General features: G+C 34.3%; 12 protein-coding genes, 2 non-coding genes and 3 pseudogenes across 38 annotated transcripts; 8 read left to right on the top strand and 9 right to left on the bottom strand.

Moving 5' to 3' along the window:
• The first annotated feature begins 1420 nt into the window (after positions 1-1420).
• Positions 1421-1527, top strand: LOC146918766 (small nucleolar RNA R71). The gene has a single exon (XR_015017197.1). It is a non-coding gene; the product is annotated as a small nucleolar RNA R71 (small nucleolar RNA).
• A 1552-nt stretch (positions 1528-3079) lies between these two features.
• On the top strand, positions 3080-7907 carry LOC146918765 (uncharacterized). Its single transcript, XM_085720377.1, has 2 exons — positions 3080-3424; positions 6116-7907. The coding sequence occupies exon 2, from the start codon at positions 6163-6165 to the stop codon at positions 7651-7653; it is 1491 nt and encodes a 496-aa protein (XP_085576503.1). The 5' UTR covers positions 3080-3424; positions 6116-6162; the 3' UTR covers positions 7654-7907.
• A 9614-nt stretch (positions 7908-17521) lies between these two features.
• LOC146918764 (TMV resistance protein N-like) lies at positions 17522-21000 on the top strand. Its single transcript, XM_085720378.1, has 3 exons — positions 17522-17862; positions 17973-19303; positions 19612-21000. The coding sequence occupies exons 2-3, from the start codon at positions 18804-18806 to the stop codon at positions 20489-20491; spliced, it is 1380 nt and encodes a 459-aa protein (XP_085576504.1). The 5' UTR covers positions 17522-17862; positions 17973-18803; the 3' UTR covers positions 20492-21000.
• Positions 20928-25512, bottom strand: LOC146918763 (histidine kinase CRE1-like; annotated as a pseudogene). The gene is made up of 10 exons (XR_015016369.1): positions 25373-25512; positions 25091-25311; positions 24504-24929; positions 24167-24471; positions 23425-23909; positions 23266-23344; positions 22834-23035; positions 22101-22454; positions 21843-22009; positions 20928-21420 (listed from the first exon to the last, which is right to left on the bottom strand). The product of XR_015016369.1 is annotated as a histidine kinase CRE1-like (transcript).
• Positions 25513-27460: 1948 nt separating this feature from the next.
• LOC146918762 (kinesin-like protein KIN-14R) lies at positions 27461-32810 on the bottom strand. 2 transcript variants are annotated; one of them, XM_085720373.1, is made up of 10 exons: positions 32572-32810; positions 32039-32134; positions 29744-30349; positions 29210-29560; positions 28764-29037; positions 28523-28684; positions 28191-28406; positions 28003-28040; positions 27749-27915; positions 27461-27664 (listed from the first exon to the last, which is right to left on the bottom strand). In XM_085720373.1, the coding sequence occupies exons 3-10, from the start codon at positions 30279-30281 to the stop codon at positions 27533-27535; spliced, it is 1878 nt and encodes a 625-aa protein (XP_085576499.1). In that variant the 5' UTR covers positions 30282-30349; positions 32039-32134; positions 32572-32810; the 3' UTR covers positions 27461-27532. The 2 variants fall into 2 exon arrangements, with proteins under 2 accessions (XP_085576499.1, XP_085576500.1); XM_085720374.1 differs by having other exon boundaries at positions 27755-27915.
• A 9414-nt stretch (positions 32811-42224) lies between these two features.
• Positions 42225-48666, bottom strand: LOC146918761 (histidine kinase CRE1-like; annotated as a pseudogene). Its single transcript, XR_015016707.1, has 10 exons — positions 48527-48666; positions 47443-47830; positions 47094-47318; positions 46932-46996; positions 46364-46540; positions 46046-46258; positions 45160-45884; positions 44415-44902; positions 43790-43991; positions 42225-42731 (listed from the first exon to the last, which is right to left on the bottom strand). The product of XR_015016707.1 is annotated as a histidine kinase CRE1-like (transcript).
• A 5287-nt stretch (positions 48667-53953) lies between these two features.
• On the top strand, positions 53954-57501 carry LOC146918759 (protein FAR-RED IMPAIRED RESPONSE 1-like). The gene is made up of 6 exons (XM_085720376.1): positions 53954-54140; positions 54385-56548; positions 56619-56690; positions 56783-56878; positions 56961-57017; positions 57106-57501. The coding sequence occupies exons 2-6, from the start codon at positions 55241-55243 to the stop codon at positions 57157-57159; spliced, it is 1587 nt and encodes a 528-aa protein (XP_085576502.1). The 5' UTR covers positions 53954-54140; positions 54385-55240; the 3' UTR covers positions 57160-57501.
• Positions 54483-55149, top strand: LOC146918760 (protein FAR1-RELATED SEQUENCE 4-like). The gene is made up of 2 exons (XM_085722086.1): positions 54483-55001; positions 55105-55149. Exons 1-2 carry the CDS (start codon positions 54483-54485, stop codon positions 55147-55149), a joined length of 564 nt encoding a protein of 187 aa, XP_085578212.1.
• An 8412-nt stretch (positions 57502-65913) lies between the features above and the next one.
• LOC146918758 (uncharacterized) lies at positions 65914-68603 on the top strand. The gene is made up of 2 exons (XM_085722084.1): positions 65914-66620; positions 66707-68603. Exons 1-2 carry the CDS (start codon positions 65914-65916, stop codon positions 68601-68603), a joined length of 2604 nt encoding a protein of 867 aa, XP_085578210.1.
• Positions 68604-74798: 6195 nt separating this feature from the next.
• LOC146918757 (small nucleolar RNA R71) lies at positions 74799-74905 on the top strand. Its single transcript, XR_015017045.1, has one exon. It is a non-coding gene; the product is annotated as a small nucleolar RNA R71 (small nucleolar RNA).
• Positions 74906-84580: 9675 nt separating this feature from the next.
• LOC146918756 (uncharacterized) lies at positions 84581-86355 on the bottom strand. The gene is made up of 4 exons (XM_085720372.1): positions 86220-86355; positions 85852-85953; positions 85654-85740; positions 84581-85537 (listed from the first exon to the last, which is right to left on the bottom strand). The coding sequence occupies exons 2-4, from the start codon at positions 85921-85923 to the stop codon at positions 84953-84955; spliced, it is 744 nt and encodes a 247-aa protein (XP_085576498.1). The 5' UTR covers positions 85924-85953; positions 86220-86355; the 3' UTR covers positions 84581-84952.
• Positions 86356-92892: 6537 nt separating this feature from the next.
• Positions 92893-94876, bottom strand: LOC146918755 (uncharacterized). Its single transcript, XM_085720365.1, has 4 exons — positions 94648-94876; positions 94126-94202; positions 93938-94024; positions 92893-93824 (listed from the first exon to the last, which is right to left on the bottom strand). Exons 2-4 carry the CDS (start codon positions 94195-94197, stop codon positions 93210-93212), a joined length of 774 nt encoding a protein of 257 aa, XP_085576491.1. The 5' UTR covers positions 94198-94202; positions 94648-94876; the 3' UTR covers positions 92893-93209.
• A 2478-nt stretch (positions 94877-97354) lies between these two features.
• LOC146918754 (protein OSB3, chloroplastic/mitochondrial-like) lies at positions 97355-104361 on the top strand. The gene is made up of 10 exons (XM_085720370.1): positions 97355-97788; positions 98313-98403; positions 100988-101121; positions 101241-101280; positions 101383-101486; positions 101570-101717; positions 103114-103178; positions 103287-103434; positions 103780-103844; positions 103950-104361. The coding sequence occupies exons 1-10, from the start codon at positions 97381-97383 to the stop codon at positions 104097-104099; spliced, it is 1353 nt and encodes a 450-aa protein (XP_085576496.1). The 5' UTR covers positions 97355-97380; the 3' UTR covers positions 104100-104361.
• Positions 104362-104830: 469 nt separating this feature from the next.
• On the bottom strand, positions 104831-106762 carry LOC146918753 (phospholipase A2-alpha-like). The gene is made up of 4 exons (XM_085720371.1): positions 106453-106762; positions 106317-106359; positions 106118-106243; positions 104831-105200 (listed from the first exon to the last, which is right to left on the bottom strand). The coding sequence occupies exons 1-4, from the start codon at positions 106579-106581 to the stop codon at positions 105025-105027; spliced, it is 474 nt and encodes a 157-aa protein (XP_085576497.1). The 5' UTR covers positions 106582-106762; the 3' UTR covers positions 104831-105024.
• Positions 106763-109020: 2258 nt separating this feature from the next.
• LOC146918752 (cation transporter HKT1;3-like) lies at positions 109021-114720 on the bottom strand. Its single transcript, XM_085720369.1, has 3 exons — positions 113573-114720; positions 111621-111848; positions 109021-109246 (listed from the first exon to the last, which is right to left on the bottom strand). The coding sequence occupies exons 1-3, from the start codon at positions 114718-114720 to the stop codon at positions 109048-109050; spliced, it is 1575 nt and encodes a 524-aa protein (XP_085576495.1). The 3' UTR covers positions 109021-109047.
• Positions 114721-118617: 3897 nt separating this feature from the next.
• On the bottom strand, positions 118618-123536 carry LOC146918751 (subtilisin-like protease SBT2.3; annotated as a pseudogene). The gene is made up of 12 exons (XR_015016348.1): positions 123426-123536; positions 123023-123324; positions 122735-122823; positions 122569-122619; positions 122278-122344; positions 121518-122172; positions 121163-121424; positions 120914-121040; positions 120286-120617; positions 119920-120190; positions 119487-119766; positions 118618-119354 (listed from the first exon to the last, which is right to left on the bottom strand). The product of XR_015016348.1 is annotated as a subtilisin-like protease SBT2.3 (transcript).
• Positions 123537-123937: 401 nt separating this feature from the next.
• LOC146918750 (abscisic-aldehyde oxidase-like) lies at positions 123938-130061 on the bottom strand. Of its 21 annotated transcripts, none has more exons than XR_015016350.1 (16): positions 129819-130061; positions 129034-129081; positions 128878-128941; positions 128490-128706; positions 128091-128249; positions 127864-127993; positions 127229-127276; positions 126952-127132; positions 126811-126876; positions 126236-126604; positions 125662-125757; positions 125380-125495; positions 125122-125233; positions 124952-125021; positions 124433-124846; positions 123938-124309 (listed from the first exon to the last, which is right to left on the bottom strand). XR_015016350.1 is itself a non-coding variant. In XM_085720366.1 (12 exons), exons 10-12 carry the CDS (start codon positions 126482-126484, stop codon positions 125430-125432), a joined length of 411 nt encoding a protein of 136 aa, XP_085576492.1. In that variant the 5' UTR covers positions 126485-126604; positions 126811-126876; positions 126952-127132; positions 127229-127276; positions 127864-127993; positions 128091-128249; positions 128490-128706; positions 128878-128941; positions 129034-129081; positions 129819-130061; the 3' UTR covers positions 125379-125429. The 21 variants fall into 21 exon arrangements, 2 of the variants coding, with proteins under 2 accessions (XP_085576492.1, XP_085576494.1); XR_015016356.1 differs by having other exon boundaries at positions 125380-125434; XR_015016360.1 differs by having other exon boundaries at positions 124952-125018; positions 125380-125434.
• Positions 130062-144179: the final 14118 nt, after the last annotated feature.

The following is a 144179-nucleotide window of genomic DNA, read 5'->3' as shown; positions in this document are numbered from 1 at the left end:
TGCGATTTTGAGACATCAGAGACGGCTAGAAGGGCGATTTCTTCAACCTTTTACCAATTCATGTATGTTTTAATTATTTCATTGATTATGCTATTTGTAAACTCAATTATGAGTAGCTAAATCTCTTAGAGATTAGATCCGAGATGAATCTTTGTAACCCTAATTGACACATGTTGCTGTGAAACTCTATTTTGTTTATGAATTCAATTCTAGTTTATTCAATTCAATTGTTCTTAATGCTTTTTATATCTTGATCACATATAACTTGATTTTGTGAGAACGAATGACCACTGACCATGGCTTTCGACTTAGACCTAATTGAATTGTTCTAATAAACAGGGTTAGTCTAGGAATAGATAATCGTTTGTTAGTGATAATAGGTTAACGTTCGGTAAAACCTTCAAGAATTAATAGACCACCTAAGGAATTAGGGGCTGTAGTTTAAGAAGAGAGTCCTAACTCAAGGGATTGATTAGGGCTATTTTGTTAATCATCGTAAACTAGAAGAGGGTTCATAATAAATAGGTGCAGTAGACCAATTAGGGGAACTTAGAGGATTCGACGGATCTGATCTCATCTTTCTCTCTTATTTTCTTAATCAAATCTTTATTCTCTTTTATTTGATTTCATAAAATCAAACCAAATCTTCTGCCTAGTGGCAAACTAAAAATAAACTTTACACATCCTAATTATATAACGAAATTGAATTATTGAAGTTAAAAACAGTCCTCGTGGGATCGATATTTTTACTACTTCGATAGTATTTGGTGCACTTGCCAAACGCCTATCAAGCAACTTCCTAGAAGCTTCATTGTTCTTTCTTTCAGCTTCTTGACTCTTCTTCATCTCTTCAAAGTTGCCTTGAGTCATCTTCATGAAGTTCATCATAGTTTCCTCAAGAGCTGATGGCTTCCTTTGTTGTTGTTGAGGAGGAGTGAGCATCTGAGAGTTCAAAGCATTGTTATTTGAGTAGCTTAGATTGGGATGCTTGTTGATGCCTGAATTGTAGTATTGATTTTGCCTTTGATAACCTCCCATGAAGTTAGCTTCTTCATTTGATCCTTCTGGAACACATTCACCGTTGGGATGTTCTTCACCACATAAGTCACACTTGATTGCAGCTACTTGTTGTTGCTTATGAGCCAAAGTGAAGCCTTGAAACTCCTTAGTTAGAGCTTCGATTTGTTTGTTCATAGCTGCTTGGTTAGCAAGGATAGCAGTTTGTTCACTCACCCCAAACACTCCTCTTTCCTTCTTCTTAGCTTCAGCACGATACTCATTTCCAGCCATGTTTTCTATCAAAGCTTGGACTTCATGATCAGTTTTGCTCTTGAGACTACCTCCCGCGGAAGCATCTAAAAACATTCGAGTGTTTGGTGTTACCCCCTCAGTGAAGATTTGGAGGTATTGCTTCTCGGTGAACTCATGATTAGGGCATCTCTTAAGAAGTAAATTGAATCGCTCCCAAGCATCATACAATGATTCACCTTCTCCTTGCTTGAAGTTAGAGATCTCCATCTTCTTGTCCCAATACTTAGACATAGGGAAATATTTCTCCAAAAACTTCAGCTCTAACTCTTCCCATGCTTGGACAGTCCCGTTTGGAATTGTTAGCAACCAATCTTTTGCTCTTCCCGTCAAGGTGAAAGGAAATAGCCTTAGCTTCTTTTGTGCTTCAGTCACGGTGGCAGGTTGCACACAAAACTCGCAGGTTTCAGCAAAACGGCTCAAGTGTCATTGAGGACTCATGGCTTCAGTCCCATCGAATTGCTTGTCCCTCAAACCGTTGAGGACAGTTGTCTTGATGTCGAAAGCAACGGGGTTAGCTGGTTGAAAAGTGTGGGTCAGTTGACCGCGATGAGTGGCTAACCCGTAGTCTCCTAGCTTAGGTCTTGGTGGTACAACTCCTTCTCCTTCCATAGTGTCATACCCCAAATTTTGACCACTTGGCTTTGTTTTTACCTATTTTTGTTCGTATTTTAAAACGGCTCAATTTCTCCTCTTTTCGCTTTAACCAGTTAAAATCTTTCTCAGTCGATTAATCATTCAAAGTCTTTATCTTGCAAGTAAAATTTTGTCCGCACTTTATCTAGTCGAAATTGCTTTATTTGTCTTGTCAGGCATTTTAAATTTTCTTTACGCGCTCTTTTTAATATTCAGTGTCTTTTATTATTTCCGTCAAAGCTTTTAATTAAATTCCCTTGTGGTCCGCTTTAAAAGAGTTTTGTTCGCATTTTAAAAATACCGCGTTCTTCTAGCAATTTCAGTCAAAATTCCGGTAGAAAAATATTTTAAAGGGATAATTTTATTTACTTTTATTTGTTTACCGCGTCTTAATTATTTTTCTTCCTTTATTATTAATTGTTTTCATTTATTTATTTATTTAATTAATTATTTGGTTTTATTAATCTCTCTTTTAGCTTTATTCTTTTGGTCCAGCTGTTGTCCATTAGTATTTGTTCTAATCCATTTATCCATGTGTCCTTTGGCTATTGGTCCTCTTTTAAGACTTTGTGTCCAAGTTTCTTACAAGCCACCTGTCCCAAGCATAGGGTCCCTCTGTGAGGGCATTCCAGACTTTTTTCACTACACCTCAACCCTAATTGGTCCACTATATATGGTGCTGCCAATCATTGGCAGAGGGGGCTAGCACTGACTTCCATACAAACACTTTGAATTTGCGGCAGCCTAAAAAATATAGATCAAAGGGGTTTGGATCCTCTCCAGTCACATGAGAGTCCAGTGAAATCTTGTCCACTAAAAATTAATGTATGTGGGAATTTTCAATGTTGAAAATAAGAGAGAGAAGACAATTAATGGTGCAGATTGTGTCACTGGAGAAGACTGGAGAAATTTTCACAGGAGGAAATCCATTCCCAGATCAAAGCTCTCTTTCTCTCAAATTTCTCAAGAACACATCAACACATTCACCATTTTTTTTTAACCGAACAAAACAATAAACATTCATCATCAACAATCATCACTCATTTTCTTAGATCCAACACTGTAATGTAACCACAAAATCCAGTAGTACAATCCACAACAAGCAATTCTCGGCTAACACCATATCAACAACAAGTCTCAAAATCACAAAAGCTACAAACAATCACAACAACTTTTGAATCCAAACCATTACAAGTTCAAAGTCGAGTCAAAGAACAAGGAAGGAGAAAGGAATCATGAATCTGAAGTAAGAAAGCAGAAGTAAGAACTGAACTGTAAGCTTGCAAATATAACCGGATCGGACTCAGTAAAGGAATAATCGAAGCTGTCCAAAGAAGGTGACTGTTTGTTCGAAACAAAAGCGGTCGAGATCGAAAGTGGAGAAGAAGAAACAGATTCGGAGTTTTCCAATCCAAACTGAGACACGCTGAATCGAAGTATTCCGACGACTAATCTCCTGGTCTTAACAGATCTAAAAGAGGTAACGATCCTATTCTCTTCGTTGTTGTTCTTATGCAAAAATTTTGTATCTTCAAAGTTAGATCTAGGCTTCTTCGTTTGCTTATCTTTGAGAACTAAGTATGCATTTGAGTAGAGGACTAAAAAGATATGATAATATGTGTCTATTTTTGAAGAAGGAGTATTTTGAAAACTCCGGCGCGGTGGTGCACCACCGGCCACCGTACCGGAAAACTGAACTTCACCGGAGAAGAAGCTCTCTGCTGCACTGGTTTTGTTTTGAAAGAGAGGAGAGCCTGTTGTTTTAACGTGAAAGCTGTCAAAATGTTTTTCACTTCAAACCAAACTTTTTTATACTTCCCCCATATTTGTTTAACTGTCAAACCACAACCCATGGATCCTGGACTGATCCAAACCCAAGCCCAAACTGCTTTTTCATAACAATTTTATTAGTGCATATACTTTTAAAATCTCAGTTTTACTCACTGTACCCCCCTCCTTGTAGTTGTTATCTCGTAAATCTTTCTTTGAAGACTCATGCATTTTTAAGAAAAACTCATATAATGTTTTAATGATGCAGCATGCATTTGTGATGACTTAGTTTGCATAACATGCGTGTTTTAAGACTTCCTTTCGTGCATCTTTGAATTTTTTAGTAACTTACGTGTTATTTGGTGATTTGTTTCAGTACATGATATTTTTAAGTCTTTTGATTTAAGATCTAATATTTTGTTATATCGTGTTTTGCATCATCTCTAATATAATCTCATGCATTTTTGCTCCTTCGTTTTGGTTTAAATTTCAAAATCTTTTTTCATGCATAGCTCATTCTTGCTTTATTTAGTATATGTGTTTATTGCATTTTTGTGTTCTTATATCTTTTCTTTTATCATTAATCATTAATGCTTTATTATTCTTAATTTGTTTAAGCCCCATGATATTTAGTGTGTATAATTAGGGAAATGATGTAATTTATTTTGGGCTTTGCATCTAGGAAAGGTATGTAATAGCGTAGTAATTGCACACACCGACACAAGCACCGACACTACACCATTTTATTTGTTGCTTTATGCTTGCTTTATTTTTCACGTTATTACGTTAGCTTTCCGTTAGTTAGAAAAATCATTTTCACCTCAAAAATCAAATGAGCAAAAGTCAAATCATTTTCTTAATAAACCTTGGATCCAAATCCAAGTGATTTTCCCTTTATTTTCTTAATCAAATCCCTAATTGAACTTTAATTAAACTTAGACTAAATTTCTCAAATAAAATGAAACAACCTCACTTCTATTTTCTTTCTAGAGCCTTGAGGCCCCTCAATCCCCTTCTTAAAACCATTTTCAAAATCAAATTAAAATCAACCTAACCCACAAAAAATCTTTTTTTGAGAGTGAACTACGGTGGTTTTGATCCCTTTTAAGGGTACGTAGGCAGAGGCTTTATTCCTTTCAAATCAATCAAATAAAAATAACCAAAACTCCAACTTCTTCTCCCTCCATTCTTTCACTTCAACTTTAAACAATAAATTTTCAAATAAAAATAAAGTTAGAAAGAGGTTCTCACGGAGTACCGTGAACGACGCGGGTGCCTAACACCTTCCCGAATCGTAACCGACCCCCGGATCCAAAAAAGGGTTTTTCAATCTCTTTTTCCCTTCCCAAGAATAAAACCGAGCAAGTCCGGTAGATTGAAGGTTCAAGTCCAATCAATGGCTTGACACCCGAAAATCTTGGTCTACAAAAATGGCGAATTCACTGGGGATCCTACGCGGGTTAAGCCCACCTTTCTTTCTTTATTTCTTATGTTTCATCATTTGTATATACTTTGTAAATACGAGAGTGGTGAGATAAGCTCTGTACCCGGGCTTGAGTGAACTTAAGATAGGATCGGGTATAATCATAGTATCCATGCCAAGAGTACTCTTCGGCATTGGTACATGTGATAACCCACTCAATGGAGGGACCTTGGAGGTATACCGTTGTTGTCGCGAGTACTCGCGTATGGCATGATACTTTCAAGGGACCGTCGAAGTTGAGAACTTTTAGTCACCTTTAACCCATCTTGGCCTTTTAGGACGTAGTGCGGTGGCTAGTTGAGAGTACTCTCGTATTGGTCGTCACGCGATACTACACTCAAACGAGACTAACCGATGAATATTGTTGGAACGAGAGTACTCTCGTCGCCTAACAAATATTCGGACGTGGTTGAAAACTTTGGGAACCTTGGTAGAACCTTTGTTACATGTGCAAATGGAAACCATAGTTCTTACCAAATAGCGTTATTGTCCTTAAGCTCCAACATTGTATATCTTAAACTTCATCATGTATTCCTTGCATAATCATGCATACATGCATTCATCCATAAACCTTTTTTGCATCAAAAATATTGAAGGATTTAGACAAGTTTTTTTGTAAATATCAAAGGAATGAACCTTGTAAGAATGAACACCAAGCAATACAACTTCAAAAATCTTACCTAAGCTTTTGCTTTTGTTAAGAACTTCTTCTTTGGTTTCGTTCTTACCTTTTGAAAAGAAAACCGCTTGCAATATCTTTACAATTTTCAAATGAAACCATGTTCCTCTACGATGTTTACAAATTAGCTTCAATAAGTCCTTCAAAAAAATTCACATTTTTTGCATAAACATATCATGCATCATCTTTGCATTCATAGTTTCTAGTCCGTGTCTCACATTGTATCTTCTCAATAAAAGGTCAATCCATCAGTCTACTCGCATCTACAACACTCGAGCAAATCAGAATGCATCATCTTGAACAAGAGAACCACAAGCTTCGTGAAGAGGTGACAACCCTCCGGGCCGAAAATGAGATTTTGAGGAACTTAGTATCTTTAATGACGGTTGCACAGAGTCAGCCATTATCCTTTCCTGTTGTCAGCACTCAAGCTCAGACGGTTGCTTCCACAACCCCGATTTCAACAGTGTTTGCTAGTACTCCTCAACATGCAATGCTGGAAGGTTATCTCTGGAGTACACCTTTAAGTTCTGGTGAAGTGTTCCATCCTGGTGTCTCTAAGGTTCAAAATCCTCTTGTGCAACAGACAAAGCCTATCTCTCAATCGGGCCCTTCGTTCCCTCAAGCTACTATGACCTACTCATCACCTTTGGTTCATACTACTCAGCAGGGCCCTGGGCCAACCTATCACTCAGGAAATGTGGTTGCATACGACCGGATAACTGAACTGGAAGAAAAGTTTGACAGAATACAGTTGGAATTGAAAGCTCTTCGTGGGAAAGAACTGTTTGGGAAAAATGCTTATGATCTTTGCTTGGTTCCCAATGTCGTGATACCACCCAAATTCAAGGTCCCTGATTTTGAGAAATACAAAGGGAACATTTGCCCTGAGCTTCATTTGGTAATGTACGTGAGAAAGATGTCTGCTCAAGTAGGCAATGATGAGCTCCTTATCCACTGTTTCCAAGATAGTTTGACTGGTGCCGCACTGATATGGTATATGAGTCTGAGCAAGGATGATATCAAAACTTTCAGTGATTTGTGTGAGGCTTTCGTTCAGCGGTATAATTACAACTTGCACTTGGCCCCAGACAGAAAGGAATTGCAGGCCATGACTCAGAATGATAATGAATCCTTCAAAGCTTATGCCCAACGTTGGAGAGATTTCGCTGAACAAGTCCGTCCACGTCTAGAAGAGAAAGAGTTGACTGAGATTTTTCTGGAAACTCTGGATCCATTCTATTTTGAACATATGCTTGCAAGTGCATCTGGCAATTTCACGAATATGATGGCCGCAGGCATGCGTATTGAAGATTGGGTCCGAAAAGGACATTTGATCAAAGAAGTTGTTCCCACTAATGGTTCAGAAGAGGAAGACCATGAAATGAGTGTGGCAGAAAGTCAACCTCAACAACAGTATCTGGCTTATCACCCTGTTGCCGCTGTTATGTCTGTCACAAATGCTCTGCAAAGTTCGGGTTATCAACCCCAGTTTCAGCAACATCAACAACAGCCTCGACAACGGATTTCAAGGAAACGGATTGAACCTATTCCCATGACGTATGCAGAGTTGTTTCCAAAGTTGCTTGAAAGGAATTTGGTCTATCCCAAGGCACCTCTGCCAATGCCAGCAAAGTTGTCAGCCCAGCATAGGCCCGACCTCTTTTGTGCTTTCCATCAAGGGGCACCAGGTCATGATATTGAGCATTGTTGTGCATTGCAGAAGGTAGTTCAGAAGTTGATCCAGAAAAATCTCATACCTTTTGAAGAGTTTTGAATCTGAAGGTGCAAGTTAATCCGTTATCGGATCTTGGAACTGATGTTGGTACATGGAATGTTTGGCTGCATTTGGGTCTTTGTTGATGTTTATTTCTACTACTTATCTGTTTAATTAATATGTTTGCTTGTTGCTTTATGTTTTCAAAAAAAAAAAAAAAATCCTTTCGTCCCACCCGAGACGGAAGTGAACTTGTTTAGGGCTTTTTGCTTTATGTATTGTCATCATTAATTAAAAGGTCGCTTTGATCCCGACTTTGTTTTTATTTTGTGCTTTTTCTGGAAAAATGGTAATACAAAAAAACCAAAAAAAAAAATTCTTTTTCTTTAAATCATTTCCACATGTATGCATAATCAAAATGTTTATATCAATAATCAAATCATGCATTAATAAACCAGTTGAACACTTGGACCATGTGCTCTTTCTCGACTTTGAGTTCCTAGTATCTGAGGTTGAAGAGGAGGATGATGAAGAAGTTTTCAATGAGATTTCTCGCCCACTGGGGCATCTTGGCCATCGAAACTGCAAATATCAAGAAAGATCGTCCTGAAGAGGACTTTCATACACAAAGACTGGCATGAGATGCTTCCATCTGCCATGCAGGGATATTAAACTTCAAGTGCACACTTTAACAGGGGCAACCCCCCACCATCCCTCAGTATACAATTTAAAGGCAAGGCTTCATATGGAGGTCAAAGTCCCGGCAACGGAAGTTCCAATGAGAGCTAAACTTGATTGAATTCAAAAGTGTTATTGTCGTGTGCCATAGACAGTTATATCAAGTATTCGACAAAGAAGGCTCGTCCCCGTGAATGTCAAGAAAGTGACCTTGTGCTTCAAAGTTATATGATTACAGGGGCAATGAATGCCTAATTACAAAAGATAGTGACAAACTTGTTTGTCCTTTGAGTATCGATCCAGTCAAGAAATACTTTGTAAAAAAAAAAAACGTCTCGATGGACTGAAAACCCGAAAGGGCGGTCCATGCAAAAGTTAGAGACATGTAAAAAAAAAAGTGAAAAAATGAAAAGCTCGATAAGTCGCAAACCTGAAAAAGCGGCTTAGGCAAAAAAGAAAAGCGTCTCGATGGACTGAAAACCCGAAAGGGCGGTCCATGCAAAAGTTAGAGACAAAAAAAAAAAAAAAGGAATGTTTATCCTGATAGGTTGAAACCCGCAAGGGCGACCTATTCAAAAGTTAAGGATTATGACAAAGTAACTGCATCTGGTCGGACATGACTCACTTGGGGCATTTCAGCCGTCAAAAGATCTCCGACTTATGGCAAGGTAACTGCATCAAATTAGATATGATTCATCTGGGGCATTTTCAACTGTCAAAAGACCTTCGACATGAAGCATCTGCAAATCAAAGACTCGAAACAGTGGAATTCAAAGTTGTTAGAGAGCATAGCGGTTATCGTGTTCAATGTACCTTTTCCAATATAATTACCATTTTCCAAACTTTTTAAAATCTTTGGAACCACGCCTTTGGCAGGTCACCACTCCTTTACATCTAATTTGAGTCTGTGCCCATTTATTTGGAACTCTTATTTATTCTGTTTGCATAATTTTCTTCTATTTCTGATGTGAATACTTAAAGCAAAAAAAAAAAAAAAATTTAAAACCTTTTAATGTCTTTTGAAAAGCATAAACAACAGGTACATCTTCTTTGAACTTATAAGTAGTAGAAACATACATCAACATTCGTCTCAAGGACAGTTAAACTCTGCAAGATAGTTATGACCAAGTGTGCGATGACCTCTGTCAAAAAAAAAAAAGAGAGAAAAAGAAAAGAATACAAAAAAAAAAAGCTCGCTAAGTTGAAAACCCGAAAGGGCGGCTTAGGCAAAAATGAGCGTCCCGGTGGATTGAAAACCCGAAAGGGCGATCCAGGCAAAAATTAGGGGCATACAAAATATATATATATATATATACTCCCGGTGGATTGAAAACCTGAAAGGGCGATCCAGGCAAAAGTTAGGGACTTAAAAAAAAAAATACAAAAAATGAATAAAAGACAGAGGTATCACAGTTCAAGTGGGCCAAATGGAAAGAATGCACTTGGTGCTGGCTTACGAGTGGCAACTTTTGCCAGAATGGTTGATTGATGAGTTTTATCCCGAAAAATGGCGACTTTTGCCGGTGATTTGATGAATGGCGACTCCTGCCTATGGTTTAATTGACGGTGTCTCCCATCTGTGGCTTGATTGATGTATTTTATCCCCTAGAAATGGCGACTTCTGCCAAATTGTTGATTGATGAGCTGTTTCCCCAAGAGGATTGATTATCGGGCTTTCTCCCCTCAAGTGGTTTGATTATGGGGCATTCTGTCTCCAAGCGGTTTGATTATGGGGCATTCTCCCTTCAGTGGTGTGGTTATGGGTTGTTCCCCCCACCAGTGGTCTGAGTATGAGCTTTACCCTGACAGTGTTTAACTCATCTCCAGTAATGTTATCCCCAATGAAGATTGCCGAGTGTTTGTACTGCGGTGTCAGTCTATCTCTCATCTTACCTATCCTCTTTTGTTTCATCAAGTTCACCTGTCATATACAGTCACACAATCATGTACTCATACATTCATTCATACATATATTCATGCATATAAACATTCATGCACATATTGCATGCATACAAATATCATTTATACATGATTGCATTTATCGCCTCGTTTTTTATTTCAACTGTATCTCATAAAAACGTCTACCCCAGTGTGTCTGGTCCAGAGATGTCATTCACTGTAAACCCGGTGGATTCCGGCGAACTCTTACCAAGCCCGGTGGATTCCGACAAACTTATCAAAAGCCGAGTGGATTCTCGCAAAACTCTTATGAAGCCGAGTGTATTCTCGCAAACCTTTCATCAAAAGCCGAGTGGATTCTCGCAAACCTTTCATCAAAAGCCGAGTAGATTCTCGCAAATGTTTACAAAGCCGAGTGGATTCTCGCAAACCTTTCATCAAAAGCCGAGTGTATTCTCGCAAACCTTTCATCAAAAGCCGAGTGGATTCTCGCAAACCTTTCATCACAAGCCGAGTGGATTCTCGCGAACCCTTCATCAAAAGCCGAGTGGATTCTCGCAAATATTTCGTCAAAAGCCGAGTGGATTCTCGCAAACCTTTCCTCCAAAGCCGAGTGGATTCTCGCAAACGTTTATTTTGCTTCAAATGGTCAGTCCCAAACCGCGGACAGCTTGTGTTTACCTGTCATTCCCTTAATATGTCGTCCCCAGCTTATGTTCAAGAGGCGTCACTAATCCAATACATAAAAAGGTCATCCTCAAGGTGTTTAATTCATAAATGTCACCAATCAATTTGTGTTCAAATGGTAGATCCCATCCAGTAATCTCTTTATCAATACTAACCAATATAGACAAGCTTTATCTTCTGTACTTTCATCCTTACCACGGGCTGTTGGTAATGGACAAGCTTTACTTTCCGTCTTAAGCTTTATTTTCCGTCTCAAGCTTTACTTTCCGTTTGAGCTTTATCTTCAGTCCGAACTTTATCTCCCGTCTGAGCTTTATCTTCAGTTCAAGCTTTATCTTCCGCATTGTCATCGTTTACCATGGGCTGTTGGTAATTGATAAGCTTTACTTTCCATCTCAAGCTTTACTCTCCGTCATAAGCTTTATTTTCCGTCTTGAGCTTTATTTTCCGTCTCAAGCTTTATCTTCCGTCTGAGCTTTATCTTCAGTCCAACCTTTATCTTCCGTCTGAGCTTTATGTGTTCAAGCTTTATCTTCTGTATGTTCGTCTTTACCACGGCAGTTAGTAATAGACAGGCTTTATCTCCCCAGTGATGCTTATCAAGTTTGTTCCCCAGTCAGTTTATTTCCGTCGTCTTTGCATTCATACTCGCATCGCATGCATTCATATCATTGTATTCATCGCATTCTCAGCTTTTCAACTGGTCAAAATTCGGTGTACTTAGTATTTAAGTCTCTTCGACCCATCGATTTAAAAGTCTTCTTTCAAATCTTCGTGACGAAGAAACTTAAATAGGGGCATCTGTCATACCCCAAATTTTGACCACTTGGCTTTGTTTTTACCTATTTTTGTTCGTATTTTAAAACGGCTCAATTTCTCCTCTTTTCGCTTTAACCAGTTAAAATCTTTCTCAGTCGATTAATCATTCAAAGTCTTTATCTTGCAAGTAAAATTTTGTCCGCACTTTATCTAGTCGAAATTGCTTTATTTGTCTTGTCAGGCATTTTAAATTTTCTTTACGCGCTCTTTTTAATATTCAGTGTCTTTTATTATTTCCGTCAAAGCTTTTAATTAAATTCCCTTGTGGTCCGCTTTAAAAGAGTTTTGTTCGCATTTTAAAAATACCGCGTTCTTCTAGCAATTTCAGTCAAAATTCCGGTAGAAAAATATTTTAAAGGGATAATTTTATTTACTTTTATTTGTTTACCGCGTCTTAATTATTTTTCTTCCTTTATTATTAATTGTTTTCATTTATTTATTTATTTAATTAATTATTTGGTTTTATTAATCTCTCTTTTAGCTTTATTCTTTTGGTCCAGCTGTTGTCCATTAGTATTTGTTCTAATCCATTTATCCATGTGTCCTTTGGCTATTGGTCCTCTTTTAAGACTTTGTGTCCAAGTTTCTTACAAGCCACCTGTCCCAAGCATAGGGTCCCTCTGTGAGGGCATTCCAGACTTTTTTCACTACACCTCAACCCTAATTGGTCCACTATATATGGTGCTGCCAATCATTGGCAGAGGGGGCTAGCACTGACTTCCATACAAACACTTTGAATTTGCGGCAGCCTAAAAAATATAGATCAAAGGGGTTTGGATCCTCTCCAGTCACATGAGAGTCCAGTGAAATCTTGTCCACTAAAAATTAATGTATGTGGGAATTTTCAATGTTGAAAATAAGAGAGAGAAGACAATTAATGGTGCAGATTGTGTCACTGGAGAAGACTGGAGAAATTTTCACAGGAGGAAATCCATTCCCAGATCAAAGCTCTCTTTCTCTCAAATTTCTCAAGAACACATCAACACATTCACCATTTTTTTTTAACCGAACAAAACAATAAACATTCATCATCAACAATCATCACTCATTTTCTTAGATCCAACACTGTAATGTAACCACAAAATCCAGTAGTACAATCCACAACAAGCAATTCTCGGCTAACACCATATCAACAACAAGTCTCAAAATCACAAAAGCTACAAACAATCACAACAACTTTTGAATCCAAACCATTACAAGTTCAAAGTCGAGTCAAAGAACAAGGAAGGAGAAAGGAATCATGAATCTGAAGTAAGAAAGCAGAAGTAAGAACTGAACTGTAAGCTTGCAAATATAACCGGATCGGACTCAGTAAAGGAATAATCGAAGCTGTCCAAAGAAGGTGACTGTTTGTTCGAAACAAAAGCGGTCGAGATCGAAAGTGGAGAAGAAGAAACAGATTCGGAGTTTTCCAATCCAAACTGAGACACGCTGAATCGAAGTATTCCGACGACTAATCTCCTGGTCTTAACAGATCTAAAAGAGGTAACGATCCTATTCTCTTCGTTGTTGTTCTTATGCAAAAATTTTGTATCTTCAAAGTTAGATCTAGGCTTCTTCGTTTGCTTATCTTTGAGAACTAAGTATGCATTTGAGTAGAGGACTAAAAAGATATGATAATATGTGTCTATTTTTGAAGAAGGAGTATTTTGAAAACTCCGGCGCGGTGGTGCACCACCGGCCACCGTACCGGAAAACTGAACTTCACCGGAGAAGAAGCTCTCTGCTGCACTGGTTTTGTTTTGAAAGAGAGGAGAGCCTGTTGTTTTAACGTGAAAGCTGTCAAAATGTTTTTCACTTCAAACCAAACTTTTTTATACTTCCCCCATATTTGTTTAACTGTCAAACCACAACCCATGGATCCTGGACTGATCCAAACCCAAGCCCAAACTGCTTTTTCATAACAATTTTATTAGTGCATATACTTTTAAAATCTCAGTTTTACTCACTGTACCCCCCTCCTTGTAGTTGTTATCTCGTAAATCTTTCTTTGAAGACTCATGCATTTTTAAGAAAAACTCATATAATGTTTTAATGATGCAGCATGCATTTGTGATGACTTAGTTTGCATAACATGCGTGTTTTAAGACTTCCTTTCGTGCATCTTTGAATTTTTTAGTAACTTACGTGTTATTTGGTGATTTGTTTCAGTACATGATATTTTTAAGTCTTTTGATTTAAGATCTAATATTTTGTTATATCGTGTTTTGCATCATCTCTAATATAATCTCATGCATTTTTGCTCCTTCGTTTTGGTTTAAATTTCAAAATCTTTTTTCATGCATAGCTCATTCTTGCTTTATTTAGTATATGTGTTTATTGCATTTTTGTGTTCTTATATCTTTTCTTTTATCATTAATCATTAATGCTTTATTATTCTTAATTTGTTTAAGCCCCATGATATTTAGTGTGTATAATTAGGGAAATGATGTAATTTATTTTGGGCTTTGCATCTAGGAAAGGTATGTAATAGCGTAGTAATTGCACACACCGACACAAGCACCGACACTACACCATTTTATTTGTTGCTTTATGCTTGCTTTATTTTTCACGTTATTACGTTAGCTTTCCGTTAGTTAGAAAAATCATTTTCACCTCAAAAATCAAATGAGCAAAAGTCAAATCATTTTCTTAATAAACCTTGGATCCAAATCCAAGTGATTTTCCCTTTATTTTCTTAATCAAATCCCTAATTGAACTTTAATTAAACTTAGACTAAATTTCTCAAATAAAATGAAACAACCTCACTTCTATTTTCTTTCTAGAGCCTTGAGGCCCCTCAATCCCCTTCTTAAAACCATTTTCAAAATCAAATTAAAATCAACCTAACCCACAAAAAATCTTTTTTTGAGAGTGAACTACGGTGGTTTTGATCCCTTTTAAGGGTACGTAGGCAGAGGCTTTATTCCTTTCAAATCAATCAAATAAAAATAACCAAAACTCCAACTTCTTCTCCCTCCATTCTTTCACTTCAACTTTAAACAATAAATTTTCAAATAAAAATAAAGTTAGAAAGAGGTTCTCACGGAGTACCGTGAACGACGCGGGTGCCTAACACCTTCCCGAATCGTAACCGACCCCCGGATCCAAAAAAGGGTTTTTCAATCTCTTTTTCCCTTCCCAAGAATAAAACCGAGCAAGTCCGGTAGATTGAAGGTTCAAGTCCAATCAATGGCTTGACACCCGAAAATCTTGGTCTACACATAGTTACAGATTTAGGAGAAGAAACTGTTTCAGATTCACTTGAGAGTTGCTCCGGTATTTGTTCTCGAACACCCGGTGGAACGGACTGAGCTAACCTTTGCGATCGGACAGCTTTTCGAAGTGCTCTAGCAGTCCTTTCAATTTCCGGATCGTACTCTAAGTCATCAGAGCTCTGTTTACCTCGCATAAACAGCAAAATACCTTAGTAGCACTGCACAACGCAAAGTAATCAAGTGAATATGAAAACAGAAAAATAAAAATTAAAAACAGAAAATTAAATTGCAAAAACCCTAAATTATAACGTAATTGCCTTGTTGAAATAATTCAACAGTCCCCGGCAACGGCGCCAAAAACTTGATAAAAGATTGGCAAGTGTACCAATAACTATCGAAGTAGTAAAAATATCGTTCCCACGAGGACTGTTTTTAACTTCAATAATTCAATTGCGTTATATAATTAGGATGTATAAAAGTTTATTTTGTTTTGCCACTAGGCAGTAGATTTGGTTTGATTTTAAGAAATCAAGTAAAGAAGAATAGATTTGATTAAGAAAGTATGGAGAGAGAGATGAGATCAGGTCTTCGAATCCTCTATGTTTCCCCTAATTGGTTACTGCACCTATTGTTACTAATGATTTTCTAGTTTCACGATAGTTAGCAAATTAGCCCTAATCAATCCCTTGAGTTAGGACCCTCTTCTTAAACTACAGCCCCTAATTCCTTAGGTGGTCTAATAATCCTTGAAGGTTTTATGAACGTTAACCTAATATCACTAACAAACGATTATCCATTCCTAGACTAACCATGTTTATTAGAACAATTCAATTAGGTCTAAGTCGAAAGCTTTGGTCAGTAGTCATTCGATCTCACAAAATCATGTTTATATTTGATCAGGATATAAAAAGCAGTAAGAACAATTGAATTGAATAAAGACTAGAATTTCATTAATAAACAATAGAGTTTCACAGCAACATATGATCAATTAGAGTTACATAGGTTCATCTCCGACCTAATCTCTAAGAGATTTAGCTACTCATAATTGAGTTTACAAATAGCATAATCAATGAAAGAATTAAAACATACATAAACTGGGTTAGAGATGATGAAATCCTCTCCGCTGCAGCCTTCTGGGTGTTAAAATCGCACTTTCGTTCTCCAAAATCGTAACTCTTGGTCTTTAGTTCGAGTGCTGTATTTATAGAGTTTTGGGCCTGAAACAACAAAATCGCGCCACGCCTGATATATGGCGCGCCGCGATTTCCCTCAGACAGGGAGATGTACAAATTTTAGTTCAAAATCGCAGCAAGGCTTGGAAAGTGGCGTGGCGCGATTTGCTTCAGACAGTCTTCAATTTTTCAGATTTTTGCACTCCAGAACAGTATAAATTGCACGTGAACTCTATCAAAATGTCACAATAAGTCCTAAAAATTACGTAATGACAGCATGTCATCAGCTGCTGTCATAGAGACCAGTTTATGTCATGGTCCAGTCTATTTTGATATAGCACCTGATTTAAGTTTATCTTTGTCTGATAAACATTTATTTGAAGCTTTACAAATGAATATTCATACTAATGGTTATGATTTTAAAGCTGGAAGTCAAATTATGACTGTTTGTTATAGGATATATTTTAAGGTGTTAAATACCCTTAATCCTAAGGCTAGACAAATAAGTCATCCGGGAACCACTACGTTGGTTAATACTAATTTGTTGACCTCTAAGGTTGCTACCAATAGACTAATAAGGTGGGACGAATTAGAATTCCCTGAAAATTGGAATCTTCCTCGTATCGTGAACCCTAACATCCTCTCCTAACATGATATTCCTTTCAGGAGGAAAGGGGGTATTAATCGGATCCTTTTGCCCAGTAATATACCAAGGTTTAGATTTTAGAGTTAAAATTTCAGTATCAAATTCAGTAACAAAATAGGTTATGAACCATTCAACAAAACGAACAAAATTTTGAGTTTTGTTAAGATGATCATAATAATCATTTTTAATCTTATCACGTTCCCAATCAGGAAATTTTTTGAAAAACCAATTTCTAAAATCAGAATATTTATCCATCATAAATTCATCATTGATGAATTTTCTCCAAATACTATTTGTTGTAAGATATCCATAAAAACTATTGTTTTTTGGGGAAAGGAAAATCCATTTCCGATTCAGTAGGTGATTTCCTACCTTCAGGTTGACTTTCATTAGTCTGGTAAACTCCATAAGGGATTTTATTATCACTTATATTAATGTAATCAACAGTTTCAGAATCATCTTTTATTTTAGATGACGAAGCTTCTGAAAAAGATTTCCTAGAAATATTACTAGGTACAGAATAAAAACTGTTGGAAGAATATATATATATATATATATATATATATATATATATATATAATATATATATATATATATATATATATATATATAGGGCATATCAAGTGAGAGCACTAGTTATTGTGAGAGATGAGAGGAGTAAATAATAGCCCTTAGATTTAAATCAATGATTCTTAATAAGATAGACCTTTTTTGAGAAACACACGCCAACCTTTTCTGTCAACACACGCGTGCCTTTGTTTTTCCCTCTTCACTCTCACAGACTGCCTCCCCTGCATCTTCTTCACTCTCACTTTTTTCTTTTTTTGTTAATATGCAGATTTTTTCTAAATACCCAGAAAATGATTGAATTCACTGCTCCCAATACCCAGAATTTGATTTAAAAAAATTACCCAGAAATTGGTCTGCTCCTAATACAAATTAATCACAATCATGTAAAACGACATGATTAAAAAGAAAAATCGATACAAAATCCTTCAATTATTGTGAAATTGATCCCTTAATTTGCTGCTCTAATTGTCAAATATTACAGGTTTCAAAAACAAAATTATCAAAATATGTTATCTGTTATCAAGAACATCAAAAACTAGATTTTTGGGTTTTGTGATACGAATTCAATTAATTTCCAGATCTTGGGCAAGGCATATTTTCGGTAAGATTCACCAATTTGAACAACGCATAATTTCCTTTAGTTTTTTCATTGAATTTCATTCCTTTAGTTTTTCATTGAATTTCATTGTTTATCCCAATTTTATTTTTTAGAGAAGTAGTGTGATTCAAAAGCCAAGGACTTTTTAGAAAGACAGAAATAAAAAGAGGAATAGAGTTGATGCAGCAAAAAGGGCTTGTGCTGGAATGGGACTATAGGAGAAATCAATTTGGAAAGAAGGAAAAAAAAATTGAAAACGTAACTGAGAGAGAAGAAAGGAAGGCGAAAGGAAGAGAGCTGCATACGGAACATGTAGAGTTGCTTCAAATAAATATCAGCCACTAGATTTCATCTAACGGTTGTGATTTAATCCTCTCACCCTCTCATTTAAAAACTCCTCTCACTTGATATGTCCTCTATATATATATATACATACACACACACACACACACATATATATATTAGATTACTCTGGAAATCAATCTCATTAAATATAAAATGTGTTAGTGTATGGTATTATGTATTAAAGAATAGCATGCATGGCTCCCTTAGGTCATCGAAGGCATGGTTCCATTTAATAATGTGCTTATAACGAACCTATGTGGGTTGGCATGGTGGTGTTAGTATGCTTCTCTTAAACACTTAAGGTCTCATGTTCGATTCTCCCGTGTCAATTTTGGTGGGTTAGATTGGCTTCTTTAAAAAAAATATGGTTATAATGTGAGGAGTACTTAAAAAAAATATGGTTATAATGTGAGGAGTACAAATTTTTAATTCTCAAATGGGCGGCGCTCTGTCTTTTAGAGGAAAAGTCAAACAGAGACATAGACAGCAAAAACATGCAGCTACTGTATATATGTTGATACAAAACGCAGGCTGAGACACCTAAGAAAAGTTAAGAGGTGCGGTGCAAATGCAGGAAAATACAACTCTGTTTCTTTACAATGTTGGGATCAAGTTCTTCTGCTGCTGCTGCAATTTCTCCACCTAGTCAAACTCAAAAGTATGATGTGTTCCTCAGCTTTAGAGGGGAGGACACACGTGACAACTTCATCAGTCATCTATATGCTGAACTAGACAGGAAAAAGATTAAAACCTTCATAGATTACAAACTTGGCAGAGGCGATGAGATTTGGACTGCACTCTACAAAGCAATTGAAGATTCAAAGATTTATGTTGTTGTTTTGTCTGAGAACTATGCTTCTTCCACTTGGTGTTTGGATGAACTTACAAAGATACTCGAATGCAGAGAGAGATATGGAAGGAAAAAAGTGATACATGTCTTCTATAAGATGGATCCATTAGATGTGAGGAAACAAGAAGGAAGTTACGGAGAAGCTTTTGTTAAGCATCAACTTCGATTTAAGGATGATCAAGTGGATGCATGGAAAGCTGCTCTAACCCAAGTAGCTGGACTCTCTGGCTGTGATTCACAAAATGCCAGGTCACTGTTTTACCATTAATCAACTTTTTATTTTTGTTGTTCAATTCAATATGTCTCCAACTAATTCATGGGAGTTTGAATAATTCTGCACATTATAGTTTAACTTTGTGTGTAAATACAATTTGCCTAATACTTGTTGCCACGTGCATACTTAGTAATACTTTGATCTTCGATTTACAAATTCATTAGCAATAATATCACACCAATATGCGACTTTATCTAAAGATGTTGTTTCTTATTAACTCTTTTAGGCAAGTTTTTTTAGGTTGAAGACTAATGATTTTATTTTTATTTTTATTATGCACCAGATCAGAACACGCACTTGTTGAAGACATTGTGAGAGATATTTCAAAAAAATTGAATTTCAATCATTCTTTCTTAAGAGATTATCAAGGATTGATTGGAATTGAGAAGCATATTGAGCAAATCCAATCCATGTTGCACCTTAAATCAGAGGCCGTTCAAATTGTTGTAATTTGGGGTATGGGAGGAATAGAAAAAACAACAATTGCCACAGCAATATATCACAAACTGGCATCTCAATTCAGTTCCAGCAGCATCGTCCTAAATGTTCAACAAGAAATAAAAAGAGTTGGGCTCCACAAAATACGAAGCAAATATATATCAGAGCTTCTAGGGGAAGACACATCCTCTGGATTAAGCTTTTCATACGATCAAAGGCTCGAAAGGACCAAGGCTCTCCTTATTCTTGATGATGTGAGTAATTCAAATCAACTTAAAGATTTAATTGGACGAAAGGATATATTTCTTGACATAGCTTGTTTTTATAGAGGACAGTTGGAGAATGTTGTAACACAAATACTAGATACTTGTGGTTTCTCTGCTCACATTGGAATGGAGATTCTCAGAGAGAGGGGCCCTATATCTATATCAGGAGGTATAATTGTGATGCATGATCTAATACAGGAAATGGGACATGAAATTGTTTGTCAAGAATGTGTCAATGACCTTGGAAAACGCAGTCGACTGTGGAAGCATGAGGAAATTTATGAAGTTTTAGCAGACAACAGGGTATATTATTTTGTCCTTAAATCACACTTGATAACTCATACAACTTTGTTGCAGACTACAGAGGGTCTTGCAACCACTTTTTTTTCTTTCTATTTTGTCTCTACTTGTAGGGGACGGATGCAATCCAATGTATATTACTGGACATATGCAGGATAGAAAAGGTTCAACTACATCCTGAAACATTCAAAAAGATGTATAATCTTAGAATGATGTTGTTCTATAAGCCTTATGGCTTTCCAAAAGACTCAAATGTGACCCTTCCTGCAGTTCTTAATAGTCCACGTAATTTAAAATTTCTTCGTTGGGATGGCTTCCCTCAAGAATCTTTGCCACTAGGCTTTTGCCCCAGAAATCTTGTTAAACTTTATATGCCTCATAGCCGTCTTGAACAACTTTGGCAGGAAGACAAGGTATTTAATTTCAAGCTTTCTGTGATGATGCATTTTTTTTATATAATCAAATCATATTAAATTATCTTAAAAAATATGTATACAAAATTTTAAATAGCTCAAATATTTATAGATTTATGAACTAATATTATGGTTGTAAAAAATGTGTCATGTCTTTAATCCCTGGTGAAGAAAAGACATACTTGAGCTGTGATTCTCCTTTTTGATAATGTTAACGTGAACCACCAAGAGCGTGTTTAATGTTTATTCACAATTTTCTCAGACAATTATCAAAGGCAAAAGCAACACAAATCTCAAGTCACACAATAATCCGTTACTTAAAAAACTTCAGTTATTTATTTGGCACTAAAGATATATAAAGTAACCCAAGTTGAAAAATAACGAGTCTTTCTCCAAAAGAGCCAACGAGCACAGCAGCAATAGTGCCCAAATATTAGTCTCGCGCTTAGTTCTCTGAAAATATCACGCCAAAAGGCCCGATAAATTTATTTATTTTGACTCCAACTTTCAGGTTGGGTCTGCCGGAACGTGTCGGAGTCTAGATCAATCAACTCCATGAAATCCAAGTCGTCATGCCCCACAACATTACCCGTAGAAGCCAGTCCCCGTATGTGCTAAACTCCGCATTCTGGCCATCAAAAAGTCGGTTAAAAGTGCACCTTCAGCAATGTTTCCCTGACACCAATAAAAATGTCAACATTCAGTTACCCTTCAAGAAATCAAGGACTGTATGCATCACTATCATTTATTAAAATGGCGTTAACACTATGAGAAGACAATGCAAACTGCAGGGGATAGATAAAACAATAAGTCTACAAATATAAAAGAACACTAAAACCAGACAAAAAAGAAACATCACACTGTTTCAAAATAAAACCAAATACAAAGTTTTCTTCAACTCAATGATAGAAGCTGTGTCGATAACACTAATAGTGGCATTGACGGATTAACTGTTGCTTAATAAAATGCTAATAATGCAATAGTGCACCCAAGATTTTTATACTAAACACAACCTTCATCCTCTAATTACTCATATGAAACATAAGAAAAAAGATTCTAAAAACAAAAAGCTGAAACATAGTGAAATAAGGATATACCCTGCAGTCGCTTTAATGAGCTCTTCTGTTGTTGGGTTGGGAGGGAGCTTAAATTTGTAAACAGGAAATGTTAAAACCACACCGAGATGATGAGAACCCAACAACCTAAAAGGGCTAGTCGGAACAAACTTCCCAGTAGGAGCTCTCAGTATGTTTTCTCGGTCATCCTGCATTGCAAAAATGAGAAATTGTAGTAATAAAGTAATCCTCCACAAATAAAAACAAGCAGAGGAATGGTTCACAATTGTCGTTCTTTACCTCTCCAGACATCGTATCAATAGACTCAAGGTAAGACAGTTTCCTGAGCAAATATGACCGGTGCATACTCATCCCTAACCTGTGAAGCCTCTCTTTCCATTGTCTTTATAACCACTCTATGCTGCTTCTCAAACCGCTCTCTTTCCGAGTTAACAACTCTTTGTGCATAGGCCACTCCACTCGGTAGCGGCCTTTCGAAAGCGGTCCTAGCCGTATATTCTGCAAAAGTTTTTTGTAACTTTGAAGCCAAAGGGTGGTGCTGATTTTGCATCTTCATCTTCAAGAGAAGACCCATTACAACACCAACTAACACTAAATCTCTTTCTGCCTATTTCTCTGAACTCTTCTTCATATCTATGGAAGTCCCAAAAAATACTCAATTAACAGTGCACGAACTTTTTTATATATAGGAACTAGATTACTTTGCTTAAAGTGTAAAGTAGTCCTAAAATCTCAGATACTTTTATCTGCTGGTTGAAAGAAAAAGTTCACAGAACAAAAAACCAAGTACAGTAACATTACAGCATTGTCTTGCGTGATTCAAACCAAACCAAAACATCTTAGCCTAAGACCATTTCAAAAATTACACAGAAAATTCGACAATAAAAAAATAAAGAGAAAAGTGACAAAGGCACAACTACAAATCTGCTAAATATCCACCAGTTCAATACTAACTAATACACATATATCTCCATATATGCTCATACAAAACAACTAAGAAAGAAATGACTACCTGAACAATTCCTTCCTCAAAAGGTTTTGAGACATAACCATCCATCCCACATTTCAAACACTCTTCATATGTAGCATGGATTACATCTGCTGTCATGGCCAATATAGGTAAACGGAATTCACTTTTCCTTTCACTACATTCACCATTCGTCTCCTCATTCGCCGTCCTCTCCATCTCCCGAATTCGACGAGTTGCTTCAAACCTGAAAATAATGTAAGTACATGATTTATGAAAAACAATATGGATAAAAATAATATTCATGTGAATTAGAACAAACATAACATGTATAGAGGGTAAAAACATTATTCATGTGAATTAGAACACACATAACATGTGTAAATAGAGTTTATATACAAACAAAATAATTTGAATGTGAATTAGTTCACACATAACTTGTATAGCCAACATGCAAGTTACGTGCATTTAACTTACGTGGATATCATTGAATTTATCAGCAAGGCAACTATCGCGTAACTTGCATTCAACTTATGCAAGTTTTTTTTTTTTAAATCTGCAAAGGAACTATCATGTTATCTTCAAATAATACCAAAAAAAAAAAAAAAAATTAATAATCGATGCAAACAAACATACCCCCATTTCTGGCATTTGAAAATCCATGAAGCAAGCATCAAACTTGTGAGGGAATTGAAGCATTTCAAGAGCAGCTTTGCCGCTGTCTGCACACTTCACATTCGCTCCAAAAATTTTCAAGGCGCCTGCAGTCACTCCATTGACAACAACCACTAAAATTTTCATTCCGCACAGAAGGCTTCGAACTGAAGTTGAACCATCAGGCATCTCTTTTCCCGGCTGTCTCTTCTTGCCTGTTCCCAAAACTTGCCGAAGGCAAGCTCCCACCATACTAGTTCTCGGTGGCTTCATCATCACTGCATCACTAAAACATGCGGATTTAGCTTTATCAAATTCGTCAGTACTAATATTTGTAGCAAGAAGGATCATTTGAGGCATCTTAAATATATGTCCGTTCTGTTTCCAGTTGCCGCACACTGAAGATCCCGTCCTCTCCACAAACCCATGAATCTTTCTCAACAAAAATAATATCAGGGTGGAATAACCTGCCACAACCAAATATTTTAACTCATTTAATGAACTCAAGTATTGAACCACACAACAAGAACAAATGCAATTCTTCAAAGAGTTTAATTATGATAAATTGTTAGTGTATAATGTTTTACACGTTTTACACTGTCAACAAGTCACAGCCGATCATGTGTGACTTTAGATGGAATTATGATTGAACACATAGTCCTTAACTTTAATTCACTAAAAATAGCAATGTCATTAATTACAAAATGGAAAATTAAAAACTTACCCTGTGCTGGAAGCACCATTTTTCCCACACAAAGAAACAGCCTTATTGATGGCGTTTGCGACTTTAGCTTGTATCCCAAGTCTCTTCAAATGGTATCTAGTCACAGCAGCTCTAACAGGTTTCCCATCAACCACAACGGCTTTAAACCCTCTAAAACTGGATGGTAGATCTTCATAGTTAACCTTCTTCACCTCAGTTATTGGATTCTTCGTAAATATTCCAAAATCCGCGGAAAATGAAAAGGTACTTCCAACCTGCGGCCGGCTTATAAAGTTTATTTGACCGCCCATTAGTTCACCTAGGCACTAACTGATACTCAAACCAATGCCGGTACCACTAGGCACTTACTGATACTCAAACCAATGCCGGTACCACCATAGTTTCTAGAAGTCGAGCTATCTGCCTTCACAAAAGGCATGAAAATTCTATCTTGGGCTGACAAAGGAATTCCAATTCCAGTGTCTTCGACACAGACCATCAAGGTGGCTAGTTCATAAAAATCATTCGAGGCCACTTTTTTAGTTGAAGCATCGCAGAAAAACTCTTCATCAGCAATTAGGTGGTAAAAATTATATCAGTTGTTGCTGATAAGCGTTTATCAGCAGCTTCATATCCACTTAGCATTTTGAGATTACAGCCGCCAGATGTATGCACAACTTCTTCGGATCCTCCATTTCGATAAGTCTTTAAGCTTTCCATTTGTTGCGGGCTTTCTATTTTCAGCTAAATGAACTTTAACAAATATATGTCCTCGCTTAGTGAACTGCAGTATATTGAAGTTAATCAGAAATGAATCAACAAGTATCTAGCTATACAACAGCAAAAGTGCACTTGAAGGATTCGAATTTCAAACATTTCCAACATAACATGCATATTAGTAATGCAAATAACTTAGGGCATATAAAATCTGAAAATTCCACTTACTTTAACAGAGTTGCCAACTAGATTTGTTACAATTTGTCTGAATCTCCCATAACATTATCTGGATCTTAATCGGAAACAAACACTGCCAGCTATGAATTTTGGCTCGGTCAAGCACTTCATTTATTAATGCCATCAGAGCCTTCCCACACGCTTGAGCAGTCTGAGCATAGCCACGTTGGGTTGAGTTCAATTCTGAAAGTTTGATCATAAGCATCTTTCTGCTGAAAAAAATGCCGAAAGTCAGTTCCAGAATATGTAATGACAGTAGCCAGAAGAACCTACCTACATGTCATTCGATGTTTCCTGTGTGGATCTCCAAAAACAAGTTACATTCATGGACAAGAGAAACATCACCTTCTTTGTATTGGTTGCCATACATGATTAGGGGATCAGTAGAGTTCCTGACATCATATACATTGACCAAAATTGCTTGATGACCAGCAAGTTGACCAAGTGGACTCCACATCAAAGGATGCTCCAACATAACTGCCTCCAATTAAAAAGTTAATTAATCACATGTTCTATTGAAATGCTTACAACAAAATAGAACCAAATACAAGCCTTGTAACAGAAACAGTTTACTTCAACTCAATGATAGAAGCAGTGTCGATAACACTAATAGTGGCATTGACGGATTAACTGTTGCTTAATAAAATGCTAATAATGCACCTAAGATTTTTATACCAAACACGACCTTCATCCTCTAATTACTCATGAAACATAAGAAAAAAGATTCTAAAAACAAAAAGCTGACACGTAGTGAAAAAAGGATATACCCTGTTGTCGCTTTATGAGCTCTTCTGTTGTTGGGTTGGGAGGGAGCTTAAATTTGCAAACAGGAAATGTTAAAATCACACCGAGATGATGAGAACCCAACAACCTAAAAGGGCTAGCCATAAATGTGACAGTTGCATACTCATCCCTAACCTGTGAAGCCTCTCTTTCCATTGTCTTTAAAACCACTCTATGCTGCTTCTCAAACCGCTTTCTTTCCGAGTTAACTCTTTGTGCATAGGCCACTCCACTCAGTAGCGGCCTTTCGAAAGCGGTCCTAGCCGTATATTCTGCAAAAGTTTCCTGAAGGGGAATCATCAAAGCATACATAAAATTTCAAAAACACAAAGATTGAGTATTTTTCATTTCCAACACAGAATGATCAAAACATTCAAGAACAAACCTGGTCAATGGCAGAAGGGTTTCTGTGGGATGGCTAGAGCATGAACATGGTTGACACTAACACTGAATTAGTCTTGCAACATTCTAGCCCTTTGATCACAAAGACTACCCAAAACCTCTTTCCTTCTCACTTTAGTATCCACATCCATTTTGCTGTAGATGCAATAACTAATTAAAGCCATCAGAAGGATCCAAAGCAACAAAACTTTGAGAAGCCGGGCTCTATGTGCTTGAATGAACTTGTATCTTTTGTTCCCCGTTTGTTCTTGGAACTTTGAAGCCAAAGGGTGGTGCTGATTTTGCATCTTCATCTTCAAGATAAGACCCATTACAACACCAGCTAACACTAAATATCTTTCTTTCTGCTTATTTCTCTGAACTCTTCATATCTATGGAAGTCCCAAAAAATACTCAATTAACTAGCTTACTTTGCTTAAAGTGTAAAGTAGTCCTAAAATCTCAGATACTTTACTTTTATCTGATGGTTGAAAGAAAAAGCTCATAGAACAAAAAACCAAGTACAGTATTATTACAGCATTGTTTTGCGTGATTCAAACCAAACCAAAACCTCTTAGCCTAAGAGTCTTAGGAAACAAGAATCAAATCAAAAAAGCAAAACCAAGCATGATGAATGATTGAGCAAAATTCTTTTTCATTTCTCTCTCTCTCTTAAGAAGCAAAGACCATTTCAAAAATTACACAGAAAATTCGACAATAAAAAAAGGAAAGAAAGGGAAAGAGAGAGAGAATTAAAAAGAAGGGAAATTGAGACAAGCTTGGGTCTCAAAAGATGGAAAAACAGCTCAAATTCCAAAGAAGCACCTTCTCCATTCTCTCAACAGCCAATATTTGTGCATTTTAATGAATAAAATTCAAGAGAGTACTAATCATGCTCTCTAGGCGCGAAACCAGTCTTTGCTCAAAGACAAAAGCACGTTCACACTTTTTATTGTTTCATATTTTAATCAGAAAAACCAAACATTGACTTAAAAAAAACACAGCGAAGCACACACAAAACCCAATGAGTAAGAGGGTTGTTAGAGAAACAATGTTTACCTGTATAGGAAAGAGATAATGGCTAAACAGTGGACCCGGTTGAAACCAGATTGGTAGTTGGTTCGTCTTGATCTGCACCTCTCTCTTTCTGGACTAGATTTTGTTTTTTATACAACCTTTTTATATGTGCTTTGTTACTTTTTTTTTTCCTTTCTTTCTTTATTTTACAAGTACAAAAAACATAACTGAAACTAAATCGATCGGAGAGTTCTACCGGAACCGCCATTGCGACGAGGACATCGGCGGATTTAACGGAGGCTTTGTGCGGCTTTTACCTATATCAGGTGTGGCCGTCACCTTACCTTTTACATTACTTCTGCACTCACTTCGTTCTTTGTCAAGCTATACCAAAGAAAGAATACATCATAAATTGTTTATAAGGCATGGGAAATAAATTTAATTCGTTATAGTAAATCAGCAACCTACCATTACCTTCGATTTTTGAAGGTCAACTGTATCAATTTGCTTCTTAACAGGACCTAACTCAATGCGCTTCACTCTCGTTGCAAAATTAAGTGAACTCAGAGTCTCACTGACGTCCTGGTCTGATGGACTCACATGCAAAAATAGTGCAGTTTTTGAGGAGTGTCCTCCTGCAGTATGATGCAGAAAAATATGATGGACTTACCAATATAATCCTAAAAATGAACAACAGAGAAAGCTGCAATAGGTAGACATACCTAGTGAGTCTTGGAGTAAATGTGTCAATTTAGAATTCCTGAAATATCCACACACAAAAAAAAAAAAAAAAAAAAAAACCATTGTTCAACCTTCTGATTTATATCCACACAAAAAAAAAAAAAACCATTGTTCAAACTTCTGATTTACATATCAAGATGGGTAACAGTAAAGAGAGTAATGGGTATACCTATACGGAATATGAGTTTTCTTAGAACCTAAAGCAGAAATCACATCTCCAAGAGCAGAAAGAGAACGATTGATATTTTGTGCCTCCTTACGCCGCTCACCTTCCAGATCAGTCTTTGCAAGTCTCTCACTACCTGCCAAATCCACAAGCCAAAGTTTGCTCGTGGTACACTCGCCATTCATCAAATTCTTAGTCTTTACTGTTATACATAGCACGCTGAACAAGAAACAAGTGATTATTGGTAAGTATAGAAAAAGAAAAAATGGCACTTATGTAGATTTCCTAAGACTAGAAATTGTAAAAAAAATAGGGAAAATGCATGAGCTTGGTACCCATGAGATCTACTGCTCTCCTCATTGATGTTATTACTTCCAACTGCTCTAGCATTGCTTCCAGTCTGCAGTACCTTCAACATGTCACTCAGGTCATCAACCTTGGCTTCTACAACACCAGGGACATGATGATGTCCTTCAAAATTTTGTTTTATCTCCAACCTAACAAAAAATTTCAGTAACTCATTTCAGTAGTTCACATTCAGGTGTGGAATATAATGACAAACTCAACAAAGATTACCTTTTTGATGTTGGTCCTGTAGCCAGCAAATCTCTTATCTGTTCGTTATAGACCTCAACAACGCTAACAGATATGTCGTATGAAAATGTTTCCCTCCTCTCGTTACTAATTCTAAACAAATACTCTAGAGTCCTGTAATTAACCCCTCGGTTATTCTTTGTTCCTTCCATTGTATATGTTTTTCCAGACCCTGTTTGCCCATAAGCAAAGATGCAAACATTGTAGCCATCAAGAACAGAGATAACCATTGGTGATGCATCAGCAAAAACATCCACTGTTAAACAAAGCAAACACTTTTTTTATAAAACTTCCAACTGTGTAAATAATAATAATAATAAAGATGATAATTCATGATAATGATAATAATAATAATAATAATCAAAACAATAATATGAACTAACATGACAACAATGACTATTAGTTCTTGTATTACACTCTATGCATACCTTGATCATCTTTTGGTGTATAAACCCTGTTAAATCTAAAAATTTTGGAGTTGTGCAAAATTCTAAGACATCCCTCCTTTGCTGCATCGAAATCCACAACAGTTTTACACCCAGCCGACATTTCATCACTACTCAATGGTCGACAGCGGCAAAAAACCCTAATGTTCCCTTTGGCCTCTTGAACTTCATTGAAGAGTTTCCTTCTCTGTTCATGTAAATTGTTCAACGCTTCTTCCAATTTCTTGATGTGTTCACCTTGTTTCTCCACAGTTTGAATATGCTTCATTTGTAAACTGCTCAATGTTTCTTCCAATTTCTTGATGTCTCCAGCTTGTTTCTCCACATTATGTTCTGACAAACAAATTGAAAATACAATTAGTGTGATGGCATTGAAATGGAGCTATGAAGCACGGACACTCCTCGGACTGGGGGTGTCCCGGTGTGTCCGACACCGACACGACACCTATGGTTTGTGTCTGTGTCCGTGTCTCAAATGCATAATAGATTTTAACGAATTTATAACAATATTCTTACTCGTTTCAATGAGTTCACTCCTCAGCTTTTCTAATATCTCAGCACAACCACCATGTACATCTCCACCGCCAACTTCAACACCATCCATCCTCATTTGTCCACCACCATCTACAGCCTCATTGCCACCGCCGCCAACTTCAACCATGGACCTAATTCTTTTGGACCTTCTCCTTTCCCCACCACCACCTACTACACCATCGGTCTTCCTTTCGCCACCACCACCTTTAGCTCCGGTGCCACCGCCACCGCCAACTTCAACACCATCCATCCTCATTTTTCCACCACCATCTGCAGCCTCGTTGCCACCACCACCAACTTCAACCATGGCCCTAGTTCTTTTGGACCTTCTCCTTTCCCCACCACCACCTACTACACCATCGGTCCTCCTTTTGCCACCACCACCTTCAACACCGGTGCCACTGCCACCGCTAACTTCAACACCATCCTTCATCCTTTCGCCATCGCATCGAGCTCTAATCCTATTCGATCTCCTGGGTTTTCCAATCGGATATTGAATGCTTGGATATCTATTAGGCATGGTCTCAGCGAAGAAGAAAGGATATTCACTTTGCAACTTGTTGATGCTTCAATATGGTGAACTTGAACCTTCAGTTACAAAAAAAGCAATGAAAAATAATCATCAATGATAGTTATACTCAATATTGAAGAGAATAACTTAGCAGATAGCAGATAGCAGAAAAGGTAGTGTTAAGTGATAGTTACTCTAAGAATATCTAAAAAATAGAAGTTTATAGAGGGAATCACGCGTGGGAAGCTACAAATTCAATTAATAAAGGAAATGTAAATATGTCACAAGTTTCCTCACCTTCTATAAGAACAATATTCTTCATTATTAATTTATGAAAGTAATATTTAAGCTCATAAACCTTAGATTCACAAAAACAACTATATCGTGACACACTTTTGTTTTATATTCCTACATTCACACACCAACTCTATCATGCCATAGTGTGTGGTCCATTAAATTTTTGTCTTTTGCTATCTAGACTAGAATAGAAGAACTATTCTAAGTGTGACACATTTTTGGCACTTTCTTGTGTGCTACTGCTATATATCTAGACTATACATGTGTATGAGAAAGTACAATGTAACTTCATAATTCCAAAAGGACAAACTTAATAATGGATTAAACATGAATGTAGATAGATAAATAACAACAAATGCAATCATTCAACAAGGAAATAAAATAATTGAACATTCACTGTATGCCTTTCCCTACATCCATCAAGATAGCTCATGAAAACAAATTATCCAAAAACATAGTCAATAACACAATTAACATGGTTTGATCAGTCTGCAAGGCAAGTTTTAACACAATTAACATGGTTTAATCATTGAGGTGATGACAGCAAGCTGTAACATAATGCAACTGACAGCTGCTGATGACAGCACCAGTACATGCTAAATGTTGAAATGCTAGATAAAAGGAAATTGAGTTTCTGGTAGAGATGCAACAATTGAGAAAAATTCAGAGAATTTCAATGGAAAGAATCAATTTCCTGATTTAATTGAGGCAATATTGGAGCTTATATCAAGTAATAGCTATAAGATGAGAGAAGCATGATATTATTGACATGGTGTTATTGATTATCACTAAGTGAATCATTGGACCAAAGCAAAGTAGTACAAATTTAAACAAGAAAATAGTTTGACAATTCACAACATTCATGAACAATCTCAATTTAAAAACAATACATTCATAATGAAAGAAATCAGCATCATGAATACCTGCAACTTTATCAGCTTAAAAGGAATGATATTTTCGATAGCGTAGTTTGACTCATGATATACGAAATGTTAAACTTTTAAACCAAAAAACTACCAAAGGAAATAAGGTATGGTATGTTAACTAGATCAGAAAACACATTTTCATAAAATACTTCTAAAGAAAACACTTGGAATTTATTGAAATCAATCCATATTTAGCAATTGATATGTATGGTTTAATCAGTCTGCAGGGCAAGTTTTTACACAATTAACATGGTTTAATCATTGAGGTGATGACAGCAAGTTGTAACATAATGCAACTGACAGCTGCTGATGACAGCACCAGTACATGCTAAATGTTGAAATGCTAAACTAGATTATCAATTAAATTCTCATTGCAATATATAAATAAGAAGTTTAGAAAAATAGCATCAGCATAAATAACACCTACAAACCATATAGACTGATACACGGATAGGTTAAAATATGTTTTCAAAAGTCTCTACATGCAACCACATCCAAATTTCTAGACAGCTCAAGGTAAAATCAGAACAAACATTTTCTGACCTTCAACCTCTGCTTCAAAATCCTCTTCTTCCTCTGAATCTGAACAGTCTTAGGCCACTTGTCGAATCTGGTCAAATCCCTCTTCTTCTCGAATAGCTTCCATTCATCCAAAACAACCAATAAGGACATTAGATTTGATATGAACACGTTGAGTATAAAAAATAAACTTAATCATTTTGTGCTCACTACTAAAATGGGTTTTGATAACGTTAAAGTTAAATTACAACACCAATCAAAACAAAACAGGCCCTGAGATAAGTCAAATAAGTCAATTATTCCACTACAAAACTTATTCCACTAAATAAGTTCAAATAAGTAAACTGAAACAATCCAAACAGGACCTGAGATAGCAAATATCAGATAATTTGAAATGTGATATCAACATAACTAGTAAATCTAATGAATGCATGATACAAAAACAGAATTTGGAATTAATCAAACAAATTTAGCAAAAGTTATGACAATTGAATATAGAATCCTTAGGGTTTGAGAGTATAAACCCTAATCAAGAGTTTTCGAAGCAATCGAAATACCTTGTGAGAGAGAAAACGACTACGTTGCAGAGAAGAGAGAAAAAACGAGCTTCAATCGGAGCTTCCAATGAAATTTGCGAAGTGAAAACGGCTACGTTGCAGAGAAGAGAGCTAAAGATCGGAACCTCAACGAGCTTCAATTGCCATTTTCGAGCATCAGATCGGAAGAGCGGAAAAATCGCAATGGAGCTTTGTTGTGTCTGAAAAATCGCAATGGAGAAAGAGTCTGAAAGGAGATTAAACGGGCTTATGTGTCTGAAAGGAGATTAAAGAGAATTGCTCTTCTTACACCATTTTTTGCTTATTCCCAACACAAAATACTCCGGTGTGAGTTGAGAATACACGTGTGTGGGTTAACTCACGCTAGGCTATTTTGTTGGGAACGAGCGAAAAAATGCTAGGATAAGAGCCGTACCCGAGATTAAATGGGCTTATTTTTTTTTATAAGTTATAAATGTGTGTCACTATTTTTATAAGTTATAAATGCTAGGAGTATTTTGTCAATATTTTTGTTATATTATTTTTTGATAGAAATTTGTATTTATCAAAATTGCGTCACTAAAATATTATTTTTCAAAATATATTAACATTGAATATGTATGAAAAAATAATCACAATCGACAAAAATAGTTTGATATTTTATTTGAACTTAAATTTAACATTATAAGAGAAATACTAACTTGTATGATGATAATAATAAACTACTTCTCCTAAAAATATTAATAATAAATTTATATTAAATGAATGATACTCAGAGCATATAGACGTACATTAAGGCATGATTTGATTATAGTTACACCAGAATATTACAAAAATATTGATTATATTAAAAAATTTGTGACCAAACTATTGGCCAATATATTACAAAAATATTGATTATATTAAAAAATTTGTGACCAAACTATTGGCCAATAATTTGTTTAACGACCGAAAAAATGATTGAAAAATTATTTAAGGATTGTAATATTGGTCGAAATTTCGGTCGCTAAAATATGAAATATCAAAATTGATTGCATTTTTCGTCGCTATTTGTTTAGCCCAACTAAAAATCTATTCATAGTCCGTCGTTGAACTCAGAAACTAAACAATCAAACATGCATATAGATATTTAGATAATAAATTTTAGAATATATGTAAATATTAATAGTTAATTTATTAGATTAATATTTCCATCAATTTATTTTTTAGTTAATTCAAAACAATTTAGTTATCCGACCCTCCAATTTTAAAAGATAATATGTATGAAAAATTGTGGATAATTGATTATTTTATACTTTTTAAAAAAGATTTTGATATGAACAAACCTTGAGGGACATGTGGTTTGTGACACCCTATTTTTTTATGCATTATTTAGTGTGTTTTTGCGGTATTTTACTCTGAATTAACTGATAATTAAATTCTTTTCTAGAGAGTGAATTTAGGAAAAATAATGTTATATATTAGTACTATAATATCATAACAAGCTATGATAAAAATTTCAGCTTAAAATTCTACCGGATTTCAGACAGCGATTTTCTCGACTGTATAAATTTTATTACCGAAATAAATAAATAAATATATTTTTGAAACCAGAAAAATATATATAATATGATTATATGATTAAAAACATTGATTAAAGAAAATATAAATTAATACTAGGATAAGAATTGTACAGCAGTAATTAGATAAGAACTACATTAAACACATCAACGTGGCTTACTGCCTTACTTCTTTCAGAAACTCTAAACGTGGCTTTTATGTTGCCCATTCAAAGCCTTTTCACTTCTTCTATAAATAGGCTAGGACACTCTTAGGGCCTGTTTGGTTCAGCTTCTGCCCAGCCAAAAGCAATTCTCTACAGTGCCAAAAGCAATTCTAACCAAAAACAACGTGTTTGGTTTGACTTTTCAGAATTGCTTTTATCCTTCAAAAGCAATTCTCCATGAAGCTACAAATCCTAGCTTCTAGCTTTTCTAGAATCAATTATAAACAATAAATATTATATTTTATTATTACAACCTATTATTTTCTTTTATTGCCCTTTATCAATTCTCCTTCTTTATCAATTCTCCTTTAGCTATGTCTATTTTAGTAATTATACATTCAAAAGCAATTCTACATAATTGTATCCAAACACAAATCAGTTTGTTTAATCAATTCTACATAATTGTATCCAAACATAAATCAATTCTCTCAGAATCAATTCTGTCAGAATCAATTCTATCAGAATCAATTCTGTCAGAATCAATTATATTCAAAGCTGAACCAAACACACACTTAGTTCACTCACACACAACTATCATTATCTATCATTATCAGAGACCTCAAGGTTTATACTCTCTTTCCTTCTCTTTCTATTCTTTGTTTTTGTTTTTACTAGTTTATTCCTTGTCAAACCTTTGACTACTTAGAAGACTACAAGTCCTATTCAATATCACATTCAATAACTTATGTTAGTTTGGTTTGCTTTTATTAGATCTAAAACAAGAACTTTCACCAACTTAAGTCCTTTATTTATTCCTGAAAAATGATTTCATAGGCACATATACACTGTTGAATACCAATATGTACCTTACATGAGTAATCTCTACATAAACCAGTTTTATTTTTTAGCGTGAAAAACCCATCTATAAAATGATGTTTTGGAACTCCAAAAGATTAGTGATCATGTTTGACATACTAATTTCTATTAAAATGAAAACATACAGTGCATGTTAATATATATAGAAGAGTAGTTATTTTCTGCATGGCTATAAATGAAATGAAATAAAATAAGATATTTCCTTATAGCTACAACAACACAGTAGAGTATTATCACTTGATTCACTAATTTAGTCAAGTTAAGATGCCTATATTTCTAGTAATAAATTGGAGCTACAGATCTGACTTATATATTTAATTTTTCTTTTAACTAGGAGGTACTCATGTGTTTGTAAAACAAGATTAATAAATCTAAGTTAGAAATAAATTTAAACTGTTTAGAATATTTGTTAACATAGTAGTAGCTATTAGAAGTTATTTTTAAAAGTTTTATTAACTCATAATTATTTATGGAAGTTTTGGTTAAAACTAGTAGAAAATTCATCATGTTAAAATTTCTAAAGTTATTCTTTTAGAATAAGAAAGAATAAACTGATATCACCACTTGTATTAACTAGTTCATTTTAGCTATTGGAAAAATTGTCTTTAGAATTTTTTCAATGTCCATGCTGTTACGTTCCAAATATATAGTTAACTCTATAATTCTTAAATATTTAGCATTTAATAATTAGTGTTTATTACAATGATAGCTAGTTAAGAGATAGTTATTTTGATGAGTAATTAGGCGTTGAAGAAGGTGATTACTCAAGATTTGAAAAGCTAAAAGGTAAGGGGATATACTTTAGAGAACGCCCAAGATATATATGTATATTATCACATGAGATTAAGAAAATTTGTGTATGTAATTGTAGTATTAATCTGTTTTAAATATATATTATTAATGAGCAAATTTGATTATTTATATTATCTATTAAATTGGACAGTAAGTAGAAAGAAGAAATTTTAGAAAACATTCTAAATATTATGCATACATATATATATGATAAGTAATCAGTTAAACGTGGTGTTGTATGTATATATAATATGTTTTTCTTAATTTATTTTTCTTATAACTAACTCACAGTTATTATTATTAATTTTTATTTGAAGAAATTTCTCTTAAAGGTATATTTATGACTTTTGACAATTAAATTGTTAAGTTGGTTGTTGATGAAAATAGTTGTGTTGAAGATTTACAAAAATAATAATTTTTGTAAAGAGTAATACAGGTTGTTTCTTATAATACGATAACGTATATAAGACTGAGGATAGGTTCGGTTGGGTCGACTACAGACCTTCTGGGGGTCACAGGCGTTTTGAACTCCTACCAATAGTTAGTGATAGCTTCTCTGACTGGAGGAAATCATAATACCCGACGCAGTGATACCTGACTGTGCAGGACTATCTATAATAAGGTGCAGCGATCGGGCCAGAATGGTTGGAGTAGAGATTATATAACTACTCATTGCAAACAATCATGTTATGGCAGTTGAGACGGCCTTACACTCATAATAGAGGTCTCCATGGAGTAGGTTTAACCAAGATGCTACTAACAAGTCAAAACTATAACCCTTGTATTGATTATGATAAAGTGTTAAGTGATCTTTGTTTTGACTAACTTTGATGTGTGTTGTTGCCATGAATTTTTGTGTTCATAATTGATTTATATTTTCTTGTGATTTATTAATTTCTACGTGGTCAGTTATTTGATTTTTGCAGGATTTAATGGTGAAAGAAATTACATGTATAATTGTTGTATATATTTCTTTATTTGAAAAACATTACATGTAACTATAAAATATTATGTATCATCATGTAATATTATTAGCATTTAGTTAACCTTGTGTGCGAGTATTTCACCCTTACAATTTGCAGATAATGTCGGGGGAGTCATTGAGTCACTCGAGGACCCGAAGGATTGAGTGTTTGGAGGAAATAGGAGATGCAGTTTGGGAATTGGATATGGCGTCCCAAACACTGATATGCACAGGAATAAGTAGGACAACCATAGGAATTGAAGGACTAGTTATCTCTTCTTCTATACACCATGTCACTTTGGAAATGGTTATGCCTTTAGAATTAATGTTGGTCGCGAACGGGAATCTCCCAGATGGTCATTAGTAGCTTTGTCAAATATGTAAATATTGACTTTAGTGGGTTAGAGCTGTGGAGTTATTTCAAGTACTTAGTAGACTAAATGACTCTATTCTCGTGTGATCTCTCCTTATGTTTAATTAGTTTGACTTAAGTATGATGTACTTTAACTTGCAGATGTTTGTAAAATATTTAACTACCCTCACAAGCCTGAGTATGTAAGCTTAAGGGCAAGATAATTAACGTCGTGTAGAATATATTGATGCATATTTTATATCCTTGTGTTTTATTTATTTTTATGTTTTACGATCAAGAGCTAAGACTTTTATTAAAAAAAAAAATGCAAGAAAGATATTTATTTAAATTAAATTTTTAGTAACCAAATTAATTTACTAGTAAAAGTAAGATTTATGAACTTAATTCGCTTTAGACACTCAAGTATTAAGACGTAACACCATTTTCTATCGTTACGGAAAATGGGGCATTACATGGTTAGTCTTATAGCAAATGTATACACATGAACAAGAACAAGTACACTACACACCAACAACCATATCTGAAATTGCCTTATCGAGGGTGTATGTGTATGTCTGTGGTGTGTCCATGAGACCATGACCATGTAGCTCTATGTGACGGTCACCTAAGCTTCACGAGTTATGTGGCCTCTATGGTTGAGCTACAAATCAATGGTGTAGCTAATTAAGAGTGTTGATATGTGAATCACCTTAGGTGGACGTACCACTCTCCTACCACTCATACTTGGCAAATGTAACAATAAAAAATTCTACCTAATACATGTCATTCCAAAAAGAAAAAGAAAAAAGAAATGAATGGAATGTTCTCTCTCTCTCTCTCTCTCTCTCTCTCTCTCTCTCTCTCTCTCTCTCTCTCTCTCTCTCTCTCTCTCTCTCTTCTACAGTCGTGTCTCTTTCTCTTCCACCCCTGTTCCGTTTCATCCACCTTTGCCGGAGAGAAGATTTCCTCCACCATTTTCGTCGACGTCCCACTTGATCTGTCTCATTCCAGCCACTGTCGCCTCACAATCACCATTGCGTCATCATCTCACATTCATCGCCGCCTCCTTTTTCCCTCTCTCTCTCACCGTTGGAAACATCTTAGACGCAAACAGATAGCAAATGTGGTGGTCAAATCCCCTAATGTGTTTGGGTATTGGCTATCACTGTTCTCTTGTTACACTCTGGGCAACTTGAATTTTTAGTAGTCTTTTTGTCACACCTTATGCTGAAGGGATTACAGTGATTTTGTTAATATAATTCATTTTGGCTTGTTAAAAAAATCATTGCTTGTTTGGAAAAAAAATTGTGCATTTTGTGAGAGAAGATTATCAGCGAAGGAAATTATACGTACGATCGCTTCCTACCTTTTTTGAAACCTTACGTGGCAAGAAATTCTCAATGAATAAAAAAGAACATTTTATGTGGCAGAAAAATCATAACGCGCACTAAATTGCAAAAATTAATGGCTTAGCATGACTTGCTTCAACTAAATTTGCTCTAGAAAACAATCCTTAAGAAAAATATACAAAACTAATATTTTGCTATTTAACTAAAAACAATACAAATATATTTTCCTTCAAAAAAAACAATACAAATATAACTCCTTTTAATTTGATCAATAAATATATGTAAACGGTAACAATATTGTAATTTTTTTAGGCAAACAATATTGTAGGCATGAATAAAAAAACATTATCGAGTATGAGAGAAATTATTTTTTTCTTTAAACAAACAACTCCTTTAACTATTAATTTAAATATCTAATTTTTTTTTGAATAAATTAATTTAAAGATCTCACTTTGGCCCCATTAAGATAAGAACATACAATACTTACTTTTGTACAAACTGTATTACGGATTAATCACATAATATGTTGACAAACTTATTGTCATTCCTCTCAAAAAAAAACTTATTGTCATATTGCTATCAATCAAAGATTTTTTTTTGCTATCAATCAAAGATTTTTTTTTTTTAAAACTCGGTATCCGATCCAATAATCGACTAATCCGAGGGGACCAATCCCACCGCCCACTTGCGGGGGCCCCGTTTAAAGCCAGAGCAAGCTCTGTATGGACTTAGCCCACCGAAATTGGCACCAGAGGGAATCGAACCTGAGACCTCTGGAAGCGCAAACTCCAAGATCCCAAGCCAACCACTAGGCCAACCCCAAACGGGTTTATCAATCAAAGATTAATTAACCATAAAGTACAAAGATTTGAAATATCCTTTATCTCTCAAAACATATAATAATTTTTAAAACTAATCTTTTTTTATTTGGGTCCATACTTTACTTAGCGACATATGGTTTGTTAGTAACAATTACTCTTCTACTTTCTCACAAAAGGAACTTTTTGATCAATTTTTTAATAAAATACATGTTCAAAACAAAAATATAGCCTTGGTATCATATATTAATATTACTCAACATACAGTTTTTACATCAATCTCACCAATTATGGCATCTAAGGTATCAAAAGTAAAAATATCTCATCTATGACATTGACTTGTTTTTTATTTGTCTATATATATAGAGACGCATTAAGAAGTATTGAATTTAAATTTTCATGCACTATCTGTTTGTAAGTAAAAACTAATTGAAGTTATATAGTGTTAAAAGTTTCACATTGTCTTTACATCATTGGTCATAATCAATCGCATGATTAAAAGTCAAATAATTTGACAATTATGACTTACACTTACTATGCATATAAATTCCTCATAAATTAAATCTAAAGTTCTAACTATGAAATAAATAATCACTGCAGCTGTTACTAGATGATGTCAATCGTAGATATGCGTCCAACAACAACTCCGTTTAAATGATATATTAAATTTAAATTACGAAATTCCAAATACTTAAATATTAATTGATATAAAATATATTATGAATTAAGAATACTCCGTTTTGTCATTTTATATTTATCAGCTAGTTGAACCAATAATCTTACCAAACACTTCGGTTAGCTTATCAACTATCAGTCATCGACTAAAACTATCTACAATTTTTACCAATGAATGAGAGGCGGAATGAGACAGTTGAGTTTTTATATGAGATAAGCAAAGGTTCTTGGAATGTTGGTGGAAATAACCTAGCAAATAACTAGAATTAGAATGCTTATCATGTGTTATATATATATATATATATATATATATATATATATATATATATATATATATACACCCACTAGTTTTTATTAAGGTGTGTTTTAGCAAAGATATAACTAAAAAGTTGTTAAATGCACCTTAAGGTGAATGTTACTAAAACACACCTTCTTAAAAAAAAAAAAGTGGGTGTATGTTAGCAACTCCTATAGGCATTTGCTAGAATACACCCATTTATTTTTTAGAATGTGTGTTTTAGCAAGTTATAACTAAAAAGTAGTTAAATGCACCTTAAGGTGTAGCTTGCTAAAACACTCCCACATAAAAACTAATGGGGATGTTCTAGCAAATCCCTATAAATATAGGGTTATGATAGAAGACAACTTTTATGAAGGTGTCTTTTATCAAGTTACTCTATGAGCATTTGCGAAAAGACACCAACTTACTTTTATGAAGGTGTCTTTTAGCAAAGTTATAACTAAAAAGTGAAAATCACACCTTAAGGTGTGACTTGTTAAAAGACACCACCAAAGGGTGGCTTGTAACAAAACCCATATATATATATATATATATATATATATATATATATATATATATATATATATATATATATATATATATGATTTTGCTAGAAGACACCTTTTATGAAGGTGTCTTTTAGCAAGTTTATAACTAAAAAGTGGATAATCTCACCTTGAGGTGTGAGTTGCTAAAAGACACCTTCATGAGTGGCTTCAAGCAAAAGCCATATATATATATATATATATATATATATATATATATATATATATATATATATATATATAGGGTTATGTTACAAGACACCTTCATAAAAAGTAGTGTGGTGTCTTTTATCAAGTCACACCTCAAGGTGTGATTTTCACTTTTTTAGTTGTAACCAGGGACGGACCCAGAAATTTTCCGCTGTGTGGGCCGCATATAATATTTTAGTCTTTAAAGCATGAGTGTATACTTGTATTTTTAAGAAATGTACATCATATTGTTCTATGTGGGTTTTCATGTCATAATTTTTGAATGATTTTCTCACTTTCAATGCCAGTAAAACTATAAAATATCTAGGGTGCAATTGGTAGGAACATTGCGATATACAAGGGTCGGGGTTTGAACCCTGAATTCCTTACTTATTCACCTTAAGGGTGAATATTTAGTCATTAAACTACTTGATTAAAAATAAAAACTATTAAGAGTTTTTTTTGAAAGAACTATAAAAGATTTTTTGTTAATATAAAAGCATCTATTTTAATATAAGTAACCAAACAATCATTTAAATATTCATCTCTCATACAATTTCACAATTGATTTTTGATAATATTTGTATAACCGAGAGACATTAGCAAGAAATGTAGACTTTTGATGTATTAAAAATAATAGTTTATTGTTTTTATAGACAAATTTTATCATTCCCCATGCTTTGATATGTCCTAGTACATGGAAAGAAAAAAAAATTCTAAGTCAAGTGAGGGCCTAGGCCCACACACCCACCAACGTGGGTCCGTCCCTGGTTGTAACTTTGATAAAAGACACCTTCATAAAAAGTAGTTGGTGTCTTTTAACAAATGCTCATAGAGTAACTTGATAAAAGACACCTTCACAAAAGGTGTCTTCTATCATAACCCATATATATATATATATATATATATATATGTCTTTTTGGAAGAAAGATACACAAGCTAAATGGCATGTAGGACCTAAAAATTTAATTTTTATCATTATGTTTTCCTCGGTCCTTCTGCATTGTAAAAATGAGAAATTGTAGTAATAAAAGTGATCCTCCACAAATAAAAACAAGCAGTGGAATGGTTCACAAGTGTCGTTCCTTAGCTCTCAAGAGTCAAGACATCATATCAATAGACCCAATAGTAATAGTAATGTGAAAAACATTTGATTATAAATCATTGATTTTGATAATGTTAACGTGAACCACCAAGAGCGTGTTTATTCACAATTTTCTCAGACAATTATCAAAGGCAAAAGCAACACAAATCTCAAGTCACACAATAATCCGTTACTTAAAAAACTTCAGTTATTTATTTGGCACTAAAGATATATAAAGTAACCCAAGTTGAAAAATAACGAGTCTTTCTCCAAAAGAGCCAACGAGCACAGCAGCAATAGTGCCCAAATATCAGTCTCGCGCTTAGTTCTCTGAAAATATCACGCCAAAAGGCCCGATAAATTTATTTATTTTGACTCCAACTTTCAGGTTGGGTCTGCCGGAACGTGTCGGAGTCTAGATCAATCAACTCCATGAAATCCAAGTCGTCATGCCCCACAACATTACCCGTAGAAGCCAGTCCCCGTATGTGCTAAACTCCGCATTCTGGCCATCAAAAAGTCGGTTAAAAGTGCACCTTCAGCAATGTTTCCCTGACACCAATAAAAATGTCAACATTCAGTTACCCTTCAAGAAATCAAGGACTGTATGCATCACTATCATTTATTAAAATGGCGTTAACACTATGAGAAGACAATGCAAACTGCAGGGGATAGATAAAACAATAAGTCTACAAATATAAAAGAACACTAAAACCAGACATAAAAAAGAAACATCACACTGTTTCAAAATAAAACCAAGTACAAAGTTTTCTTCAACTCAATGATAGAAGCTGTGTCGATAACACTAATAGTGGCATTGACGGATTAACTGTTGCTTAATAAAATGCTAATAATGCAATAGTGCACCCAAGATTTTTATACTAAACACAACCTTCATCCTCTAATTACTCATATGAAACATAAGAAAAAAAATTCTAAAAACAAAAAGCTGAAACGTAGTGAAATAAGGATATACCCTGCAGTCGCTTTAATAAGCTCTTCTGTTGTTGGGTTGGGAGGGAGCTTAAATTTGTAAACAGGAAATGTTAAAACCACACCGAGATGATGAGAACCCAACAACCTAAAAGGGCCAGTCGGAACAACTTTCCCAGTAGCTCTAGCTCTAACTTTTTTATATATAGGAACTAGCTTACTTTGCTTAAAGTGTAAAGTAGTCCTAAAATCTCAGATACTTTTATCTGCTGGTTGAAAGAAAAAGTTCACAGAACAAAAAACCAAGTACAGTATCATTACAGCATTGTCTTGCATGATTCAAACCAAACCAAACCAAAACCTCTTAGCCTAAGAGTCTTAGGAAACAAGAATCAAATCAAAAAAGCGAAACCAAGCATGATGAATGATTGAGGAAAATTCTTTTTCATCTCCCTCCCTCCCTCCCTCCTCTCTCTCTCTCTCTCTCTCTCTCTCTCTCTCTCAAGAAGCAAAGACCATTTCAAAAATTACACAGAAAATTCGACAATAAAAAAATAAAGAGAAAAGTGACAAAGGCACAACTACAAATCTGCTAAATATCCACCAGTTCAATACTAACTAATACACATATATCTCCATATATGCTCATACAAAACAACTAAGAAAGAAATGACTACCTGAACAATTCCTTCCTCAAAAGGTTTTGAGACATAACCATCCATCCCACATTTCAAACACTCTTCATATGTAGCATGGATTACATCTGCTGTCATGGCCAATATAGGTAAACGGAATTCACTTTTCCTTTCACTACATTCACCATTCGTCTCCTCATTCGCCGTCCTCTCCATCTCCCGAATTCGACGAGTTGCTTCAAACCTGAAAATAATGTAAGTACATGATTTATAAAAAACAATATGGGTAAAAATAATATTCATGTGAATTAGAACAAACATAACATGTATAGAGGGTAAAAACATTATTCATGTGAATTAGAACACACATAACATGTGTAAATAGAGTTTATATACAAACAAAATAATTTGAATGTGAATTAGTTCATACATAACTTGTATAGCCAACATGCAAGTTACGTGCATTCAACTTACGTGGATATCATTGAATTTATCAGCAAGGCAACTATCGCGTAACTTGCATTCAACTTATGCAAGTTTTTTCTAATCGCGTAACTTGCATTCAACTTATGCAAGTTTTTTCTAAATCAGCAAAGGAACTATCATGTTATCTTCAAATAATACCAAAAAAAAAAAAAAAATTAATAATCGATGCAAACAAACATACCCGTCCATTTCTTGCATTTGAATATCCTTGAAGCAAGCATCAAACTTGTGAGGGAATAGAAGCATTTCAAGAGCAGCTTTGCCGCTGTCTGCACACTTCACATCCGCTCCAAAGTTTTTCAAGGCGCCAGCAGTCACTTCCATTGACATCAACCACTAAAATTTTCATTCCGCACAGAAGGCTTCAAACTGAAGTTGAACCATCAGGCATCTCTTTTCCCGGCTGTCTCTTCTTGCCTGTTCCCAAAACTTGCTGAAGGCAAGCTCCCACCATACTAGTTCTCAGTGGCTTCATCATCACTGTATCACTAAAACATGCGGATTTAGCTTTATCAAATTCGTCATTACTAATATTCGTAGCAAGAAGGATCATTTGAGGCATCTTAAATATATGTCCGTTCTGTTTCCAGTTGCCGCACACTGAAGATCCCGTCCTCTCCACAAACCCATGAATCTTTCTCAACAAAAATAATATCAGGGTGGAATAACCTGCCACAACCAAATATTTTAACTCATTTAATGAACTCAAGTATTGAACCACACAACAAGAACAAATGCAATTCTTCAAAGAGTTTAATTATGATAAATTGTTAGTGTATAATGTTTTACACGTTTTACACTGTCAACAAGTCACAGCCGATCATGTGTGACTTTAGATGGAATTATGATTGAACACATAGTCCTTAACTTTAATTCACTAAAAATAGCAATGTCATTAATTACAAAATGGAAAATTAAAAACTTACCCTGTGCTGGAAGCACCATTTTTCCCACACAAAGAAACAGCCTTATTGATGGCGTTTGCGACTTTAGCTTGTATCCCAAGTCTCTTCAAATGGTATCTAGTCACAGCAGCTCTAACAGGTTTCCCATCAACCACAACGGCTTTAAACCCTCTAAAACTGGATGGTAGATCTTCATAGTTAACCTTCTTCACCTCAGTTATTGGATTCTTCGTAAATATTCCAAAATCCGCGGTAAATGAAAAGGTACTTCCAACCTGCGGCCGGCTTATAAAGTTTATTTGACCGCCCATTAGTTCAGCTAGGCACTTACTGATACTCAAACCAATGCCGGTACCACCATAGTTTCTAGAAGTCGAGCTATCTGCCTTCACAAAAGGCATGAAAATTCTATCTTGGGCTGACAAACGAATTCCAATTCCAGTGTCTTCGACACAGACCCATCAAGGTGACTTGTTCATAAAAATCATTCGAGGCCACTTTTTTAGTTGAAGCATCGCAGAAAAACTCTTCATCAGCAATTAGGTGGTAAAAATTATTTCAGTTGTTGCTGATAAGCGTTTATCAGCAGCTTCATATCCACTTAGCGTTTTGAGATTACAACCGCCAGATGTATGCACAACTTCTTCGGATCCTCCATTTCGATAAGTCTCAAGCTTTCCATTTGTTGCGGGCTTTCTATTTTCAGCTAAATGAACTTTAACAAATATATGTCCTCGCTTATTGAACTGCATTATATTGAAGTTAATCAGAAATGAATCAACAAGTATCTAGCTATACAACAGCAAAAGTGTACTTGAAGGATTCGAATTTCAAACATTTCCAACATAACATGCATATTAGTAATGCAAATAACTTAGGGCATATAAAATCTGAAAATTCCACTTACTTTAACAGAGTTGCCAACTAGATTTGTTACAATTTGTCTGAATCTCCCATAACATTAATCTTAATCAGAAACAAACACTGCCAGTTATGAATTTTGGCTCGGTCAAGCACTTCATTTATTAATGCTATCAGAGCCTTCCCACACGCTTGAGCAGTCTGAGCATAGCCACGTTGGGTTGAGTTCAATTCTGAAAGTTTGATCATAAGCATCTTTCTGCTGAAAAAAATGCCGAAAGTCAGTTCCAGAAAATGTAATGACAGTAGCCAGAAAAACCTACCTACATGTCATTTGATGTTTCCTGTGTGGATCTCCAAAAACAAGTTACATTCATGGACAAGAGAAACATCACCTTCTTTGTATTGGTTGCCATACATGATTAGGGGATCAGTAGAGTTCGTGACATCATATACATTGACCAAAATTGCTTTATGACCAGCAAGTTGACCAAGTAAATTTTCCACAAGGGACTCCATATCAAAGGATCCTCCAACATACCTCCAATTAAAAAGTTAATTAATCACATGTTCTATTGAAATGCTTACAACAAAATATAACCAAATACAAGCCTTGTAACAGAAACAGTTTACTTCAACTCAATGATAGAAGCTGTGTCAATAACACTAATAGTGGCATTGACGGATTAACTGTTGCTTAATAAAATGCTAATAATGCACCTAAGATTTTTATACCAAACACGACCTTCATCCTCTAATTACTCATGAAACATAAGAAAAAAGATTCTAAAAACAAAAAGCTGACACGTAGTGAAATAAGGATATACCCTGTGGTCGCTTTAATGAGCTCTTATGTTGTTGGGTTGGGAGGGAGCTTAAATTTGTAAACAGGAAATGTTAAAACCACACCGAGATGATGAGAACCCAACAACCTAAAAGGGCTAGCCAGAAATGCTTTACCAGTAGCTCTAGCTATCATTATGTTCTCTCGGTCATCCTGCATTGCAAAAATGAGAAATTGTAGTAATAAAAGTAATCCTCCACAATTAAAAACAAGCAGTGGAATGGTTCACAAGGGTCGTTCTTTACCCTCAAGACATCATATCAATAGACTCAAGGTAAGAGACAGTTTCCTGAGCAAATGTGACAGGTGCAGACTCATCCCTAACCTGTGAAGCCTCTCTTTCCATTGTCTTTAAAACCACTCTATGCTGCTTCTCAAACCGCTTTCTTTCCGAGTTAACTCTTTGTGCATAGGCCACTCCACTCAGTAGCGGCCTTTCGAAAGCGGTCCTAGCCGTATATTCTGCAAAAGTTTCCTAAAGCATACATAAAGTTTCCTGAAGGGAAATCATCAAAGCATACATAAAATTTCAAAAACACAACAAAGATTGAGTATTTTTCATTTCCAACACAGAATGATCAAAACATTCAAGCACAAACCTGGTCAATGGCAGAAGGGTTTCTGTAGGATGGCTAGAGCATGAACATGGTTGACACTAACACTGAATTAGTCTTGCAACATTCTAGCCCTTTGATCACAAAGACTACCCAAAACCTCTTTCCTTCTCACTTTAGTATCCACATCCATTTTGCTGTAGATGCAATAACTAATTATAGCCATCAGAAGAATACAAAGCAACAAAAATTTGAGAAGCAGGGCTTTATGTGCTTGAATGAACTTGTATCTTTTGTTCCCCGTTTGTTCTTGGAACTTTGAAGCCAAAGGGTGGTGCTGATTTTGCATCTTCATCTTCAAGATAAGACCCATTACAACACCAGCTAACACTAAATCTCTTTCTTTCTGCCTATTTCTCTGAACTCTTCATATCTATGGAAGTCCCAAAAAATACTCAATTAACAGCACACAAAGTTTTTTATATATAGGAACTAGCTTACTTTGCTTAAAGTGTAAAGTAGTCCTAAAATCTCAGATACTTTACTTTTATCTGATGGTTGAAAGAAAAAGTTCACAGAACAAAAAACAAAGTACAGTATTATTACAGCATTGTTTTGCGTGATTCAAACCAAACCAAAACCTCTTAGCCTAAGAGTCTTAGGAAACAAGAATCAAATCAAAAAAGCAAAACCAAACATGATGAATGATTGAGGAAAATTCTTTTTCATCTCTCTCTCTTTCTTAAGAAGCAAAGACCATTTCAAAAATTACACAGAAAATTCGACAATAAAAAAAGGAAAGAAAGGGAAAAAGAGAGAGAATTAAAAAGAAGGGAAATTTAGACAAGCTTATGTCTCAAAAGATGGAAAAACAGCTCATATTCAAAAGAAGCACCTTCTCCTTTCTCTCAACAGCCAATATTTGTGCATTTTAATGAATAAAATTCAAGAGAGTACTAATCATGCTCCCTAGGCGCAAAACCAGTCTTTGCTTAAAGACAAAAGCACGTTCACACTTTTTATTGTTTCATATTTTAATCAGAAAAACCAAACATTGACTTAAAAAACACACAGCGAAGCACACACAGAACCCAATGAGTAAGAGGGTTGTTAGAGAAACAATGTTTACCTGTATAGGAAAGAGATAATGGCTAAACAGTGAACACAGTTGAAACCAGATTGGTAGTTTGTTCGTCTTGATCTGCACCTTTCTCTTTCTGGACTAGATTTTGTTTTTTGTACAACCTTTTTATATGTGCTTTGTTACTTTTTTTTTCTTTTCTTTCTTTATTTTACAAGTACAAAAAACATAACTGAAACTAAATCGATCGGAGAGTTCTACCGGAACCGCCATTGCGACGAGGACATCACGGATTTAGCGGAGGCTTTGTGCGGCTTTTACCTATATCAGGTGTGGCCGTCACCTTACCTTTTACATTACTTCTGCACTCACTTCGTTCTCTGTTCATGTAAATTGTTCAATGCTTATTTGTAAACTGCTCAATGTTTCTTCCAATTTCTTGATATCTCCAGCTTGTTTCTCCACATTTTTTTCTGACAAACGAATTGAAAATACAATTAGTGTGATGGCCTTGAAATGGAGCTATGAAGCACGGTCACTCCTCGGATTGGGGGTGTCCCGGTGTGTCTGACACGACACTTATGGTTTGTGTCCGTGTCCGTGTGTCAAATGCATAATAGATTTTAACGAATTTATAACAATATTCTTACTCGTTTCAATGAGTTCACTCCTCAGCTTTTCTAATATCTCGCCACAACCACCATGTACATCTCCATCGCCACCACCACCGCAACCGCCATCGCCACCAACTTCATCCATTGCCTTGATTCTTTTTGACCTTCTCCTTTCGCCACCACCATCTACAACTCCATCGGTCCTCCTTTCCCCTCCACCACCTTCAGCTCCGGTGCCACTGCCAACTTCAACACCATCCATCCTCATTTCTCCACCACCATCTACAGCCTCATTGCCACCGCCACCAACTTCAACCATGGCCCTAATTCTTTTGGACCTTCTCCTTTCCCCACCACCACCTACTACAATATCGGTCCTCCTTTCGCCACCACCACCTTCAGCTCCGGTGCCACCGCCAACTTCAACACCATCCGTCATCCTTTCGCCATCGCATCGAACTCTAATCCTATTTGATCTCCTGGGTTTTCCAATCGGATATTGAATGCTTGGATATCTATTAGGCATGGTCTCCGCGAAAAAGAAAGGATATTCACTTTGCCACTTGTTGATGCTTCAATATGGTGAACTTGAACCTTCAGCTGAAAAGGTAGTGTTAAGTGATAGTTACTCTAAGAATATCTAGAAAATAGAAGTTTATAGAGGGAATCACGCGTGGGAAGCTACAAATTCAATTAATAAAGGAAATGTAAATATGTCACAAGTTTCCTCACCTTCTATAAGAACAATATTCTTCATTATTAATTTATGAAAGTAATATTTAAGCTCATAAACCTTTGATTCACAAAAACAACTATATCATGACACACTTTTGTTTTATATTCCTACATTCACACACCAACTCTATCATGCCATAGTGTGTGGTCCATTAAATTTTTGTCTTTTGCTATCTAGACTAGAATAGAAGAACTATTCTAAGTGTGACACATTTTTGGCACTTTCTTGTGTGCTACTGCTATATATCTAGACTATACATGTGTATGAGAAAGTACAATGTAACTTCATAATTCCAAAAGGACAAACTTAATAATGGATTAAACATGAATGTAGATAGATAAATAACAACAAATGCAATCATTCAACAAGGAAATAAAATAATTGAACATTCACTGTATGCCTTTCCCTACATCCATCAAGATAGCTCATGAAAACAAATTATCCAAAAACATAGTCAATAACACAATTAACATGGTTTGATCAGTCTGCAAGGCAAGTTTTAACACAATTAACATGGTTTAATCATTGAGGTGATGACAGCAAGCTGTAACATAATGCAACTGACAGCTGCTGATGACAGCACCAGTACATGCTAAATGTTGAAATGCTAGATAAAAGGAAATTGAGTTTCTGGTAGAGATGCAACAATTGAGAAAAATTCAGAGAATTTCAATGGAAAGAATCAATTTCCTGATTTAATTGAGGCAATATTGGAGCTTATATCAAGTAATAGCTATAAGATGAGAGAAGCATGATATTATTGACATGGTGTTATTGATTATCACTAAGTGAATCATTGGACCAAAGCAAAGTAGTACAAATTTAAACAAGAAAATAGTTTGACAATTCACAACATTCATGAACAATCTCAATTTAAAAACAATACATTCATAATGAAAGAAATCAGCATCATGAATACCTGCAACTTTATCAGCTTAAAAGGAATGATATTTTCGATAGCGTAGTTTGACTCATGATATACGAAATGTTAAACTTTTAAACCAAAAAACTACCAAAGGAAATAAGGTATGGTATGTTAACTAGATCAGAAAACACATTTTCATAAAATACTTCTAAAGAAAACACTTGGAATTTATTGAAATCAATCCATATTTAGCAATTGATATGTATGGTTTAATCAGTCTGCAGGGCAAGTTTTTACACAATTAACATGGTTTAATCATTGAGGTGATGACAGCAAGTTGTAACATAATGCAACTGACAGCTGCTGATGACAGCACCAGTACATGCTAAATGTTGAAATGCTAAACTAGATTATCAATTAAATTCTCATTGCAATATATAAATAAGAAGTTTAGAAAAATAGCATCAGCATAAATAACACCTACAAACCATATAGACTGATACACGGATAGGTTAAAATATGTTTTCAAAAGTCTCTACATGCAACCACATCCAAATTTCTAGACAGCTCAAGGTAAAATCAGAACAAACATTTTCTGACCTTCAACCTCTGCTTCAAAATCCTCTTCTTCCTCTGAATCTGAACAGTCTTAGGCCACTTGTCGAATCTGGTCAAATCCCTCTTCTTCTCGAATAGCTTCCATTCATCCAAAACAACCAATAAGGACATTAGATTTGATATGAACACGTTGAGTATAAAAAATAAACTTAATCATTTTGTGCTCACTACTAAAATGGGTTTTGATAACGTTAAAGTTAAATTACAACACCAATCAAAACAAAACAGGCCCTGAGATAAGTCAAATAAGTCAATTATTCCACTACAAAACTTATTCCACTAAATAAGTTCAAATAAGTAAACTGAAACAATCCAAACAGGACCTGAGATAGCAAATATCAGATAATTTGAAATGTGATATCAACATAACTAGTAAATCTAATGAATGCATGATACAAAAACAGAATTTGGAATTAATCAAACAAATTTAGCAAAAGTTATGACAATTGAATATAGAATCCTTAGGGTTTGAGAGTATAAACCCTAATCAAGAGTTTTCGAAGCAATCGAAATACCTTGTGAGAGAGAAAACGACTACGTTGCAGAGAAGAGAGAAAAAACGAGCTTCAATCGGAGCTTCCAATGAAATTTGCGAAGTGAAAACGGCTACGTTGCAGAGAAGAGAGCTAAAGATCGGAACCTCAACGAGCTTCAATTGCCATTTTCGAGCATCAGATCGGAAGAGCGGAAAAATCGCAATGGAGCTTTGTTGTGTCTGAAAAATCGCAATGGAGAAAGAGTCTGAAAGGAGATTAAACGGGCTTATGTGTCTGAAAGGAGATTAAAGAGAATTGCTCTTCTTACACCATTTTTTGCTTATTCCCAACACAAAATACTCCGGTGTGAGTTGAGAATACACGTGTGTGGGTTAACTCACGCTAGGCTATTTTGTTGGGAACGAGCGAAAAAATGCTAGGATAAGAGCCGTACCCGAGATTAAATGGGCTTATTTTTTTTTATAAGTTATAAATGTGTGTCACTATTTTTATAAGTTATAAATGCTAGGAGTATTTTGTCAATATTTTTGTTATATTATTTTTTGATAGAAATTTGTATTTATCAAAATTGCGTCACTAAAATATTATTTTTCAAAATATATTAACATTGAATATGTATGAAAAAATAATCACAATCGACAAAAATAGTTTGATATTTTATTTGAACTTAAATTTAACATTATAAGAGAAATACTAACTTGTATGATGATAATAATAAACTACTTCTCCTAAAAATATTAATAATAAATTTATATTAAATGAATGATACTCAGAGCATATAGACGTACATTAAGGCATGATTTGATTATAGTTACACCAGAATATTACAAAAATATTGATTATATTAAAAAATTTGTGACCAAACTATTGGTCAATAATTTGTTTAACGACCGAAAAAATGATTGAAAATTTATTTAGCGATTGTAATATTGGTCGAAATTTCGGTCGCTAAAATATGAAATATTAAAAATTGATTGCATTTTTCGTCGCTATTTGTTTAGCCCAACTAAAAATCTATTCATAGTCCGTCGTTGAACTCAGAAACTAAACAATCAAACATGCATATAAATAAATATTTAGATAATAGATGTTAGAGAGAGAAAGAGTTCGATGGAGAGAATAGAGTTAGATTGAGATTCGATGGTATTCTTTGAGAGTTCGATTGAGGTTCGATTGCAAAAAGAAAGACGATGATCACTGAGTTCGATTGGAGTTCGATTGAACAAGCAGAGTGAAAGGAAAACAGAGAGTTCAATTGAGTATTGGCTACCACTGTTCTCTTGTTACACTCTGGGAAACTTGAATTTTTAGTAGTTTTTTTGGCACACCTTATGCTGAAGGGATTACTGTGATTTTGTTAATATAATTCATTTTGGCTTGTTAAAAAAATATTGCTTGTTTGGAAAAAAAATTGTGCATTTTGTGAGAGAAGATTATCAGCGGAGGAAATTATACGTACGATCGCTTCCTACCTTTTTTGAAACCTTACGTGGCAAGAAATTCTCAATGAATAAAAATAAACATTTTATGTGGCAGAAAAATCATAACACGCACTAAATTGCAAATATTAATGGCTTAGCATGACTTGCTTCAACTAAATTTGCTCTAGAAAACAATCCTTAAGAAAAATATACAAAACTAATATTTTGCTATTAAACTAAAAACAATACAAATATAACTCCTTTTAATTTGATCAATAAATATATGTAAACGGTAACAATATTGTAATTTTTTTTAGGCAAACAATATTGTAGGCATGAATAAAAAAACATTATCGAGTATGAGAGAAATTATTTTTTTCTTTAAACAATCAACTCCTTTAACTATTAATTTAAATATCTAATTTTTTTTTGAATAAATTAATTTAAAGATCTCACTTTGGCCCCATTAAGATAAGAACATACAATACTTACTTTTGTACAAACTGTGTTACGGATTAATCACATAATATGTTGATAAACTTATTGTCATATTGCTATAATTAACCATAAAGTACAAAGATTTGAAATATCCTTTATCTCTCAAAACAGATAATAATTTTTGAGTGCTGCTATATACAGCGACACTTCTTTTCCCGAATGTCTCACGAGATGACGTGGACATGTTTTATTGTTATATTAAAAAATTGACCAAAAACATGAGTTGGCCGCTAAATTAGTAATCATACCCACTAATCCCTAACCTAAAGCAAATTCTACAATACTCTCACAGACCCACTCCTTGTGCTGCGCCGACGGTTTTTCCACTCCTCTCAATCCGTAAAACTGTGACAGGAAAATAGCAAAACTCCACAGAAGTGTAGTTGTAATAGTAACAAATCAGCCAAAATCAAGTAAGTTCACTCCTATATATTGGCTTATCATCCATCGCTCTATCAAGTGATCAAACTATCTTTATGATTAATTCAATTGTGATTCTAAAATTTGATTTAGAAACTGATATGGATTAGTCTAAATTTGTATTTAAAGCTTATTCTGATGTTGTTCCTATATCACTTATATTTTTAGTTGATTATCATAAGTTTCTCCCTGTTGGTTTTATTTACTTTTTTTTTCTTTTTGAATTTATTGCATTAGTGGAGGAAGTATTTGTATCTTCGGATGAAGAGGAAATCAACGAAGGAAATAATAGATGTGATGGTAGTTTAGAACCAAATAGTGTTCATAAAGATGAAATGCCTAAGGTTGGAACTATATTTAGCTCTAAAGAAGAACTTGAAGAGTATTACAAGAGTTATGCCCGGTCTATAGGTTTTGGAGTTACTAAACTTAGTAGCAAAAATGGAGATGATGGAAAAAAGTATTTTACTCTAGCATGTAGTCGTGGAACAAAGTATGTGAGTAAATCAAAGAAGCTTTTGAAGTCAAATCCTATAACAAAAATCCAGTGCAAGGCTAGATTGAATGCGTGTATTTCTTTAGACGGAACAGTTACTATTTCAAAAATTGCTCTTGAGCATAATCATGGTCTAAGCCCTAACAAAACACGCTATTTTAGAAGTAATAAGATTTTGGATCCTCATTTGAAAAGGAGGTTAGAACTCAATGATCAAGCTGGAATAAATGTGAGCAGAAATTTCCGATCTATAGTTGTTGAAGCGAATGGGTATGAGAATATGACATTTGGTGAAAAGGACTGTAGGAACTATATAGATAAAGTGCGGAGACTGCGACTTGGGGTTGGAGATGCTGAGGCGATTCAAAATTATTTTGTTAAAATGCAAAAGCAAAATAGTCAATTCTATTATATAATAGACATTGATGATAAAAGTCGTTTAAGAAATGTATTTTGGGCAGATGCGAGATGTAGGGCTGCATATGAATATTTTGGTGATGTCGTAACATTTGACACTACTTACTTAACAAATAAATATGACATGCCATTTGCTCCTTTTGTTGGAGTAAATCACCATGGTCAATCTGTGTTGTTGGGATGTGCTTTACTGTCAGCGAGGATACTAAGACCTTTACTTGGCTGTTCACAACATGGTTGGAATGCATGCATGGACGTGCTCCAAATGCCATAATAACTGATCAAGACAATGCCATGAAAAATGCAATTGCGGATGTTTTTCCAAAAGCTCGCCATCGATGGTGTTTGTGGCATATAATGAAAAAGGTTCCAGAAAAGCTAGGTAGACACTCTCATTATGAGTCTATCAAAGAACTTTTGCATGATGTTGTATACGATTCTTTGAGTAAAAGTGATTTCATGGAAAAGTGGGAAAGAATGATTGAAGATTTTGAACTTCAGGATAACGAATGGTTGAAGGGGCTATTTGATGAAAGAAATCGTTGGGTTCCTGCATATGTGAGAGACACATTTTGGGCGGGCATGTCAACGACTCAAAGAAGTGAAAGTATGAACTCATTTTTTGATGGTTATGTAAATTCAAAGACAACATTGAAGCAATTTGTTGAACAATATGACAATGCATTGAAAGATAAAGTTGAGAAGGAAAACATGGCTGATTTTGGTTCATTTAATACGGTGATAGCTTGTGTAAGTCATTTTGGCTTTGAGTTCCAATTCCAGAAAGCATTCACCAATGCAAAATTCCAAGAATTTCAAGTGGAGGTTGCTTCTATGATTTATTGTCATGCTTGCTTTGATAGATTGGAAGGATCGAATTCTATATATTCTGTTATAGAAAGCAAGAAAAAATTTGCCACAATTAAAGACATAGTGTTTGAGGTTTCCTTCAATGAGAAAGACTTTGAGTTACAATGTATGTGTTGTTTGTTTCAATTCAAAGGTATTTTATGCAGACACATCCTTTGTGTGCTTAAGCTAACAGGAAAAACAGAGTCATTGCCGTCCTCTTATATTTTCTCGCAGTGGAGGAAGGATATAAGGCGAAGGCATACCCTTATTAAATGTGGTTTTGATAATTTAATTGGAAATGCTGAATTGCAAAGAGTTGATAAAGCTTGTTCTGCCTTTTACGAAGTTGCTTCTACGGTGATAAATAACGATAATGATTTGTCGAAAATGATGAATCTAATCAAGAAAATAAAAAGTGAGTTTACCTCTCAAGAAACATGCCCTGAAATTATAGAAGAAGATGGTTTAGTTCATAATCAAGTGACTAAAATTCTTGACCCTGTACCGACTCGAAGTAAAGGTCGTCCTCCTTCAAAAAGGAAGTCCTCAAAAGTTGCTCAAATTGTGAATAAACTTGCGAAAAAGAGGACCAAAAAAAGAAGCCAAGTAAGTGGAAATCATCAAAGTCAACAAGAGGTAATTTAAGATACGTGTACATCTAAATTAATAATTTTGAATATGTCTAATTTTCAATATTTGATGGCAGGACCTGTGTGCATCTAAATTGCAAGATAGTGTTCAAGTAGTTGATAAAGTTGGCACACAAGAGAGCATTCAAGTAAGTAATTTTATTTATTCTCAGCTTTAGTTTTAAACAATCAATGAGAACTACATACTGATTGTCTATGTTTATTACATGTATGTTTTTAGGGGGGACACATTAGTTTTAGGAGGAATGAACATGGTGGAGTAAATAATTTAGCTCCCTTCAATCCAAATTCAATACTTATGAGTGAAGTATATCAGGTGCAAGCATAAATCCAGTGCTCTTTAGTTTCCTGGAACATTATTATTGTGGATTCTAACAAGTATGTTTCCTGTTATTTAGGTTCCATTTTATCCTCAAGTCATGAATCATGGTGTTTCATATTTTGAATTATTACAGGTACTTGATCTTTATCGTCCTCTTATGTTTCTTTTAATTAAATATTTTGATATAAATTCATCAACTCTGTCATTTTTTCTTTTTGAAGGCACAACATCATGTGAATGATCCATCGTCATCATCAACAACACGTGAATCATAAAGACATGTAGTGATGATTGGTCATTTCAATGCTATTTAGAAGCAGAGGATTGCTGTTGAACTATTCACTCTGCCTTTAGCATAGGATTGCTATGATATTATTGATCAGTGCTTCAAATATGTCACTGCTACTAGTCTAAAGTTTAAGAATTGGAGTGGCTTAGTGAGTTTATATTCATGCTTCGGTTTATGCTTGACATAAGTCTACACATTTTTCTGAACAATTTTCAGAAGTTTTTGTATTTTTTGTTTTTTTGACAGTGTAACTTGGTTGTGGTGTTATTTGGTTAAGTGTGATGAAATGAATATAGCTTATGTATGAGATATGTTTGTGTCTTTGGGTGATATGTTTTTTCTGTTATAGAAGTGACTACATGGACATATTATGTGCCTGTTATTTTGATAAATGGGTGAAATTTCTTTTCTTTGATACACTTTTATCATTGCAAAAAAACACAAATCATAGTGGAAAGTGAGGCATGATGAAAGTAAAGAAAAAAATTCAATGGTCGAACAGGATTGATTGACAACGTAAAAATGTTTACAATGCCACTGCATATGAATAATTACATTAAGCGAAAGATGAGTAAATGAAACCTCCTACACAATATGCAATAAGCTGCCAATACGCCTACAACACAAATCAAATCAGTACCTATATGACCTCATAAAAACTAGTTCTATCTACATGATCAACATGATCCTACATTGTCTAAACACCAGAGACTTAACATTTTTTATTCCCTAAACACCAAGAGACTCAAAAAAATAGTGAAATCAATTAGCACCGGTGTGAAGATAGTGTAGACCTCGAGCAGCTCCAATGCATATCTCAAGCCTTTGCTTCCATGGAAGTGGAGGTTTCTGAGTCTTGTATAGATGCTCCCTGAGTGTTCCATATGCCATATGACGGATCAATTAAGTCTTACACCTGGGGAGGAGGAGGGTTGGTCCCTGCCAGATTACCTTTACTATCAATGATTTTGAATATTTCTACTCCATTCAAGATTGCGTCATAGTAATTGGACCCGGAAGCTGTATCTGGATGCAGTGCAAGCCACAGGTCCTGCTGCGGTGGCCCATTGGGAGCAAATACAACATAATCTTTATGCACCGGAACCCCATTTGAATGTGGAAGGTCAAAACTCTCTGCCCAGGCAATAACATCAGCCCCGTCCTGAGCAGTTTGATTACCGAGGAATATATTGAATACCCTTTGATTGATCTTGGTTATAGTTGTCATACCCTCACAAAAATGAAGTCTTACAAGATAGGAAAAACCAGAATCTATTGAGAAAATCCAAGTCAAGTTCAAATTCAAGCTGATATTGGGATTCGGACCCATCGATCTGGCCGTCATCCACCGTGAGACATAAACATTTTTTATTCCCTAAACACCAAGAGACTCAAAAAAATAGGGATAAGATTTCACTATTTAACTAAGCTTAGTAACATAACACCAGCTTAGTAACATTTTTTTAAGATAACACCAGAGACTCAAAAAAATGCAAATCAAAGTATTGGTCACCAGAGAGTTACATGATAAGATTTCACTATTTAACTGAGCTTAGTAACATAACATATTCAAACTTTCAGTTTTCAAATATATAAACTTCACCAACACCATCACGGTTTTTTATTCCAAACAAAAATACCCTATAGTATATGTTCTTGATTAGTTGTGACAAAGTGCAATACTGACTCATCAAAATCAAATTTTTGATAGAATTTCATCCAAAAACATTATAAGTTTATGTTGCTGATATGAATGCCAAACTTGATAGCTTACGTAGCATATACAGCTTATACAGCTTACCACCAACAAGATGAAAAAAGAGTTTTGATAAAAAGACAATAACCAAAAATTAATTCAATTAACATAGCAAATCAATTCAATTCGAAAGAGAAAATTACCCAGCTTCTATAGAAAATCGACCAAGGAAGCAAAGTAACAGCAACAACGAAATTTGGCAATACGAACGGTGACGCATCGTAACAATGGAACGGCGATGCACGCAGTGGAGTTGGGTGAAGCACGATGACGGCGTCAATTCAATGGACATTTGGGGGAGAAGAATTATAGATTGGGTGTTTTTTATTTTGGAAAGATTTGATTACAGAAGAATGGAGAATTGTCTTTGTTTTGTTGTTCTTTGAGGTGGAAATGAAAGCGGTGCGAGAGAAGAGAGAGGTTGAATTAAAAGCGGGACCCACGAGATGATGTCATTTACACGTCATGTACACATCATTCTGGAAACTTTCGGGATGCTTTTTGTCGCGAGACATAGCATTTTCCATAATTTTTAAAACTAATCTCTTTTTTATTTGGGTCCATACTTTACTTAGCGTTATATGGTTTGTTAGTAACAATTACTCTTCTACTTTCTCACAAAAGGAACTTTTTGATCAATTTTTTTAAAAAATGCATGTTCAAAACAAAAATATAGCCTTGATATCATATATTAATATTACTCAACATACAGTTTTTACATCTGTAATATCCCGCCTAACAGTATCGGTATATTACCCGTTGACCGTGTCAGATGAATGTAATTCATGGAAAGTGAGTTAATGGAAAATATTTTACAAGATGTCAGCTTTTTACGGGAAAAGTATCAGAGTCGATTTAAACACGTTCAAGGCAAGGGCAAAATGGTAAATTCACGTGGTAAGGATATTTATTTTATTTTGGGGCAAAATATCTCATTCTTCCTTATCCTCTCTCTCTCTCTCTCTCTCTCTCTCTCTCTCTCTCTCTCTCTCTCTCTATGTTGGAAAATATTTTCCTCCTCCTTCTCTCTACCTCTCACGCCCTCTTCCTCTCTCATCTCTTCAAATCCTTTCTGTTTTATCTTGGTTTTTCGGGTGTCAAACATTGATTACGTTTGAACCTTTCAAACCGGTGATATCTTATTTTTTCTTGGGAAGGGAAAAAGTAAGCAAAACCCTTGAGAATCGAGGTCCGGGAGTTGTTTTCGCTACGGGAAGGTGTTAGGCACCCATAACGACTATAGTAACCTATAGGAACCGTCTTTAATTTCTACGCGCGCGCTTTATTTTTAAATGCTATTTTGAAATGTTTATTTAATCCTAAGCGTTTTTCTAAGTGAAGAATTGGAGGGAGAAGAATGTTTTTGGATTTTTATTTTATTTGAATTGAAGGAATTTTGTTCCTTGCCTACGTACCCGTTTAAGGGATCAAATCCACCGTAGTTCTCTCTCAAAAATGTTTTTGTTTTTGTTGGTTGATTTTAAGTTTGAAAATGGATTTTGAAGAATAGAAAGAGGCCTCAAGGGCATGAGATTAGGAAATAGTGAGGTTGGATTAGTGAATTGCAAAAGAAGTCAAAGTTTGATTATTTTCATTGAAATTTGATTAAGAAAATGAAAAAGAAAATACAATGGGATATTGGATCCCAAGGTTTATTTGGAAAAGATTTGAGTGAAGTTGTTCACATTTGTTTGGAAAAATTGGTTTTTTTCTAAGTTTAAATCCTAGGCATTCATCTAAACATACAATCCTAAACATACATCTAAACATGCATATTCTAGCTATATAGTGGTGTGTGTGCATGTGTCGGTGCTTGTGTCGGTGTACATCATTAGAGTCCATTGTCCTTTACATCATTGGCCTAGATACATTCTATGGCCTCTTTGCCAAGAAATTAAAAGCATGAAAGTAAAATATTACAAGAATCCTAAGTCTTTACATTCTAAACCTTTGCATGAAAATTTAAATGGCAAGGAAAATAAAGCTAAAGACACAAGAAGGAAACAAAGGGGTTAGTGAACAAAAATGCATGAAATGATGGAAATATCGCATAAAAGAAATGGTAGAAAAAAAACTAACAAAAAGCACTAGAAGTATATACAATCACATAGAGTTTTTTGGAGAGTTTTTATAAGCACTTGAAATGGGAAAAAGCATAGAAACATGGAACATACAAGAGGCAAATTCACATATGGCATTTCACACATCTTGGAAGCAAGAATTTCAGCCAAGTCATAGGACAAGAAAATTGCAATTAAGCACATATTTGAAGTATTTTTAAGGCAAGAAAAGTATCAAAGCATAGGGTAGAAAAGTTCCATCATAACATTCATTTAGAATCATTTTCGAGTGCAAGAAAAATTAACCAAATCACAAGTAAAAGATAGAACAAATTTACAAGGCATGGCACCTATTTTTTTGGAGCGTTTTTATAGGCAAGAAAATCAAACAAAGTGCAAGTACAAAAAAAAAGGAATCATTATTAACAAACTTGCAAAGAAAATTGAAACTAACAAAAGATAGTACACACATTTTTTACGTTTTCAAGAACAAGATTCAATCCTAAAAATGATCAAGAGACAATCAAAAGGATCAAAGCATATGGAATTTTTATCTACATTTTAACAAAACATTCAACAAGAACTAAAAAAAACTAACGATATCAATTACGCTTTACACATATATTTTCCTAAACAATTTTAACATATGAAACACATCAAGAATTAATAAAAATATCAAGAAGAACAACTAGGAAAAAAATTAGTAATTTTACCAATCAGTTTGGAGCAAACAGGGGTGTACCTGGCAAAAGGTAGGGTGCAGGTAGCAAAAACAATGCAGCAGTGTTTAGGAACAAGGCCCAGGCCCACACTCACACAACACAAGCCACGCAGCAGCACTCTTCTTCTCTTCTTCTTCCTTTTTCCTTTACTGGTTTGCGGCATTTCCTCCTTCCTCCACCGTCACTTCTTCTTCTTCTCCCCCTTTCCTTCTACTGGTTCGGATTCACCATAATTCCACATGAAAGCTTGCCTTCGTTCTCTCTTTCTCAGCATCTGGTAACTCTCTTCATCATCCATGTCTTCAAACCTCGAAAAATTGTGATGAAGAGAAAAATCTTCTTCAACAATTGAAGTAGCTTTAACCGGAGAATCTGGCTTCGTGAATTTCGTCGCGGTATCGAAGAAGCAATGAATAAGTATGAGAAGGAGTTTCGCCAACGGATCCTTGAGAAAATTTGCTACCGGAATCAAATAACGGCGACGGAGAATAACAAATCCACGAACACATTCGACACCACTCGAGATTTCACTTCTCGAGTTCGTTCTTCCTTTAACAGCAGAGATTCTATTCGAATCACACGAAGCTTCACCTCCGGCGAAATCCGAACCAGAACTCGAATCAACGGGAAAACCGTGATTGTCACGAGCAGCTTTGTATCTTGGAGAAACAAGTAGCACCGGCGAGATCTGACGTTGTCTCCGGCGAGGAATCTTCGACCGGAGCTTCTTGCTGCTGACGTGTAACGGTGAAGGTTCTTGTTGAAGCTTGCGTTTGGAATTTCTAGGATTGATTATTATCATTGTGAAGTGAGAAAATGCAGTGAAAATTGAATTTGGTTTGTTGAAGTTAAGATGAGTGAAGATTGTTGAAGGTTTGAAGGTTGATTGAAGGTTGTCGATGGATTTTTTTTGGTGGTTGAAATGATGAATGTGGTGGTTTATGGGAGTTAGTTGCGGTGGTTCGTGGTGGTCGGAGAAATTGGTTGTGGAGGAGGAAGTGGTGGATTGTGGTTGTTATGGTGGTGAAATGGTGGTGAAGAAAGTTGTTATGGTGGTGAGAGAAAGTTGTTAGGGTGGAGATAGAGGTTGAGAGAGTTTGTTAGAGGTGGAGGGAAAATTGAGAGAAAAAGTCTTTGTGTTTTTTGTGAAAATGATTGAAAAATAATTAGTGTGGAAAAGAAATGATTAGTTGAATGAACCTTGACCAACTTTGACCTATTTATAGGTGATGTGGAAATGCTTGGACCAATGGGAGTGGGACATGTGGCACGTGACTTGTAACAAACCTTGACTTTGACTTAAAAAGGGATTAAAATGCAAATAACAAAAGTACGAGGACTAAAATGAAAATTAAACTAAAATTGAATTGAAAAAGTAAAAAATGAAAATTAACGTAAAGCGAGACGATTGAAAACAACAAAGCAGATACGAGACTTTATGTGAAATGACCAAAACGCCCTTGGGGCTAAAACGACTAAAAACGACTCAAATGCAATTTCAAAATGATTTTTTAACAAGGGATTAAAGCAAGAGTTTATACAAGCGAATTAAAAGACTCAGAGACAATTTTTAGAATTTAAACAGGGTTTTAACACATGAAAAGACTAAAACGCCCCTAGGGGCAAAATTGACTCGAAATGACTTTAAATGCAATTTTTGAAATGGATTCTGACATAGAATTGAAACAAGGACTTATACAAACCAATTTAAAAAACTTAAACAATTTCCAAGGATCAAAATGAGTTGAATGCAGGAAATGACTAAAATACCCTTCTATGTGAATTTTGCAAATAACATTGAAATAAAACGCAGAGAAAGATGCAATTGATCAGAGACATATCAAATGACTTATAATGCAAGAAAAGAAGAATTGAACAAGTATTTTTAGGTCCAAAATTAGGGTATAACACTTTCCAAAACTTCTTCTTTTCATGGCAAGCCTTAAGATTGTGGTTCCTCTTGATCTATAAGCTAAAGGAGGTTTGTATTATGTTTGATTTCCCCTATTTCTCCTCTTAAGGAAGTGATTCAAAATTTAGGGTTTGGATTGAAACAAGAAGCTAGGGTTTATAATTGTGGTTTTGGAACTTTTGTTGATATTACTACATGAAATTGGAGGGATAAGCAAGAAACATCTTGAGTTGAGTTTATCTTGAAAGTCAAGAGTTAGGGTTTGGTTCATGGTAAGGTGGAAGATGATTCAAGCTAGGGCTTCTTCATGGCCAAGGATCATGAGGCTTAAATGGCAAGAAAGAACAACAAGATGGATTGGTTTAAGTCAAGGAAGCTGGTAGATCAAAACTTGAGTTTTGGGCTTGCTTGATACTTGGAACTTGGAGATGCCACAAGAAACTTTTTAGGTGAGTTCCATAGATAGTTTTTCCACCCTTTGGGATCATGATTATGCCTTGATAGATTAATATGAATAACATGAATTTTTTTAGGGTTTTCAAGTATATGTTAGTTGCCCCTTTTCTTGCCATGCATACTAAATATGTTTAAACTTGCCAAATAAATGTTTTACAAGTATTCAATGATCAAATATGTACCAATATGCTTAGAGACACTTGGTTTGAGGTTTTTGGGCTTAAAATACCATTTTTAAGTGTTCTGGACTGTCTTAACTCGCCACGGCGAGCTATTACTCTCCACGGCGAGCTAGAACTTCGAATGGGGGGTCCTGCTCGCCCCCAACTCGCAGCTGCGAGCTGCTGCTCGCCTCCCCAGCAAATCTACTCGCCTAGGCGAGTAAGACAGTGAGGAATCTCATTGTTTTGCTCGCTTCAGGCAGGCATGGGGATTCGCGACGCGGTTTTCTCCGTGGTGTCTTTTTACGAATGTAAACCCCTCAAACCAAGGTCCTAAATAATGATCATTGTATGCAAGAATTCTTATAATAAATGAGCAAGTATTAAGCATATTAGTAAGGCTTGGCATACGAGAGAATCATGTCAAGAATCGGGTAGTAAATTACTCATTAAGCAAGGGAAAGAACTAGAGCCTTGACATAGTTGTCGAGAACTAGCTAGTTAGCAAGAATCCTTAGAATGATTAGACGCGAAGTATATTATCTTCGCACATGAACAAGATTAAGAAAGTATAAGCATGAATAAGTAAGACTTTACCACTAATCGGATCTGTTGGATATTTGTATGTTGGCTTCACTTTTGCCTAAAACAAATATTCACTTCAGATGTGGAACACAATGTTCCAACATCAAGAGTTGTTCTGTACGTTCTGGGCCTGACCTATGTTTACGCACGCGCTTGCTTGATTGAAGGAATCCACACCAGCATGTGTTGGTATGAACCGTGTGCAATTATGAAGAGATCAGAACATATGTGATTTCTTAAGGAATTGATGAAATGACTTAGGAAAATATTTTTAATGTGACTTTTAATAAGCCTATTTTATAGGAGTTTCTATATCCGTCCATATTGCTTAATGAAGAAGTCACTGATCTGATCTGAAGCATGATTGAAGGAATGACACGCCTTGCTTCAGTATATAAAAGGCTGCAAGACCTGAAGATATTCATTCAAGACATTGTGCAACAAATAGAGTTTTTGTTTAGGTTTTGAGTCATACATATTGTGAGCCTTTCGTGTATCATCTTGATACATGTTTAAGACTGTGCTTTGAGTTGTAATACTGTGCACTACTCCGAAGCTTTTAAGCAAGGAGCTAGGTAGATTGTGGACTGCATCTAAGCTTTTAAGCAAGGTTGCAAGTTGTTGTTTTTCGAGGGTAACCTCATTTGGATTGAGTCTGTAATTTGGGAATCACAGGGGATTGTGATCTGTTGTAAGGGAGTGAGATGGGATCTCAAATCTAGGAGTTACTAGGTTGAAGTCTAGTTGGGGTAGGTCCTAGGTCTTAAGTGCAAACGTGGTTTGCTGAGAGCTTTTGAATACGGACTGCACTAGTGGATTTCCTTCCTGGCTTGGTAGCCCCCAGATGTAGGTGACGTTGCACCGAACTGGGTTAACAATTCTCTGTTCCTCTTTTCTTTCTTGTCCATTATTTGCTTTATTATGTTTGTCTTTGTTAGCTTAATGTTCTAAACATCATATACAACATCTGTGTATCTGTGTCCTGTGTTGGAACATCGTAAGTCTAACGTGCCAGAATAACAATTGGCATCAGAGCAGGCACCCTGCCTGTTATTGGGTGAGATCCAGAGGAGATCTATTCTGGCAATATGGAGAAAGAAGGAGGTTTCGTTAACAGGCCACCATTACTAGATGGAACAAACTATGACTACTGGAAGTCACGCATGAGTGCCTATCTCAAGTCTATTGACAGCAAAACCTGGAAAGCAGTGTTAAGAGGTTGGGAACATCTAGTTGTCCTTGATAAAGATGGAAACAAAACAACCATTCTGAAACCGGAAGAGGAGTGGACTGTTCCTGAAGATGAATTGTCACTAGCAAATTCAAAGGCGTTAAATGCTCTTTTCAATGGGGTAGATAAAAATATGTTCAGACTCATCAAAAAGTGTGATGTTGCCAAAGATGCTTGGGACATCCTCAAGACAGCACATGAAGGAACCTCAAAAGTAAAGAGCTCAAGAGTTCAGCTCTTAACAACCAAATTTGAGAATCTGAAAATGCAGGAGGATGAGACCATCCAAGACTACTACATGAATGTCTTAGACATTGCAAATTCATTTGATTCTCTGGGTGAAAAGTTGTCAGATGAGAAATTGGTGAGAAAGATTCTTAGATCCCTTCCAAAGAAATTCGATATGAAGGTGATAACTATTGAAGAATCTCAGGATGTCTCCAGTATGCAAGTGGAAGAACTCATAGGTTCTTTACAGAACTATGAGCTTGTTGTTGACAACAAAAGTGAGAAGAAAGGAAAAGGTATTGCTCTTATAGCAAATGCAGCTGATAATGATGAATGGTATGAAGATGCAGAAGATGACAAATCGCAGATGATATGGCTATGCTGGGTAGACAGTTCAACAGACTTTTGAAATAAGTCAATAGCAGAATCAGAGGCAGTGGGCAAAACATCCGATTCAACATTGACAAGCAACAAAGCAATCCAAGGTATGACAGAAATAATGACAAAAATGTTCAATACAAAGGAGTGCAATGCTTTGAATGTGGAGGTTATGGTCACATTAGAACTGAATGTGCAACCTTGCTCAAGAAACAAAAGAAAGGGATGTTGGTTTCTTGGTCTGATGATGAAGATGGAGATGGTGAAGGAGATGCTGCCAAAATTGTCACTGCTTTGACTGGAAGAGTGATACCCCTGTGTAATTCTTCTGACAAAGACCTTGCTGGTAGGGAAATTGTGGTACCTGACTATGATGATACAGACATGTCTAAGCTTCTAGCAGAGCATGATGAGATTATCAACCAGCTCCAGTATAAAAGATCTAATCATTCGAGCAAAGTTGCTGATCTTAATCATAAGGTAATATCTGTCAAATCTCATCTTAACAATGCCTCACAACAAGTTATGATGATGAGTGCTGGAACTGATGTTTTTACTGAATCGTTAGATGGTCAAACAATAGAAGAACCTAATGACATAGAACATACTCATGAACCTTTGATAAATGAACATAAGATTAGTAACAATGTCCAGTCTCTAGATCAGCATGAGATAGATAAAAGTGTGAACTCAGTTGAAAAGTTAAATTTTGTAACTTCTTCCAGCACAGTGGATAACCCTGGCAAAATGTTAGAACATCCTTCAGAACCTCTCCTAACTAAGCCTGAAAAAGAGTCTTCCACCTGGAAATGTCCTCCTAACAACTTACAAGGACATAAAAATATGTTGTGTTTCAATCTGTACAAAACACCTGAACTGTATCAATCCAGATCTGTAGAGAGTGAAACATATAAAGAAAGGAAATCTAAATGTGTGGGTCTGATGATTCATACATCCGCAGCAACATCTGATGAGAAGGGTTGGTTCTTTGATAGTGGTTGTTCTAGACATATGACTGGTGAATACAATTACTTTGAAGACTTGAGACTGGTTGATGTTGGCCCTGTTACCTTTGCTGATAACTTTAAAGCCAGAGTTATAGGAATAGGAAGCCTTAAGAAGAGCAAGTTACCTAAGTTGACTAATGTGTTTCTGGTCGAAGGACTGCACTCAAACCTGATTAGCATAAGCCAGTTGTGTGATCAGGATCTAGAAATTACCTTCAGGAAGATTGGATGCAGAGTTGTGAACAAAGAAGGAGAAACCATAATGAAAGGGGTCAGATCTAGAGACAATTGTTACAAATGGGACTCAGAGTATGAGGAACACATTGAGATGTTGCGAGTAATGATTGAACATCATAAGGTGTCTGCCACTACTCAAGTTGAAAATACTGAAGGTGGAGGAAGTATGGGCGGAGATTTGGTGTCTATGCCAGATACTAAAAATACTATTTCCAATATCAGTTCTGATAATGTGACAGGGAACAAGGCCAATCTAGCAATACAGGGTCCTGCTCTAAAAGAAAAGTTCAAAATTGTTGAAATCCTTGACTCTTTAGTTGAGTTTAAATTCATCTGTCTTCTGGTATGTGAAACTTTTATTCGAAAGAATAATGATGGGTATCTTCAAAAAGATGTCTGTGTAGAAGAACACAGAGTTTATGATGACTCGTGTCCTTATGTCCTTGTGTACAAGAAAGCGTGTCCGTACCTTGAGCAAGCTTCCAGACCTTGGCTCAAAAGATTCTCAGAGTCCTGTAACATTCAAGAGTTCAAGAAAAGTGATGCAGACAAGTCTGTAAAGAAAGAACATGAAAGATTCCTGATTACCCTTACTTACCCTGATAATATTGTGTTTGGAGGAATGTCGAATCAAATGGTTCAACATTTCGTTCATCAGATGCAGTCTGAATTTGAAATGAGTCTTGTGGGAAACTGACTTATTTTCTTGGTCTGCAAGTTAGACAGATGGAAAACACAACCTTCATCTCTCAGAACAAGTATGCCAAGAATATTGTGAAGAAGTTCGGGCTAGATAATGCCAGTCATAAAAGAACACCAGCAGCCACTCTGATAGGGCCAAACCGCAAGTGCACGGCCTATCGAAGTAATAGTAGTAAGTAGAGTTATCTTTCCGCTAGGGAGTTGTTCAACTTAATTAACTTTTAATGAATGATTAGAGGAGAGAAAGTTAATAAAAGAGAGTTTGATTGTTGAAGGTAAAAACAATAATAATAATAATAAAGGGTCTTAGGATCATTGGTTCGTCATAATGACTAATCCTTCACTAGACAAAACCTAAACATCTAATTTCATGATTTACACACTAATTTCTAAAGACCGGTTTCCCTTAGCCCCTCACCTTTCCGATGAAAGTCCAGTGAGAGTTTACTTCTAGTAACCAAGCCTATTTCACTGACATGATTACTAGAAGATGCATAGAGGATTGAAACTACTCTTTGTCTCAATAATTGCAAAGACTATTTCACTGTTTTGCAATTATTGTCTAGATTCACTTGTTCCAACATCAAGGCTCCGCTCTCGCTTTATGAATTGATGTTTGGGATGATGGATTAACGATTATCAAACCCTCCGCTTTCGCTTCCACAATTTGATAATTGTTAATCCACGTTAAGATGGTGAATCTAGATTAGAAATTAGGGTTACATAGAAATTAGGGTTTAGACATGTTTTGTTTAGGATTGAGTCATTAGACTCCCCAACAATCCCAAGACGAAGAAGTCTACTCACTCATGTTCATCGTAGACATGGGGGAAGAAGAGAGAAAATAACAGTAAAGTAAATTGCGAAGAAAGTAAAAGGGAAAATAAAGACTTTTATTAAAATAGCAATTGAAATAAACAAAGTAAAGATGATTGTTTATGGTGGAGAGCTACTCTATTTATAGCTTTACAATCGACTTAGAAACTAAGCAACTAAAAGGGTAAAACAGTAAAGCTGCAACAGGGTAACTTGGGCCCGAAGAAAAAGCAGCAAAAGAGACTCCTGGAGGTGGCACGGCCTGCCACATGTTGGCACTGGCCGTGCCAAGCTTCTGACTTGGTGGGAACATATTTTTGTCCCGTATCTTCGTATTCTTGCGCTGTATTTGCTCCAGTCCTCTTTCTTTTGCTCCAAGACACCATCCACCATATATTTATTCCTAAAATAAAATAAAATACAATTTGAAGTAAAATATTCTAAACTAAAATAAAATGCAATAAAATAAAATCAAATCTAAAATAAAACTAAACTAAATAAGGCAATAAATAATACTATCTATGACTCATCAAACTCCCCCACACTTGAATCTTTGCTTGTCCTCAAGCAAAAGGCAGCAAACATAGCAGCAACAAAAGATTTGATTATGGCAATATTAAGAACAAATGTCTCAAAAGAAAGGCTTTGCTTCAAGTACACTAATTACAATTTCAAATACTTCTCATGAACCTATTCTACCCAACATCAAGTCTCAAGTGAGTGTGTGTGTGCAGTCCAACCCTTTTATTGCTCCTGTATAAGACAGATATTATGAGGAATAGGTTCTATCCTTAGTGCTAAAGTAACCGAAAAAAGTCCTTTCTTCATTTCATATAAGAGTGATGGGAATTAAAGTTAAGATTGATTTAATTTAACAATTAAGCACAAGGGGCTGCAGATGCTTAGGGGCTATCTATCCTCGTAGGAAGTCTTCTCGGATGTAATTGTCCTTTCCCCCTAGATTCAAAATCACCCTAAGCAGTGCTGCAAAATTATTATTTGTTTCATCTCCGCGTAGGAAGTCTTTTTGGATGTAATTGTTCTTTCCCCCTAGCATTGATGAATTTGTTTAATTTAAGTTCAAATTAAGGAGTCACCACCACAATTAGGAAGTTAGGATGTAATTGTCCTTTCCCCCACATGTTGGTGCCATTCTCTCGCCCCATTTATCATTAACAAATTAAGAAGAATATAACAATTAAGAACAATTTGATTAATTTTCCCACACAAACTTATACTACTTTTACTCTTAAGACTTTAAAGTGTCTAAGTTAACACTAAAGCTAGAATGTGCTCCTTAAAATACCTATTCATACATTTGCTCAAGGATTGCAACCGGGTGCTTTTCTCATTGGAGAATTTTCACATTAAAACAAGATATGGGTATAGCAAGAACACAAGAAACACAAGAAACTACTTTTATGTACAAGAAACAACCTTTAAAGAAGAGACAAAACAAAAAATTTTCATGCCATATTTACATTAAAAACAAGCTACTTAGTCATGCCTCTTGCTATAAAAACAAAACAAAAGAATAAAGTTCAAGGGAGTTTGGGAACACTACGACTCTAGACATTTTATTAGGCCCCCCCCCCCACACTTAGGGGAAGCATTGTCCTCAATGATTCAAAAGAAAAAGAAATTAAAAGAAGAAGAAGAAGAAGAAGAAGAAGAAGAAGAAAGAAAGGAGGAGTAGAAGAAGAGTAGGAGAAAGAGTGAAGAGAAAGGAAGAGAGGGAAGAGGAAAGCTCACATTTTATTGAGGTCCGTAAGGAGGACCTTGGAGTTGGAGGTGTTGCATCATCCGACGGAGCATCTCATTATTTTCATCATTGACACGGTTGCCCCTTTGAACTTCATTGCGAAGGCCGGAGATCTCAACACCTTGCCTTTGTTGCTCGGTGCTCATCCTCTCGATTTCATTGTGAATCCATGTCCATCTTTGATTTTCATTAAGCTCACCGGTTTCATGGCCATGGTGCCCCTCTTCATGGTGCAAGTTAGCACCTTCTCCTTCATCATGGTGCAAGTTAGCACCTTCTCCCTCATCATCATCTTGCTCACCAAGAACCTGCACATCATTAACATACAACCAATTTTCTTCCACCTCGGTGGTAGTCCGAGATGGGTTAGGCAATAAAAACATGATTGGCATATTTAGCTTAAGTTGGTAATGGAGGGGTGGACGATGTTTGATGAAATTCATAGCAATAAGGGTCTCTATGTTAAGCCTATTGTTTCCCTCAATTGGTTTGATCCCCTCATCTTCACCCACTCCAAAACACCTAGCTATATATGTAATGATTCCACCCACCACTATGTCTCCTCTACCGGCCGGTCTAGTACCGACAAAGTCTAGGTAATCAATCAAATAAAAACAAGTATTGATGGGGTGGTTGTGGAGCATTGCCCATAGCATGAACAATTCATCGGTTTTAGTGTTTCCTAGCTCGGTTCTACCCCAAATAGTGCAAGCCATTACCCTTTGGAGGTACCTAAGTACGGGGTTGTGGATGTTGCTAGCTTTGTTGGCTCTAGGAACATAGTTGGAAACGCCGGTGATACGTGTCCAAAAGGCAGCTGGGTCATAGTTATCCGGTTTTAGGCTAGGATCCCAATGATCATGAATATATCCTTCATTTGCAAAACCTAAGGCCTCACAAAAGTGCTGAAGTGACATGTCATAATCAATATTCATCAACCGAAAAACAACTCTATGGTTAGGGTTATCAAAATTCAACTTATCTTTAGTGAAAACAATTGAGCTTAAAAATTCATAAGTGAAGTTTTCATAACCCCGCATAGGTTTCAGCAAATCTGTCCAACCTAACTTTCCTATCAACCTAGAAACATCATCAAACAGCTCTAGCACATCTAAAGTATTGGGATCAGGATAACGAGAAGGATGCAAATGTTTAGAGATTAGAATTTTATACCTGTCCCGTTGCTTGTTGTTTTTGAAGTTTATTCCATGATTCTTCGCTTGTGCTTGCTTCTTTGGGGGAGGTCCTCCTTGAGAGCTTGCTGGTTCTTTACCACTTCTTCTTGAAGCCATTGACCCTTGTTGGAATTGGTTTTGAAGGTTTAGGGTTTGGGAGAATTTTTGGTGGAAAGGATTGGTTTAGGGTTGGGGTTGACGTTTAAGGAAGGTTTGTTGGTTTGGATGTGGAGATTGGTTAAGGTTTTGTGGTGTTTGGGTTAGGTTTTGAAAGATTAGGGTTTTGGTGAATTATGGTTTTGAATGGATGAAAGATGTTTTTGATTGGTGGTCTTTGTTGTGGATGAAGTTTGTTGTTGATTGGTGAAAGAATTGAGTGGTTTGGTGAAGAATTGAGGGAGATATGAAGGTTTGAAGGTTATGGAGGTTTAGAGAGAAGTTTGAAAGATGAAAGAGGGTTGTTGTTTGTGAATGAGGAAGAAGAAAGAAAAAAAAATTGTGTATATAGGCAACAAGAACACGGGCACGGCCGTGCCACCCTTGGCACGGGCCGTGCCATCTTTCTGACTTCAAGCTTCAATTTTTCTTTTAAAAACTTGGCACGACCGTGCCATACCTAGCACGGGCCGTGCCACCTTTCTGGTCCTGGGGGCTTCAGAATTTTTCAATTCCTTGATTTTTTTCGAATCACACTTGGACAATTACCTACAAAACAACTTAAAACAAAGAAAAACAAAACAAAAGCAATTAAATGCGTGGGTTGCCTCCCACGAAGCGCTCTTTTATTGTCATTAGCTTGACGTTTAGAAAGAGTCCTTAGAATGGATCAAAGATATCATATTGTGTAGATGACGCTATAAAACGTTCTTTCACAACATGATCGTTAAGCATGCAACAAGAGTAAAGAGCGGGACCTTTCATAACATTTTCCAACTCGTATCCTACCATTTGATCACTCACTTGAAAGACTATCCTACCAAGTTTAACATCAATGAGAGCTCCCGCAGTTGCGAGGAAAGGTCTACCTAGGATTATAGGGACGTCGTCGTCCTCTTCAATGTCAACGACTACAAAATCAGTGGGGATGTATATCCCCTCTATCTTAACAGGTATGTCCTCGACAAATCCTACAAGTTTCATGGTAGAACGGTCAGCTAACTTTAATTCCATTTCGGTAGGTTTCAACTCTCCTATCCCTATCCTTTTAAGAAGAGACAAAGGCAGCAAACTAATACTAGCTCCTAAGTCACATAAGGCTTTGTTTATGGTTTCATTCCCAATTTCACACGGTATGGCAAAGCTACCTGGATCTCTAAGCTTAGGGGGTGCTTCTTGGATGATTGCACTAGTTTCCTTAGCCAAGGCTATTGTCTCATTATGCTCTATAGCCCTTTTCTTTGAAAAAATTTCCTTTAAAAACTTGGCATATAGAGGCATCCTAGACAAAGCTTCAGCAAAGGGAAGTTTAATGCAAATCTTCCTAAGTATGTTAACAAATTTTTCAAACTTACCCTCTAGTTTAAGCTTATCAGGATTTAAGGGGGGTGGAGTTTTGTTTTCTTCAAGCGGTTTTGCTTCTTCTATCACAATTTTATCATCTAAAGGCTTGACACTTTCTTTCCCAATGTTTTTAACCTTAGCAAAAGTTTCGCCTAACTTACTACCCCCAAAAGATATGACATTAACTTGGGCTTTGGGATTGGCTTCGGTTTGACCAGGAAAGACTCCCGGTGTTTGGGAAGAGGTAGCCACTTGTTGGGCTATTTGGGCGATTTGAGTTTCAAGCATTTTAGAGTGAGTAGCAATAGAATCAACCTTGGTATTGAGTTTGGAAAGAGAATCATTCAGAAATCCGGTTTGGTTTTTGAGTTCTTGAAGTTGTTTGTTTTGGTTGGCAATAGAATTTTCCAACAAAATTTCCAAATTGGATTTCTGAGTGAATCTTTGGTTGTTTGCATAACCGGGTGGTGCTACTTGTCCATAGGGATTTTGGTTTTTGTAAAAATTTTGATTTTGTCTCATCCCTTGGTTGTATTGAGCATAATTCATTTGCTCAACACCGTTTATAGCACTACCCAGTTGGCAATCAACACCAGCATGACCAGTTATACCACATATTTCACAAGAAGGAGTAGAAGCAGAATTGGTAGCATTAACGTTGAGTTTTTCAAGTTTTTCAGTTAGTGTATCAATTTTAGAAGCAAGGTGGTCATAGTTAGAGACTTCGTGTATACCTGCCTCCCTTTTGGAGGATGAAGAACTAGAGATGGCTCTCTCGTCGGTCCATTTGTAATGATTCTGAGCCATGTCTTCAATTAGGGCATACGCCTCCGTGTAGTTCTTGTTCATAAGTGCTCCACCTGCAGCTGCATCAACAGACATCTTTGTGGTATAAGACAAGCCATTATAAAAAGTGTGGACTATAAGCCACTTCTCTAGGCCATGGTGGGGACAAAGTCTTAGCATTTCTTTGAAACGCTCCCACGCATCATAGAGAGATTCCCCATCTTTTTGGTTGAACCGCGTGATTTGGTCTCTAAGTTTAGCGGTTTTAGATGGTGGAAAGAAACGGGCAAGGAATGCTTGCCTCATCTGATCCCATGAAGTAATGGAACCGACTTCGAGGGAATGGAACCAAGCGCTAGCTCTATCCCTTAAGGAAAAGGGAAAGAGATGAAGTCTTACGGCTTCTTGGTTCTCCTTCATGGTTCCACTAATTTGTAGGAAAACAGAGATGTGAAGATTGGGATCCTCAGTGGAGGATCCCGAGAATTGGTTTTGCTGCACCAAGTTAAGTAGGGCAGGCTTGATTTCAAAGTTGTCATCCTCAACCGTTGGGTACACAATAACAGCTTGTGGCTCAGCCGTAGACGGCGTTGCATACTCTTTGAGAGTGCGATTGGCCATGGCGATGTTATTTTGTGCCGCTCTCCTTCTTCTATGTAAGAACCTTTCGATCTCGGGTATGAATACCGCTTGATTTCTAGTTCTTCGCATACAAGGTTGAGAACCCAAGAAGTTAACGATAACAGAAAAATAAAAAGTTAAAAATAAAAAGAAAAGAGAAAGAAGAGAGAATTCTAATCACTAAGGAAAAGCTAATTAAATTAGTTAACTCCCCGGCAACTGTAACACCCCGTTTTCCTAATATAAAAATTTCTTAATTAAAAATCAGAGTAATTCAACTTTAAACGGAATGCTACACTTCTTAAAAATTCATTTAACATAAGTAATTCAAAACTTCGCAGCGGAATTAGTTCATTTAACATAAAAAGTCTTTGGCACGTTGGCCTCATCAGAAAATCTCATAAGTCCTAGTTCAATATTTATTCATAAAAATTCATAAACAATACGTAAGGAATAGAAGTAAAGTCAAGTCCTATCCCGTTACGTATCAGAGCACCTAGACACACATGTGAGGAGTCCACTCACGACGCCTCTAATCTTGATTACCTGCAAGTTACCCATACGAAGAGCAACATTTTCAAGCAGAGGGGTGAGATTTCTCAAACAATAATATAAAGCATATAAAACATATAAAGTACATTCAACAACTTAAACATCATTAACATATCTTAAACTCCATTAACTAGCATCATTAATCACCTACATTAGTCATATACTTCATCAAATAACTTCAGTTATTAATAATAAAACATCATCAAATAATAGTCGCAACACATTATCATAATCATATAACATCTTATCATAAATCACATAACATCTAACATCAACAATAATAATAAGCATCAACATCTAACATCAATAATAATAATAACCATCAACATCTAACATCAATAATAATAGGCATCACCATATAATTCACGTAATAGCATTATCAAAACATAGCATTTATTGGAAACAACTTCATAACCAAGTTCAATAATCAACTTCATAAACAACATCATCATTAAATCATAATCGCAATCAAATACCATCATCGAATATCATCAATTAATCATCATTAAATATAAGTTATGACGACTCTACAATGCAACAACAACTTCAACAACAACTTAGGCAACTTCAACAACAACTTAGACAACTTCAACATGCATGTGGTACCACCAGGGCATTAAGCCCCCCTCGCTAAGGTCATATTTGGACCTGTCGGGCATTAAGCCCCCATCGCTAAGGTCATAAAGAACCTGTCGGGCATTAAGCCCCCATCGCTAAGGTCATAAAGAACCTGTCGGACATTAAGCCCCCATCACTGACTATGCAACGACACAATCTTCCTACAACTTGGCAACTTAAACAACATCATGAACATCTATGACATCCTAACATCTGGACATCTTGACAACATAACATCTTAACAACTTGATGACTTCATAACGACTCGACGACTTAACAACTCTTATCATCTTAACGTCTTAACATCTTAACATCTTGACAACATATGGATCACATAAATAATTCATGTCATATCATAATATAACAATATCAAATGATAATAAACAACATCTTAAAACATCATATTCATCAATCATAAACAACTTCATATAACATCGTATTTAAACATCGACAATAATTCACTATGTATCTTTGTAAAAACATAATAAATTATCCACAACCTATTTTCATGTCAAACCAAAGCTACTGGAAAGATATCACAAATATCAACAACTTTCATGTTTACAACAAAGATCAATTCAAAACAGAAACATATGAACAAAACGCAAAAACATGAAACAGAGAATGTTGTCACTGTACAATTTTGCTAAGACCTCCCTGTAGTATTTTCATCATAACTCACAGACCAAACATCATTTTCACGTCAAACTAAAGCCACTGGAAAGCTAACAAAATTATCTAAAACTTTCATGTTTACGCGTAAGACCAATTCTGTACCGATCAATACCAGTTTTCATTTTAAATTCGGAAAAGTTGTGCTGAAAGTCCATAAAAATTCACTGTGACCTACGTGCAGTAATTTCACCATAACTCAAGTTCTATAAATCCTATTGACGTGAGACCAACGACATTAGAAATCTAACATCCATACCTACAACTTTCGTGTTTACACCTAAACCCAGTTCGGAACTTAAACTTGTCAAACTGAGACAATAAACACGCGTTTTGCACATTGACAGCAAAATCGCAGTTCAGCTGCGATTTCGCTTTGGGGAAATCTTTTCCACTTCGTATTCGATCCAATACTCTCCAAACTTGACCCTAATCATTACCCTATGATTACCCTATTATTAGAACACTAATTATTCATCAACTTACTGTATGCAAATTCAAAGGGTTCTCAAATCTATTAACAACCTATTACAATTATTAAACCCTAATTCTTAAACTCACCAACATCTCATCCAATTCCATGGTTCTAACCTCAAAACTACATCCGATAATCATCCTATGGGTTATCTAAGGACTGTATACAATTTCTACATCAATTCAACAAGTTTTCATCATCTAATCATCAAATCTCTCTCAAAACCCTAATTCTCAAATTCTCACAAACTTTCCCCAACTTGTTAGATGCAATCTAATGATTTAACAACTTAATATTAATGCAAGATAGTCTCACCCTCACCTTAGATTAATTCCTGAATCAGCAGCATCGTTCTTCTTTCCTAAGGTATTCTCCTCTTCTCTTGACTTTCTTGTTCTTCTCTTTTCCAAAAAGCGGTTTAAGATAAACTCTTTCCAACCTAAGCTTCTCTATTTATAATACTAAAATATTCTTCCCAAATCTATTTAGGCCCAACAACTTATTCTTCTTTCTATTCTAACCCTCAAATCCACTCACACTAATAATCCTTATAATCTTATTTATTTCTAAATTAAATATATCTCTCACAAATAACAAATATATTTATACACCAAATATTCAAAGATTATTTTTGTGAGAAAGGAATGATGATTATGAATAACTGGTAATCTAATCGGTGGATGGTAAAATAAACAAGTTTTATGGTTACAAAGCTAATCAAAACAACCAAAACGAAAAGAGAGAGGGCAAGGATCAACAACTACTCCTTATGAAAGAAAGTTCCAACTGCGTCAATATTTAGAAGATTGAGAAAACCCTTTGGAGGAGAAATATGGAAAGAAAGATCAATATATGAAGAAGCTTCAAGCTTAGTCATGAAATTGGCACATTGATTTCCTTTGCGAAGAGTGTGACAAATTGAGACATTTCTTTGCACAATCTGCTCTTTTATGTCTTGAATCAAAAGAACATATATATGGAACTTCAAGGAGGGGCCATTGATGAGGTTGATACAATGCAACAAATCAGAGTAATAGACCCTTGTAGATAGCGTATAACTCGGTGATGGATATTTGGCAAGTGAACCAAATTCAATCGAAGTAATAAAAATTCGTTTTCACGAGGACTGTATTTAACTTCTACTTAGCAATTTCTTTATTGAAAAGGATGTATAAAATTTATATTGATGCCCTAGGCAGTTTAGTTGTTTTGTAACATAAACGGATTAAAAACAATAAAAGATTGGTTTAAGAAAATTCGAGAAAAGTATGGTTAAGACCTTTGAATCCTCCGAAGCTCTCCTATGGTAATTCACACTCCTAGTTCAATCAATGATTATTTAGTTTCACGACAGATTAAATTAGTAATTCTTCCCCATCTCTTGACCTAGAGTTCTCCCCGCAAGTGACAACCCTTAATCTCTTAAGTGAATTCGAAACTGTTGGAGGTATTAAAAGAACGTTAATCCCTATGTCATAACCTAATAATGATCTATCTCTAGCTTGATTACTTAGGTTAAATCCATTACCTAGTTCAGAGTTAAAAGCCAGGGTTAGTCGTCATTCAATCTCTATGATCAATTTGCATATTCATAAAGCTAGGGTTAGTAGTCGATGATAAACATACAAAAAGCATTAAACACAAGGTAATATGAATAAAGATTATGAAGGTGAGAAAAACACAAGAAGGGGGGTTGAATTGTGTTTTGGAAAATTCTTCGTTTCTCCTAAAAACTGAACACACTGGTCAGAAGCTAAGTGAAACAGCTTCTGAAGTGGTTATCAGAATCTAAATGCAGCGGAATAAAACAGAGAGAGATAGAGAAGAAGAACGACACAAAGCAATTATACTGGTTCCTTCCACAATCCGGAAGTAGTCCAGTCCCCCTTGCACTTCCAACGAGATTTCACTAAGAGTAATATCTGATTACAATTGCTCAAGCACACAAGCAAGAGACTTCCTTTGCTCAAGCACACAAGCAAGAGACTTCCTTTGCTCAAGAACACAATCAAGAGACTTCCTTTGCTCAAGAACACAATCAAGAGACTTCTAGCTAAACAAAATTACACAGAAAATTGTTTAAGGTTGAACACTTGATATACAATCAGAGGTGCTCCCAATACAAATCAGATACAGACTCAATGACTTAAGAATTTCTAAGATATGACTTTGAGACACAGAAATTCTAAGTGAATGCAGAACAATTTCAGCAGAGGTTTGGCACTTGTAAAAATGTTGTGAGTCTTTTGTTCAGCATTAGCAAAACTCTAAGTCTTCATTCCTTTATATAGAGGTGTGAAAGAGACGTTGTGAAATTGCCAGCACATCAAAGAGTCGTTGTTGAAGCTTGATCTTTCACCAATGATCTTTTGCCTGATTTGGTTGTTGTCCTATGAAGAACCAATTTGAAATCCATTCCTTATCCAAAGGAACATCTATGCAGGCGAAGCCGTATTCTGGAGCTGTTTTCTTGTCTTGTAGTGTGGACACAAAACAGAGTAGTGGAGAACGTGGTTGTACAATTCGTACAGAAGTACAATGTCAACGCTTTCGTCCAAAATTGCAAGCACATGCCTTCAAACACCTTTGAAATGACCGTTGCAATGTTCCACTAATTTTCTGCTATGTTTTCGAATCCAATAGACAACTTTTGCAGTGTTGATTCTTCAATCTTTGAATCTTTTGCAAATCCAGTTGATCTTCAGCTTCTGGTGAAATGACTTCTGATGAGGCAGCTTCTGATGATGCAGCTTCTGATAATGCAGCTTCTGATGATGTGGCTTCTGGACCTCTTGTCTTCAGAAGCGGTAATCTTCAGGAGCACCATTTCTACAGGAGCGCATTACTCTCTTCAGGAGCAGCTTGACTTCAGGAGCGCTTTCCGTCTTCAGGAGCGTATTGCCTTCAGAAGCGTCTAAACTTTATTTTCTTTTGCTCTTTATTTTCTCATTCAGAACCAATTAATGATGTAACTTTTTAACTGAGGTCATGTACACTTGAACAAATATTAGCTAGTCCAATTTAAAATTTTTAATACCTTGTTATCATCAAAACTTTCTAAGGTTCATTGTTAAACACATTTTGTTCCAACAGATTAAACTTTCATTGAAATTCAAAGGAGTTCAACAAATTAGGGTTCCCATAGGATTACATCAAATTCATCTCAGGATTAACCACAAAAGAATTAGTTACTCATAGCTAAAGTACAAACTAACTAACATAAGAAGAAGGATTCATACATGTAATGGATGATTGACTATTAGTTTTGATGGTTGCCCACCATATCTTCAAAGTCTCTGCTCCAAAATATGCTTTAGGTCTCAAAATTCATGAACCCTTATTCTGAAAACGCACTTTTCTATTTATAAGCCAGTGAAAATCGGCCCCCGAGCCCAAAAATTCGGGGCCCAAGTCCAAAAACGCATTCCCCAAGTCTGTCAAATCGGCGCCCGAATGGTCCAATTCGGGACCCAATTTTTTACGAACCAAACTGGTCTTCTGGTGGCTGGAATTTGGTGCCCGAATGATTGGAATCGGCGCCCGAATTGAACTTTGCATGAAATCCAAATTCTTCAATTTTTGTGCTTTCATCTCCCATTATCTTGATGAATTATCCTAAAAATTACATGAAAAATGTCTACCAAACTAGTAATGACAGAGTGTCATCACTCGGCAGGCAGAATATCAGATAAACCATGAATGTTCAAGGAGGAAAATATAGAGTGGTTCACTTTATCTTATTTTTATCAAATCATGGAGGAAAAATTCCATTAGTGGGTCTGCAATTCTACCTCATACTTCAATTGTTCATTCCAAATGTCTCTAATTTTTCAAAAGTTGCATTCTACTTAAAAATGGCATGGTTAGTTTAGGAATCATATAGTGATGTAGTAAAAAAAAACTTGATATCATCATAGATTGATTTTGGCGCTTCTATTCGGAAACATCAAAATTTATGTCGGAAATAAAAACTTTTTATACACCAGATCACAAAACTTCAATATGAAGTGTCGATTCTGCATATAGATAACATATGATAAAGAATGAAAAATGAATGCTAATGTTACATTCAAAATTGAGCATGCAGAACTTTTGGATTAGTAATTAACAGCAACATAGATTTGGTGCAGCCTTGGCGCAACTGGTAAAGTTGTTGTCATGTGACTGTAAGGTCACGGGTTCAAGTCCTGGAAACAACCTCTTGTGTAAAAACAGGGTAAGGCTACGTACAATACACCAAATGGTGGGACCCCTTCCCTGACCCTGCGTATGTGGGAGCTTCAGTGCACCGGGTTGCCTTTTTTTTTTTTTTTTTTTTTTTATAGATTGGTGCAATCTACATACAGTAGTTGAATTTCATACAAATTTACATTTCTCTGATGCATTAGTAAAAAAAAAACCTGATATCATTACTTTTGGGATGTTTAGTGCATATTCATCAATTAAAAGATTGGGGAGACATAAAAACTTGCCTCGGCTTGAAACACAGGAAGGTTGTCGAACATGTGCGCAGGAGTTTTACAGTGTGTGTATCTCAATGAACATCCGTATCTCAACATTGCGCTTGAGATGTCGAAGATTGGGGAGACACTCGGCTACACAAATAACATGAAAGAACGAAATTGTTAGAAGGTAATTAGATGATGATGATGATATGTACTGATTAATTAACTTTGAGGAACACACTCTCTATAAAAATTAATATAATCATTCCATGAAAAAGAAGAGAAAAAACCCAATTCATAAGGTTTAAACCCTAACCCCCAAATTCAGAGAATATCCGAGCAATCAATCACAATCACAAATTCAAATCAAACTAGAATTGGAAAAAATAATTAATAATCTGTAATAATAAAAGAACAACAAAATTGTTAGAAGGTAATTAGATGATGATGATGATATATATGTACTAATTAATTAACTTTGAGTAACACACTCTCTATCAAAATTAATATAATCAATCCATCAAAGAAGAGAAAATCCCCAAATCAGAGAAGATTGGAATGAATAAAATCAACAACTAGAATTGAAAAAGAAAGAGAAAGAAGATGAATCAAAATCAAAATACATACATACCTGCAAGAATGAAAATCAGAGAAAGAGAGAAGATAATTAAACTATGCAACCCTAGAAGAACAAGTGTGTGTGAGTGTAACCATCCAAAGAGAATTTTGAGAAAAGAAAGAAAGAAGAATGAAAATGCATAGATACCTTGAGAGTGAAGAAACGATTATGAAAATACGATTGAAAGAGAGATTATGAACCAAAACTGTCATGCAACCCTAGAGAGACAAACTGAATAAAGAGTGCGTTTATTACTTGAGCTACTTTCACACACTATTTCTACTTTGCACACCCCATTCTTTTCATTTTACTTGTTAATTGCCCTTGACTATTCTCAGTTTTTTTCTTTCTGACAGAACCTCAAGTGTGTGTTTAGATAAAGTAATTTGAAAATGCAATTGACGAACATTCTCGCTTTGGAAAACGACGTTGGTTCACGCTACGTTCAAATTTGTGTTGCATTTTAGTGCTTATTTCGTCAATCCAAACACGGTCGTCTATCTTACATCAAATTGTTTATCATTATTATATGTAGTGGTTCAGTTTTCCTTCAAATTCACTTTGTGTTTTATGTGATTATGTGTATCCTTTTAAGGCAATTGGTAAGGAAATAAATGTCAATACAACTAAAGTTGTGGCAATGTTTTCCCATATTGTCGCTAAAAATCTAAAATAGAGATTAGTGCACTCTGGATCTAATAAAGGATCTGAATGGAAATCATGGCATACAACGTTTCTTGTCAATCCTTAATGTTCAAGATAATCATGTCATATACCAGTTGCTTTTAACCTTCTAATTTCACCAGTCCTATATGTTTTTGCCTATGTTTTCCCTTTGCTACTATGATGCGATTATGGACAGCCACAATCAATTGATTTTGCTACTGATAGTGCTAAATAGATGAGCCAACACACAAAATCAAAAATTGCCCAAAAAAAATCCATTCAGAAGGGTTTTGGAAACTCGTTGGAAGTGTTTTGGAAAATGAATTCAGTGCAGCAAGTGTGGTGTTCATGTGTTTCTACTCCATCTTCGATGAAGTATAGATACTATTCCTCCTCCACCACGACCACCACTCGCAAATCCAAATTCCCAAAACCAAGCAAAATTCCTTTCCAGCCCAAACTTGCCAACTCTGTCAACCTAATCAGCACCGTTAACAAACATTTTCACCTCCAAACTACTCATGACGGCAACCCTCTCGCCGCCACAGTCATCACTCGTTTTGGCCATGACCCTCCTTCATTTTTTATACATGTTGTATTTCAAGGTGATTTGGCTCATACTGCTAACTTTCATCTCAAACTAAATGATTTGGTTCTGCCCTGTGTATTGATGTGAGGCTACTCACTAATAAAATTCATTTGATTACATTTGTAAATAATTAAATGCAATAAAAGGTAAATGAAAAAGAGAATAGAGAATTATAAATAAAGCCATACAGACTCTTGCATTGTCATATTCTAGAACTTAAAAGATCTAGTCCTCTTTTTTGTTAGGTCTACTAAATTGAATTCCACTAAAAAAAAAATGAAGTAAAAGCTGCACTATCAATGGACAATGATGATTCAGCTGTACCGGTCAAGTTTCCTCACACTGTCTTTTTCACATGGCATGGAAGAAACAAATAACCATCATAATTAAAACCATCCAAATCTGTAGCTAGCAATTCAAGAACTATTTGAACTACTAAACTTCAAAGGTAATCAGAAATGACATTCCATACTATTACATTTACAACTACCACTCAAGAATGAGAGAAAAGTTTTAGCATATTCATTTCATGCTGCTTTAAAAAGGAATGTAATGAATTCCGTTGAAGGTATGCCACGAAGACACAATTTTATTCAGAATCTTAAGGCGAATATATTCATGGCCGGAACACAAAGCTTCCATATATGAGTTTAGACCCCCTTCCCATGCAAGACGATTAACACATTTCCAATAATATTACATTACATCCAAGTGTTATAATAGACGGTACATGGGGGAGGGACTTACTAGAGTAGAGCCCTCACCTTAGAAGCAATAGTCAGAAGCAATACCAAACTTTATTGATGACAATAATTCTGGAGAATGATTCAAAACCAGAATAACAAGACACACATAGACCAAGATTCGAGAGTTTGGTTCTCTCCCTCCCAAGTGTCTAACACTCACAACTTCATGATAAAACTAAACATAGTTTAATTTTAGTTACAGCATTTAGAATGATTTATTTAAGCACCTACTCCTATAAATATTCTTTATAAGAGGTCTAACATATACATTTTGGATGTCCTTCATCTTAAGTCTCCAACACTTACTTCTTCTGCCGCTTACTTTTGATGTTACCTTCAGCAACTTCAGCTTCGCGCTTACGAATTTCAACAGCTTCAGCATTCTGCTTACGAGCTTCAGCCCTCTGCTTTCGAAGTTCAGCGGCTTTCTGCTTTCGAAGTTCAACGGCTTCCTGCTTCAGCTTTCGAAGTTCAGCGGCTTCCTGTTTACGGATTTCAGCAGCTACCTGCTTCTGCTTTCGAACTTCAGCGGCTTCATGTTTCTGCTCTTGAACTTCGGCAGCTTCCTGCTCATGAACTTCTGCCTGCTTCTCCTTTCGAGCTTCGGCAGCTTTCTGCTTTCGATCTGCAGCAGCTTTCTTCTTTCGATCTGCAGCAGCTTTCTGCTTCTGGTTTCGAGCTTCTATAGAAGCCAGAAACTTAAAAAAATTCTGCCTTCGAAATTCATCAGTTGACTGCTTTGGAAGTTCAAAAGGATCAAAAGGAGATATCTGCTTTGGAAGTTCAGCAGCTTTCTGCTTCTGGTTTCGAGCTTCAGCAGCTTTCTGCTTACGAACATCGGCTTTATATGAAGCCTCACAAGAATTGATTAAGTCCAGCATTTCCATCTGCAGGTTTGGAGGTTAATTAATGATAATATTAAAGAACTGAAACTTGAACGAAAAGCATTCATTGGTAAAAAGGAAGTTTGTTGGCTTGGCATTTCGAGAAAAACAAAACTTACATGGGATTGTAATTCAGACTTAGTCCTGGCATGGTATTTAACATCCTTTCGCATACTCTCATACGAGAACTCTTCCCTGGTCTTCTTCTGGTTTAGAGATAAATTATTATTATATTAAAAAGTGAATAAAATATATATGGAGAAATTAAGAAACTAATTAAAACTGTTTGATACATGTTATCAAAAAAACAAACTTGCCTCATTGGGATAATCCCAAGGATGATGGTAGGGTGTTGTTTTGGGCCAATTCTTCCTCTTCGAATAACTCATTTGGGCTTTGTGAGATGTTAAAGATTGGAGCTGCACAATGTAAAATTGTGAAAACACGAATTTAATTTGATAATAAGGATTATGAAAAATGTCATGCAATCACACAGTAAGTCACAGCCCAGCATTCAAACCCTAATCACCCAATTCAATCACAGAACAGATTCAAAGGAAAAGACGAGAAATTTATTAACAACTATAATTGAACAACAACAATAACAATAATCGACAAGAAAAATGATAATTGAAAAAAGAAAGATTAAGAAGAATGAATGAAAAATAGGTACATATATACATACCTTGAGAGTAAAGGAAAGAAAAGCGTAATGCAACCCTAGTGAGACAGAATATACATATATATTAGAGTAATCTGATCGGTGGATGGTAAATTAAACAACTTTTGGGTTGTTTTGACTTTTTGCACTACAATTTTACTTATCACACCATATTTTGTACTGCAAAAATCCAGAATGCTATGTTGGGTTTTCCCTGGAATTTGCATAGTTTTTAGTAGTTTTTTTTTAATTAATTTTTTTAATCATTTTTTTTAAATTATTATCCAAAATGTGGCCTAGTGAAAAGGATGACATGTCACTAAAATTACCAATTGACCACAAAATTGGATTGAGGACTTTGGGGTCAAATTCGCTTAATAAATTAGGAAGTGAAAATTGCACAATCGAGAAATTTGGGGGCTAAATGTGCAATAAAACCTAATTATTATTATATTTCTTAATGATTATGTAAGATATTTTAAATGGCATTCATTTTGAAATTAACAGAGATGCAAAATAGAGAGAAAGTTGAGAAGTTCATAACTCAAAAAATAAACTCTAAATGAGGAGTGTCGTGGACACTCTCTTCCTAATGCTCACCCTTTTGTAGGGTGAAATTGATGTGGATTCCATTGTAACATTTAGGGGTGTTCAAATTCAAACCAATCCAAATTAAAACCCCAAATCGATCTAAAAAAATCGAAAATTGCACAAAACCGAATAAAATTGGATGTGTTTGGATGACATCTTATGAAAACCGCTTGGATTGGATTGGATCGGATTTTGAATTGATTTTTCAAAACCGACTTGAAACGAATACCTATATTTTAATATATTTCCATTTTTATAAGTATAATATATTATAGGGTTAAATATGTTTTTGGTCCCTATAAATATGTCAACTTTTTGTTTTAATCCCTCTAAAAAAATTCTTCAACTTTTAATCCCTCATAAAATTTCATCTTCACTTTTGGTTCATCCTTAAACTCATGTAAAATTCATATTTTTAAACGTACAAATGGTAAAACAACGCTAACATCCACTACATTACATCTGAAATATACTTGAGTCCATGAGAATAGTTTACAACTGGTACAAACGAGTACTCGACGATAATCCATCCAACTACATAGCTATTACTTCATGCTACAAGCAACCTGCTGATCTGCAAACATAAAGGATTGGGATGAGACATAATGTCTCAGTGAGTTCCACCTAATCCTAGGCTATAGGCAACCTCGGGGAAACTTAAGATTTGCCTCGTGTCTACATACACAACCGTTCGGTTGATTTTACGTGTGTGGATATCTAACATGCTTAAACGACCGTGTGAAATACTAAGATCGTATTTGGGTTCCTACATAAACTTGTACATAGTGCATAACATGTCATAATCATATCATAAGCATAGTCATTTCATATTCATAATGTTAGAGGTTAGGGTTTAACATGCATAATTTATCTAAGTTCATTTTACGGATTGTAACCGGGTGGAGTAACCCCGAGTACAATCCCATGTCATAACCGATGAAAATCCTATCTAAGGTTAACATCGGACTCCTCTTAATGTCGTGCGGGCCTACCTTGCGGAGCGTATCCCGTCCCCCTAACGTGAACCTCTCGTATCCCCCTGGCGTGGATAGCGAGAGACACGACATGTTCATATCTACATAGGCTTACTCTTACATATGATGCATTTATAAACTGCACTTACTTGATTAGTTACCACGGGTCCGTAGTCTACCCACATAGCGGTAAATAATTACACGCTTATTCTTGTTCCTACATGACCTAACGTGCTTAGGATAATATAGCAACATGATTATTCTCAACTATCTAAGTTGAGGCTCTATATAAGTTTTCCCCATTGCTTAAGGGTTAAAATGCTACCCGGACATAACATCTACTATCATACTCTCATGTACCACATATTGCCGAACCATGTTAATGTTTGCGCACCAATTTTGTTTTAAGAACTTAGATAAGAATGTAAATCGGACGCTTGATATTGAGGGGTTCATAATATAGAAAAAATACTGCAAGAATCGGGCCTCAGACGGCCACTACTGGACCACATGACGAGTCAACAACATATGAAAAGCTGTCAAATTCGCCCCAGGCTCGCTTATGGCGAGTTGTCTCTAGAGTTTACACGCTTTGAGCGAGTTCAACTCGCTTTAAGCGTGTTTAATCAGTCCAGAACCTGCAGAAACGTGATTTGGTTCAAAAACCTCAAAATCAAGTCTCCTAATACACATATTATCTCCAGTAGTCATAAAAATGCTGATAATAAAAGGCATGGCAATCATTAAGATGATTTGGCAAATATGACATAAAAGGGGTACTAACATAATTCATGCAAAACCTATGATTTCATTCTTTCTCACATAATCCCATGGGTGGGAACTAACTAAGGAACTCACATGATATGCTCTGCTTCCATTCCAAGCTTCAAGTCCCAACAAGCTAACAAAACCCTAGTTGCTTCTCTCTTGCTCAAGCTTGCTGCAAGGTGTTCAAGATGCAACACAAACAACAATCTTCCTCACATGAATACCAACCTAGATTCTGTACAATCCTAGCATTAGACCCCATACTTCAAAGTTACCTCCAGACTTCAATACTTGATCAAAATTCGTGAAACCGGTGCCAAAATGTCGGAAATTTCGTTAGCTAACCATAGCAACAACAATCACCTGATTCGGAGTTACAGAGAGAGTTCTTACCATTTTAGTGAAACCCTGTCCCAAAACCCGTAACAAATTCCAGCATTCGTGCTCAAACTTCGAACACGATTTCCGAATTCGTTTCTAATCCGAATCATACGAAACTTATATCTTAATTGAAGGGAATTAAGTGTAGAATTCAGAAATCACATAATTATTCAATTCTGATCAACACAGTAAGAGACACGGCCCAAAAACAGAACCTATCTAAACAGCAATCACAACATAATCACTTATGGAAGCTTATACAAACAACTTATGCTTCTACCATGACAATAACAACCGCTGCACTTCTTGATTGGCTTAAATCCCTAACCTTTTCTTTAAGTCCAGCTCTTAATCATCAAGCCACTAGGACAACTCCAATACCTTGCGTCTAAACATCCAAAAAAGCAGAACACGGCTTCAATCTTTACACATGGAACCACCAATCACAACTCTACTCTCCTAAACCCATAACTAAGCATGTAGCTCCAAACTCTTACCTTTTTATATCGGTAATTGAGAGGGTTAACTAATGTAAAAATATACATTTTTATTGATTTTATTTAGAAATTTAAGAATAATACCAATTTAAAATACTTTCTTTAAAAAGTTAACATAGTTATGAATTATGATGAATCATAGTTGGATGAATGCTAATTATTTAAGTGACTAGTATGAGAATGGAGAGGCATGTTTTTCTAAAGGAAATTGATGGAAAGTAAAGGAGAAAAATCTCCTTAAATTATAGCCTCTCTTTACTATTTTTCATTGGCTATATAAACCATATACCCAGAATCAATTTTAATAACACTATGAGAAAACTTTTAGAGAGGAAAAAATCCGAAAGAGAATTTTAAAAATGATTATTCAAATATCATTTCTTCAACTAAAATTTTCGTAACCAACAAGTGTCCTTGACGAGGATAGGACCCAGGGCCGTTCTTTGGGGAGTGCAAAGAGTTCAACCGAGCTGGGCCTCCCAAATGGATGAGCCTCAAGAAAAAAACTATTGCTCAATATCCCCCACCTCCACTCTAAAAAGAAAAATAAACATGTTTCATGTTTCAATTTTTAAGTAAAAAAATCATGTTTCATGTTTCTATTTCTAAGTTAAAAAACACGTCTTTAGTAAAAATAATTGCTAATTTTGATTTCAGTGGCTAATAATCATTATACGAATGTTATTTTCAATTTAAATAGAAGATTAATCTTTTAAAAAAGTTGTGCGTTTTTTTATTAGGGGCTTATTTTTTATACGAGAGCCGAGTCTCCAGTTTTATAGGGACGGCCCTGGTAGGACCTTTAGATGTTTGGCTTTTTTAACCTTTGGGAGGACACATTTGGACAAAAAAGCTTACCTTTCTCGAAATACTTCGCGTTCTCATGTTTGATGAAACATGTTGCATGTGCTTGGCATTGAACACCGCAAGTCTTTCTCAGGGATCACTTCGTGTTGGGCACTTATAGAATCTTGAATTTGACAATGAAACAAGACGTGCTAAGCTTATAAAAGAACAAGTGTGTGTGTATATAACGGAAAGAGTTAGTTATTTGGGCTGAATGATATTTCCAAGCTCAAGCCCAAGCCCGAGCCCAAGCCTGAGCCTCTCTCTTTATGAATGAACATGTGCCATTTACATGCACGAGAGAATATTCAAACCTCTCCTGTTCTTTTTGTAAGTGTTTTTCATTGTTTTCATGCCTTCATCACTTGAATTCATTCCATGAGAGAACAATAGAAAGGGACATATATAATAATCAACTTGAGTTTTGACAAAAGAAAGAAAGAAGAATGAAAATACATAGATACCTTGAGAGTGAAGCAACGAATATGAAAATACAATTGAAAGAGATACGAACGAAAACTGTCATGCAATGCAACCCTAGAGTGACAATTTCAACAAATTCTTCTCATTCTACTTATAAGAAGCTTCAACCCTAGAGATTACGAACAAAAACTGTCATGCAATGAAAATACTTAGATACCTTGGAGCTTCTTCTTCTACAACTTCTTCTCATTCTATTTGTACTCATGATTTTTCTTTTGCTTTCACATCACATCGAAGATGAGAATTTCTTTGGCCATTATTACTTGAGTTTCACACACTATTTCTACTTTTCATTTTACTTGCTAATTACCCTTAACTAATCTCAGTTTTTTTCTTCTTTCTGACAGAACCTCAACTGTGTCTTAAGATAAAGTAATTTGAAAATGCAATTGACGAACATTCTCACTTTGGAAAACAACGTTGGTTCATGCTACGTTCAAATTTGTGTTGCATTTTAGTGGCTTATTTCGTCAATCCAAACACAGTCTAGCCTACATCAAATTGTTTATCACACTATCATATGTAGTAGTGGTTCAGTTTTCCTTCAAATTCGCTGCGTGTTTTAACTTTTAATTTCATTTCATCGATCAAAACAATGTCTATAGTCTAAGAGATAAAACAATAAAAAATATCCTTGGTGACTATGTGTATGTATCCTTTTGAGGCAATTGGTAAGGAATGAAATGTCTCTACAAACAAAATTTTGGCAATGTTTTCGCACATCGTTGCTAAGAATCTAAAATATAGATTAGTGCACTCTCTTGGTCTAATCAAGGAACTGAATGGAAATCATGGCATACAACGTTGCTTTGTCAATCCTTAGTGTTCAAGATAATCATGTTATATACCTTGTGCATATTTTCTGAGTAAACTTGCTATGATTAAATGTTTTTGAAAAATAAAGCCAGCACACAAAATAAAAAATTCCAAGAAAATAAAAAAATAAAGCCACTCAGAATAGTTTTGGAAACTCATTGGAAGGGTTTTGGAAAATGAATTCGGCGTGGCAGTGTGGTGCTCATCAACTTTTGTCTACTTCATCTTCGGTTTAGTAGCTTCTATATATTCCTCCACCACCGCGACCACCACTCGCAAATCCAAATTCCCAAAACCAAGTGAAATTCCTTTCAACCCAAACTCACCAACTCTGTCAATGTTATCGGCACCGTTAACAAACCTATTCACCTCCCAACTACTCCTGATGGCAACCCTCTCGCCGCCACAGTCATCACTCGTCTTGGCCATGACCCTCGTTCATTTTTTATACCTGTTGTATTTCAAGGTGATTTGGCTCATACTGCTAACTTTCATCTCAAATTAAGTGATTTGGTTCTGCCCTGTGTATTGATGTGAGGCTACTCACTGCTTATAAAATTCATTTGCTTGCATTTCTAAATAATTAAATGCAATAAAAGGTAAATGAAAATGAGAATAGAAAATTATAAATAAAAACCATACAAACTCTTACTTTTTCATATTTTAGAACTTAAAAGATCTAGTCCAATTTGGTCTACAAAATTGAATTCCACTAGAACAAATGAAAGAAGATAATGTGTCTACTTCATCAACTAACTGATCACATTTTTTATATCCTCCAACTCTTTCTTCTCCTGCTCTGTCTTTTTCACATGGCATGGAAGAAAAAATAAAATAACCATCGTAATTAAAACCATCCAAATCTGTAGCAGTTCAATTTAAACTATTAAACTTTAAAGGTAATCACAAATGACATTCCATATTATTGCATTTACAACTACCACTCAAGAATGAGAGAAAAGTTTTAGCATCTTCATTTTATGCTTCTGCACTTCAAGTTCAAAAAGCAATGCAATGAATTCCATTTAAGGTATGCCAAAAAGACACAGTTTTATTCAGAAGCTCGACGAGAATATGCTCATCACCAGAACACAAAGTTTCCATACATGAGTTTAGACCCCCTTCGCATACAAGACAGTTAACACATTTCCAGTAATTTTACACTACATACAAGGGTTATAGTAGACGGTAAATGTGTGAGGGACTTACTAGAGTAGAGCCCTCGCCTTAGAAGCCAGCTAACAATTCATCTATAAATTGTGGTCAAAATAACAATCCAGAACCCTTGCTAGATGCGATTAGGATACTGATAGAATCAGGCACCAAACAGAAACAAACAGATTGCACAATACGAATACTTTATTGATGACAATAATTCTGGAGAATAATTCAAAACCAGAATATTACACATAGACAAATAGCAGTAGTTATATAGGAAATAGTACAGAATAACAAGAAACACATAGACCAAGATTCGAGAGCTTGGTTCTCTCCCTCCCAAGTGTCTAACACTCACAACTTCATGATAAAACTAAACATAGTTTAATTTTAGTTACAGCATTTAGAATGATTTATTTAAGCACCTACTCCTATAAATATTCTTTATAAGAAGTCTAACATATAAATGTTGGATGTCCTTCATCTTAAGCCTCCAACACTTACTTCTTCTGCCGCTTACTTTTGATGTTACCTTCAGAAACTTCAGCTCCGCGCTTACGAATTTCAACAGCTTCAGCTTTCTGCTTACGAACTTCAGCTCTCTGATTTCGAAGTTCAGCGGCTTTCTGCTTACAAACTTCAGCAGCTTCCTGCTTCTGCTTTCGAAGTTCAGCAGCATTCTGCTTTCGAATTTCAGCGGCTTCCTGCTTCTGCTTTCGAACTTCAGCGGCTTTCTGCTTCTGCTTTCGAACTTCAGCAGCTTCCTGTTTCTGCTCTTGAACTTTGGCAACTTCCTGCTCATGAACTTCTGCCTGCTTCTGCTTTCGAGCTTCAGCAGTTTTCTGCTTTCGATCTGCAGCAGCTTTCTTCTTTCGATCTGCAGCAGCTTTCTGCTTCTGGTTTCGAGCTTCAATAGAAGCCAGAAACTTAAAAAAATTCTGCCTTCGAAATTCATCATTTGACTGCTTTGGAAGTTCAAAAGGATCAAAAGGAGGTATCTGCTTTGGAAGTTCAGCAGCTTTGTGCTTCTGGTTTCGAGCTTCAGCAGCTTTCTGCTTACGAACATCGGCTTTATATGAAGCCTCACAAGAATTGATTAAGTCCAGCATTTCCATCTGCAGGTTTGGAGGTTAATTAATAATATTAAAGAACTGAAACTTGAACGAAAAGCATTCATTGGTAAAAAAGAAGTTTGTTGGCTTGGCATTTCGAGAAAAACAAAACTTACATGCGATTGTAATTCAGACTTAGTCCTGGCATGGTATTTAACGCCCTTTCGCATACTCTCAAAGGAGAACTCTTCCATGGTCTTCTTCTGGTTTAGAGATAAATTATTATTATTATATTAAAAAGTGAATAAAATTGTTTGAAAAAAAAAAAAAGCATTGATGCATGTTATTGAAAAAACAAACTTGCCTCATTGGGATAATCCCAAGGATGATGGTAGGGTGTTGTTTTGGGCCAATTCTTCCTCTTCGAATAACTCATTTGGGCTTGTGAGATGTCAAAGATACAGAACAGATTAAAAGGAAAAGACGAGACATTTATCAACAACTATAATTGAACAACAATAACAATAATCGACAAGAATTGAAAGAGAAGAAAAATGAAAATGCATACATAGAGATTGTAAAAATCGGCTAACCCTAGAGAGACAAGACGTATATATATGAAGTAGCAATTAAATAACGTCTAAGACTCAACATACAGTTACCACCGTATTGCATTGATTCATTGAAAAGCTTTGAAATCAAACAAAAAGCATTGCATTGAATTGGAAAATTCATTCCATGACATGAGAGAAGAACAAAAAATGAGGAATTGAAATAGTTGGTAATGTACTAATGTATAATAATATAAACCCTAACTAACCCTAATCATCTAGAATTGAAAAAAGAAATATTAAAAAGAATGAATGAAAAATAGATACATACATACCTTGAGAGTAAAGGAATGAAGAGCGTAATGCAACCCTGGAGAGACAAAATATACAAATATATTTGAGTAATCTGATCGGTGGATGGATGGTGAAATAAACAACTTTTGGGTTGTTATTACTTTTTGCACTACAATTTTATTTATCACACCATGTTTTGTGTTGCAATAATCCAGAATGCTCTCGTTGCCATAGTGATATCTGCTATGTTGCGTACCTTTGCATGCAAGATGAGTAGTTTTCCCTGGAATATGCATAGTTTTTAGTAGTTTTTTTTTTTATCCAAAATGTGGCCTAGTGGCAAGGATGACATATGTCCCTAAAATTACCAACTGACCACAAAATTGGAGTGAAATTCGATTAAAAATTTAGGAGTTAAAATCGCACAATCGAGAAATTTTGGGGCCAAATGTGCTTTAAAATCTAATCATTATTATATTTCTCAATACCTACAAAATACTTTAGAATCCTGCTCTTTACCCAAATGGTTTTGCTCACTCCTAAAGTAGGAGTCCAAAATGTCCCTACGTGACATAACATGCACTAGTGTTAGCTCAGCGTGACTTAAGTCACGCACCACTGAGCCTTCGCGCAAGTTAACTCACGCTAGTTGGCCGATGGTCAGAACTGAAGAACAAACGTTTTTTGGTCTGTGGTTAGTTTTTCAACATTCAATCCACACGTTTTTTTACCAAATTTTACACGTTTCTTGACCATATTAATGGTGTTTACAACATATACCATTCTCACCTATAAATACCCCGCCATACTTCCCTAATTCCTCACACCATATCACTTTCTCCCCCTCCTCACTCTCTCCCTCTATTTCTCTTCTTTCTTTTTTTTTCAATATTCTCTTTGGGGGCAAAAGTGATCAAACTTCTTCGGGGTAAAATAGTGAGTAGCCGACTTGGGGAAGTGATCGACCCTTGGGATAAGTTTAAATATGCTTTTTTTTAATCCCAGAAAATTTTTACCGTGGGTAAAAAGAATTTCTTGGGGTAAAAAAAATCAGATTTAAATTTAACCCAAGGGTTGATGATGTATTTTCCCCAAGAAGGATGCTCACTATTTTCCCCAAGAAGTTTAACTCAAGCTAGATTAATGTAAACAAAATAATTTAGATTAATGTAAACAAAATAATATAAAATAAAGTAAATAAAATAATTTAGAATAAAGTTAATAAAATAATTTAGAATATAGTAAACAAAATAATTTAGATTAATGTAAACAAAATAATTTATATTAATGTAAACAAAATAATAGAGAATAAAGTAAATAAAATAATATTGAATATAGTAAACAAAATAATTTAGAATATAGTAAACAAAATAATTTAGATTAATGTAAACAAAATAATATAGAATAAAGTTAATAAAATAATTTAGAATAAAGTTAATAAAATAATTTAGAATAAAGGCCTTAAATGTAACAAAAAAAATAAAGGCCTAATTGAAAATTATTTAGTGCATAGGTTTTATATGCACTAAATGCAGTCAAAAAAACAGTAAAAAAAACGTGTAAAACTCAATAAAACCATGGTTGAATGACCGACCAAAGTCCAAAAAACGTGTTCTTGAGTTGTGACCACCGGCCAAACTGACGTGAGTTAACTCAAGCTAGCGTCGACATGGACGTGAGTTAACTCACGCTAGTGTTAATCCTGGGCTCAAGAACACGTTTTTTTGACTTTATTCAATGCATTTTAATTGATGTTGGTATTACACATTGGAAATTGATTACACATAAAGTGTTGATACTCACATGAGTTTCACCCAATAGGAGAGTGGCTGGTGCAAGAACGAAAGTGTTCATAGCATTTCTCAACTTTAAATTATCATCATTCTTTGTTTTGATTTAGATAACGTAATGACAATGTTCATTGAAAACAAATAATTGGAAGAGCTATAATTTAATCTCTGATTACCACATTTGGTTTACCAATTTCGATACTTTTAATCGTTAAATTAGGATTTATTGAGCAAAATACCATCGATCCAAAAAAAAAAAGTAATATTTTTTTATCCATGAATGTGTAACGAGTAATCACACTAGTCTTTCAATGTATCAAAATTTCAAAATATTATCCAATTGTACACTGAGTTAGTCAAAATAATCTCTTACATTCATTAATATTGTCATATTGGTCATTTGGTATATTTGCTTATTGTCATATTAATCTTGATAATTATTTATTTATTGTCCTATTAGTTCATATATAAAAAGAGTTAATATCAAAGTTGAAAGACTATTTTAGTAAAAAAGACATAATCAATGATTATTTTAGAATTTCAATACATTGAGGACCGTTGTGTTACTCGTTAAACAGAGAGATCAAAGTGACTACTAATTACCAATTTTTTTAAAAAAAATTGTAACAATATAAAAGAGGTAATAGTCATTTTGGCACTTGAATGTGTAACAAGTAATCACAATAGTCTTTTCTCAAAAAAAAAAAAAGCAATCACAATAGTCATTCAATGCATCAAAATTTCCAAATAGTCTCTGATTGTGTACTTTCTTATTTAAAATAGTCTCTGACGCTTAAATAATCATTTAATACTCACATAAATAAGTATGTGTAGGGACTGATATGCACAATTAGAAACTATTTTAAAATTTTGATACATTGAAAAAATATTGCGACGTTAGAAGGGACCGAAATGAATATTACGGATATAAAACTACTTGCATTTGGGAGGGTTTTGGAAACTCATCGAAAGGGTTTAGAAAAAATGAACCCAATACGGCGAGTTTTACTCCTCCGTCTCCGATCCACCACCACCAACTACTCCACCGCCGCCACAACCACCATTCGCAAATCATCGAAATCCAAATTCCAAAAACCAACCGAAATCCCATTCCAACCCAAACTCGCCAACTCCGTCAACCTAATTGGTACTGTTAACAAACCTATTCACTTCCAAACTTCCACCGACGGCAACCCTTCCGCCGCCACTGTCATCACTCGCCTTGGTCATGATCCTTCTCAGTTCTTGATTCCTCTTGTCTTTCATGGTGATTTGGCTCTTACCGCGCAGTTTCATCTTAAGCTTAATGATGTTGTTCATGTTGAGGGTCAACTTTCTACTGAGGATGATGATCAAATCAAGCTTGATAAACCTCAACAATATCAGTTTCAGGTTTTTTTTTTTTCCTTCATACCATACAATGTTACAACTTTGTTGTTTTGTTTAGTCATATGTGTAAAACACTGACACTGATATGTCAGACACTAGTAATAAATGTGTGTTGGTGTCTCAGACACCAAACACCAATTTTATTAGAAGTGTCGGTGCTACAAAGATTCATATGTTTGCAGCACCGAGACTGACACACTGACATATCAACACTTGTGATAATTTGAAAATTGGCATACTTGAAGTGTTATGTTGTTGTCAGACACCGAACATGGCTTTATTAGAAGTGTCGATGCTACAGAGATTTATGTGTTTGCAGCACCGACACAGACACACTGACATGTGACACTGGTTATAATTTGAAAATGGCATAATTGAATGTTATGACATGACATGTGTTGGTGTCATGTCGTGTCGGATACAGGACTCTAATTTTATTAGAGGTGTCAGTTCTAGAGAGAATCATATGTTTGTTGTTTAACATGTTTTTGTGGTTTTTAATTGTGTGTTGTTGGTGTTGTTGCTAGGTTAAGGTGCAAAGTCTTAATTTTGTTGAAGGTTATCCTCGTGTTAAGAAGGCTGCTTTAACTTCTAAGGAGAAATCAGATATTGAGGATGGTAAGTACTTCTTTTTGATTTCATCATGACTTTCTTTTTGAATTGCATATTTGTTGATTTATTATTTTTTGAAATGGGAAAGTTGAGGCAATAGAAATTGGAAAACCAAGTGATGTTAAGCCTTTGTTTGGAAAGTTAAAGAAGCGCATTGTCACTACATAGTGAGTTGGATCGAAATATGGTTTATGATATAATATTATGGCATAATTTGATCCATGTAGCCGACCCCCACTTAGTGGGACAAAACTTGATTGTTGTTGTTGTATTGACATCACATATTGATCTAAGGTCCTGTTTGGATACACAAGTTAATTAAGCGCTTATAATATAATTTCTTATCATATACATTCTTATGTATAGCCTATTTCTATAATAAAAGATAGAATGAAATCAAAATGTTTCATAAGCTATCCTGAAGAGGTTATGGAAATAAGCTGAAAACAACTTATGGAATCTGACTTTGATTTCATAAGTTGTTTCCATAAGCTCTCTCAAACAATTTCACAAGTCGTTATGACACTAGATAAGTTCAAATAAGCCAATCCAAATAGAATCTGACTCTGATTTGCATAATTGCTTACAATATATGTGCTTATGTATAGCCTTTTTCTATGATAAAAGATACAATGAAGTCAAACTGCTTCATAAGCTATCCTGGAGAATTTTTGGAAATAAGCTTAAAACAATTTATGGACATGTCATAAGCTGTTTCTGTAAGCTCTCCAAAACAGTTTCACAAGTGTTTGTGTCACTAGATAAGCTGAAATACGTCAATCTAAACAGGCCCTGACTCTATGATTTCCAACTTCTCTAAAGCCTCATAGAATATGCACTAAGGCTCTTTTTGAATAAACAAGTTAATTAAGCCCTTACAACTTAATCGTTTTCCATATAGGTGTTTATGTATAGCCTATTTCTGTGATAAAAGATAAAATGAAGTCAATATGTTTTTCGTAAGCTTATGGAAATAAGCTGAAACAACCTATGGACATATATCATAAGTTGTTTCGGTAAGATCTCCCAAATAGTTTCACAAGTGGTTATGTTACTAGATAAGTTCTAATAGGTAAATCTAAACAGGCACTAACTCTATGATTTCCAGCTTCTGTGAAGCTACTTTGAATATGCATAGTGTTAGGAATGTAGGAATACACATTTTAAAAATGTACTCTAGGAGGCCTAAGCATGTAAAATTAGAAGTATGAGGGGAGAACTGTCATGCATTCAATTCTATTTTCTTGTAACCATTCGGTTGTACCTGCTTTTGCAGTTGTATAGGCGAAATCCCTTGATCAATAATACTCAATTTTCTCTTTATTTCCTTCTTCTCAATCTTTCTACTGCAATTTGTTCTAGACCCTAACACATAGGGACGCAAGAAGTCCCACATAAATATAGTGCATGTTTGGTTTCAAGGCAGAGATTTTTGTAGAAGTACATATTTGGGTTTATGACACCAAACCTCGTTTTGACCTGAAATTAGTATCTATTGCATATAAGTTAGAAAAGTTACTAAGTTTTACGTAAATGTGTTTTTCAGACTGAAAACACAACTTAAATGACTAACTCCAAACTTAATTTTAACCAAATCAATATCACAAAATCAAGTTTAGAAAAATGTTCACCACACTTCAATAATTGACTGGCATTCTTCTCTAATAAATTGGGACAAAAGGGTTTTACAAAAACTTCTTCATAAATTGATTTCTTTCATATTATTTTTTCAATATGATATTTTCTTTTTAGATGCTAAAAGAAATTGGGTCTTGTTAACAAGTAAGTCAAACATTTCAATTTCCAATACATTGAATTCATAAATTTTCACAAAAATTTACTTTTCAAGGTCCTTAAAAAGTGCCCTGGGGGCACTCGCTAGCATTTCCCAAAGAAATTTTATTAGAATAGAAGGAGGTGAAACACGGTTACTGATACTCTATTAAACAAGGTTGTGAGAATCGAAATCTCGCATCAGATCGAAAGGGGATGGCTAGATCGCAAAACATAAGATCGCAACCCAAAATTGAAGGATTCTACTCAATTAATTTTGTAGGATCGAAAGGGGATAGCAAGATTGTAAAACATGAAATCGCAACCAAGATCGAACGATCCTACCAAAACAAAAATATTACTAAATATATGTTATATATAAATTACTCAAAGTTTCAAATCTTAAACAAACATAAAACAACCAAGTCTAAAATATTAAAACATAAAAGACTCAGTCTTCAATCTTAAACAAAAAAGACTCAGTCTTCAATCATAAACATAAAGCAACCTAGTCACAAAGCTTAAACATAAACGACTCAGCCAGGATCTTTAGAATCGTACGGAATCGCCCGATTTCACGTTTTCATGCGATTTCACAGCGGTTTTACTCAACTCAGGATTCTATTCACGATCCGGATCGGTAGGGGTGAGTGAAATCGCAAAATTGTGGATTTTCATGATTCTGATCGGGATTCTGACAACAATGATATTAAAGATGGCAAATGTTAATCAAAGTGAGAATTTTGTTTGTGTGATGCTGGTAGTGCTATGAGCTCTGATAAGCTTTTGGTAATATTTTATATATATCTGTTATTAGAAAACGAGAATGATGAAATAAAGTCATCAGAGAAGGATATCCATTCCGAGAAAACTGAGGAACATGACACAAGGAAATCCTGGAAGGATGTCATTAATAAACCCAGTCAATGGAAGGCTGTACATTCAACAAAGGTTTGTGAATTTTCTCCATTTTTTGATTTGTATCCTTTATTTTGCCCTCCTTTTATCATTTGCCAATAATGACACATCCTTCATATTTGTATTCTGAAATTTTGTGTATCTAAATGTAGGAGAGTCCAAAAAATGAAGATTTTGAAAGCAAGACGGAAGGTGAATTACAACCTGAACTGAAACAATCAAATATTTGCATTAGCTCTGGCTCTTTTCGTTGTTTGGACGATCCAAAGTAATTCCATTTGATTTATTTTACAGCCAGTGCAAAGAAATACACCGCCTATTTGTCAAGTCCTTGGGGCGACCTTCTAGATGATCCAAAGAAGTGGTGGGATTTTCGTGATAGCAAACGCAATGGATCGGTAATGATTGATGACTTGGGTATATTTTTCTCTTTGATTATTATATTTTGAGGGATTTTTTTATATTTGTATCTACTTAGTAGGTGAATCCAAAGTACCCTGACTTCAAGCGCAAGGATGGAAATGTTTCCATCTGGCTTGACAAGGCTCCAAAGTCGGTTTTATCTAGACTGAAAGCACTGGAATTTGATACTCCGCCTGTTAAACCCAAACAAACAAAAGATAGTAAAGGTAGTGAATAATTTACTTCTTCAAAATGACTTTTCTATGCATCATATTTGTTAGTTGTGATATAGTTGGAACAAAGAAATTCTCAGAGGTTTCTATCAATGTTAAAACAAATTACTATATATTATTTTTTTTTTGGGTTAATTATGTTTCTAGTCCCTATAAAATAGCGACCTTGTAAGTTTAGTCCCTACTTAATTTTAATAGCATTTTTAGTCCCTAATTTTGTTTTTCTGCACTGAGTATTAGTCCCTACTCAATTCAAATTTGTTTAATTTATGCTTAAACTCTTAAATTTTTGAACAATTTTTTGCAGACATGTTTAGAACATTACTAAAAGTTCGTCCGCAAAAAATTATCGCAAAATTTGATCTCTACATCCAGATTTTATTACTTTTTATCTTTAACTTTTGTCGTTTTAAAAAATTCATATTTAATTCATTTCATGTCAGAAAATTATAAATTTTAGTAAACGAACCTTTCATAGTGTTCTAATCTTGTCTCAAAAAAATCGTTCAAAAATTTAAGAGTTTAAGGATAATTAATCAAACTTTGTTTTAGCAGGGACTAAAATTATAAGTAAATTTTTTTTTATAGGGACTAAAAATGCTATTAAAATTAAGTAGGGACTAAACTTACAAGGTCGCTATTTTATAGGGACTAGAAACATAATTAACCCTTTTTTTTTTTACTTTTATAGTTGGGTTAATTATGTTTCTAGTCCCTATAAAATAGCGGCCTTGTAAGTTTAGTCCCTACTTAATTTTAATAGCATTTTTAGTCCCTAATTTTGTTTTTCTGCACTGAGTATTAGTCCCTACTCAATTCAAATTTGTTTAATTTATGCTTAAACTCTTAAATTTTTGAACAACTCTATGCAGACATGTTTAGAACATTACTAAAAGTTCGTCCGCAAAAAATTATCGCAAAATTTGATTTCTACATCCAGATTTTATTACTTTTTATCTTTAACTTTTGTCGTTTTAAAAAATTCATATTTAATTCATTTCATGTCAGAAAATTCTAAATTTTAGTAATCGAACCTTTCATAGTGTTCTAATCTTGTCTCAAAAAAATCGTTCAAAAATTTAAGAGTTTAAGGATAATTAATCAAACTTTGTTTTAGCAGGGACTAAAATTATAAGTAAATTTTTTTTTATAGGGACTAAAAATGCTATTAAAATTAAGTAGGGACTAAACTTACAAGGTCGCTATTTTATAGGGACTAGAAACATACTTAACCCTTTATAGTTTGGAGATGCTCTCCATTTTTATGTTTGATCAATGTCTCGTGTTTTGTATGCGCTCTGCTACTCAAGATTCCTCATGTCCGTTTTCCGTTTCTTTTCTCTTCCTATCTCTGTTTTATCACCATACTAAGCATCTCAAATTGGTTTAGGTGATGAGTCCTGGAATGATTTGCTGCAAAACCCAGCTAAATGGTGGGATAATAGAGTAGACAAGGTAACTCCATATTCTGCTTTGTCTTTGGGTTTTTTAATCCCTACAAGTTTATTTCATGCTTAATTAGATTCTTTTTATTGATGTATTAGTCCGATTTTATCATATCAGAAATATGCAAGAGCTCCGGATTTCAAGCACAAAGATACTGGTTTAGGGCTGTGGCTCAGAGATTCACCAAGTTGGGTTTCATCTAGACTGAAAGAACTGGAGGTTGAAAGTACATCTGTTAAATCCAAACAAGCAAAGGACAGTAAAGGTAGCTAGCAAATAATTTACTTTATCAAAACGAGTTTCCTAAGCAAATTGTGATAGAGTTGGTACAGAGATTCTCAGTGGTTTCCATCAAAGTCAAACCAAAGATATATTTACTTTAATAGTTTAGAGATGCTCTCTATTTTTATGTTTGATCAATGTGTTGTGTTTTGTTTGCGCTCTGCAACCCAAGATTCTCATGTCCTTTTTCCATTTCTTTTCTTTTTCTATTTTTGTTTTGTTTGTGCTCTGCAACTCAAGATTCTTCATGTCCTTTTTTCGTGTCTTTTTCTATTTCTGTTTTATCACCATATTAAGTTCAAGTTCAATTTTTCCCAACTTGGTTTAGGTGATGAATCCTGGAATGATTTGCTGCAAAATCCAGCTAAATGGTGGGATAATAGATTAGACAAGGTAACCACATTTTCTGCTGTCATTGGTTTTTTAATCCCTACAAGTTTAATTCACGCTATATTAGATTCTTTTTATTGATGTATTAGTTCGTTTTGATCACATCAGAAGAATCCAAAAGGACCCGATTTCAAGCACAAAGACACCGGTGAAGGGCTATGGCTTAGAGGTTCACCAAGTTGGGTGTTGCCAAAATTGCCACCGTTGAAGCCGAAACAACAAAGTGCAGAAACTAGCTGGAACCAAATATCAGCTTAATGAACGGGCATTAGAAAAAGAAGCAGAAACTGAAGTCGTTTACCAAGTTCGGTGGATCTTCTTACCAGTTCTCTCTGTTTCACCTCCATGTAATTAATTAATGCCTTCTTAAAGTTCTGATGTGTATAATCATAGCAACTCGGCATTAGACTTATTTTTTTCTAGACATCTATTTTAGCTAATTCTCACCCACATACGTTTTTATCTGAATTCTGAGCATTATTATACTTATGAGGCTAATCATTGGTCATTTTCTGGTAAAGTACCACTGACTGTTTTTTCAACATTACTCCCTTTAGTGAACTGCTTAGTTCAATAAGCAGAAAATTTAAGTTTATCAAAGGAATGTGGATTTATTCACATGGCTCTCATTCTCTGTTTAATAAAAGTGTAGGCTTATTGTAGGCTATTGCAAACGGGGGAAAACACACGAGACAAAAAAGATTGTTACAAGATTTATCAATCTCAATCATATCTCAGTCATTTGAGATGCACTAGAGTGATTATGTTTTTGAAACCATTTGTCTTTATAGTAGTCTACATTTTTTTCGTACTCAAATGTAGACCTCATTAATTTTGTCTTCAATTATTATCATGTTGGACACAGGCACAAAACCATCAAACTGTATAAACTTTTTTAATTGATATTATCGAGTTTTGAACTCTCATTCAATTTACTTTTCAAGATGGCGTTAGCTCGTCCATCTTTACTTTCATTTGCTCACAGTTCATACAAATGAAAGCAATATCCATTTAGAATTAAAGAGTTTACAAAAACCGTAAAAAGAATATATTAATAGCATTCTTTGTGAATAAATAGAGCATTAGAGTTTGATTAATTCAGTGAGAAGATAACTAAAAACAAGAAAGAAAAATAGGAATTATTTTCATGCCATAAGACTTGATTAGTAGGCAAGATTACTGCTTAGGGTTTGTGTAAAACTCTTCCAGCCAGTAAAGCAGCTTCCATGACAATCTTGATAACTTCAATAACATCATCTGCTTGGCATGTGTTTCCTTTGAATGTAGGAGCCTTTGTGTTCCTAAATTTTTCCATGCAGTCTATGAATGTTTGGCTGCACTGCTGACTTAGGTAGTCATCTGCAGAAGGTACCAGCATTAATCATTAGCTAGCTGCAGTATCAATATTGATAATAATTTTAAAAAATAAATTAAATGTAACTATATGTGTCAATATCATGTTGGTATCGGACACCAACATGTGTAGGATACCAAACAGACATTCAGTCTGAAATGTCGTGCTACATAAGATTAATAGTTACTAAGGTCCACCAACATAAAGTATAGCAAAAAAAAATTAGTCCTGGAATTATCAAATGTAATGGTTATGGGTATTCAATAAAATAAAATACTAGTAAATAGTATTAGTTTGGTGACACTTGTCATCACTAACAAATCCTCTTAACTAGTATTAGTTTGGTGACACTTGTCATCACTAACAAATCCTCTTAAGCATAGTCTTGGAGTGAAGGAGAAGGGTGATGAATTAGACAATATCCAGAAATGAAGTAATTAGATGAAGGGTCATTGGTTAGTCTTTATTTATGGGTACATAAACTTCATAGCAGGTACAAGGCCAATTAGTATACTGGTTAAAAATAATTTTATATGGAAAAAAATCATTATCAGCCACCTACCATATCTTTATTTTATTTGTGTGTTTGATATCAAGTGGCATTTGTCCACTGCAATAATACTTACTGATTAAACTTCCTAATATATATGTTAAATTGTTTATTTGTGAAAAAATCAGTGATGTGCTTCATACAAAAACTTGTATCTAAATTCTAAAATATGTTATCATGTTATCAGGCTACCTAAATTTTTTGACTATCCATATAGCTTTTAGGATTGAATTAGGCACAAAGCAAATTCTAAGCCTAATCAATAACAATGTTAGATTCTACTGAATCAGATGATACTAAAAATGGAGAATATAATCTGAAACACAAGTCATCATATATATAATTAAGAAGATATATATAAATAGAACTTACTATTTTTGACTGTGACACATTGGTCATGCTTCATACAACAAGCATCTAGACCATCACAAGGTTTTTCACCAGGGCATCCACTATACAATAGTCCACAGTACTTTCCATATCTCAACAATGGAGGCACTGTTAAATCCAATCAGCTCAATTTTCAAAAATAATATATATATGAATAAATTAAAATAATTAAGAAATGTACCTGAACAGAAACTTGACTCACATTGTCTGCTACACTCTTTGCTCTACAAAAAAAAGGAATAAATAAATAAAAAGAATTAAGAAAGTGCTTAATTAATATGTTTAGAATTGGATAGTTTTAGCATGAAGATTCATACAACTGAAACAGCTACTCCAGTGGTTTCAGCACCTATGTTAAGTGCATAAACATGAGTGGTTAACAAATTGAATTCAAAAGTGAAAAATAAGAGAACAAAATACTTTATTAGAACCATGTTTATTTTCATGTGTGAGTGTGGAAAGACAAGAAAAACAAAAAAAGTGAGAGTAATTGAAATTTGGTTTCGGATTTATAGGAAGAAAAAGAAGAGAGAGCAAATGATAAAGATTTGATTGATTTCAGAACAAAAGTATCTCAAAGAAAGCTTTGTTTGTGGCAGGTGGCTTGTTTGTTTTGTAGTATCTCGTGACTGTTTTGTTGTCATTGTATTATTTTTATCTTATTCTTAATGCCAAGTTATTGACTTCATTAACTGCATTACAATTTTTGTTACGTTGTTTATTGTCTAATAATGGTGTTGAAAGAAGTTAAATTTTTGAAACCAATCCATAGGAAGTTTTTTATTTATTTGTTTCTTTTATTATATAATCAAATGATTATGTACAAAATTTTATGTTAATGATTCATCAAAACTGAATGATTATGTACAAAACCTCTTTCTGATGGAGGATATTTTCACTGTGTCAGTGACTCTGTGTCTCAACTCGTGAACTACTTATGGTTGGTGTCTACTGTCTGTTTATGGCAAGTGGCTCTTAGCAACAATGATGAAAGTGTGTAGTATTGTTAAATAAAATTGTTAAATGTGTGTATAAAAAATTGGGGTACCCAAATATTTTAAAGTTGTTCTTTGACTCCTATAAAGAAAAGTGAGTATCGATCCTCATATGGAAAAAAATAATTCAAAATTTAAATTTATTAAAAGTTAATTAAATATAAAGAATGACTTAGTGTGGCTACTAAGCTAAGTGATTATAAGTTAATCATTATTTAAGTTTTTTATTTTTGAATAATAATCAATTTAAATTGATCATTTTTTTGAGGGATTTTAAGTTGACCATTATTTACCGTTTTTTCATCTTCTTTTTCTCCACTAGTAATCCATTATAGCCTTGTTACCAAAAAAAATCCATTATAGGCAACTACTTTTTCCACCTTATGAGTTTCTCACGCGCTCTGTTCTGATTTAAAAATACGAAATATATTAACATGTGTTTGGAGGATTTTATAAGGTGTTTATGCCGTTTGAATTATATGATCTAAACTGCATAGAGCGCGCGAGAAATTCAATAGGGTGGAAAAAGAAGGTACCATCCTAAAATGTGTGCAGATGGACCTTGACCAGCCCACTAATATATGAGTGAATAGATTGGGTGTTAGGCCCATAATCTTTGTAGTGACTGAAATAATAATAAAAAAAATTTACTTCATACCCTTCAAATTTGACCCCTACCCTACAATTTTTGTAGAGCCAAAGTTTGTTCATGACATTATTACGAAACCAGTTTTTATGAAGAGATCCTAAATAATCGCCCACCTCCACTAAATTGCCGTATACACCTAATTTTTCAAATTTCTGAAATTGAGAAACTATTCTGCCAAATATAGAAAGTGACTTTGTTGGAATTCCGCAAACTGAATTTTGACCTTGCCAGAATATAAGTTAGAATTGAATTTTCTAGAACACATATTTTTAATCCTTATTGCGATGTGGTGCATATGGCCATCATCGCGACAATTGTTCCATCGTAGGCCTGATAAGTATCAGGTCTAGGATGAAACCTGAAGCAGGACACATGAAATGCAATGTAAATGCGACAATTTTCAACGACTAGTGATGCTTTGGAGTAAGTATGTGCCTAAGAGGAGATGAAAGTGAATTTATTCGCACCAAGACTTTATGGCATTCCACCGCCACAAGAAGTTGAAGCTTGGGTATTAAAAAAGCTATAAGTTGGCTCACTAAGCTGAACATTACTAATGTGTATATTGAACTTGATTGTAAATCAATTGTGGATGGCATATCCCGTATACTTAACTCTCAATATTGAGTTTGGTGCGATTACTTCACATTGTTGCAAACTTTTACAAAGTGTATGATAAGTTTTTTAGGAGACAAACAAATAGTGTAGCTCATTAATTACTAAGGGATACAATGTTATATGCTAGTCATAAAGTTTATAATACACTCCATCCGGACAATTAATTTTCCTTGGTTATCTTAAGACACATTGTACAAGGGTTACAACTTACAAGTGATATGAACAGGGGCGGATCTCTGTTGAGACCCCCAGGTGCCATGGCATCCCCCAACATTTCTATATATATGATATTAGGCATAGTTATATCACAAATTTCCCTTGGTTGCAGTGGAAGGGGTGCCGAACTTTCACTGAAATCGCGCAGGTTTGAGCCATGCCTTCGTCTAATCCCTGCCTTCGTCTAATTTTTTATATTTTATTCAAAAAAAACCTTCCTGGGGGGTATCGAACCAGCTCCCACAAAGTGCAATGAAAAGGGACTAACCACTAGACCGTTGGTTTCTCACTGATTTATTCATGAAACTGTTTAATTTATATTACATACAATTTTGGTACCCCCAAGAAATTTATTCAAGATCCGCCACTGGATATGAACTTATAGATCACACTAAAAAGGAGAGAATGTGTGAAGAATTGATTTTGATCATGAATCAATGAAGCTTCCATGGCTTGCCTCCATCCATATTGAATTTTTTTAGCTTTCCAAATAACATAACAAGTATAAGAATGATCTTTCCCTCATCACTCCATTTTCCAACAAATCCAATCCATTTGTTTTCACAATTTGCCTCTGGATGTAACTGTAGTTCACAACTATATCCTGTTGAAAATCCTACGTTCCCATATGCACTTTTTACCACACACATGCACCAAAAGACATATATACATAATGATTAATTATGCAAAATGATCAACTTGAGATTGAAATGAGACAACTATACATTAGTCCCGTCTGCTAAACTATTAAACATAATTGTTTCCCAAAAACATTTTTATTTTGATAATAGCTTTCTTATAACGATGAACAATTTTTTTCTTTGACACAAAAAACAATATTGTACTATGTACTATGTAGTCATAAATAGACATGAACAATTCTTTCATAGTCACTCTTGTCAAAAAAAAAAATATTCTTTTATAGTCACAATCACAAATTAAATTTTTTTTAGACAAATTCACATAAAATAAAAAATAATTAATTTTTATTTTATTTTATGTGAGTGTATTAAAATATTTTTAATTTAAAATTGTGTTTATAGAGGACTTGCTCATTGTCCATATACAACTGCTGATACCACCTCTGTTTCTTTCTTTTTTTTAGGTCAAAATTTCATTTGTCACTTTCCTTTTTTTAGAATAAAAGGGCGTTTTTGGCCACATCAATTGTGATAGATAGCCATGTTGAATCATTTGTCACTTTCCTTGGTAAGATGCATTTATAGTGCCACGAGACAGAGTTATGAATTAAGGAGGTTTTGATTTGATGTGTAACACGTAACATGATAATCTCAATAAAATACAACATTATTGAGCGTACTCTTTTAATTTTTTTTTATAGATTAAGTTGGAGTGATTGACTACATTATATTTATCTAACTCACTAAAGTTTTAATATTTTTGTCCATAACATGTTCATCAGTTCATGTAATTATTGATACAATTAATATTTAATGAGTTATTATAAAGTATTCAAATTCTCTTTTAAATAATATATTCAACCTAACACTGGTGAGATAATTACCGTGTCAAGACAACTTATAAATCAATGTTAAGTTTTCTTTCCTTCTAAATAAAGCCCAGCTTTGGAAAATGAACATGGGAGTCCCAAAAGCTGTGGAACTCTTTTACATATTCTCTTGTGTAAGATTTAAATTAAATCTTAAAATGCAAAATCAAAGATTCAAACTGTATTTTTCCTCTTATAAAACAAGGATGTTAACGTCATAAAAAATAAAACAGGAATGGTCAACCACTTGACCAATATCAACTCTATTAAATATTAAATATTGTACGTTATAAATATAGTTTATTATGTGAGCTCGTATATTTCATTTTAGTTTTTTCAAAAAAAAAATTATGTGAGCTCGTATAAAATTATGTGAGCTCCACCACATATCATCATAAATTTAAATTATGATAATTTGAAAGGGCAGAGAGTACTTTCAATGGTGCGGGTAAGGGCGGAGAGTACTTTCATGTTCTCTGCTCTGGCACTCAAATATTGTCTTCTATCTCCGTCTTCATTTTCTTTGAATTGAGTTTTTCCTTCCCGTCTCCATGCTAATGGATATCCCGGATTCCCATGGAGTCTCATTAGCATGAAATAAGTAAATAATTTTTGTTTATTTTTAAACAATTAGTTGGTAAAAATTAAAATGTAATCACAAAATAAATATAATACTCATTAAGATATTATTGTAAACATTATATTCAAAAGATTTTTTTATATATATTATGTGAAAGAAAAAATAAATATAAAAAGTGCAATATTTGTATATACAAATATAAAATGTTTATTAGTGAATTGTTCATGTAGGGTGTACGATGATCCGTCCCTATCTCTGCACTACCCTCGAGAGAACTTTCTCCCCATCTATATCTCAATAAAGAAAAATTATCTGCTTATGGATCATCAAATGGGGCACTGCCCCATGGAGATACCCATTTACAAATGTAAATTGGCATCCCTACACACACAAGTATGTGACCGCTTCATAGTATAAAAGCATGACAAACATTCATTTATTTATTCTGTAAGTATCCATTAAGGTATTCATATATAATTCATTCTGAATTTTACGTGCATACATTATATATTCCTATTTGTCTACTAACTTAGTTATAAGAGTTTAGTTTTATAATATTAAGGGGCACAGTTTAACTTTCCTCGAAGACCGTCGTAAAATAAGTAATCATCAATAAAAAAAATTAAAAAATGTTACTCCCTCCGATCCTATTTATAAGAGAAAGTTTGGTCAACAAAAGTTGATGTATCTAGTTAAAAATCCAGTTCAAATACGTCAACTTTTGTTAATCCAACTTTCTCTTATAAATAGGATCGGATGGTATTCCTATTTGTTATAATTGTATAAAGTAGACCAAGGAAACAACTAATTAAATTAACTCAAGGGCTTCATAAAAGTATTAATGTTGGAATTGGAATAAGAGGTAACCAAACAATTGAATCAAATGGGGGAAGCTGAAATTAATAGAAAAATCTAACCTGATAACTTCAACAACAATATTCAACACATTGAAATTGAGAGGATCTTCCTTCAATTTTTTCCTCTCAGTTATGCAAACTAGTATGATGAATATGACTAAATAGGAGAGTTGAGAAAATAACAAATTCTCTGTAACTTTTCCTCTTCTCTTTTTCATCCTCTTACTGCTTTCTAAATTTTTTCCATCGTCTTTCAATGGGAAGAATGAGGTGTAAGCAGGAAGGTACCTAAACACCAGTACAAATTAAGGCAAGCAAATATCAACGGTCAGTTATTTTTTACTACATTGATCAACAATTTTAGTACAAATTTTTTTATTCGACATCGAAGATAAATATTGTTTAATTGATTACTTGTTGATAAAGTTTATGCTAGACATATTCACCCTGTTCGAATCTAAGACCTTATAGTTGTGCCCGTGAGTTTTATGTGGTGTTTGTCATTTCGTCTACCAAAAAATATATATTACATGTTGGGTGACTAAGTTAAGGTATAACATGTGAGCTAGAATGAACTTAACTATAGATAAACTTTTTTCCTTAAAAAAAAACTATAGATAATTTTTTCTTTTCAAGTAGATAAACTTTTTTTTTCTATTCAATTCCATTTGATTATATATAAACTTTTTTTTTTCTATTCAATTCCATTTGATTGTATATATACACCACATTTTGAGTCATCTTTCATCCGGGAATAACTGCTCAATTAGTTATGTAGATGTTATCAGGACCTTTTTTTGTAAGGAGTTATTATGATCTTTTGTTAGTGTCATTGTCACATATCGTAATTTGATTGGATTAGTCTTTGGTACTTCCTTGAACAAATTTATTTAATTTGCATATTGCAGCACTTTTTTATGATAAGAATACTAGTTAGGGTAGGCAGATATACGCTTTTCAGGGTCATTCAAACAAGTCCCCTAAGTACACTTATGGCAAAATGAAATGTATTTAAAAAATATTTTTTTAAAAAAATCAAAATGGAATATATTTTTAAAAAACTAATGATTAGTTTTAAGTAAAAAAAAACGTAAACAAAAAATTATGTTGAAAAAGATGCTTTTTAAAATTTTAATATATCGAATACACAATTTCTAAGACTTTTTAACAAGTATTTCCTTTTTTTTTTTATAAAATTAGATAAAATTATTGATAAGCATTTCCTTTTTTTTTTTTTTTTTTTTATGTAATTAGAGTAAAGTTAGGTAAGAGAAGTCAAATTATGCAAAATCATCGTAATTGAAAAATTGGAAATGACTGAGAGTGACGACATAAATGATCAAAAACCTAAGAGCTTTTCCTATGAAATAAATGAAATCGACATTATTATATTATATAACCGACTGATAGCATGGCTGAGATAATGCATTTTTCAGGAAAATAGATAAAATGAGAGAAGATATACCCTAAATAATGTGCACAAGGGTTTGTAAATTGTAGTGCTTCACTGTCCAAAAAGCAAAGAGACGATATTAGAATTTAGAAAGGTTTCTTCTTCGGATGAATATTTTGAGGGTTGGAGTGCCATTCATAGAATTCTTATTTCAAAATAAATAACTTATAATTTATGCTAAAAAAAAAAAAATTTCCACCATGCATATACCAAGTGAAATATTTCAAGCTATAACAATCAAATTTTTCTTAGAAAAAATGTTAATAAAGTCAGGATTTTAATTTAACATTCTTTTATATGATAATTTAACATATTAACAAATTAGCTAAAATGAGTTGCCCTATGTGTGTTTAAAGTTTGATAGACTTTTTGTATTCAGTGACGAAGACCACCCGAACACTAAAGGGATTCCGTTTGTATTGAAAATGATAAATTTTAAACTCTAGAAAGTTGATATACGATTTCCAATATAAATTTTTTGTGTCCTTATTTTTCTATATTAATTAAAAGAAATAATAATAATCGGTGGAGGGGTAGAAAGAAAGTGAAAGAAACTCACATCATTACCACAAACAATACCAAGATAGCTTGTGACAAAATTGAGATATCCACAATACTTGTTCCCGTATGTCTTGAATTCACACTTTGAAACAACACACCAATCAATTTTTGATAAAAATTCAACCCCTTCAAACCTTCTGAATCCCAATCCATTGCACAAAACAATGTAACTTGAACCACAATCAACCCAAAAACAGTAGCCACAAGACAAATAGAGTGTTTCCTTTGTAGTAAGTGTTTGTAACCAACCTTCTCTGAATGCTTCGATAGATATCTACACTCTCTCTTCTTGTAAAATTTCCCTAATATCCATATGCAAAGTCTCAAGCATGGAGGGTACAATGTGTTCCCAAGAAGAACTTGTGGAATAAGCATAAGGAGAAGACCCGAATTCTTTCTAAAAACAATCATGTTTTCATTTGTTGGAACAAAACCACAACTTGAAAATGTTGAAACTATATTAAAAACAGAAAATGTCAACATTTTTAGACCCTTGTTTTTTAGTATTTGTTTTGTACTAGGAATAATTGTAAGGTAAAGAATCATCCCAATTACACCTATAATATGGAGAATTAAAATGTAACCAAGAACTACATAACCCAAATATTTCATAGACAAGTACCTCAAATTTTCATTTGTTGTACTAACAGATTGATGTGATTCATTGTGAACCTCGTTTGCGACCATTTCAACTTCAAGGTGAATTCGATCAACAATAATGAAAGGGTTTCGAGAAGCAAGACGTTCATGTGAAGAGGCGATTTTATCTAGATCAATTTTGAGCCTTGACCTAATGAAAAATAGTCCTACCAATGATGTAAAGACTTCACCACCTATGAACATTAAGATGATAATGATGATTAATTGAGTGTTAGAAAAAATTTGCATTTCAACCGTGGACATGCTTGAAACTGTGGTGGCTGAAACGGATGTGAAGAACAAATCTAAATTTTTAGGTGTTTGACGTAAAGGTTTTAGAGCTTTGAGAAATCCAAAACCCAAAGTTGAAAGAGATGTGAAATATACAATTTGAACCCATAAAGGGTTTGTTCTTAGGAGGATGAATCGATAAAAACATGTTGCTAAGATATATACTGATTTGCTTAGACAAACAAGTTTTTGGCGTGAAGTGCTTAAGATATTCATCTCTGCTTTTTTGTATTTAATTTAGAATTGAATCTTTGTTGCAATGAATTCCGATTCAAGAGAGGGTATTTAAAGTTATGTTTTCTATGTTGCTAACCTTACGATTGATGTCGCTAATTTATCTTTATTTAAATCAGTTGCAGATTCAGGACCTTGAATCAGGGATGCAGATTTTTTTAACGTAATTATTATTATAATAAATAAAAAAATGAGTGTATATTTTTTGTATATTCCATTTTTTTACGATATAAAATTGAATATGTACCATTTGGAATTTGGAAGAGAAATATTAACAATAATAGATGATTGGTGATCATATAGTCATATAATTTGTTTGACAAAAAGTAACAAATAAGTTAGCCAGTAGCAGATAAACTTTTGATGAGTAAGCTAAGGTAAAACTAAGAGAAAAATTAAGTTTTAAACTCAAAAATATTGTAAACTAGTATAAGGGTTACAAAGAATCAGTCTTCAACTAGTTCTCTAAGAACAAACCCTAATTTCTACCATTTTCTCGAATTTATTCCCGTGCCCAAGTGATCCTCAATGATTTCACACTCAAGCCGTTTGAATGCTATTTCCAAACCCTATAGTCTACTAAAAAGACCTCAACCTTTAACCTACTGATTTTCTAAAGGTTCCTTATTTTGTTCTCTCTAGATTTGCCTTTTCCACTCTAAGAAACCCTAAACCCAACCTGCCTATTTATAGTATTCGTCCAGCCCTTAAACTTGCCGACCAAAAAAATAGAAAACTCGCGCATGCGCGCCACGTAGCCTTCATGTGCATTGTGTAGTAGGCAGTGGCTGGACATCTTACAATCCTTCAAGCTGTGCATTGTGTAGTAGGCACAACTCGACACTTTCAAAATCAAAATTTTAAGGCATATACAACAGAGGTCCAATCGTGAACCATTCATTTTTACATGCTACACCACAGGAGAAAAAAAAATCTAAATGAATAAAAATAATTGGCTCGTACAACCTCTAACTTCTTGGTTTGTTGAACGAAATTGTAAACCATGAATTTGACAATGTGAACAAGTTGTTTGAAGACATCAACATGCTATCTAATTAAATGCATTTTTTTTATATTAAAGACATTTTTCACTGCAACTGGAGTCTCAAGTCTTTTAACGACATTGTTTCTTTTGGTGTGGGTATTGTGTTTTTTTTTGTTTTTGTTGGTCGACATGTAATTTTGTTTTTATTCCCTTTTACGTCATGCAATGTGATCCCTGTTCTTGGTACATTTTGTCCTTTGAATTGTTATGAATATATTGTTTAGCCATTTTTTTATTAAAAAAACTAGTTGTCAACCCGTGCTTCGCACGGGGTGGATTGCTTTTTTTCGGATAATTTTGTTGGCAACCACATTTGTTAACGCTTAAAAGTGAACTGATTGCGAACATAGATATTACATGCTTATAAATATAAAAAGTCATGATTCATAGCATATTAAATCCTAGACAGGTCTATCTTAAATGAAACCAAAACATAAGTTATACAAGATAGATTCTAAAGTAGTTGTGTTTAATGGATTACAAAGTTAATTTTCCGAAACGATCCCATCGTCTTCAATTTCAAACATGCTAAAGTTGTGTTTATTTGGAAGGATTCGTGACAAATTAATATTAGCTTGATTTTAAAATACTTTGTTATACACGAAAAATGAACAAATTAAGGGAAATAGCTGTATTTTTCTAAAAGAAATAGCTGCATTTTTCAAATTCTAGCAAATTAAGGGAAAGAACAAAATAGGAGTGAAAATGCAAACTTCATATTCTTAAAAAAAAAAAAAAAAATATGATTGAAAATTACAAAACATAACCATTTGCATCTGCTCGTTAAAAATATTAAGAGTAATGGTGATGAAAATTTTCAAATGCACCCGCTATAACAAAATATATGTATAGATGTAAATCAAATAGTGATTGTAAGGTTTTTGCTTTATGCCATTGGAGTCATTTTCCATCCGTTTTTTTGGCTTCAATCTTGATTCACTTCCAAGAACTACGACATGCTTTCGAACAGTTTGGTTCTCATGTCCACCTAGTAACATATAGAACAAAAAGGATCCAGAGAATAAACAAAAAATTATGATCCAGAGTTCAAGAAGTATTTGATTGTTCAGTTTAAAATCTTGAATTGTTTAGGATCCAGCATAAATTTCTCTATAAACAAAGTACAACATCATAGAATGAGTTCATTCATTATGTGTTTGGTCAAAAGATTGAAACATGCTTTAGATCATTTATCAACCTAGCTATCTACAAAAGTTCCCAACCCATGTACAATCCAAGATTCACATTACATGTGAATAAACAAAAATAAAAGTTTTTATAAGAAATCACCTAAAGATGAAGAGCTGAATATAGAAATCCTCCTTCTCTTTCTAGTTTCTAAGATATCCTGTTAATTAGAAAATCTATCATGTACAGATCTAAGAGCTTGATGAACAGATCCAGCAAAAAACTGTCGATACTTGGCTTATGTGGTTTTTTTTTTTTTGTGGCCAGAGTTCGAACCCGGATCTTGCATATATTATATATTGTCCTATCAACTGAGTTAAACTCACGAGGCCTGTTTATGTGGCTTCTACTATAATTATAGTTTTAATTGTTGTATTGATTAAATATTAATTTTAATCCCAACAGTTGAAGTGTAAGCTCTATGGATATTGGAGAGACATGTATTTTCTTTGGATCTCTTTGAATTTATACGGAAAATGTATTCGGTCAAAATCAATTTTCGGTATAACTAAACACACCAATAGTTTGTTTGAGAACTTTAAGTTTCACAATTTGAAATAGTGCAAAGAAACAAAAAAGAGCATAAGAGAAGTGCACTGCAGTGGTAATTAATTTTATGCCAAAGGAGGCATGTAATGCATATATCATGTTAAATCAGCGGCTCCTATTAGCAGAAATCTCAAAAGCTGCTGCATGATAAATTGCATCAGCAAATTCATTCATCCAAGATGATTACATCAGCAAATTCATTCATCCAAATACACTATATTCAAATATATTAAGAGGGAAGCTCAAAAGCTACTGCATGATACATTTTTCAAACTTTTTTTGGAAAAGTTTTATAGAAGAGAACTGCAGGTTGAGAATTGTGTTTGACGATAAACCTCTATGTTTAGCTCAAGATGGTGGATACCTGTGAGCAAGAGAAGCAAGAAAACACAGGATGGTTCAGGCAGATGCTGCACAAGCACAAGTGGTGATGACGGTGGAGGATGTGCCACGACATCAAAAGTGAAATCTCGTGGCTTTGGAGGTGGTGGAGCAAAAAGTGAAGACAAACTGCGATGGATTGTTCCTCGATTGGTTCCATGGAGGGAAGAAAAGCGTCTGAAGCCGGCAGAGTAGCGTTTGTCAACACATAAGCATCAATCTCCTCTTGCATCAGGTCGAGGATCTTTCACACGACTCTCTGTCCCATGGAAGATATCAGGTACGTCTTACACGGCTGTCTCGAATTGAGTTCTTTGTACCATGGAGAGAGCTCTAGAGTAGGATTGCCATGGCGAGAATGAAAGCACCAATATAAATGTTCAGAAATATTGACAATGGAAATTGATTTGAATTAAAGCATTAAAGAAAGACATGGTCATAGGCGATGGTCTGGTGTTTCCAGTGACTGCTTGCACAACAAAAATACAAGTTTTTATAGCTGACAAAATGCCATGTCTTTTATGAGTAATTTAGAAGCATGTTATATTGTTATTCTTAATTCTCAATAGCCGTTGAAAACAATAATATTTTCATAGAAAACATGCATAACAATATTGATTGGTTATGTGAAGAGTATACATCTATATAAATGTACATATTCATTCTAGTGATTTAATGTTATATAGAATATTCTATAGTTTCGCTATAAATATCAATTAAAAGAAATAGAAAGCAAAATATTATTATTCAATCTAAATATTCTCCCTCTTTATCCAATTTCTTTATAATCCTCTAGTTTAATCACCTAACCACATTACACAATACATAATTCGAAAGATTATCACTGATGACATTTAGTGTCCCAGTCAACATAACCAGAGATAGATCTACCCCGTGTGTATCGAAACAATTATACGCAATGGAATCCATCTCAACTATTTCTATTCGGTACACATACATGCTTTTCCACCCTCGCCGGTTGTGTAACATTAAGGTGTATTTAACAAATTTGTAATTATAAACTTGCTAATTTTCACTAACCATGCTAATTATCTCATTTTAACGATGACAGACACAGGAATGTTAACTACATGACCTTGATTACCAAACAATCCAATCCTTCCAAAGCTGGCAGTTGAGCTGTTGCTGGTTGCATTGAAGATCACAGATAAGACTTGTCTCTCTCCATTGGCAAGAGAGAAGCGAGTTGGAGATACTTTAACTGAAACCCCGTATGGAGAACTCCAACCAACACTATAAGTTTCATTTTCAGCAATGTTTTGTAATGTTCTCTGAACTACTCTAGATTGGTTCAACCTTGCTATTGAGGGAAAGTTTAGATCAGAGCCATATCCAGTAGAGTTAAAATTCAAACAATTTTGACCCGTGTAGTCTAGAACTGTAGAAGCTGAACCATTGATACCACATAGAAAAGACATTAAATCATCATAACCTACAAAAAAAAATTAAATTTACACAATTCAAATTTAACCTATACTGCAACCGTTGTTGATATTTCTGAAATAATTAGAATTTCCATAGACATTATAAATATAATGATTCAGAAGTTCATTAACTGACTTACTTGAATCAAAAAGCAACCCTGGATTTAATGCTGCATTGCATTCACAAAACCACTCCCCATATCAAGAGAGTTGCTGGAGATTGGTTTAGCTCTGGTGAGGGATATGACCTCGGAGCCACTCTTGGCTTCCCACTGTTGTCATATAGAGATGTTGTGGTGGAAAGTGCAGATCCAATGGCAGCAGGACTGAAATTGGGAAACTTTTGCTTGATTACTGCAGCAAGACCAGTAACATGAGGTGCAGTCATGCCTGTCCCAGACATTATTGCAAAATTTTCACCTGTTGGTTGAAAATACGGATTAGGTACTCACATTTCACTATACAGACATGCACAATAAATTTAAATTCATATTTCGTATTCACATTTCACTTGATTGTATTGCTAGAACTTCTCTTTCCTATATAGTAAACTTTGTTTATGTATTTACAAACCTAGAAATTCATCTGAATCAGTGGCAACAGAACTCCAACCAGCCCATATTAAACTTCCGGGAGCAACCAGATTGGGTTTGAAAATGTCAGATTCATGAGGAAGACTGTCCTCTGGATCCGGCCCTCTGGCAGAGTAATAAATCACACTTGGGGAAACATTACTATAGCTTGCTGTAAGTCCACCATTAATGCTAGCAACAGCCCCAAGTTTAACAATTTTTTCTGAAGTACCGTCTTTTTCTAGTGAAGAATTGTAGTATTCTAGTAATATCTGTCCAGTTGAAACAACATATACAAAATGAGAACATCAAAGATATATATACTGTATAGTAAAATAAAAATCAATATGAAAAATGGAAAATGCACCTTGGAATCATTTGCAAATGGGATTATTATGCTGGGAATTTTCATTGGAATTGGGTTAAGCTGAAAACCATTCACAGAAGGATTCATGGGAAAAACAACACCAACAGCACTCAGATTCTTGGCTGTTTCTAAGGCCTGGTTGATACTGGAGAGACCAAGCACAAATCTCATTGAATACCTACACATTAAAAGGTTTCCCTGGACCAAATCTTTATTGAATTTACTTGCATCTTGACACTCACCAACATACATATCGTCAGCAATTGTAGTATCATCATTCAAAGCATGATGTGCATGAATCAATTTGTACATTGTGTTCTCAGGTGTACCAGCTGGGAAAGTAATAAAGAACAAATTTAAAAACTTGGTTATAATGAATCTCAATAACAACAATCACATAACAAATAATATTTGCATAAATTAACAATTAACTCATTTCATCATTCATGGATGAACTTCAGCATTGTATTAAGATGTTATAGACAACCAGAACTGGTATCAATAGTATATGTGTCAATTTTAAAAGAAATGTCACATAATCTCTAATATTTGTGATGCATGGTCTAAGGTATGACATAAAACACTGTGGCACATGATATAGTGAAACATGTGGTATATTTGTACTCACAATGTGAAATATATAGCATAGACACTCAGGCATGAATCGAACATTTGACGCTTCACCCCAAATGAGAAGATAAAATCCCATATAAAGCAACTTCCTCTGATGTATGTCTGGCTGAACTTGAGGCAGTCTGTGTAAAAGAACAGCATAAACACTTTTAACCATAAACAATTTCAGATTTTATTCTTTAAATTCATAAGGCAAAAGATAAAAGCGCAAATGTTCGTTGATGCTGATATAGTTATATCTCACCGCAAACTATGCTTCCATCCCAAGAATTTGCACCACGTTTTGTAATTCTTAAAAAGGTCTTTCATCACAGAATCATCAACACAATCATCGAGCTGGAATGATAAAATCAAAAGGAAAGCAGAGTACCGAATAATGTTCTTTTGATTACAGTTTTGGCTTTTAATTTGCCTGAAACAGAGAAAGTGTAAAACAGATACATGCCTTGTTAAAAGGCTAGGGTTGTTTATATCCATATGTTTCACTATATCTTGTGCCACAATGTCTTTGCAATTGAAAACATATGGAAAATGAGTTTTTCCATGCAAGTTTGTAGAAAATAGAAGTAGCTTTTCTAAATATCAGCAATAGCACTAACTTTGCCATTTTTCTTTAAAACTCTAAATTCCATTTCTGTCACAGAATCTTAAATCTTCTCCATCAGATCTTTGGCTGAAAGATTTGTTGTAAACCTTATCTTCCTCTCTGATACATCCTGTAACTCAAATCACATTGTCCCCAAAAAATGAGTGAAATTTTCCTGGGAAGTGATGAATGTTCAAAGACAGAAAACCGTGCTCAAAATGTATATAACAACGCAAATCTTCTGCTAACTAACTTCAATTCTCATCTCTTTCTCAAAAAAGCCAGAGAGGTCTCGGCATGAAGACATCACTATCAACTGAAATGCATTGATACGAATTGTTGATAAAATACACAGAGAAGAGAGAAAGGGGAAAACTAAACCATGCTAAAGTTATGCTCAACACCATCACAGAAGCTAAAAAAATCAAAATGCGCAGATTTTGATGATTTAGAACCTAAAACTCTAGTATCGCATGAAAATCAATCCTACATTGAAGTACTTCAAAAAAACGATAAATGTTTGAAAAGGAATAAAATGATTTAGCATGTTCTACACCCGTTGTCGAAGAAGAAGAACTCTATCCTGAAAGTGCTTCCTGTGCCTTCATTAGTACCGATTGTAAGTACTTTCCTTGAGCTTCAATTCTAAACTGTAAATGTTTTTGCACCTGATGAAATCAAGTTCCAAATTGATTAACATGTGTTCTTATGCATCAACTGTAATCTAGATAAGAATGAGTATATATCATAAATCATAATTTGTAAAGTGCTACCTCAATTTGTTCATAAAGTTTCTTATGTACTTCCATTTGTACTTCAAGAACCTCAGCAATCTTCAAGCTTCTAGTAAACACAACATTTGATCAATAAATACTTCAAACATCAACAAAAAATGTTCAAATATTTGCCCAATATCAAATTAACTACAATTAGTATTTGATATTTTACACAATCAGCCATTTCTATTTGTAGCCATAGAATTTTCATTTCAAACATAAAAGCATTTGGATTGTGTAGTTCTAAAACCCCAGATTTCATAACTAATATGAAACTTGAATTATTACCTTTTAAAGCATTTGAAATGTGCCTGAAACTTGAATTATACCACAACATAACTGCAATGAAATAATGAAAATTTCATTTTAAGTAGCTACTAAAGGATACAAAAATATTGAGACAAACTAATGTAGCAATTGAAGATAACCAACAAATATAATTCCTAATGATTACTCTTTTCACTTGAACCACTCTTGTCCCCAAATATTCTTTCGGAGCCCTGACTTCCCTTAACTTCTTCCTTTAGGTAATCCATAGAAAACCTAATTTGTTCATTTTTATCCCAAATTTTCTGCAGTCAGAATTATTCATTCAACATAAAAACAGTGTAAATCAAAATCAAAGAGATAAACACAAAAAAAATCAGTTTTCACAGATCCTTTCATAAGATACATAGACACAAACACCAAATTCAAACAAAACATGCATGCAATTAGAATCATGAAGAGAAAAAAAATTCACCTGAAGGTGGTTACCGCTCTCTTTTTGAAGCCGATCACGTCGAGTTCACCATCGCCGACGGCGATAACGGCAAAACCAAAGCTGCTGATATCAACGGTCCTAACGGTGCTCCTCTTCAGGTCAGACAGGATAACTATGGTGGATGCGGTGGAGGTCGTGGATTAGAGGCGGCAGCGGTCGTGGATTTAGAGGCGGTGAGAGAAAGAACGGTGGTGATAGAAAACGCGGCGACCCTTTCTCTCCTTCCTCCCTCTCCTCTCTTCTCTCTCGTTCAGCTCTTTTCCGTCCTTTTTTTTTTTCACCTGTTTAATTATTAATTAAGAAGATGAAAACCGAACTTAGATCAAAACACACAAAAAAGGGAAGAAAACAGAAACATGCAAGGCAATCAGACAACACAAACCTTAAAACAACCTAAAACCGAACCAGAAGTGAAAAGAACAGAGAAAGGAACCGGACTCAAGTGAAGGGAAACATGAGGAAGGAGTAGTTGGAACGATGAAATCGTGGGAATGAGAAGAAACAAATTGTATCATTCCATATATATAGCCAAAGCCAGTGAATAATTAATTTACAAAAATACCCCCAAAGGGGCAAAATAGTAAAAAAAAGGGACATGTATCGTCCTACATATATAAGTAGATAAAGTTATCCATATATTTATCTTTATAAAATAACTAGTTGTCAACCCGTGCTTCGCACGGGGTGGATTGCTTTTTTTTTTCCGGATAATTTTGTTGGCAATCACATTTGTTAACGCTTAAAAGTGAACTGATTGCGAACATAGATATTACATGCTTATAAATATAAAATGCCATGATCCATAACATACCAAATCCTAGATTGACATAAAAAATACATTGTTCAGCATATGAACAATCATTGAGCTGGAATGATAAAATCAAAAGGAAAGCAGAGAAAAAACTTGTGAATTCAATTACCGAATAATGTTCTTTTTATTACAGTTTTGGCTTTTATTTTGCCTGAAACAGAGAAAGTGTAAAACAGATACATGCCTTGTTAAAAGGCTCGGGTTGTTTATATCCATATGTTTCACTATATCTTGTGCCACAATGTCTTTGCAATTGAAAACATATGGAAAATGAGTTTTTCCATGCAAGTTTGTAGAAAATAGAAGTAGCTTTTCTAAATATCAGCAATAGTACTAACTTTGCCATTTCTCTTTTGAACTCTAAATTCCATTTCTGTCACAGAATCTTAAATCTTCTCCATCAGATCTTTGGCTGAAAGATTTGTTGTAAACCTTATCTTCCTCTCTGATACGTCCTGTAACTCAAATCACATTGTGCCCAAAAAATGAGTGAAATTTTCCTGGGAAGTGATGAATGTTCAAAGACAGAAAACCGTGCTCAAAATGTATATAACAAAGCAAATCTTCTGCTAACTAACTTCAATTCTCATCTCTTTCTCAATAAAGCCAGAGAGGTCTCGGCATGAAGACGTCACTATCAACTGAAATGCATTGATACGAATTGGTGATAAAATACACAGAGAAGAGAGAAAGGGGAAAACTAAACCATGCTAAAGTTATGCTCAACACCATCATAGAAGCTAAAAAAATCAAAATGCGCAGATTTTGATGATTTAGAACCTAAAACTCTAGTATCGCATGAAAATCAATCCTACCAATAGTACTTGAAAAAAACAATAAATGTTTGAAAAGGAATAAAATGATTTAGCATGTTCAACACCCGTTGTCAAAGAAGAAGAACTATATCCTGAAAGTGCTTCCTGTGCCATCATTAGTACCGATTGTAAGTACTTTCCTTGAGCTTCAATTCTAAACTGTAAATGTTTTTGCACCTGATGAAATCAAGTTCCAAATTGATTAACATGTGTTCTTATGCATCAACTGTAATCTAGATAAGAATGAGTATATATCATAAATCATAATTTGTAAAGTGCTACCTCAATTTGTTTATAAAGCTTCTTTTGTACGTCCATTTGTACTCCAAGAGCCTCAACAATCTTCAAGCTTCTAGTAAACACAACATTTGATCAATAAATACTTCAAACATCAACAAAAAAATGTTCAAATATTTGCCCAATATCAAATTAATTACAATTTGTGTAGTTACCTTCAGAAATAAGTCGAGGAGCCATGTTAATAAGACGCATATAGTGATCAATGATTCCAGCTGGTAAAGGAGAAGCTGCAAGAGCAAGATAGAGCTTCTTTACTTTTTTCTCCTGAAAAAAACAATTGACTGTTTAATAATTTGCACATTCACTTGGAGTGAAAATCAAACAGCTCATGCCTTGTGAGAGTGTGTTTTTATGAGTAAAACTGTATATGATTGTTCTAGTATAAGCTATGAAATAAGATCATGAGTTACCCGTATCTTGCCGTCAAAGACAGAGAAATACTCTTTATTCATAGCCAATACTACACTGCACGTAAATAACAATATGAAATAATACTCTTTATTCCAGTCAGAAGATCTATTTCCACCTGAGAAATAATTTCCATTATTTAGAATGATGGCATACAATAATTCAGCTCAGTTACTTCAGTAATACGACTGGTGTGACAATTCAAGTACTTTACATTCAATAAAAGTTGCTTTGAATGAACTTATACCATTAAGGTTTGAGATGTGCATAGAAAAACATGTTACCTCACTTATTGCAGCACCATAATTAACGCACATCATCGAGTTATTGCCGGGTACGTAAAATGAAGACGCTGATAAGTTCACAGATTGCATGTATGCCTGCAGATTGATAAATAGTCAGCAAAAGAAGAAAAATAATTATCTGCCCTCAACTCCATTGCACATTTAGTCCCTCAGTATTTTCCACTTCAAAACGGTTGGATTATTCTCCCATAAATTGTGAACATGCTAAGTGCCACTTTCCGCACACATACTATTAGACCTTAACAGGTAAAGGTTGAGGCAGTGTATTTCATGCACAATTACAAATACAAAGATATACCTCATGCACAATTATAAATACCATGATAGATGCATCAATATGAAATGAAAAATACAAGTTTCTATAATTTACTGCAGACAACAGTGAAATTTAAACATAAATAGTTTTTTCATATGGATCGTAAAGAGAGAAAACAGAGAAGTACTATTTCCTTCATGTTACACTCATGATTAGGATGTTCTCAAAACTTCTTGCTGAAGAGAAATCCATCAATATTTGAATATAACCCCGTTAACATAACAATAATATAGCTACCTGAAGAATAAGTGTCTCCCACTTGATAGAGCCCATTTCTTCCTGCAGCTTTTCCTTGAGAGGCTTCAACCTTTCAACCAAGATATTGCAGCTAAGCCTAACTGCTTTGCAGCTTGCCTCTGATGTAGTACTCCCAGCAGTGAATCCCCCTTGAATCAAGCTCACTGTATCAGCTTGTACAACCCTTACTTTGTCTAAGAGACTTCCAGTTCCAGCACATTGAATTGGACCGAGGGCGAATGCAGCCATTTGTTTAACCTTTGTCCAGAGACCCTGACCAATTTCAATTCCACCAACTTCACCAACATTATGGTCACTGTTTCATCCAATTCTTCTTACCTTTGCTGCATTCATTGTTGTTGTTGTCGTCTTCATCCCATATATATAAGGGCCCATAAACAATAAACAGATTAGGAGAAAAGAGTTAACAAAATGCAATAGTAATCAATCTACATTACTCAAAAATTTGCAACCAAAAAGGCATTTTCCCTTCAAATGATTATATATTTCTAAACTAATTTCACATCTCAAAGTTACAAATGTTAGAAAAGAGAAGGGAAAGAAAAGTTTTTTACCCTAGCTTTTCCGCCGCAAACATTTCAAATGTGCTTCTTCACAATGACACGATGCGCGGCCCGGCACTATATCAGAAGTTTGTCACAATTATCATCAACACAAAAACTAACAATTCAAGCGGATAAAGTTCAAGAGTTTACCGGTTGGAACACCACATCCAAGAAGATAAACTTTGTCCAAAGCAGCATCTGGATGAATCTTAATTCAAGCGGATAAAGTTCAAGAGTTTACCGGTTGGAACACCACATCCAAGAAGATAAACTTTGTCCAAAGCAGCATCTGGATGAATCTTAGCAACAATAACCTATGCAACCCAATACCCTACATAAATGTATCAAACATAAAGTTTAAAAGAAGCTAACACTGCATAAAGAAAGTGAAGGGGAGTTTTATGCAGGATTTTGAAGAAAAACTCACCAATTTCTATTTAAAGTTTCTCCTTCAGAGTTCAGACCTTCACCATCACTGTTGCATAAATCAACTTTAGTATTTTCAGAGGAAAAAAACAACTTTCTTGAAACATGGTTAAGGAAAACGATGAATGATATACGGCCACAGATTGAAAGAAACAACCAAAATGTTCCATCTTAAATACTTAAAAATCTCTCTTGCATACTTGCTATGATACATTAGATAGGCGGAAAAAAATAGAAAACACAGAAATTTGATAGGGATTCTATAAATTAACTTAAAATTGAAATTAACTTGATAGTTGAAGAGTTTCTTCAATCAAACATGTGACCAAAAATGATACACACTAATAACCAAAAACAATTTTTGAATTGTGGTCACAACTCCAACTACGACCACAAAGTAACAGTTTGAGAGGTGTCCGCAACTGCAATCGTGGTTGCATCTTTGCATTTATCTATAATTTACTGCAGTATAACCGCAATTGTAATTTAAAACAATGCATTCAACATTTTTTCAGCCCAAGATGAGTTGAGGTGTAAAATTTTATGAGACTATTGTGAATTACTTAGGGCCTCATATATGCAAACCTTATGTTATGCTTAGGCAGACCTAATGAAATTTTAGAAAGCATATTGTACCTGTTACCAAGACGGGCATGTAGTTGTATAATTTGACCCTCTTCCATTTCAGTAAAGCCACTTCTCTTAAGGTCTGGCCTCAAATAATTAATCCATCTCAATCTAGAACTCTTTCCATATCTTAGAAGACCTTAAAAAATATGCACCATGTTAGAAACACCCTTTCAATGAAACTTATCTATCAACTAAAAAGCATGTGAAAAAAAACTTTTAATTAAAATATTTACCTGCAAGTTTAGGAACCATTCTCCAACACTAAATCCCAATTATTAAGGATAAAGTTCACAAGCTTGTGATCTTCTTCAATAGTCCATGGTCCTCTCTTCAAACCAACCTTATCACAACATGGTTGTTATCCCATTTTCTTAATACCTCTTAAGTTTTACCTTTAAAAATATCAAGATATCACGTAAGAGTTAGCAAGTCTGTTGACATTGAAAGAATGAAAAAAAAAATATGCAAAGTTAGGGAGTTGTTGATAATGCTAACAAATATATGTGTTGGTGTCGGTTTGGTGTCGAACACCAACGCGTGTGAAGTGTCGGACACTGAGACACACCTAATCTCATAGGTCACCTTGAGTCATTAGTCAATTTAGAAAAGGTTTAGAGGTTGTTGCAACTCACCTTCTTGGAGAATTTGCCTGATAATCTCTTGGATTGAGCAGCCACGTGATCAATAACTTGAAAAAAATGCAGTTTGCCCCAACTCGGTGCAATTTTGCCAGGAAAAAATTGCCAAATCCCATTCTCTAACTCTCCACTCTTGAAACTTCTTGTCAAAGTCAATTTCATTCTTAGATACATATGGTCTCAACACTTTATTATAAACATATCATGTCCCCTGCATCAAGCAACATTTATCTCATTATTTAACTGAAGAATAAACACAACTTTCACTTTCCTTGGTAAATGAAAAAGAAATTAAACATGCAAAAAAAGTGTTGAGAAAAAGAGTACTATATTGTAAAGTGTCCAAATAGACATTCTCTCAAACATGTTATGTTTTTCTTACCTTAGTTTTGGGATACCACATGTATATGAACAGGGCAAGCTTCAATTCTCCATACATGGGCAACCTTCATAAAGTTCCAACATTAATTTTTTTGTACAAATCTTATTAATCAAAATTGAACAATATACAAATGACCAAAAAAACTCAAGCTCTCACCATCCAATAACCACATTTTCAAGTACTGTGAAAAAAGCTACAATGATCCTGCAAATTAAGGATGAACAAACACATAAATCAAACAATGATTATTAACTCCATTTGCACATGCCTGACAGCATTATCATAGCATCCAACAAAATTGTATATCCCTGACCACAAATTCAAGTATATCCCTAATTACGGTTAGGACACATAAATCAAACACTTGAAAATTTCTTGCTATAAAAATATCAATTTTGAAAATGATGTCACTGAAATTTTCTCAATTCTTTTACATTATCAATTCCTAATAATAGCGATTTTATCTACAATTTTCTCAAACACTTTGTGAGCGCAAATTGAATAAAACAAATTGAATAAAACATGTCAAAATCATGTCAAAATAAGACAAATTGAATAAAACATAAATACCACAAAAATAAGACAAATTCAAAACCAATTCGAGAAAAGTACAAAAACCTTATAAAATAATAATATAACCAAACATATAGCATCACAACAAATTACCGAAACCCAACAGAAATGACCAAACAGAGGAAGGAAAATGACCAAATTGATTGATTCTCCACAGATTCTTTCACCTAAATCAATAAAAATCCTAACTTTCTTCCAAAATCCACCAGACCCAACAAAAATTCACAATCTAATAATCAAGATGAAATGCAAATTGGGGGTAATGAATCAAATTTAAGAAATTTGAAACATCCTCATGAAGATTGATGAAAAGATGAAAAACCTAAACATGCATGATATCAGATTGATCAGAAGGAAAAAAAAAATACCTTGAATGATGAAGAAAAGGCAATCGGTTGTTGTTCTATCATCTTTGTGGAGAACGCGTTTTGCTGGTTTAGCGAGAACGGCGACCAGATCGACGCCGGAAAATTGGTGAACGGCGGTGGTGAGTTAAAGGACGAAGGGGAGAAACGCGTACAGTGGGAGAGAATAACGCGACGGCGCGACCCTTTCTCTCTTTCGTCCCTCTCCTCTCCCTCGACCCTCTCTCTCCCTAGTTCGTTCAGCTCTTTTTTTTTTTCTTCTCTATCAACACATATATAGGGGGAGAGGCAGCATTTACCGATTTACCAAAATACCCCCACAAGGGTAAAATGGTAAAAAAAACGGACAAGAATTTTTATATTTAGTTTAGTAGACAAAAAATCCACTTATAGGATTCTTGTAAAGAAAATGTTTAACATTGCGAAAAGTAAAATCATAAGAAGACCACGAAGACAATATTAAGTGTTACACAATTAAAAGTCCGACCTCAATATATCCCACTACTCAGGGGTGGTCTTGAGGGTGAGTGGGAAAGGAGGTAGCCCAGAGCACTATTTTTAAAGAGCATCAAAAAAATTATTCCCTAAAAAAAAAGAGCATCAAAATTATTATTTTTACTTAGGACTTAGTACTATATAGATGTGTTTATTTTTAATTCGCTATGATTAATTCTATTAAAAATATATTTTTAGAGAAATTTGATTATAAATGAATCTTTTACAACAAAAAATGCAAGAAGAAAAATATTTAGAATAATTAAAAGGGCACTATTTTATTGTTTCGTCCAAGACACCAAAAATCTTAGAACCAGCTTGTCACTGCTCCATGTTTTGTGACCGGTACGTGATTTGATTGTGTCGACGGTGATTCGTGAGGATTTTGCTATAAAAAGTATTGATGCAAAGAGGATTGTTGTTCTTTTAATATGTATTTTGGCATAATAAAGTTTATCCAATTTACTTATATTTAATTTCAGAGAATTTTATCAAAAATAAAATAAAAATTGCAGATAATTATTTGGAATGAGCTCACATTGCAAATAATTGGCACAATATATTCCCTCCGGTCTTATTTATAAGAAATATTTGACTTTTTTGATTCATTGCATAAATGATGTATTTAGTCTATATTTTAAACAACATACATCAATTACTCAATTAATCTAAAAAGTTAAATTTTTCTTATAAATATGACCGGAGGGAGTAGTGTTCCTGTAATTTTCATTGATGTTGGATAACTTATCCACAAATCCTTACCTAATACTATAGCTACTACCTTGATGATTTCTTAAAACCACCATCTTGTTCAAATGTAAAATGTTTTTTTTTTTAATTGAGATGATACTAATAATAATGCGTATAAAACTAAACTCTTGTCACAAGGCTAACATTTCAAGTGCAAAAAACATGACATATCTTGTTCAAAAAAATATGTAAAAAATAGTTTTTCAATTTTGAAATTACTATAATACCCTTAAGCTAATTTTAATATTACAAACATGCCACTCTCTTTTTTCTCAAGAACTAGAACCGCATTTTCTCCCTCGCGTGAAGAGAAAAATCATTAATATGGCGCCAATCATTCAGAGCACTCAACCATGGGTCGAGAAATAGTTAGTAACCACTTTACATCTTCATTTCAATTCCAATTTGTTTCAGCCGTCCAAAGCAAGTAATAATTAATTCACCATTTCACTTCACTTCATTCCTCAACACACTACTGTAATTGATTCACTTCGTTCTTGTTTTTACAGTGCCCACACATGCTCTTCTATGGCCCTCCCGGCACTGGAAAAACCACTACTGCCCCCCCTCGCTATCGCTCATCAGCTTTTCGGATAGGGGACACATTGGTTTTATACAAGATTGTTGTTTTTTGTAGAATTATAGAACCACTTGCTTCAAGGTGTGCAAAATTCAGGTTCAAGCCACTGAATGAAGAAATCATGAGCAGCCGAATAGTATACATCTGCAAAGAAGAAGGAATCTACCTTGATGCTGAGGTAGGAGCCTTAGAGCTTATATGGCGGCTGTGCTATTTTTAATGGTTTTGATCCTTTGTCTGTAGAGGTATTGTTGACATCATAGTGGCTTATGTTTTAGTATCTTTGCATCTGTAGAGGTATTGAGATCTTCGTCGGGCTATAACATACTTGCAGCAGGTGAGCACATTTCCTTATCAACATAGTATGTCTTCAGACATGTAACTTATGTTACTTCCTATTAAAAAAGTGTGTTACTTCTATTTTAATGATATTATTACACGGTGTTTATTAAAAAAGTGTGTTACTTCCTTATCAACATAGTATGTCTTCAAGGTGTTACTTCCTATTAATGATATTATTACACGGTGTTTATTTTTTTTTTCCTATTCTGTTTTTTTGTTTGTATAAATGAGCCATTTCACTTTGAATAATGTATGTGTGCCTGTCTTAAATGACTATGCTTATTCTGCCTGACTCTGCCAAACTAACTACCAACTAGCAATTTTGTTGATAATAATGCTACATATTAGGAAATAGAAAAACTATTATTTATTGCAAAACTACTAATAAAAAAATTTCGGTGTTGACAATTGTTTAATTGTAGCCAGTATGCTCTCATTCTTTTTTTGTTTTCGAATGCCGGTATGTTCAATAATGAAAGCCAATGGAAAGTTGATGCAGTGGAGAGTTCATATGTGCTATAAACGGGAGAATTCAATTGTAGGAATGCAAACTTTCAAATTTTGAGCTTTCTGCTTTCTTGAAAATAAATTCAATTGAAAGATGGTGAATTGGAGAGTTCATACATACATATTGGACTAATAAGAGGGGTTGCTATGCTTAAAATGGGAGTTGGTTCACACTCAGCTGATATGGGACTCTTGCTGTTTCTGCATTAATAATCATTTTCCTTTGTTATCACTTGGTAGAATAGATCTGTAATACGGGCACTTATTTGCAACCTGCTCCTTCCTTTCGAATATATTATAAAAGAAATATCCAATTGATTCCATGTAGATTTTGCTTTCACCTTACATTAATAACTAATTTTTGGGCATAAGTGGAACTCTCTTATGCACTATAGCTGAAACAAATAAATTAAAGGTAACTACATGTGTCAATATCATGTCGGGATGCGACACCAACATGTGTAGGACACCAGACAAACATTCAATCTGAAATGTTGCGCTACATAAGAGTAATACTACCTCCGTCCCTAATTATAGGGCCCTTTTAAAAAAATAACGGGAATTAAGATAGTGGATATTTGTATTAAATATGTTTGTAATTACTATTGCTTTTACAATTTTATCCTTTAAGAGAGAGGGTTGTTTATGTTTTCAACATGTTATTTATTGTTGATTGAAGAAAAAGATGTATAATAAATAGGGGCATGTATGTAAAGAAATAATTAATGTAGTTGGAAATAGCAAAGGGGTCTTATAAAAAGGGACAAAAAAATTTCTCAAAAGGGTCTTATAATTAGGGACGGAGGTAGTAGTTAGTTACTAAGGTCCACCAACATAACTCTAGAATATAACCTTGATTTTTTTGGCTACAATATAGAACCTTGATAAAGTATAGCAATTTTTTTTTTTGTCCTGGAATTTCTTTTTGTCCTTGGAGTAACGAAGAAGGGTCATGAATTAGACAATATCCAGAAATGAAGTAATTAGATGAAGGGTCATTGGTTAGTCTTTATTTATGGGTACATAAACTTCATAGCAGGTACAAGGCCAATTATTATACTGGTTGAAAATAATTTTATATGGTAAAAAAATCATTATCAGCTACCTACCATATCTTTATTTTATTTGTGTGTGTTTGATATCAAGTGGCATTTGTCCACTGCAATAATACTTACTGATTAAACTTCCTAATATATATGTTAAATTGTTTATTTGTGAAAAAATCAGTGATGTGCTTCATACAAAAACTTGTATCTAAATTCTAAAATATGTTGTCCTGTTATCAGGCTACCTAATTTTTTTTTACTATCCATATAGCTTTTAGGAATGAATTAAGCGCAAAGAAAATTCTAAGACTAATCAATAACAATGTTAGATTCAACTGAATCAGATGATACTAAAAATGGAGAATATAATCTAAAACACAAGTCATCATATATATAATTAAGAAGAAATATATAAAATAGAACTTACTATTTTTGACTGTGACACATTGGTCATGCTTCATACAACAAACATCTAGACCATCACAAGGTTTTTCACAAGGGTTCCACTATACAATAGTCCACAGTACTTTCCATATCTCAACAATGGAGGCACTGTTAAATCCAATCAGCTCAATTTTCAAAAATAATATATATGAATAAATTAAAATAATTAACAGATGAACCTACATATTGAAAGATGGGAGTTCATATATATTATTTTCAAAAATAATATATATGAATAAATTAAAATAATATATATGAAAATAAATTCAATTTAAAGATGGTGAATTGGAGAGTTCATACAAACATATTGGGCTAATAAGAGGGGTTGCTATGCTTAAAATGGGTGTTGGTTCACACTCAGCTGATATGGGACTCTTGCTGTTTCTGCATTAATAATCATTTTCCTTTGTTATCACTTGGTAGAATAGATCTGTAATACGGGCACTTATTTGCAACCTGCTCCTTCCTTTCGAATATATTATAAAAGAAATATCCAATTGATTCCATGTAGATTTTGCTTTCACCTTACATTAATAACTAATTTTTGGGCATAAGTGGAACTCTCTTATGCACTATAGCTGAAACAAATAAATTAAAGGTAACTGCATGTGTCAATATCATGTTGGGATCCGACACCAACATGTGTAGGACACCAGACAAACATTCAATCTGAAATGTTGCGCTACATAAGAGTAATAGTTCGTTACTAAGGTCCACCAACATAACTCTAGAATTTAACCTTGATTTTTTTGGCTACAGTATAAAACCTTGATAAAGTATAGCAATTTTTTTTTGTCCTGGAATTTTTTTTTGTCCTTGGAGTAACGAAGAAGGGTCATGAATTAAACAATATCCAAAAATAAAGTAATTAGATGAAGGGTCATTGGTTAGTCTTTATTTATGGGTACATAAACTTCATAGCAGGTACAAGGCCAATTATTATACTGGTTAAAAATAATTTTATATGGTAAAAAAATCATTATCAGCTACCTACCATATCTTTATTTTATTTGTGTGTGTTTGATATCAAGTGGCATTTGTCCACTGCAATAATACTTACTGATTAAACTTCCAAATATATATGTTAAATTGTTTATTTGTGAAAAAATCAGTGATGTGCTTCATACAAAAACTTGTATCTAAATTCTAAAATATGTTGTCTTGTTATCAGGCTACCTAATTTTTTTTTACTATCCATATAGCTTTTAGGATTGTATTAAGCGCAAAGAAAATTCTAAGACTAATCAATAACAATGTTAGATTCAACTGAATCAGATGATACTAAAAATGGAGAATATAATCTGAAACACAAGTCATCATATATATAATTAAGAAGAAATAAATAAAATAGAACTTACTATTTTTGACTGTGACACATTGGTCATGCTTCATACAACAAGCATCTAGACCATCACAAGGTTTTTCACCAGGGCATCCACTATACAATAGTCCACAGTACTTTCCATATATCAACAATGGAGGCACTATTAAATCCAATCAGCTCAATTTTCAAAAATAATATATATGAATATATTAAAATAATTAAGAGATGTACCTACATATTGAAAGATGGGAGTTCATATATATTATTTTCAAAAATAATATATATGAATAAATTAAAATAATATATATGAAAATAAATTCATTTGAAAGATGGTGAATTGGAGAGTTCATACATACATATTGGGCTAATAAGAGGGGTTGCTATGCTTAAAATGGGAGTTGGTTCACACTCAGCTGATATGGGACTCTTGCTGTTTCTGCATTAATAATCATCTTCCTTTGTTTTCACTTGGTAGAATAGATCTGTAATAAGGGCACTTATTTGCAACCTGCTCCTTCCTTTCGAATATATTATAAAAGAAATATCCAATTGATTCCATGTAGATTTTGCTTTCACCTTACATTAATAACTAATTTTTGGGCATAAGTGGAATTCTCTTATGCACTATAGCTGAAACAAATAAATTAAAGGTAACTACATGTGTCAATATCATGTCGGGATCCGACACCAACATGCGTAGGACACCAGACAAACATTCAATCTGAAATGTCGCGCTACATAAGAGTAATAGTTAGTTACTAGGGTCCACCAACATAACTCTAGAATATAACCTTTATTTTTTTGGTTACAGAATATAACCTTGATAGAGTATAGCAATTTTTTTTTTGTCCTGGAATTTTTTTTTTGTCCTTGGAGTAAAGAAGAAGGGTCATGAATTAGACAATATCCAGAAATGAAGTAATTAGATGAAGGGTCATTGGTTAGTCTTTATTTATGGGTACATAAACTTCATAGCAGGTACAAGGCCAATTATTATACTGGTTAAAAATAATTTTTTATCGTAAAAAATCATTATCAGCTACCTACCATATCTTTATTTTATTTGTGTGTTTGATATCAAGTGGCATTTGTCCACTGCAATAATACTTACTGTAACACCCCGTTTTCCCAACGTAAAAATTTCATAACAAACGGAATGTCACATTTCTTAAAAATCATAAATGGAATAAATTAATATTTATCCTTCAAAATTCAATCAACAATTAAATAATACTTTGCAGCGAAATTTATCAACTTCTAAAAATAGTCTTTGGCACGAAGGCCTCATCATAAAAGTCTCATAAATAGTCTAAAACATAATAATTAGTTCAAATCCATCAACTTCATTATAAATCTCTTAAAACAATACGTAAGGAATAGAAAACAGTGTCAAAATTCCCATCCCGTTACGTATCAGAGCACCTAAGGACACAGTGAGAGATAGACACCCACGACCGCAGCTAATCTTGATTACCTGCAAGTTACCCATACGAAGAGCAACATTTTCAAGCAGAAGGGGTGAGATTTCTCAAACAATAATATTAAGCTCATAAATCATAAATTACATTTAACATCATAAACTTCATTAACTAGTATTATTAATCTTCCTACATTAGTCATAAACTTCATCTTATATTATCAATAATATCACATACATCATCACATATCATCATTAGTAAACATGTAGCATCTTATCATAAATCATATAGCATCTTATCATAAATCACATAGCATCTTATCATAAACAACTTCATAATCAATCATCATAAGCAACTTCATAATCAATCATCATACACATCATAATCATTCATCATCTTAAGCATCATAATCATTCATAAAGCACTTCAGTAATAGCTCATCAACTTGACATTTTAACATCTCGACAACTTGACTTGACAATGCATCTAGACTCGACTATGCAACTCTTAACGTCTTAAACCATCTTTGATCATCATGAAAATGCAAATGCATGTGGTACCATTCTAGGGCATAAACCCTCATCGTCGTGGTTGAGCATAAATATACTCCTAGGGCATAAGCCCTCATCGTCGTGGTTGAGCAAAAGCTCCATCGTCGTGGTTGAGCAAAAGCTCCAGGGCATGAGCCCTCATCTTTAAATGAGTATGCATGGACTCAACATCTTACGTCTTAGAAACTTCATGAACATCTATGACATCTTAAAACTACACGATCTTTAAATAGCATCTTTCTATAACACATCTTTAAATCACACATATTCAAATAACACATCCTTATATAACACATCTTTAAATCACACAACTTCAAATAGCACATCTATAAGGAGAATAAATCTTATTTCAAACACATTCAAAGATAGTAAGAATAATTTCAATTATTATCTCTATAAAATCACTAAAAAAAAAATAAACTATTATTTATACTAGGCGTACGGCACCACTACAATTCCAACTTCTAATACATTTTATTTTGATTTTTAAAAGTTATAAATCATGAACCCTACTAGATATACCATGTACCTAATCCTCTAAGCCCAAAATATCGCTCCTGATCTACTCTTAACAGTCCAAGAGGCCGAAATTCTCTATAAATTATTTCTAATAATAACAGTGCTTACGGATGCTAACTCCATTAGTGCACCATCAAGCAAGACAAATCCTTTTTGTCATTAACCAAAGAATCATTCATATCCAATATGTGTGTGTCATTCTTCCTTCCTGTTCTACATAAATATAAGGGGTATTGGCTTCTATATTTTATAGTATTCTCATCAGTCCTAATAATATTATATAAAAAGAATAAATTTCCTTATCATAATATTTTAAAGAGATTAAATGGTTAATTATACCTTCCTAACAAGCCACTAAATTGTAGTTACAAGAGGTATTGGTTTCTATGTTGGAATTGTGCACTAACCTGTACTCTTTCTTTTTAAATTGAAATACCTTTAAATATCAATTAGTAACATTACTATCCCATCCGTAAAAAAATATACTAATTTTGATTATATATATTAAATTACAATCAAATGCATAATGCTTTTTGAGTTCAAAACAGAACCTTCTTGTATTAAGTCAAAACAAGGACGAAAATATTAATGTGTACCGTGAAACAATACAGGCTATTGGCTTTGATTCAAAATATAGTGGTTCAAAACAAATGCAAATCATCTACGAAAAATTACGTACGGTGCTGTATCGGTCATGAAAAATACAATTATAAATCACATATAAACAAATAAATGATCACACATCATGAAGAACAGCGTAGTGCGCACAACAGCTATAAATAAATCGGATTCGAATAAATGATTCAATCACAAATTTAATATGAAAGCATCACAATTCAAAACTAAAATTAAACATATAAGAGAAAACATGAATTTAACATGAAATCATGAAAACAAAGAACAAAAACAAAACCCTTCACTACCCAAATGTTCATACAACCCTAATTTCTCATAATCTCACAAACTCATCCTAAGGCATGTTAGATGCAATCTATTGATTCACAGACCTAATATTAGTGAAAGATAGTCTCACCCTTACCTTAGATTATTTTTCTGAAATCAAAAGCAGCGTTCTTCGTTCCTAGGGTTCTCTCTCTGAGTTCTCCTCTTTCTCCAAAAAGCGGTTTAACGTAAAACTTTTTCTAACTTAAGCTTCTGTATTTATAATACTAATCACTCTTCCTAAATCTATTTAGGCCCAATAACTTATTCTTCTTTCTATTCTAACATCCAATTATACTTACACTAATAATTCTCATATTCTAATAAATAATAGAATAATGTCACTTAATAAAATACTAGCACCTCACATATTTAAAATAAATCACATAAATAGATTCTAACTTAATAAAAATAATTAAATAAAAAGGAGGGCGTTACAACTCTCCCCAACTTAAAAGAATTTCGTCCTCGAAATTCAAAGCACACGAGAAAATAAATTTAGTTATCGCTTTTTCAAACAAAACAGAAAACCACATCAAGGTTAGTCAGTTAAACATGATCACATAAAAAAAAAACATAACTACTAACTAGAAAACATGACGACACGACACAACGACTCATCTACTTGGCCGGACGGACCGACCTGCTCTGATACCAATTGTAACACCCCGTTTTCCCAACGTAAAAATTTCATAACAATTATCAGAGTTTTTCATCACAAAACGGAATGTCACATTTCTTAAAAATCATAAATGGAATAAATTAATATTTATCCTTCAAAATTCAATCAACAATTAATTAATACTTTGCAGCGAAATTTATCAATGTCTAAAAATAGTCTTTGGCACGAAGGCCTCATCATAAAAGTCTCATAAATAGTCTAAAACATAATAATTAGTTCAAATCCATCAACTTCATTATAAATCTCTTAAAACAATACGTAAGGAATAGAAAACAGTGTCAAAATTCCCATCCCGTTACGTATCAGAGCACCTAAGGACACAGTGAGAGATAGACACCCACGACCGCAGCTAATCTTGATTACCTGCAAGTTACCCATACGAAGAGCAACATTTTCAAGCAGAAGGGGTGAGATTTCTCAAACAATAATATTAAGCTCATAAATCATAAATTACATTTAACATCATAAACTTCATTAACTAGTATTATTAATCTTCCTACATTATTCATAAACTTCATCTTATATTATCAATAATATCACATACATCATCACATATCATCATTAGTAAACATGTAGCATCTTATCATAAATCATATAGCATCTTATCATAAATCACATAGCATCTTATCATAAACAACTTCATAATCAATCATCATACACATCATAATCATTCATCATCTTAAGCATCATAATCATTCATAAAGCACTTCAGTAATAGCTCATCAACTTGACATTTTAACATCTCGACAACTTGACTTGACAATGCATCTAGACTCGACTATGCAACTCTTAACGTCTTAAACCATCTTTGATCATCATGAAAATGCAAATGCATGTGGTACTATTCTAGGGCATAAACCCTCATCGTCGTGGTTGAGCATAAATATACTCCTAGGGCATAAGCCCTCATCGTCGTGGTTGAGCAAAAGCTCCATCGTCGTGGTTGAGCAAAAGCTCCAGGGCATGAGCCCTCATCTTTAAATGAGTATGCATGGACTCAACATCTTACGTCTTAGAAACTTCATGAACATCTATGACATCTTAAAACTACACGATCTTTAAATAGCATCTTTCTATAACACATCTTTAAATCACACATATTCAAATAACACATCCTTATATAACACATCTTTAAATCACACAACTTCAAATAGCACATCTATAAGGAGAATAAATCTTATTTCAAACACATTCAAAGATAGTAAGAATAATTTCAATTATTATCTCTATAAAATCACTAAAAAAAAAATAAACTATTATTTATACTAGGCGTACGGCACCACTACAATTCCAACTTCTAATACATTTTATTTTGATTTTTAAAAGTTATAAATCATGAACCCTACTAGATATACCATGTACCTAATCCTCTAAGCCCAAAATATCGCTCCTGATCTACTCTTAACAGTCCAAGAGGCCGAAATTCTCTATAAATTATTTCTAATAATAACAGTGCTTACGGATGCTAACTCCATTAGTGCACCATCAAGCAAGACAAATCCTTTTTGTCATTAACCAAAGAATCATTCATATCCAATATGTGTGTGTCATTCTTCCTTCCTGTTCTACATAAATATAAGGGGTATTGGCTTCTATATTTTATAGTATTCTCATCAGTCCTAATAATATTATATAAAAAGAATAAATTTCCTTATCATAATATTTTAAAGAGATTAAATGGTTAATTATACCTTCCTAACAAGCCACTAAATTGTAGTTACAAGAGGTATTGGTTTCTATGTTGGAATTGTGCACTAACCTGTACTCTTTCTTTTTAAATTGAAATACCTTTAAATATCAATTAGTAACATTACTATCCCATCCGTAAAAAAATATACTAATTTTGATTATATATATTAAATTACAATCAAATGCATAATGCTTTTTGAGTTCAAAACAGAACCTTCTTGTATTAAGTCAAAACAAGGACGAAAATATTAATGTGTACCGTGAAACAATACAGGCTATTGGCTTTGATTCAAAATATAGTGGTTCAAAACAAATGCAAATCATCTACGAAAAATTACGTACGGTGCTGTATCGGTCATGAAAAATACAATTATAAATCACATATAAACAAATAAATGATCACACATCATGAAGAACAGCGTAGTGCGCACAACAGCTATAAATAAATCGGATTCGAATAAATGATTCAATCACAAATTTAATATGAAAGCATCACAATTCAAAACTAAAATTAAACATATAAGAGAAAACATGAATTTAACATGAAATCATGAAAACAAAGAACAAAAACAAAACCCTTCACTACCCAAATGTTCATACAACCCTAATTTCTCATAATCTCACAAACTCATCCCAAGGCATGTTAGATGCAATCTATTGATCCACATACCTAATATTAGTGAAAGATAGTCTCACCCTTACCTTAGATTATTTTTCTGAAATCAAAAGCAGCGTTCTTCGTTCCTAGGGTTCTCTCTCTGAGTTCTCCTCTTTCTCCAAAAAGCGGTTTAACGTAAAACTTTTTCTAACCTAAGCTTCTGTATTTATAATACTAATCACTCTTCCTAAATCTATTTAGGCCCAATAACTTATTCTTCTTTCTATTCTAACCTCCAATTATACTTACACTAATAATTCTCATATTCTAATAAATAATAGAATAATGTCACTTAATAAAATACTAGCACCTCACATATTTAAAATAAATCACATAAATAGATTCTAACTTAATAAAAATAATTAAATAAAAAGTAGGGCGTTACACTTACTGATTAAACTTCCTAATATATATGTTAAATTGTTTATTTGTGAAAAAATCAATGATGTGCTTCATACAAAAACTTGTATCTAAATTCTAAAATATGTTGTCTTGTTATCAGGCTACCTAAATTTTTTTACTATCCATATAGCTTTTAGGATTGAATTAAGCGCAAAGAAAATTCTAAGACTAATCAATAACAATGTTAGATTCAACTGAATCAGATGATACTAAAAATGGAGAATATAATCTGAAACACAAGTCATCATATATATAATTAACAAGAAAAATATAAAATAGAACTTACTATTTTTGACTGTGACACATTGGTCATGCTTCATACAACAAGCATCTAGACCATCACCAGGGCATCCACTATACAATAGTGCACAATACTTTCCATATCTCAACAATGGAGGCACTGTTAAATCCAATCAGCTCAATTTTCAAAAATAATATATATGAATAACTTAAAATAACTAGTTCGCCTACCCGTGCTATCGCACGGGCATTTATAGTCATGATTATAAACAATATAGTACCAAGCCGAGTCGGATATAGTAAGAAATCAAAATACAATATATTATGACAAATACAAAAAATTTGAAATGACGGTTCAAGTTTGGTGTAGTTACGATTTGACTACTCCCAACCTGTGAAAGTAAAGAGTATACCATAAGATTTGAACATATGAATAACACGGTAAAAAAAAAGCGTAGAAAAATGGTTTACTTTGTCTCATTGAGATCAACAACAAACCTGATGGTAAAGCCAAAAAGATTAGGAGGAAAATGATCCAATGCAACATATAATGAGTAAAAAAGGAATATGAGAGATTTGTGTTGGTTATATAGGTGAGAGGGACATAAAGAAATCAGGATGATTCAAAGCCGTAACATCTTTTTAGGTTTTATGTGGAAGAATGTAGAGGGACACATCCCACAGTAATGGTGTAAAAAAAATGTAGTGGAAGGGGGTTTAAGAATGAATAATGCACAATATTCGGCTAGTGGGCTGTATTTTTTTATTTTTTATTTTTTAAAAATAGTAGTCGAAGCAGCTATAAAAATAAAAGGAGTTACACTAATTAGTTGTTATTTACATAAAGAAGTATGAATAGACATTTTTTAAATAAATGAGTTTGCACTTATTTTCTCCAAATTAAACGGAAGTTGTATAATAAATTAAGGTAAATTTGTACCGGTAGATGAAAAAATCGAAGAATAAAAAGAGCCACATGTAGTAGAATAGATGTAAGAATAAATTAGAGAGCCACATGTAAGAAGTTTTTTTCTTTCTAAGAGAGGTGTGGAGCTATTCTAGATGTGCCACATCAACACATTGGAGGTCTAGGAACAACTAAAGGTTCAATTACAAACATAGATAGATAGATAAATATTGATAGATAGATTGTCAATTTTTTTTTTTTGGTAGATAACTTGAGATTCATTCTAACGGTTATTGTCCCACTAATGAACCTAGTTTTCAAATAAACACACCTTTTTTATATAGGAGATATGTTATTTGACATAATATTTTTCCTATTGAGTTTTCTAATGATCTTCCTATTAGATTTCATTTGTGCTTCATATTAGTTCTTGAACACTTTTTTAATTAAGAGATATTTATATGATATAAGCTACATCATTAGATGTGAGAACAAAAAACAAATATTAACCATTTCATAAAAGAATAACAAATATTAAAATTTAGATTTAGAATACAAACATGAATCTTAATAAACCTATGTTTATATAAGTTCCGCTTGTATTAAATATTTTAACTTAAAAAAGATAAAACATCCCTATTTATTTCATTCTCCATTGAACTTCCACGTTCATGCTTAATTTCTAAATTTAACATTTTTTTAAAAAAATAAATGTAAAATTAGCACTTACCATTGTGAGAAATATTTACAACTTAAGTCAAAATTCAGTACCTGTCAAAAAAGTGAAAGATCAGTTTTGACTGAATAATGGTTATAAGAGGAATTAGGAATACCTTTTGATATATTAGCAGCATAACTATGGTGAAAT

The sequence above is a fragment of the Medicago sativa genome, chromosome 6 (genome assembly GCF_051527215.1).
Source record: "Medicago sativa cultivar Bolivia chromosome 6, Bolivia_mono, whole genome shotgun sequence".
Taxonomy (NCBI): Eukaryota; Viridiplantae; Streptophyta; class Magnoliopsida; order Fabales; family Fabaceae; genus Medicago; species Medicago sativa.
This window is presented reverse-complemented; position numbering and strand designations above follow the sequence as displayed.

Bases quoted from the DNA above. Each gene is read 5' to 3' on its own strand.
- LOC146918755 (XM_085720365.1), bottom strand. From the start codon at position 94,197: ATGAGTTATTCGAAGAGGAAGAATTGGCCCAAAACAACACCCTACCAT. The intron at 94,025-94,125 runs GCAAGTTTGTTT...TCTCTAAACCAG, and splicing joins CTTGGGATTATCCCAATGAG to AAGAAGACCATGGAAGAGTT. The intron at 93,825-93,937 runs GTAAGTTTTGTT...CCAAACCTGCAG, and splicing joins AGTCTGAATTACAATCGCAT to ATGGAAATGCTGGACTTAAT.
- LOC146918759 (XM_085720376.1), top strand. From the start codon at position 55,241: ATGTGCTTTACTGTCAGCGAGGATACTAAGACCTTTACTTGGCTGTTC. The intron at 56,549-56,618 runs GTAATTTAAGAT...ATTTGATGGCAG, and splicing joins ATCATCAAAGTCAACAAGAG to GACCTGTGTGCATCTAAATT. The intron at 56,691-56,782 runs GTAAGTAATTTT...GTATGTTTTTAG, and splicing joins GCACACAAGAGAGCATTCAA to GGGGGACACATTAGTTTTAG.
- LOC146918765 (XM_085720377.1), top strand. From the start codon at position 6,163: ATGCATCATCTTGAACAAGAGAACCACAAGCTTCGTGAAGAGGTGACA.
- LOC146918764 (XM_085720378.1), top strand. From the start codon at position 18,804: ATGTTGGGATCAAGTTCTTCTGCTGCTGCTGCAATTTCTCCACCTAGT. The intron at 19,304-19,611 runs GTCACTGTTTTA...ATTATGCACCAG, and splicing joins TGTGATTCACAAAATGCCAG to ATCAGAACACGCACTTGTTG.
- LOC146918752 (XM_085720369.1), bottom strand. From the start codon at position 114,720: ATGAATATCTTAAGCACTTCACGCCAAAAACTTGTTTGTCTAAGCAAA. The intron at 111,849-113,572 runs GTGAGTTTCTTT...ACTGGTGTTTAG, and splicing joins GTATTGTTTGTGGTAATGAT to GTACCTTCCTGCTTACACCT. The intron at 109,247-111,620 runs GTTAGATTTTTC...TGTGGTAAAAAG, and splicing joins ATTGTTGTTGAAGTTATCAG to TGCATATGGGAACGTAGGAT.
- LOC146918753 (XM_085720371.1), bottom strand. From the start codon at position 106,581: ATGAAAATAAACATGGTTCTAATAAAGTATTTTGTTCTCTTATTTTTC. The intron at 106,360-106,452 runs GTATGAATCTTC...TTTTTTTTGTAG, and splicing joins CTGGAGTAGCTGTTTCAGTT to AGCAAAGAGTGTAGCAGACA. The intron at 105,201-106,117 runs GTAAGTTCTATT...TACCTTCTGCAG, and splicing joins ATGTGTCACAGTCAAAAATA to ATGACTACCTAAGTCAGCAG.
- LOC146918754 (XM_085720370.1), top strand. From the start codon at position 97,381: ATGAACCCAATACGGCGAGTTTTACTCCTCCGTCTCCGATCCACCACC. The intron at 98,404-100,987 runs GTAAGTACTTCT...ATCTGTTATTAG, and splicing joins GAAATCAGATATTGAGGATG to AAAACGAGAATGATGAAATA. The intron at 103,179-103,286 runs GTAACTCCATAT...TTATCATATCAG, and splicing joins GGGATAATAGAGTAGACAAG to AAATATGCAAGAGCTCCGGA.
- LOC146918760 (XM_085722086.1), top strand. From the start codon at position 54,483: ATGCCTAAGGTTGGAACTATATTTAGCTCTAAAGAAGAACTTGAAGAG. The intron at 55,002-55,104 runs GCGATTCAAAAT...TATTTTGGGCAG, and splicing joins TTGGGGTTGGAGATGCTGAG to ATGCGAGATGTAGGGCTGCA.
- LOC146918756 (XM_085720372.1), bottom strand. From the start codon at position 85,923: ATGAGTTATTCGAAGAGGAAGAATTGGCCCAAAACAACACCCTACCAT. The intron at 85,741-85,851 runs GCAAGTTTGTTT...TCTCTAAACCAG, and splicing joins CTTGGGATTATCCCAATGAG to AAGAAGACCAGGGAAGAGTT. The intron at 85,538-85,653 runs GTAAGTTTTGTT...CCAAACCTGCAG, and splicing joins AGTCTGAATTACAATCCCAT to ATGGAAATGCTGGACTTAAT.
- LOC146918758 (XM_085722084.1), top strand. From the start codon at position 65,914: ATGGAGAAAGAAGGAGGTTTCGTTAACAGGCCACCATTACTAGATGGA. The intron at 66,621-66,706 runs GTATGAAGATGC...ATAAGTCAATAG, and splicing joins GCAGCTGATAATGATGAATG to CAGAATCAGAGGCAGTGGGC.
- LOC146918750 (XM_085720366.1), bottom strand. From the start codon at position 126,484: ATGGCTGCATTCGCCCTCGGTCCAATTCAATGTGCTGGAACTGGAAGT. The intron at 125,758-126,235 runs GTAGCTATATTA...ATCAATCTGCAG, and splicing joins GGGAGACACTTATTCTTCAG to GCATACATGCAATCTGTGAA. The intron at 125,496-125,661 runs GTAACATGTTTT...ATTATTTCTCAG, and splicing joins ATGGTGCTGCAATAAGTGAG to GTGGAAATAGATCTTCTGAC.
- LOC146918762 (XM_085720373.1), bottom strand. From the start codon at position 30,281: ATGCCTAATAGATATCCAAGCATTCAATATCCGATTGGAAAACCCAGG. The intron at 28,685-28,763 runs GTAATCTTTGTT...ATTTTTTGTTAG, and splicing joins ACAGGACCAACATCAAAAAG to GTTGGAGATAAAACAAAATT. The intron at 28,041-28,190 runs GTATACCCATTA...TGGATATTTCAG, and splicing joins AAAACTCATATTCCGTATAG to GAATTCTAAATTGACACATT.